This window comes from Rosa rugosa, chromosome 5 (assembly GCF_958449725.1).
Source record: "Rosa rugosa chromosome 5, drRosRugo1.1, whole genome shotgun sequence".
Taxonomy (NCBI): domain Eukaryota; kingdom Viridiplantae; phylum Streptophyta; class Magnoliopsida; order Rosales; family Rosaceae; genus Rosa; species Rosa rugosa.
In genome coordinates, this window is record NC_084824.1 from 47,565,380 (window position 1) to 47,709,546 (window position 144,167).

Consider the following 144,167-nt stretch of genomic DNA (forward strand, 5'->3'; position numbering starts at 1 on the left):
TCCATCTCGGAGGGTAATCCACTAGAAGGTTTGGGATGGATTATTTCCTTCCTTCTGCCTCCAGTACAAATGAGAGCGGCTATGACTCACATCAGAGGAGCATGTGGGTGAAGAGAGGAAGAGTATTCATGACCAACGCTCAGCCACCCCCTCTGTCACCACAAGATCACAAGATCCAGAAATTTTCAGCAGATCCACAACTCTTATGAATGTTGAGCCACTTTTGGCCTTTTAAACCGTAAATATAATTATCTCGATTTGTAATGCTTCTGGCCGCAAAGCCACTTTATGAATGAAAATTTCTGAATATTCTTCAAACAACTGTTATAAAATAAGGCCTCATGCATAGGCTATTATATATATATTCTTAACACATATTGTCAATGAATTTGAAAATGTAAACTGTTAAATAAGGCCTCATGCTTAGGCCATTACATGTACTTCTTAACACATGTTGTCAAGGAATTTGAAATATGAAATAAATGTATAGAGTGTTGCCCCCCTAGTATTCGTAGGCGAAGCAAATCCATAAAGCAAAGGCCAAAGGAAAGGCCTGAATATGAAGGGATGATGGGAGCCGAGGAAGACTATGGTTGCCCCCCAGTCTGGGAAGAAGGAGGATCTGGAGGGTCCTCATATTCCCAAACACTAGGGTAATATTTCTTCAGGAAGCGCCCGTTGATGGGATTGCGATGAATGTCGCCATACAAATCTTTGAGGTAAAAAGCCCCGCGCTCCAGAATACGGTGAACAACAAAGGGTCCTTCCCATCGTGGAGTCCATTTACCGCGACCAGTCAATTTCTCGCCAAAGGGCAGAACTGCTTTCCAAACAAGGTCGCCTTCTTTGTAACTGCGGCCACGCGTCCTCTTATCATAGGCGTGGGCGATACACTGTTTTTCCATCACTAAAGTGTCCAAAGCCGCTAAGCGCTGCTCGCTCAAGTCCTCATGCTCTTGCCACATTGCTTGAACATAATCTTCGCCAATCAGGTGATGCTGATCCTGGACGCGCAAGGATTGAACATTGAGTTCTAGGGGTAAGACTGCGTCATGCCCAAACATTAGTGCATAGGGTGTTGTAGCAGTAGGGTTTCTCTTGGATGTGCGATAAGCCCAAAGAGTCTCATACAACGTTGTGTGCCACAAGCGAGGGTTTACAGCAAGCATCTTCTTGATAATGGTGATAATAATCTTGTTACTGGCCTCTGCCTGACCGTTGGACTAAGCATAATATGGTGTACTGTGGACAAACTGGATGCCCAAGTCGTTGACAAGCTTCTCTACCGCACCTCCCATGAACGCTGCCCCCCTGTCTGAGACAAGCACTTCAGGGATGCCAAACCTGCAAATGATGTTCTGAAAAATAAATTGTCTAATAGTGGCACCTGAAGCCTCTGTCAAAGGCTCAGCTTCGACCCATTTGGTAAAGAAATCAGTGGCTACAATGATGAACTTGTGTTGGAGGGAAGAATGAGGGTGAATCATCCCAATCAAGTCCAATGCCCAACCTCGTGCAGGCCAAGGCTTGATAATAGGCTGCATGGGAATATTGGGAACGTGTTGCACCGGACCATGTGCCTGGCACTCTTGACATCCTTTCGCGAATGTGATACAGTTCTTTAAAATGCTGGGCCAATAATACCCATGTCTGCGAATAAGCCAGCGCATCTTAGGGCCCGCTTGATGGGCACCACATACTCCGGCGTGGGCTTCGCGCATTAAGCGCTTGGCTTCGCGGCCATAGACACATCGGAAGTCTATGCCATCTTCCCCTCGGCGTCGCAACTCGTCACCCCTAAGGAAATAGTTTAAGGCCAGAAAACGTATCTTCCTGTCCGTTGTAGGATCTGGTTGCTTGAGGTAGTCAATCAACGGTATGCGCCAATCGACGTCAATAGGCTCTAGGACAGCGACGACCGGATCATCCGGCAGGTCTAGCCGCGCAAGCCACGAAGGCAATGTGCGACGTTTGACTTTCAGAATGCGCTCGCGAACCCCATACTTCAATGTGATGCCTTTAGCCAGCTGAGCAAGCTCATTGGCCGCAAAATTGCGCTCGCGAGGTATGTGTTCCAAATCCGCGTCATCAAATTGATCCAGAAGCTTGATGGCGCGATTCAAATAAGGAATGAGCAGACAACTTGCGCACCTGTATTTCTCTTGGAGCTGACTGATCACGAGCAGAGAGTCACCGCGTACCTGAACGTCTCTCACTCCCAATTCCAATAACACTTCTAATCCAATGATAAGGGCTTCGTATTCGGCTTGGTTATTTGTGCACTTGAACTCCAATTGGAAAGAATAAGAGAAACGATCACCTGCTGGGTTTTCCAGTACAATCCCTGCCCCTGCTAACGTTTCTGTTCTGGAACCATAAAAAAATAATACCCAGGGTTGCAAGGAGATTGTAGCCTGATGCCATATGGCATATTCTGGGATGCGCGCCAAATCTGGTCGAATGGCGGTAGCGGCAGCTATCTCTAATTCCTTCACTGGGGGAATATCCGACATAGGGTGATGGGCCAGAAAGTCTGCAATAGCCTGTCCCTTCACTGCCTTCTGTGGAACGTATTGTAGCGAGAATTCAGATAGAGCCAATACCCACTTGCCAATGCGTCCTCTCAGAATAGGTCGCGACAACATGTACTTGATTAGGTCAGTTTGAGCAAGGATGCATGTAGTAAAGGATAACATGTAGTGTCGCAATTTGGACGGGGAGAAGTGCAATGTGAGACACAGCTTTTCCATTGGAGTATACCTGGTCTCGCAATCTGTAAGTGTCCGATTGAGGTAGAAGATGGCATGCTCGACACCTCCTTCATCATCTTGGGCAAGTAGGCTACCAATAGAAGCCTCAGCTGCTGAAATATATAGTTTCAAAGGAAGACCAACGCGAGGGGGAACAAGCACTGGTGGGCTTGCTAAATAGGCCTTAATCTTGTCGAAAGCCTCTTGATGTTGAAATTCCCAGACAAACTCTTTCTGTCCTTGCAACTTCAGCAGTGGAGAAAAGGGCTGGATCTTACCTGCAGAGTTAGAAATAAAACGTCGCAGGAAGTTGATTTTACCCAATAATCGTTGCAGCTCCTTCTTTGTGCGCCGAGGGGAAGCGTTGATGACTGCGTTTGCTTTATCTTCAGGGACCTCAATTCCCCTTTGATGTACAATGAAGCCCAGGAAATCTCCTGCTTGAACTCCAAACACGCATTTGGCAGGATTCATCTTAAGTTTATGCAGCCGCATGCGCTCGAAGACTTTACTGAGGTATGTGATGTGATCTCCTTTCTTCTTGGATTTCACCACCACATCATCGATGTAAACCTCCAAAATCTTTCCAAGGATATCGTGGAAGATCAGGTTCATGGCTCTCTGATAAGTGGCCCCAGCATTTTTTAGCCCAAAAGGCATGACCACGTACTCGAAAACGCCCGCGAACCCAGGGCACCTGAAAGCAGTTTTATGTCTATCCTCCTCGGCGATTGGAATCTGGTGATACCCTGCGGTGCCATCCATAAAGGACAGTAATTCATGTCCTGCTACGGCGTCTACCAACATATCCGCTACCGGCATGGGGTAAACATCTTTCGGTGTCGCGAGATTGAGATCTCTGTAATCCACGCAGACCCTTATCTTACCATTCTTCTTGCGAACAGGCACTATATTGGAGAGCCACTGATTGTATTTGGCTACCCTAATAATGCCTGATTTATGCATTTTCTCGACTTCCTCCTTGACGAGAACTTGAGTTTCTGAATTCATTCTTCGTGGTTCTTGCTTCACAGGCCTCTTGTCAAGGAGTGTTGGCAGCTGATGGCAAACCAAGTCCTGTGACGGGCCGGGCATATCTTCATATTTCTCTGCAAAGCAGTCTTTGAACTCCAGTAATAGCTCAATAAGCCTCTGCTTTTCGCTAGGTTCTAAGTAAGCCCTGATAGCCACTTCCATAGGCTCAGCTGTTGTTCCAAGATTAACCTTCTCGGTAGGGTCTCTGACCTTGGGGGGTGTATCGTCCAGCGCTGCCGGAGCTAGCTGAATTTCGACCTCGTCTTCGTGTTCGTGATCAGAGAGTTCTTCATTGACGGTTTCTAAGGTCGCGATTCGATCATAGGCCTCTCTTTCCACTAAGTATGATGATAGTCGTTCATACAATGAGTGGAGGGCCTCTATCCCTTCCTCCGGAAGGTCGTAATCCATTAATCGATCAAGGGTTTGGGCACAGCGTGGCCAGGCCTATCTAGACCCTCTTTCGCGAGCGTGAGCCCCCACTGTGCCAAATCAGAAGCCGTCACCCCTGTGGGGCGGCCCTTGTTATCGATGCCACTTACCTGCAATGGAGTAATAGGCTCCAAGTAATACCTGGCATCTACATAATTCGCGGACACTGGGAATGGACGAGGGTCTGCTTTGATCACCTCAGCCTTATCTGTTTCCCTGTTCCACATAACGAGCTCCTGATGGAGAGTTGACGGAACACAATAGCTCCGGTGGATCCAGTCTCTGCCCAGAATAGCGCTATAAGCTGCATAACAATCTGTCACAAAGAAAGCATAAACTCCCTCTACAGGGCCAACCTTGATGCGCAAGAAAAGTAATCCTAAAGTCTTTGTCACAGTCCCCGCGAAGTTCTTGAGTGTAAGGGATGTAGACTGGATCTTCTCTTTCTTGATCCCGAGCAAGTGCATGGTCCTGGTAGTGATGACGTTCACCGCGGCTCCGGTGTCAATCATGATCTTGCTAACTTTGGTACCGCCAACTTCTGCTGTGATGTATAAAGGTCGCATGTGTTGGACCATAGCAGGTGTTGGCCCGGTAAAGCTCATGAAGAATTCGCTGCTGTTAACATCTTCTGTTTCAAGAAAGACAGCCTCTTCTACAGGTGCTGTGACCGCTGACGTAATCTGCAGGGGCTTGGCACTACTTTCCTCAGGTTCCACACAATCCTGCGCGGCGACGGGCAGTGCATACCTCGCGGGCAGTACGTATACCATGTTGCAGGACGTATCAGTCAGAACTGTTTCATCCATGCCCTCATCTAGGTCCAACTTGGGTTCGCTGACAGGGGTGTCAGTGTTGAACTGCTTAGCCAGCCGGTCCACCAATGATTCTTCAGTGAGACCTGTTACCTCACATTGTTCATGTTCCTGCATTCCGGTAACCCGCTTAGGAGAATTTGATTTTGGCTCCCTGGCTACATTCACTTCAGAAGGGATGACTAATACACTCTGGATCTGTTTAGGTTTCCACTGTAAAGTATCGGTAATCCTGTCCTTCCCCCCCAGTCTTTCAAAAACTGAGGATTTGGCCTCTGGGTCTTCACGAAACAGTTTGCGTCTGACAGGTGGTCGTCTAGTTGGCGAGTTCACCTTTCGAGTTGGCGGAGATCTCCTTTAGTCGGTGATCCTGCAAAAAACACTAGGCTTGGATGCCCCTGTTACTGAGCTCGCTTGCTTCTGGAAGCTGCGGGGAGCGATTAATGGTTTAGCAGCTAGCGCCTCCATCTCTTTCTGATATTGCTCAGGTGATTTGACCAACTGCGAAGGTTTGATCAGGCCCTGGTCGAGAGCCTCTAGCGCGCGCTTGGCTTTTCCAAACCTGCGCTGTAGTTTCCTCTTCCTGGAAGGACTTATCTCCACTGCCTTCCCCTTCTCCCGTGTGTACCACTTACCTTCCTTGATGGTGGCAGTTGAAGCAGGTGGAATATAGGGTTTAGTCAGAGCGTCTTGGTGCTTGATCTTAGCCTACTTCTGGTGTTTTTTACCCATCGCGGCCGCTCTGAGCTTCGTGAAAAGATTGGAATCCTTTGGAGATGGCGGTGGTTCCACTTTCTCCTTTTCCTTTGGGCTGGCAGGTTGATAGTTTCACGATGGCGAAGCCCACTTGATGGGCGGAAGAGAACCAAAATGAAATGTCTGCTCGACTTCTTCGTGTGACACTTGGATACCACACTCTTCCTTGCACCGCGAGCATAGGACCACGGATGAAGCTTGGCCTGCTGGTTCAGCCTTTCTCTTTGTAGGGATCTTATCATCATCAGCTTGGACTCCTTTCCCTTTTGTACTCAAATCCAGGGTTGGTTTCCTGTGGTGCTGCTTGGCCCAGTTCACATCGACCATGTTGACCCCCGTGTCAGGAAAAGGGTTCAGGTCAACCAACGCTGCGGCTGTGACTGGAGTTTGTACCTGCAAACTGCCATTATTAAGCCATACCTGAATCTGGTCTTTGAGTTTCACACAGTCAGCTGTATTATGATTCCACAGGTTGTGAAATTTGCAGTATTTCTTCCCTTTCAGCTGATCTGGTCGTGGAAACGGTCCGAAGTCGGTCTTCACCATCTTCGCGGCGATCATCTCATCCAGAATCTCATGCGCTTTATTGGCATCATATGTATATGTCGCGAACTCAGGTTTAGTGAAGGCCATTGATTTGAGCTTGACAGGTTCTTTGGAGATTTTTAATTGTTTCAAGGCTGGATTCTTCCTCCCAGTCAACTCATAAGCAGGGATGTCATTATCCTCTTCTTCATCTTCTTCCTGCAACAGCTCTTCTTCATGATGATGGTAATAAGGGTCATAGGTAGCTGGCTGGTAATGCATGGCTGCAACTGTGCGATGCTTTCCTGGCACATATGTCCCTTTGGACGCATTCTTTCTTGCATCAGTTTCTCTAAGAAGATGTTCAAAGCTGCCTACTTCTGTGATAAGCTCTCCCATTGACTGGATCATGCTGCCATGTTGCTTCTTTAGCTGGCGAGGCTCCAATCCCTTGATCGCCAACTTGATCAATTCTTTCTCAGGCAAGACCACGTTCAGTTTGGCCTTCTGGATCTGGAAGCGTTGAAGGTATGCGACGGCGGACTCAGTAGGTTGCTGGGCCATCTGAGTGAGAAAAGCCAAATCCACCTCAGGCTCAATGGCTCCAAAAGTTTCTCGAAAGAGCTTTTCCATTGCGGGCCAATCAGCCACTGTTCCTGGTCGGAGTTTGGAAAACCACCTAAAGGCAGCTCCAGAGAGAGAAGTGCCAAAGATCCTGCACTTGAGGATGTCATCATTCTGGTACTGGACGCATTGCACCTTGAACCTGGCCAAGTGAGTTATTGCATTCTCGGTGTCTTCCCCTGAAAAAGTAGAAAATATGATATTTTTATAGCCCCTAGGGAAAGGCGCGAGCATTATGTGCGACGGGAAAGGTCCCTCATAGACCCCATCCATCTGGGCCCTAGGGTTAGCCAGTCTGATCATCTCCTCTACCTCATCTCGTCTCACATATTCTGGACCCGGAGGAGGAGGAGGAGGTGGTATCGCCACCGTATGGCGAACAGCCTGCACCGGTATTGCTTGGTTTACAGCCGCTGTCCCTTCTCCTACCTGTACAATGCGGGTTGTAGCTGGTTGTTGAAGAGTCACTGCTGGCATAGGCATCTCTTTTGCCAAAGCTGTTATCTTGACCGGGTTACCAGCCTGGTCAATCCCATAATAGCTTCCTGGCAGCTCCTGGTATACGTTCTCTGCCCCGTCGCTGTCGTACTGAATGAACACAGCGGAGTCGGATGAAGTTTCAACACCTTTTGATGCCTGCTGCTTCTGTCTGGCGGTCTGCCCACCTGACGGCGTGGTTTTTTCCTTGCTGCCGCCAATAACCAGGGCTTGTTCCTTACCTCTCAATTGTGTGGCAGCGGCGGTTACAGCAGGTGTAGCGGTACTGCTGCTACCCTTTTCCCGCTGATTTGGCGGCACATATTTACCTGAACCAGACGGTTGGCCAAGGGAACCAAGGATAGCGTTAGGATCTCCTAACGTCTTATTCAACACTTCCTTAGCTTGGTTCAGCTCAGCTCTTTGCATGGCCACCTCGGTTGCGAGAGTCGCTCCATCTTTGCGAAGACCTGCCATATCTAACGCTGTCTGCTTGGTGTGGTTCGCAAGAGCGTCAATGATTCTTTTCTGCTGCTGACTCTGGGCGTCTGCGATGCTTGTAGCATGCGCTCTTAATGCACCCTCAGTTTGTGACATTAGTTGCTTAGTTTTCACAGCTTGTTGGGAAATGCGCTGGTTTATTTCGCGTAAGATCTTGTCTGTTTTCGCGTTTTCCCTTTCCAGATCAGCAGCCATCTTCTTGCGATGGTTTTCAATATTTTTCGAGATGATCACGCATGCAACCTCGACGGTCGCTCCCTCTGGAATAGGCTTCTCAACGAAAGCCTCTGATTCTTCACTCCCCACCGTATTGGAGACAGGGGTAGCGACAGGCTCACTGGCCTGATTAGTAATGACAGTTTGACCCTCAGCAGCGGTCGAGTGACTCTCTCCCTGTTCAGTTGACATATCAGAGAATTGGGGATGAAGAGAGAATCTTTGAAGCACTTGTTCTTCAGACAGACCACGACAATCCGCCAGAGGATGCGGTTTGTAACTGGAGGTCTTGTGTTTTGAGCAGTTAGCGTAGCCCTTTTGGTAAGGGTTTTCGCTTGACTTCCCAATGGCTAACGTTCACGAAGAGACACTTAGTTGGTCCCACTGGGCGTGCCAAAATGTTTGGCTAAAAAACCAGTTGGCTTGCAAACTGTCTCTTTTGAGCGTGTGCGCAGGCGTGCCAGCACAGTGGGGTGCATTCGTCGGGGTAGTCCCTTGACCTGACTTCTTCTTCAAGCGTTTGTGGACGAGGAGAGCACCAACCTCGCCACAAGGTTCTTCTCTAGCCTTACGGATAAGGACTTTCTGCCTTACGGATAAGGACTTTGGGTGTGATCTCTTCGCGTCACCGAATCGATACTTAGTATTGTAGACTAAGCAGAGCAATCATTGGGAAGTTTGGAGAAAGCACGGGTTGCGCTAAAGCGTGACTTTAGCTTCGCTGGGTTGCGAGGGCGTTACCCTTGCTTCGCTGGTAGTAACGGTGGCGGTTGCGCTCGCAGTCGGCTCCCGGGGAGACTAGGACTGAAAGTACGGTCGCCGGTTGGTTTGGTGATGCTGACAGTCGGCTCTTAGAGAGACTAGGACTGGCGGGCGGTCACCGGGTTTCAACGAGGTTGAAGGTTTGCTCCGGGGAGGCTTTGTAATCGCTAGGATTGATTGATTTGAAAGAAGTCCCTTCTTCGTCCTTGAAACCTGGTATATATACCTAGGGTTTCGACTGCTCCTTGTCATAGAAGGGATATTGATTGAAGTTTCCTATTCAATCCTCGCTACCCGACTTCAATAAGGTTTCGTTTTCCTCATGGATCACGGAATGGGTGAAGCTGTACCCCAAACCCGAGTAGGCTTATTTTTGGGCCGCAGGTATCGGCCCGCTATGCTAAATCCACTAAAGGATATTGCCAAAATTACTTTTGGGCTCAAACATGACCACCATATCAGCCATGCCAGGTGGTGGTCCAGGACCACCTAATAATTTCTCCATTTAACGACTTCAAACGCTCGAAAAGAAAATGAAACAATCAATTGTTAGTACACTTTATGGGACGGTTAGCCGCACGATTATTATTAATTAACTTTACCGACACATCTTGGAACTTCTATATAACACACATGTGCAATAATTAAAAACATAACACTGTATATGATGATACACATTCATACTCAGAATTTTCCCTCTCCGGAGAGTCTACTATCCACCTAGGTGGTGCTTACCTTTTGACATTTTCAAAAGCTTGAGCAGCGGCGTCACTCCTCCCTCATCAACCCATTTCTTCGGACCGCGAAGCTGATCCTTTGGTATCTCCACGTCCTCCGCCAGGTCTTCTCCATCACCGCCACCGCCGACTTCCGCAAGGTCTCCAACCTCCTCGAGTCCTCCATCGGCGACATGAAGTGGCTCCTCTCCATCTTCGAGTCCGACGGCGCCAACCTCTCCCTGCCGCCCATCGCCAACAACGACCAGGTTCTGAGCTGGGTCTGGTCCTCCAACGCCACCATTCAAATGGGTTAGCTCCGGGACCGAGTCGAGGCGGCGAGCTCACTCGTCTCGCTGGCGAGGGACAACAGTACGGTCAGAACCCGAAATGAAATGAGCGGCTGTCTTTCTGCCACGTCACCAGGTGAGCACCACCTAGGTGGATAGCAGAATTTTCCCCTCTCATACGAAATGATCAATATATTATAGGGTAAAAAGGGGAAGAGCCAAACATGAAAAGCTTGAATAAGTGGAGCGCGGTGTTAAAGACAACTCCCCCACGTACACGCCTCAAGAGTTCCTTCTCTGCCAAGGTGGTTGAGAACGTCGTTGTCATGCTGGGTGCCACGAACAAAACCCGACAATGATGACTTGTTGCCAAAAGTGGAGAGAGAAAATTCTCATAAGTTCCAGCCCAATAATTTATGTAGAGGTAGGTAAATAGATATGAGAGCAACAAAAGATTAAACACCTGTAACAATTAAACGGTAGTTTAATTGAGAACCTATGATAGCAATTAAAATTAACAGGAATTAGCTATATAAGATAAAAGTACAAATTCTAATAAGGCTGGGTTTGGTTCGGCATCAGAGCCGCAGGCCCAAAACCACATACCATACCAGATTCGTTTGGTATATAAAATGGACAACCATTACCGACCACTGAAGTTGGTAAGTCGGTATACTAAGAGACTTGGTTGGTGTCGGTTGGTTGGGCCTCCAACCGAGTTTATGATTGAGCTAGAATTCTCCTACGACCCAGCTGTAATTTTAAAAAACTCAGACCAATAAGTAAATGAAAAAAATCAGAAAAATAAGTAAATAACTCTCATTCATGATTCATCAACTTCATTACTTCATTTCATCACTTCACTGTTCATACTTCATACAAATTCAGAAATTCCAATTCATAGTTCATCCAATGACTAAACTGAAAGTTCATACAATAATTAAACTGAAAGTTCATACTTCTTCACAAGGGAATTAAACAAATAGACAATTGTTTGAAAAAAGTAGACAATATGCAATGCTGCCAAAGTGCCAATCTGCAATGCTGCCAGTCTGCCAATCATACACATCAAATTTGTTTGGTGTCGATGAAGCTCAGTAATGAACAAAAAGTCTAATAACACTTAAGAGAAGACTACATCACTTATAATCTCGATCATTAGGTTTGAAACAAGTCAAACAACTGTTTTAACTTCACAAACGTAGAGATGGAGTTAGAAAGATGCATACCTTAAAACACCTCTAGGCTGCTACGCATCAGTTTGACACAGAATTGGAACTGCTCATTGATGCATCAACTCCCTGATTAAAAGCGTTTTCTGCAAAAGAACAAAAAAGAGGTTAATAACAATATTATGATTACTCGTTTACGAATAAGAAAATATGCATTTTCAGTAGCTTACCCCTCTCAAGTTCCTCCAAAGTGTGGTACATCTCAAGGTCGTCTTCAGTGGGATCTTTGTAGAAGTTTGGGGGATCAGATTTTAACCAATCCGAAGTGCAAACAAGGGCTTCCACCATTTTTGGTGTCATTGAAGCTCTGAAAAGATCCACCACTCTTGATCCTAAACTAAATGCATTCTCTGAAGCCACTGTTGAGCATGGAATAGCAAAAATATCCTTTGCTAGCTTTGATAGGACTGGAAAGGTTTGCTTATTGCCCTTCCACCACTTGTGAATTTCAAAATTCTTTGCAAATAGGCTGACATACCTATCCGATAAATACTGATCAACTTCAATTCTTATGCATTTGGATTGGTCTGCCATCCTCTCCCTTGCTATTTGCTTACTGACTTCATCAAAGGTTCTCTAAGTCATCCCCTTCCAATCCAAAATCTTCTCCCATGCTTTGTTCAGTTTGGTTGCTGCCCTCACTGCCTTTATATTCATCATACATGTTCAGCAATATTTTCTTCAACTCCCCTTATATTGAGTTAATTGTCTCGCAGCTTGTATCTTGGGTCAAGAACATTAGCTATCATGATTATCTTGTTTACCGATTCAAAACTTCCCCAATCTTTGTTTACCTTGGTCTTCATTGAAGTAGCAACCCTCTTTAAAACTTCATCTTCTGCATTCATGGCCTTGTCAATTTTAGTCTGCAAAGCAATCATTTCAACAAATAATACATTTGCAGTGATTTTTTTCCAAGCACTAAGCTTCACAGTAGCTTCATAAAACTTCTTCAAGAACAAATAGAAGGCTTGTGCATTCCTCCAGTCCCCATTAGATGGGGGTCCAACCCTGCTTCTGCCATTTTTGTCAATTTCATCGAAATATGCTTGAGACTGACAATCTCCTTCAGCCATTCTTCCAAACATATAATATTCTCAGAGCATCAAACTAATTCTGAGCACTAGCATATATAACATATAACATTCTTTTAAACTTTGTAGAGAAATTGACCTCTTGCTCCAAACGTTTGCTCCAATGCTCTTATTTTGCTCGAGCTTAAAGCCTTCAACGCTTGAGATTGGAAAAAAAAAAAAAAAGAGTAAGAGACAAATTAGTTTGATGCGCTATTCTTAGAGCATCAAACTAATTCTTAGCACTAGCATATATAACATATAACATTCTTCCAAACTTTGTAGAGAAACTGACCTCTTGCTCCAAACATTTGCTCCAATGCTCCTATTTGTCAAGCTTGAAGGCTTCATGTCACGCCCCGATTTTTAAACATAAATAAAAATCGATATATAATCTCATAATTATACATGCGTGATGGTCTAGCCATCAATACAAAATACCAGAAAAACTTTTTCCTTTTAAACCAAGTACATACTGATGCCCTTAACCCACTATGTCAATACAGACTCGCTCCGCAGAGTCAAATATTACATAAGTTTACAAATTAAATTGTCATAACAAAATAATAAGTAAATGCTCCTCAGAGCTTACTACAAGCGGAAGTCTTAATAACGGTAAAGTCACAAAATTGACTTCCTACCATAAAGCTGCAAGCACGCTACCTCAGTTTCAGCCACGATTACCCTGACCTGTAGGATTAACCCCTACACTATTGAATAGTGCATCGGGTTGCCACACAACAAACCCGGTAAGCTTATGAAAGCTTGTATGAGTAACTCAAACACACAGACACAACTCTCCCAACGAGGAAAACCTATCAACTCGTGAAAAATGAACACACACCCTGTTTTCCCCAAACAACACATTCTTTTTCCCAAAGAAAACAACACAAATCACCCCGTGACAAAAACCATATTAATTGAAACTCTGACAATTCAAATATGCTTTTCCTCCAAAGAAGACAACAAAAGTCAGACCGTGACAAAATCATATAAATTGAAACTCTGACAATTTAAATATGATACTCAAGTCCACCCCGGACGTTTAAGAGAAAGAATCCTCGAAACTCCCTTTTAAAACACGTTCTCAAATCAACAAAAGTCACCCCGTGACAAAATCATAATAATTGAAACTCTGACAATTAAATATGATACACAAGTCCTCCCTAGACATTTAAAAGAAAGAATCCCCGACACTCCCTTTTAAAACACGTACTCATGAGCATCAAATAGCTCCCCGCTACCCCCCATGATGTACAATGGCAACAGACTAAAGCTCTAACTGACCGTATGCACTCACCCGACCAAAGGCGTGAAGTCCCGATATATATGCCTGAGGTCACTCCCAGCAACCCTGAATCCTCAGACCTCCCCGGTCGTCAGATCAAAACATTTCAAAATTGTCACTCAGGACCAAAAGTTACTCGACTCTCAAAAGGAGATGTCACCCCGTCACCTCCGATCATCAGACCTCCCCGGTCGTCAGATCAAAACATTAAGCAAGTCACTCTGGACCCAAGATTTTAAACCAAATCAAAAGGATAAGTCACCCCGTGACCTCCGAATCATCCAACCTCCCCAGTCGTCAGATTCAAAACATTAAGCAAGTCACACTGGACCCAAAATGTTAAATCAAATCAAAAGGAGAAATCACCACTTGTGACCCTCAAATCTTCCGACCCCCGGTCGTTAGATCAAAACATTCAAATCACATTAAAGCAACTCACACCAAATCTTGACACTTTTCAAATAATAGAAATTCCCAATTCCTAAAACAATGTTTCCCAAAAAGTCAAGCCTCAAAACAATAGAATGAAACCCATCAATCCCTATTGCTTAAATCACCTATCAACCCATAAGAATATACATATTTCACGTAAATATATATATACGTAGTCATTCACTTAGGAATACCATTAATACCAACTATAGTTTGCAGTTAACTAAAATAACTCTCAAAACAATAAAGGTAACTTCGTTCGTAAATGAATATTGTGAGATTACTCACCTCAGAATCCTGTTGCGTCTTCTATACAGAACCGAACTAACACTCACACCAACAACTCGTCCAAATCACCTTCAGAAGCACCTAATCACCAATGATCTCAAATCAGTGAATCACCAAGTGATTAAAGTTCAAATCCCCTAATTGAACAACAATCCTGAAAGTAACGCTAATCAAGGCGAAACCTCATCCGAGACCACCCAAAGTCTCCGAAATGCTACTACGATCGATATGCCAAAACTATAAGTCGATCGAACGCTCAAATTCTCACGGATCGAATAATTGAACGGTTCGAAACCGTAAAAATCATAACATATTCAATCGATCTCCAAAAATTATGTATTATATATCAAAACGCTCGTATCGATCAGTAGATGATATATAAAACCAGAAACTGTCCCTTACATGGCCGGAACGCCGCCACAGCGCCGCCGCCGGATCAAAATCCAAATCCCAACAATCAAGCCATCCAAAAATGTTCATCATGAAGAGTAGAGCAACTTTCATACCTGGAGCTAAGCCTAGATCGGTCTAGATCGTCCTAGATCACGCTTGCAAGATCGATCAATCTTTGCCGTCTGATCAAGCTCCAGATTCGTTGTGCTCCGCTGATCTTCAAACCTTGATCTTTCACTCCACACGCAAAATCGTCCTTCAAGGCGGGTATGAGGATGATCAAGAGGAGGAGGAGATTTTAAAACCGAGAAGTATCGGCCGAGAAGTCGCCAGAAACTGGGAAAATCCGGCCGGATCCGATTTCGGTGACTGTAGCTACTCCGATCTCCACTTTCCGGTGTTTCCGTCCCCGTTGAGCACCAGAGGGAGGACGGCGAGGTGGCGGCGACCACGTCTGCGTTGGTCTCGTCGCTGGCGCACGTTAGGAATGGCCGGAAAACTCGGGTTGGGTCACCGGGTTTGGGTTGGATCGCGCGGGGGCTGAGGAGAGAGAACGGAGAGAAATCTGGGTAGGAAAATGAGAAAAAAGGAATTTTTGGGATTTAACGAAAAATCCAGAATTTTCTCCTAATTATAGAAATTTCCCTAAATTTCAATCGCTCATAACTTTCTCATACGAACTCCGATTCCCGCGTTCCACATGTCCACGAACTCGTATCGACACGATCTACAACTTTCGTGAAGGAAGTTTTCAAAGATACCCAACGAATAAAAAGTCAATCCTTGCCCCCCCCCTAAAATGACGCTTCCTGAATAATTATTCGCCCGAAACACTTCCGCCTCCACGAGCCACGAAATCGTCCAATAACTACTAATTAAATTCCGGAAAATCCTCGAAAAATAAATGCGAATTTCCGGAGCACTACACTTCAATGCTTGAGATTGGAACAACAAAAAAAAACAGAGTAAGAAACAATTTTTTTTAAAAAAAAGAACAAATTGGAACAAAAAAAAAAACAAAAGACTTGATTGACTGATTTTTTATTATAGAATTCACAGTAGCAAGAGAAAAGATATATAGAATGAAAACTAAGGAAGTTTCGTTAGTTTGACTAACCTTTGATGAATGATGATGGAAGCATGAACCATATTAAGTTTGAAAATGAGTGATTAATAGTATGGAAACTATCATAAGACTCGTGCCTTGTACATTTGATCACATACTTCATATAAACTGATTAAAACTAAGCTAATACATCCTTTGTATACATTACAACCTAATCAAACTGGACCACAGAAACATTACAACCAAAAATGCAACATTTCAACAACCACAGAAACAATCAACCAAAGTAACAAACTAGACCTCACCTCTATAATAATATTGATAAGCTTTCCAAATATCCAAAAGCAATGATGTGACCTGATCTCCAAAAGCAAAGACGTACAGAAACAAATAACAAAGCCCAAAATCAGTTAATCACCAAAACCTGAAAATCTAGAACTCTACAAGATCAGGTAATTGAGAGACCCAACTCACAGGTTCATTTAACTCACAGATAATTCTTGAAAAGTTCAAGTCTTCCACTTGAGAGAGACCGATTCCACTTGAGATTAACGACAAGAAAGACCGATTTTACTTGAGATTAACGGCAGCAAGATGCAAAACAGCAAAAGCATTAGAAATTACTCAATTTAGAACATGAATCTAATGAATCCAAGAGCTTCTAACTAAAATTGAAACAAAAATTAATCAAAGGGAAAACTCACTGACCGTAGGAGATGAATCGAATGAATTGATATGAAATTTCTAGGTTTGATTCTTGGATAGTTTGAAAAACGGAAGGAGAGGTTGAGAGGCGGAGAGGGACATAGGGTTTGAGTCTGAGAGAGAGGGCTTGGTTCGAGGGCTGACGGAAAATCCGAAAATGTATTTCTGAATTCTAACCCCTTTAGGGTTTGAAAGTTTAATTTTAATCAAACGGTTATAAGTTAATATCAAATAAAATTATTGATAATCAACGGTTTAGATCGACAAATATAAGAGATATTTAAATAAATAAATAATATATAAAATATACAGTTTGATACGGTATACCGTATTTATCTAAAAACCAAAACCAATACCGTACCGTTATCTCTCGATGCAAAATCTGAATACAAAATCTAAAAGTAGCAGCAGAACACTAGATGCAAGTCTCAATTTCCCTATACCACTGCATGATTGGTGGCATCACCTGCTCCATGCTCATCGAATCATGCTCGTCTCTCAAATCCAACTTGCATCCAACCAAAACTACTAGTACATTCACCTAAACCATTTCAAATCATGTTAACTACGAACCTAACCACCAAATTAGGTATCAGCTAAGCAAACCACTTGAATTTACAAAGCAATACCTCCAACCGACGAAGCTTAGGGAGCCAGAAGCTAGAGATACGAGTAAGCGTCATTGGCTGATCATTGGCATACATTAGCATCACTGCATCAACTTGCTTCTGTTCTTCGCTGCACTTAATACTAGTCTCCATGATAATAATTCACACATCCATAAAATCAAAATCAAACAGAGCTCCGTTTACAGTTGCATAGGGATTTTCATCAGAAATGGATAAGTACAACTAACCTGGATGAGGTGTCAATAACGGTGATGGGAATACAATCGGAGGAGGTGATCAAATTTTTGAAGACGAAGCACAGGCCTATCAGATCTCCGACAACTCCGATCTGCGCCCAGTCGGCGATGGCGAAATCTCACAAATCGAGTACAAAGCACAGCTCAACCATTCTCTGATTCAAATGCCTTTCGGACATTGAGACTATGAAATATTGGAGTACGGCTCGAGGAGAGCGACTCTACTTCGATTTGGAGTTCCTGGCCGCCGGGCTCGATGTCGGAAGCTCGAGGTTCTTCATCTTCTTGTGCGGCCGCCATTCATTTTCGTCGGAGCGATGATCGGAGCTTTGCTGTCGTTTTAGCTGCGGTTAGCGTTGTCGAAGTTCTTCATACCAGAACGGCGCCATCGGACGGATGAGGTCGATTCTGTGTCTAGGTTTTGGAATTTGAACTCTGTGTGTGTGTGTGTGTGTGTGTGTGTGAGAGAGAGAGAGAGAGAGAGAGAGAGAGAGAGAGAGAGAGATTGACCTGTAATTGGCTTCGATGGTGCGGTTAGTTTTTTTAGGTAGAAGGGTAAAATCGTCAGGGAGGGAAAAATTTGAGTTCTCAAGTGGCCTTACGATGACAAAAAATGTTAGGTGGCCTTATGGCTAATTAAAGTGTCAAAATGACACTTATGAGTAATTTTCTATTTATTTTAAGTTATATAAGAACAGCAAAGCACAACATACAACACCAAGTTTCTCAAAAAAAAAAAAAAAACATACACCACCAAGTAATTTCAATAGTCATTCACAATATATCTCCACGAAAACCACCATGAAGATTGGTCTTTATTCTTCCCTCCACGTACGCCTGAAGCATATATTAATACAAATTGTAGATGCATTTGCTTGCAATCAATCACATAATGCTGCAGGAACTGGACTCATCAGCAGCAGCATCTCCAAAGCTAACTTGGGAATTGAGTGATTTAATTGCTTCAAATACTGCCCTCTGAAAGAATAATTATCACCATACCGAATTAGTAAAACAACCATTGCTCTATTTCACAACGAATCAATAACGCAAGTGCGGAATCGTTACTCTGTTACAGTAACAAGACCATAGAAAAACATATGAACAAAACAGGCTGCAAATTAAGGTTAGAAAACTTACTCTTTTAGACCCAGATTGGCTAACTTGATTGGACTCAGCATCAAACTCAGAATCAGACTCAAAATCGCCCGTAGGAGAGATTGGCTACATAAACAAATAGATTTGTTGTTATGATTACTCAAAGCAAAATTGTTGTATTAGAAATGAAAGGGAAAACTTACTATTTTATACTAATAAGTACAAGAAATTGATGCATTCGGTCAACAATAATATATAGGATATATATATTTTTTTTTTTGAAAGGGCTGGTGTGGCTGCCCTCAAGCCTTGATTAATGAAATTACAGAATACAAGGGGGGACGAAGAGCCTGAACCCCAAATTACAATAAGCATAAAGAGAATATCCTGAAATAATACCAAGACTCTCTACAAAATCTATGTATTCTAGCAAGCACCAATTAGCAAAGAGTGCACGAATGGCTACTCCATTTGCTTTGACATAGCGGTGACATACCGGAAAGATAACTCTATCGCGAAAAAGCATCATTACAAATAGCATAGCTTTCCCACTATGTTGCCGCACGGAAATAATTTCGACGACACTTAATTTCATCCTGCCACTAGGAGGTTGCATCCATTTGATCAAGCAAATAGCTTGCCGCCTCGCTAGGCCAGACAAGGCACACTGAGTGTGCATACCGGGACCAAACCCATGTCGCCCTACCTAAAGTGAGAGGGACTTATTGCTGGCATAAAGCCACGTCTAATTAACCATAAAAAATAGTAAAACATAATAGAAAAAGAGTAAGGGACCAGAGCCCAATTCCAGGCCCAGGCCCAATAGCCATCACACCCAAGCCTAGAATGCAGACTGCCATCATCACCGCACCACAAACTAGCACGTAGAGATCTCATTGTCCCACCGTTGGCAGCAGACCCGCCGCGCCGAGCAAACACCGGCCAACCATTCGACCATCCAGCCTTCTCATCACACCCGCAAGCAACACTGCCAATGGAAGCTAACCTGATCCCATCAGTAAGGAGATCGCAAACGCAGATGCCTCCACCCAAGCCAAACCAGATCCAGAACGGAACACTCTGATCCGATCTGAACCAATCCATCCGCACCCCCCATCGATCACACTCCACCTTTGGTGAGGTAGATACAGGCCCCACCCCGCAGCAGCCAATCCCACGCCTCTTTTCCTCGACAGGTCCTACACGCAATCTGGACAGTGACACCGCGCAACCCTCACTCTGGCCGGACACCCGTCTACCATCGGACAATCCGTCCACTCTGGCCCGTCTGACGCCGCCGCCACGAAGGCGTGCCGTCAGACATGGCATGAATCTCAATAGGAACTAAGCAAGCGCGTGTGGCGCGTTCTTGTTTTCCAAACAACAAATTTTTTATTTTATATAGGATATATATATCACACCACAATATTAACTTTTATCCAATACTAAAAATTGCTTGTTGATCAATTTGAATTTCTTCGCCGCTACCAATGGGTATCCTCTTTGGAGGCCTCCTTTGCCTTCTCTCCAACGTCCGCTCAAGCGTACGAGTTCTCTTCACTATGGCTGCACGTCCTTCGACAGGACGATTTTCCGACGACGGCAAAGGATCTGATTAGCCGGTTGTCCTTTGCGATATGGCTTCAGGTTTGGGGCTTTCTGGTGGTGTGGGATCCTGGCGGTACTCTGGTTAGATTGCAGCCGTTCCTAGCCGGCGAGTGGTGGAGAAGAGATCGATTAACAAGCGGGCAGATCTAGTTCGTACTGGTGCAGACACGACTGGTGGAATTCAGTCCGGTCTGTTTTAGGCTGTGTTTCTGTTGAAGAATACAGAACGAGACTAAGTGTGGATCATGAGAGGGAGAGAGAGAGGGACACAAGCATGTATAGTGGTTCACCTTGCCCTTGAGGCAATGCTACGTCCACTTAGATATTTTACTATGTAGTGAGGCCAAGTAGCCTTTGATAGTGATACAAGTGAGGGGATCATGGATCCATCCTTTCCAAGAAGGGGAGGACTTCCCTTTATAGCTAAAGGAAGTCCCATTCTATTCTATATTTCCGATGTGGGACATAATACACATATTGCTTCTCTTGAAGCCTCTTGAAGATCATGGGAGGGTGGCCTCCCTACGAGGTACCGGCCGACCTCCACCATAGTGAGGTAGCTCGTGTGTCGGACTACCGGATGCATGTCGTGGTTGGCCCCATCATGGCTTGTGGGCCCCGTACGAGGTCGTTGCTTATGCTTGGCGGTATGTGATATAGGCGGTATGTACAGGCTGCAATGTCGATATTGGGCTAGGCGGGCTTCTACTCTCCTGCACGGTGGCGGCTTGGTTTTCCCTTGATGGCTGATCTTGTTCTGGTGGCGGAGATGGTTGCTGATCACGTCGGGTAGTAGCCGGCGGTGGTGCTTGGCCTCTCTGCGTGGGGTGCCCAGAGTAATCTGGGTTATCCTTATGGGCTGGTGTTAGGCCCATCTGCTGCGCCAGACCTTTCCATGGGTCTGGATCTGGGACCCGGGTGACTCCTTGCCTGCTTCTATGTTAATTTGGACGAGGTTTCTCGGTGCGCCGCGTCTGTTTTCAGGTGGATTGAGGCTTTCTAGATTCTATAAAAAGGCTCGGTATAGTCACGCTGTGAGTAGCACAATTGCGTGCTTTGGCGAGCAGTGTCCCTTATGCTGGGTCGAGTCTAGTCTTGATTGGTCTGCTGATCTTCTGCATGCCCAGATCGCAAATTCTGATTGTTGGGTCTACAACTCTCAAGGCCGTGACAATGGTTTCGTTGTTGGTAATTATCTTGAAGACAATGAGGATTTACCTTTAGAATTTGCTAGTTCTTCTAGAAAAGTTTCAGAGCAGAGTTTAATTGTACAAGAACAATTGGATGATGTAGTACATCTTCTAGTTTGTTCTAGCTTAGCTCAAAGGCTTAGGCGTTTCTGGCCTTTGCATGCTCCTGATTGGGATGCCCTCCTGAGCGATTTTAATCGCTAGATCAATGACTTTTTCTTTAAAAAAAAAAAAATTTGAATTTCTTCGCGGATGTCACATGTCTAGAGCTAAAGCTAAAGTTGTGATGCCTTGGGTGATAGTATATGACTTAAGAATAAGGGCAATGATATGGGGCTTCAATGAGGCCTAAGATTTATAGCCTCAAATCCTAAATGTCTTGCCATGTAAATAAGTAAAATTTTATTTTCAATTTCACATAATATATCTTGCCACATCATATTATTGCAACACCAACTTTACCTTTTTATATTTTCTTTTAGATGTTAGGGGGTGAATCAATGACATTAATAAATTTAATTAGGTGACGAAAAAAAATCTTAGCTATGAATTATATATTAATTTAAGGGATATATTTACAGATTCTTTAACCAATATTTTTCTTCATTTAATTAAATTATTTCTATAATTTTTCTTTCCAAACAACATTAATATATTGAATTGGGTGTCAAGAAATAGGCATTAATTTTCTTTCTAAATATTGATTAATTACATCCAAAAAACAATAACATTAACAAATTGAATTTGGAAAATACGTATGTCCAAATTAAAAGGTAAGAAAAATATTCTATATATGTTAGTAGCAGCCAATGTTAGTAGCAACCATTACTTATCATCTACAATCTAAATATAAGAGGAAAAAACAAACAAAGAAATAATAAACTCAAATCCAACGTTTAAACTCTAGGTACAGAAAGAGAAAAAAATGAACAAAAGAATATATATATATGTATATATATAAGTATGTATTTTTCACATTATATTTTCAAAATTTGCAGGAACCCAACAAAGTTTGAATTTATATACATGTGTTATGCAAATCTATTGATCGAATGTATGTGCAAAACTATTGACTGAATTACATGAAATTTTTTCTATTATTGATTGAAGAAAAAAAAAATTTTGAAGGGATTGAAGAAAAAAATTGTCGTTTAAATCTAACCATGATTGTAATCAAAAGAAAAAATGAGAAAAAAAATAATTTTTTTTTAGAGAAGAAAGCCAAAATAATTTTAAACCATAAAATTTTGGAATGATAAGATGATCTTTTTATCAAGAGTTATATGACGTGATTTGACAAATAGGTGATGTGTGTAGATGACATGATATGACACTTAGGAGTGAGATCACAAATCTTAAGTCTCTTTGAGGCTAAAAATCATTTTCCTTATGAATAATTAGAAATATAGATTGCTTGAGTAATAAGAAAGCAAACTTACCATTTCAAACGACCCAGATCGACTAAATAGATTGGAAACAGTTTTAAGTCCTCCACTAATTAGTTGAGCAGATTCTGCAGCGTTTACCTGGAAAAAAGTTAATTGATTCACCATGACGATTTATTACTAACATTACTAATAAATTAATATGATTTTTCTGTTCCTAATATGAATTGATCATATGGTACCTCAAGATGATCATCTTCCGTTGGTGTGGTGGATTCACAAGCTGCCTTGGAACGCAGCAAGACGTAGTTATCCAAAAAGCTGGCATGGTTGTGAATATACTTTCCATCGCGGTAGCAGGAGGTGCAGAGATCGAACGTTGCAGCTTCGTTGTTATGGAAGCACTCAACGCAAGTAAAATACAGTCCGTTGAGAAAAGGGGAGGCCTTACATCCATGGCCGTCACAGAAAACCCCTCTCCCACTCTCCACGAGATAGTAAAGAGTGATGAATTCGTTGAAATCCAACTTACCGTCTCCGGTTTTGTCCAGCAACTTGAAGCAGCGCTTGATCTCGGACCTGCCCAAACTCCGCCGGAACTCCTTGATGCTTATTGTGCCATTATCATTCGAATCCATTTCTTTAAATTTTTCTGATGCCTTCTGCTTTAGCTCATCTGATAAGTTCTGGTAATAAGCTAAAGCAGCGTTGCGTATTTCTTGCATGTTCATTTCTCAGTACTCCTAATTTCTTTCTGTTCCTTTAGCGCTCTAAAGTACAACACTAGAAACTTTTGTCTACTGTAGAAGGCTTCTCTTCGAGTTTCGGTTTCTGTAACCTGTAGGGTTAGTGTTCAATCCTAGCCCTGATATAATAGACAACGAGGTGGTACAATTTAGAATGATGTCAACTATCAAACGCGGTCTAAAGACTTTTTAACTATCAAACGCACTCCGTAGTGTATAAAAATGATTGACAACCCCTTTTTTGGTATTCGAGACTGATAAAATCAAAATTGAAAATTACCAAAAAAGTTGGTTTGGTTTTGGTAAATACTGAATCTATTGATTATCTAAATATTAGCTTTATATACTATAGTTTTCAATACACATACATGTACATTAAGAAATAAACACAAAAATTTTCATGAAACATTACTACATATACTACATTAATAGTACATATATTTTAAGTAACCTGGTCAAAAATAGTTAAATAACTTAGTTTTATTGAAAATGGCTAAAACTTGATGTCATATGTACAAAAGAAAGCTAATAAGCAGATGAACACAGAGTTTACGACTATAAAATTAGAAAACCTAGTATTGTTCATTCTAATTTATATTACAAAGAATTAGTTGTTCTAAAGTTGGTAATACAGAAAAGCGAAATACTGAATTTGGTAGATATGAATAAAGGCCGAAAATTTTGGTTGGTAATTGGTAACTCTATTTTTAGAACCGAAAACTTTGGTTTTGAAGTTGGTAATACCTATAATCGATTCGAACTGACTAAGTGACAGCTCTAGTTCTGATATTAAACTCTTACTAGAAAGAGATGGATGTAAAGACTAATTAATAAAAGACTTCATACTCAGTCTTGAGATCCAAAAAGAGAGAGAGTTCACGCCACCCTTTAAAGAAGAAAGATAAATAAAAGGCTAAAATTTGAGATTAAAAAACACTAATCCTAGTTTTGTCCAAAGACCAAGACTAATAATATTAGCCACTAACAAAAACATGTATTGTTGACTAAAAAAAAAACACGTCTGTCTGCCAAAAATATTATTTCTCTCTCTCTCTCTCTCTCCCCAAATTCTAGAGCAACATGATATAGGTCTTGATTATATATTAATACATCAATGCATTATCTTCGATGTCGTAGACCAACTTTTTCATGATGTATTAGCTTCTAGACTAATACAACTCCATGTCCATCAGTAAGCAGTTTGGTATTCTATGCATTTGTGGAACGAAAGTTCTACTATAGATGAATGTATGCCGTGCATGCATTGGTCCAACAGTGTCTCAGCCCCTGCAATGAACAGTAGAAAGCTCCTACAATGCGATCAATGCGTGCATGGCATGCATGCCATGTATAGTAGACAATCTATTTGTAGAAAGGTGGCTTACAACTACTTTTATAAATGATCAGAGAGTAAATTAACGATACATTAAAATAATGTAGACTTTCCATCTAAAAGTTTGTCATCGATAGAAATTGATCACTTGGTGAACCTCCCATATATTTACAATCTAGCTAACATGTTCATTGTTAGATTTTCTCTATCAACGTAATTCAGCCTAATATTAATCAAATAAGTTACTAATTGGATACCATCACCCTGATGAATTTAAAATATTCAAGAAAAAAAAGTCTTGAATGGTTCAAACTACCTGATGCATATGATATTTTAAAACAAGGGAAAATTGATAGTGTACTAATAAGCGAAATTACACAGAATGACCAACACAATGCATAAGATGCAAGAATCCTAAAAACTAATAAAACTAAATATCATTTTATTTTAAAAAAAATGTGGGCTTTAAGTCCAATTTTTTTTTAATTTTTTCTCTCCTTCAACTGGTCTGCCTTTCTTATCGTTTTTGAATATGACTTTCAAACTTATTCTAATAAAAAAAATTAAATCAATAAGTATGCCTGTGACTACTCCTGCAGGTTGATTCCATTTCCATGTTTCAGGACTTAATAATGGATAGTGCCATTAAAAAGAATGAAAGCAGACAGCTCAATATGAGCAGCCTAACAAAGTAATAAGCTTCTTCAATCACCAAACACAGAGTCCCTCTTGCTGTTTTTATTTTTAATTTTCTTATACTATATATAGTAGCCTCCATTGACCCAGACAAGTCGTTATCTGCAAGGGCAGAGCCACGTTGGGGCACGGTGGGTCACATGCCCCAGTAAAATTTAAGTATAAAACTTTGCTAGTTTCATAATAGCAACGTTAGCTGTCTTACTGTAGTGGTAGAGGCTTTCCTCCATGTGAACTTGGTCCAACTTGGTCTCAGGTTTGAGCTATGTTACCAACAATGCACTTTTTTTTTGTAATTTTTTTTTTCACAGTAATGTTGTTCTTTCTTCTCAACAAAAAACCATTAACACTATTCTTTTTTATGATTTTAAAATTCAAAGATAAATCATATTTCCATTATGAAATATTGTCCAAAATTTAAAAACTATAAGTTTGATTAATAAAATTTTATTTCCGTTATATTTCCTTAATTTTATTATATTTTTTATTTTTATTAAAATTTTGATATTTTTAAGTTTCGATTTTTTTTTAAACTTTCGAGTGCCCCACTTGAGATCAATTTCTGGCTCCGTCACTGGTTATCTGGATGGTCGACTTTGTTATTTTCTATAATTGTCTTTATAAATTTACTAAAATGCTGTTCGTCAGCTGTGTTAGGTTAAACTTTGATCGACTTTATTTAAGACTTGGACGTTGTTTTCTTAATTATAAGTCTTCGTAAATAATTGCAAGCTGGTATAGGGTTCATGGTTTTAACAAACTTTCTCCCATGGCAACACGCACCATTTGAATATAAGGTTAATTAGGTATTACGTAACCTAATGTGCGTCACCACAATGACACTCGATTATAACCAATTATTAGTCCTACCTAAAGCTAAAAGCTTGTTTTTTGTCTGAAAAAGCTTAATTATTAGTCCTACCGTACCTAAAGCTAAAAGTTGTTTTTTTTGTCTGAAAAAGCTTAAAGCTTTTAATTAATTCATGTATCCCGTACGTACACGATAACAGAAACATATATAAGTAGGAGAGAAAAAACTCTCTCATCATTTACAGTGCCCAAGCTAAACTAAAACTCTGTCATCGAAAAACAAGCTAAACTAAGGCCTCGTTTGGGATTGCTTTGCTTTTAAAAAAATCAGCTTTTGTTGAAAATTTTAGACTTTATTGTGTTTGGTAAATAAATAAAAAGCAGTTTTAATTGAAAATTATAGTTCACTGGCAGCAGATTTTAGAAGCAGCCCAAAGGTTGCTTTTAGAAGCTGTTGTGGATTAAAACATGCTCTGAAGTTGTTTTATGTACTGACAACGCTTTTTAAAATATTATTTACCAAACACAAAAATGTTTTAATTCACAGCTGATTATTCTCACAACACAGCAGCATCAGTTTTTTTTAAAAGTCACAACAATCCCAAACTAGCTCAAAAACCCTAATCTTAATTTCATCTTTTTGAGTTCATTTCTATGAAAACCATCAATTCCATCACTTCTAGTTTCGTGGCTTCCTTGGCTGCCAAGGCTTTTGCCAAGGGTGGTGGCGTAGTTGACTTGACTAGGTTTGGAGGCGGCTCGGCTCAAAAATCTCAATCCTATTTGTTGGGCAAGCTTCTAACCTACACGAAGTTTGTAGCAGTTGATTTTCGCTTTCACTTTCAATGAATTTGGGTGGTTGACAAACCATTTCATATCCAAAAGAAGCCAGGTGATCTATGTCTCATCTCCTTCGAAAATGCCTTTTGTTTCGAGGACTACGGTTGCCCTCTGGGGAGCAAGAACAAGACTCCTCATGCTTCAAGGGAGAAGCTGGTGCGACTAACTTACCTAATTGTTGGTGATGGTTCTATCTAGCCTAATTTTGAGTGCAAAAGCAAAATTTAATTTAATTAGTTTTTATTTATATATTTCAACTTTCAAGCATTGAGGAAGATCATTTGATTTCTTGATTCTATGTTTTCCAATTGCACCATAATTGCGTGCCTAGGCTTTTGGTAAACATCTAGTTAGGAAATAGGGTGTCGGATTTGTTTAAATGTTAGAAAGCTTGCTTGAATAAATGAGCTTAAGTGATTTCAGTGATCAGTATTTGTCAGGTTCGATTGCTTGCTTGGCCCTCAAGTATATGGATTGAGCCTGAAAATCTAATGTATGTGTCGTTAGGGGTGTAAATGAGCTGAGTCAAACCGAATATTAAGGTGATCAAACTCGGCTCAATTGCTTTTTATCGAACTCGAGCCGAACTTAAGTTTGAAATTTTTTTTTCAAGCTCAAGCTCGGCTCGACTTGAATATTTGTTTTTTAACTCGAGCTCAACTCGGCTTGAATACTGGAAGAGTTCAAGCTTCAATTAGACTCAGTTGGCTCTATATTAATAAAATTAAACAAGAACAATACATTTTTAAATAAAATAATAATCCAAATTAATAGTTTAGAGTTTGATTTAATTGTTGCACACTTCTAATTTAATTGATGAACAAGTATTGCCCTTTTTTGTTATATGCTATATTTAAATTATTTTCCAATTGAAAAGGAAGACGAAAAAAATTGATTTTATTAGAAAAAATAATATTTTAATACTATAAATTCTCATGAGCCGAGATTAACAAGTTCGAGTTACTAATGAAAAATACGACTACTCACAAGCTTGATGTTGACGAAACAAATATATCATAGTTCAAGCTTGGTTCGTTTTCCCATCGGGCTTAATATTGAGTTCAAACTCAGCTCATTTATCTTATCAACACTAGCCGAACGAGTTAAAAACGAGCCAAATACGAATCGAACTAGAGCTGTATCGAGTCTATTTACAACCCTATGCGTCATTCTAGCCTTATTAATGACTATCTTCTAGTTCAAAAAAAAAAAAAAAAAAAACAGAAACGTGTACAGGCGAACTTAATGTTTACTAACTACAAAAATAAAAAATTGAGAGTAACTCTCATTTCATGTGAACTTATATTTTCTTAGTAATTAAACTAGTTTTCATAATCGTTCTACATTTTCATCTCCCCGATTAATTCTTCTCTTTTCCAATTGTCTTTTTCTGTCCTTTCCAACCGTTTGTGTATAATTGATCCCTCATATATATGTTGTATATATAAGTGATTTTGATGAGCCTCTTATCTTGAGTTAATTGTTTTTCTCATCTATTTTGGATACTAATTCATATGTATTGAACACGTACGTTCAAGACTATACTCTCTTTGAGAACCCTAAAGCTTTGCTGCGGCGAAGGCATCTCCAGCCTCGTCCAGTGGCTCTCCGGCGTCTCCCTAACGTCGTGGGGATGCTGTCGGACGGGCGACACATGGTCTAGCCCTATGGGGTCTTTGCTTAAGGTTTTGATGGTGGTAGCTGTACCTATTCGGATCGAGGCAGCTTGGGGCTGGAGGTTCATGACGAGGAGGCGGCTGGTTTTTCGCTCCTGACTGGCGTCGACTAGGTTTCGCTCCAGACGACGGCGTTGTGCGGCCCGTGCTGGGTTTCGAGTGGTCGAACTGTGGAGTAGATCGTACCTCACTTTCTGGGTTGGGCGCGAGATCGGAAGCAATGGCGTCAGGCGGCGATGGCGTCGGACGGCGAGGAAGTCGGGTGGCTCTCGCGTCGAGCGGTGCTGGCATCGGGCGGCGATGGCGTCTTGAGGCTCGAAGGCTCTGCGATGTGGAGAGATGATGGGCTGGGCTTCACTGTTAGGCCTTGGCTGCATATCCTGTAGAGCTGCGGTTTATAGGCCCAGACCTTCACTTTGTCTGTTGGGCTAAGTGTTGGTCCTAGGGCTACTATTGGGTCTGTTTGGACTCCAAATTAGATAGATTTTTCTTTCAAAGTTATACCCTATTTTTGTAGGGACCTATGTACTTTTGTTTTGTTTTTTTGTGCCTATTTACTATGTATATTCATAGTTCATAGGCTCGCTGAATAAGTGAGCACTGGTTGTCTAATGGGTGGTGCTAGCATACCACGTCCTAAACTTGTCCTAGAGTTGGCAAGGGAAAGTATGTATCCGTGCCATTCTGGCTTAAGATGAATGAATGATTTGGTTAAAAAAAAAAAGAAAGAATATATACTGGATAACATTAACATTATTTTATTACGATGTCTAGGAATTGAAAAACGATAAGCGAACCATATTTTTGGTTATCACCTGAAAATATTTTATATGGCATGTAATAATGTGGCAAAGAAACCAGTCGATTATAAATTTTTATTAGATGATGTGGCTATATCATCACATATGCCACATATACCTAAAATATGGTTCACCTAGTTGTCATTGTTGTTATGACTTATAATTGCAAGACAAGAAGTTGTTTTTGGTATTTTATGAGGTCGCCCATCCTAATAATATGGCCAATGCTATCCAACTTAGCATCTTTAGAACATCTTTAGCAGACTTTCTATTTTGACTCCTTAGCTATTTTGGAGAGTATGGTTAGCTTTTTAGATATTTTAGCAGCTGCACCAGACTCCTAAATAGCTCTCCATTATAACTTTTAGCTATCTCGCTCCTAAATATAGAGAGCGAGATGAGGCTCTCTATAATTTAAAAGATTCATTTTGAGTTATTTTATGTAATTTATAAATATATTTAAACTATTTAGTCTTCATTTAAAAAATAATATAAATTCAAAACTAGCTAAAATAGAGAACACTGGTGCAGACGAATTTCTAAAGTGGCTAGCCAAAATGACTTTTTAGTTACTTTAGCCAAAATTTGACTCAAAAATGGCTAGCATTGGTAAAGATGCTCTAAGAGTAATACACGTCATTTTTTAGTTAAATTTTAGTCAAAGTAGCTAAATGTCTGTACCTACATGTACGTTGCAAAGCATAATTAGCTATAATCAGACACCCTCATCGTACCGCCAGAGGTACCAACTATCGTCAAAGGAGTAACCCACAGATAGGCAGCCAGGCGGGCCACGGCCTGAGCACAAGCGTTCCCCACGATCACCGCTGACGCGCCGCCACGCACTCTGCCAAGACGGCATCAGAAGCTACTGAAACTGGGAACTGAAGCACTTCAGTCCCACATCGAAAACAAGGAGAAGATCAGACCTCTCCTCACCTATAAAAGGTCCTCTCTTCTCCCTTCAATAAATTACGCATTAACTCTCATTTATTACTATGCTGCCTATATATCAACTGACTTAGGCATCGGAGAAGTGAAGACCGCCCAACGCGGTCTCCCTCTGACGCCCTGCCTTTCATTTGGCAGCTAGCAGGAATCACCAAGTATACAGAGTAGCGGTCCGCCCGCCGGACCCGCGTTAAACGAAGGTTTGGCTACCGCCAGACTTTGAGCATTAACAATGTCATTTTGCCTGGCCACGTACTTTTAAAATATGTCTACATTAATTCTCTCTATTGTAACTAGATTTGAATTTATATTAGAAAAAATTATCATTTTAGTCACTCTCTATATTTAGGAGCGAGATAGCTAAAAGTTAAAATGGAGAGCTACTTATGACTTGATTTGCTGCAGCTGCTAAAAATGATAAAAAAAACCTAAACACACTCTCCAAAATAGCTAAGGAGCCAAAATAGAGAGTCAGCTAAAGAGCATCTTTAGTAATACTAGCCATTTTGGGTCAAATTTTAGTTAAAGTAGCTGCAAAGTCATTTTGGCTAGCCGCTTTTGAGATATGTCTGCATCAGTTCTCTCTATTTTAATTAGTTTTGAATTTATATTATTTATTGATAGAAGAAAAAATAGTTTAAATGCATTTATAAAGAGAAATTTTAAATACACACCCCAAACTACTTAATACACATCCCTATTATTTTATATTTCATATTAAATTTTATAGGTAAGTTAAATGACCAAAATAGACATCTATGTATTAGAAGAAAAATAATAATAATCATATCTTCCTTATATTATTCTATAATTATAAACACAATGAATTTCTATACATGGCATCCTCATTAGGATGATGGCTTTCGCCTTATTTGCCTCTAAGGTTGCTCTATTTGCTTCCAAAGCTTGAGCTTGCTCAACAGTTAGCACGTCTTGGCTAGGCTCGAGAATCATCTCCAGGATTCCATCGGCCTTGAGATGCTGGCGGACATCATGAACCCACCTGTGATATCCAAAGCCAGTTGTTCCCAATGGAGCAAAGTCCAATTTGTTCAGGTTACTCATCCTGAAAGAGAACAAGAAGAAGGGTTAGTTTCAGAGCGAAAAAGCTTCCACGAAAACATATAAAATTCCTGAGTGTAATTGCTTCCAAGAAATTCAATTCCAAGAGGTATTGGATTAGATCGAAACAATGACGTAAGTGGTCGATCAGAAATTCTCTACAAACTCTAAGTTTGGAGATCTTAACAAGCTCCAAGCTTGGAGTGAGCACGAAGCCCCACAGTTTAGCTTAATTAGGTCTCCCTTATGATGAAGAAAGGGGGGTAGAAGAAGGGAGTTTGCAAGTCCCCAAGAAAAAGAAGAGAAAAGAAATAAAAACTTCAAAAACGGGAACTTTTAGTAAAAAATACCTTGAAATAGGTCGCCAGAAAATTTGGCAGGAAAAGTGGTCGGAAAAGTCGCCGGAAAGTTGACCGGAAACGGTCAACCGGTGTTGACCTTGCTGACGTGGCACTGGTGCTAACGTGGAGCCGTTGCTGACATGGCAGAGATTCTGACGTGGCTGCTGACGTGGCGGATCTGATATCTGTGGGCCTGTGGCAGTGGGCTTTGACTCCTTCTGGGCCGTTGACCTTTGGGCTTTGACTTGCCTTTTTTTTTTCTTCTACTTTTGCCGGTTCAAGATGTAGCAGCAATCAGGTGGCCGGTTCACCTACTTGTAGGCCGATTTAGGGGAAAATTTTTCCGGTTCCCGGATTCTGGGATCGAGGGGCTGCCTGTGTAAAAATTTGGGAGCAATTGGATGTCTGAAAGGTGGTGAACCGGTGGAATATTTGTTACGGGTCGTTTGGAGCTTCTGGTGGCCGGTTCGATAGGTTTCCGGCCGGTTCTTGGGGTGGCGCCGCCGGTTCTGGACTCCTGGGATGGAGGGCTTCAAGATGTGCGGCGGGGGCCGAATAGGTTTCAAGGTTTTGTATTCGGATTTAGGGTTTTGGCTATTAGGTTTTAGGGTTAGGACGTCGTACTGATAACGTGTTTAAGGAAAACCAAAATTGGGAGAGAATTGTTGTGTACTTTCATTGATAATAGGGGCCTCTTTATATAGAGGATTACAATGCATAGAATCTGAATTGTACAAGGAAAGGTAATCATACATTGAATGTATATCTCTAAGATTATCCGAGATTATCTCTAATTAAAACCCTATTACCACTGAGTCAAGTAACCTAGAGTTTGGGCCAGACACATATTCTGGATTTACTTGAACAACTACATCATTAATATTTTCCGAAACCAATTATAATTGAAGTCTATTTTGATTAATTTATTATAAAATAAGAATAATAAAAAATTCTCTCTAGCAAAGCCCTAGGGTTTTGAGCAGTGCGGCGGCGGCGGAGGAAAATTTCCGATTGCCGTTTGTTGTTAGCACGAGCGAGGTGCCTCGTCATGGCAGCGAAACTTTGGGCATCTTGCTTCAAAGTGGATTGGTGGTGCCTGAAGCTCGAGTTGCCTCCGATTTGAGGGAAAACCAGATCAGTGTCGGCTTGGCAGCGGAAACTTGGTGCGTCTCGGCTGCCGGTAGCGCGGAAACAGATTGCAGTGGTTCGGGGAGGCGGATATTGCTTCTTCTGGTGCTTGATCGATCGGCAGATTGCAGTGGTTTGAGGGGAATGGATGCAGGGATGGCTGCCTGGGTTGGACGTTCCCCGGACCGGGCGGCGGCGGTAGGCTGGTAGTGGGGGAGTAATGCTCTGGCCAGTGCTTTGGTCTGGGGTTGGGTCTCTGGGTCTGGGCCTGGACGATATGGGCTTCATCTCTTTTGGGCCAAGTTGAGTAGGTCTGATTCTTTTCAGAGTTGGACCAGGTTGGAGGGTGTCTTGACACCCTCATTCATTACTTAGTGTTTTGGGCTGACATGGCCTGAGAGCTTGACCTCCTTGGGCGATGCTGGGCCTTTAAGGTCTTTCAAGTGCCAGTCGTAACTCAGATCATGGTTCTTCGGAATTGGTAATTATCTCGAGTTAGGCTGGAGAAAGTGGCTTATGGATGAGGAATTGGCTCCTATTTGTTTGCTGGGAAGTAGTTTTCTATTTCGTACCACAATTGCGTGATTGGCGGATGGCTGGCTAGAAGATGATTTTGCCTCAGAAGACACAGAGTTGTTCTTTGTTTATGAGTCCGCTTTAAAAGTGGGCTCCATTTGACTTGTAATGAGTTTACAGTACTTAGATAGAAGCTTGGATGTTATTCCGCCATTTTTCTGTCTTTAAGGGTATGTAGATTCTGGCTTTTTAGCTGGGCATCTAATGCAATGAACCTTTTATTTCAAAAAAAAAAAAATTTATTATAAAATAAAATAGTTACTAATTAATATAATGACATTATGTGACCTTTTAGATGTGGAAATTTAATTCTATTCGGGGTCTTATTCCACCTATGATCATACTTACAAGTTTATAAACTAATTTACAAATGTTACAATAAATATGTTGTTCTAGTGGTAGTACTTCATTTGTAGAGCAAGTAGAGCATGTGTCCTCACTAATGTAATATGGTTCTCGATTGTGTAATTGAGGTATTTTCTCGTGTAATGTCTTCCATTAATAAGAAAATTACATCTATGACCATACACGTTACTATATACAAATGATGACAAATAGTGTAAGAAGTTGTAATTAATGTTATATTTATCGTAATTACTCCATGTACGACCACATTTACAAGCTTTTAAACCAATTTACAGATATGACAAAGATTGATGTACGTAAAAGAGTTAATTTTTGTTCTATTTCTGGTAGTTACCCTATCAAAAACCAATATACTATTTTAGGAAATCAAAAATTGGGAGAGAATTGGGTTGTGATTTCATTGATAATATGGGCCTCTTTATATAGAGGATTACAAGCATAGAATCAAAGTCTTACAAGGAAACATAATCGTACAATAATTGGATATCTACGAAGATATCTCCGAGAATATCTGTAAGGCTAATCCTATTACAACTCGGACAAGCAACTAGAGTTTGGGCCAGACACACAAATTAGGTGTCCTTAAACATATACGAGTTTATGGACAATTTAACAAGCAGTGAAATAATTTATAGATGTGACAAAAATTGATGTACGTAAAAGCGGTAATTTGTTGTCATAGTGGTAAATCTTTATGTTTTTATCATTAATTAAATATTATTTCAAGGACTATCATCATTTTTTGAACTATGTGCTGCATTCAAAATCTAGTTTGTTTGTTTTTTTTTTTTTTTTTCAAGTCATTAATAACTAAAAGTAAGTAATTACAATTCATGACTTGCCCGCAAGGGCCACAATAAGCCATGTTATACAACAACTTAAATGCAATTACCTTCAATATGTTATATGCATGTTGGAAAAAACCCTAAAGTGCAGCCAGAAACCTTGTGCTGCACATCCATCGCCGTGAGTTCACGACAACCAATTCTCCAGTACTGCCGTACCATACGGCAAACAATTCCTGTCAGCATGCATGAAGGCAATATCCTTCTGTGGAACTGCATAGGTATTGTCAACACAGAGACACAGTCAGCCCTAATCGATCTCGTGCTGGCCAAGAAACCCTGCCTTATTTTCCTCTCTGAAACCCTTGTGTGCCAGGGACGGATCGATTCCCTCACCAGTCGGTTGGGTTTTAAGGGGAATATTTGCTTTGAGCATCAAGATGAGGTGCAGGGGGTAGCGTTACTATGGAGTGATGAAACTCATGTTAATCTGCGTTCACACTCTGCCCACCATATCAATGTGGAGGTTGGAAAACCTGGTGAAACATTGTGGCGTTTTACAGGCCTATATGGTTTTGCAAGTAGAAGCCAGAGAGAGCGTACCTGGCAATTGATTGAGCAGCTGGCGACTGAGGGATGCCATCTACCATGGCTAATGGCCGGTGATTTTAACGAAATCATGTCACAGGCAGACAAATCTGGAGGTCCTCCAAGATCAGCTGCTGCAATGGCTAGGTTCAAGCACACTATGGCACACTGTGGACTTATTGACATGGGTTTCTCAGGGAGTCGCTTCACATGGTCAAATAAATTCACGAAAGAACGACTTGATCGCAGCTTTCAATCTGTACAATGGAGGAGCAGGTTCCCCTATAGCAGAGTAGTGACTCTAAGTCCAAATGAGTCGGATCATTGTCCCTTATTGATCGAAGTGAGCGCAGAGAAAATTTCGCGTAAAAAAGGTCCAAGAAGGTTTCGGTTTGAGGAAATATGGCATGGGAATGAAATGTGCAGCAATATTATACAACAAGAATGGGCAACACCCACCACGGGTAATGCAATGCGACAACTTGGACATAAGATTCAACAAGCAGGCAAAAAACTAATGCAATGGCACTCAACTGAATTTGATAAACAAAAGATTGAGTTGAGAATCATTCAGGAGAAACTGTACGACATTATGAAATAGCCTTATTCCCCTAAACAATATGAGGAGCAACGTCTTTTGCACATCCAACACAGTAGTTTGCTTGAGCAACAGGAGAGGTATTGGAGACAACGATCCAGGGCCATATGGTTGAAAGATGGGGACCGTAACTCTGCTTTCTTTCACCGGCGGGCTAGTAACAGGAAAAGCCGCAATACTATTAAGGGGCTCGTTGATGAGGATGGGGTTTGGCAGAATGAACCTTCTGAAATCAAAAGGCTACTTATGAATTATTTTATCCAAGTCTTCTTCACCGAAGGTGTGGACCGTGATGCCCTAAATGAAGTTATTGCTGCACCACCAGTCAAGGTCACTGATTGGATGAATGCCGAGCTTACTAAGCCATATACTGATGATGAAATTTGTATGACACTATTTCAAATGCACCCGTCTAAAAGTCCTGGACCGGATGGTATGACTCCCTTTTTCTATCAAAAGTATTGGAATATAGTGAGTCTTGATGTGTGTATTGCTGTTAGAAACTTGCTCACTCGTGGTGAAATTTGGAATGAGTCCAACTTCACACACTTATGTCTGATCCCAAAGATTAAAGATCCTAAAGATGCAAAACATTTTAGACCTATTGCGTTATGTAATGTCATCTGCATAATCAGCTCTAAAGTGGTTGCCAACAGGTTGAAAGTTTGGCTACTTGACATCATCTCCCCCCTACAAAGTGCATATGTACCAGGTCGATTGATTTCAGATAACACACTAGTGGCAACGGAAGCAGCTCATTTCATGCATCAATTGAGAAATCAAGAAACTGGTTTTTTCTCCCTGAAATTGGATATCACTAAAGCTTATGATAGATTGGAATGGGATTTTCTTACTGCAATGTTAACCAAGCTGGGTTTCTTGCCGCAATGGATAAATATGATTATGACTTGTGTAACTTCTGTGCAATACTCTATTCTAATTCAGGGTGAACCAACTTCAATGATCACTCCTACTCGAGGTATATGACAGGGGGATCCTTTATCCCCTTATCTATTCATCTTGTGTGCAGAAGGTCTGTCAGCTCTCATATCTAAGGCTATTGAGTCAAATGTCATTGAGGGGCTCAAAATGTGTCCACAGCCTCCTACTTTACACCATCTATTTTTCGCAGATGATAGCTTTTTGTTTGGAACGGGCCAATGAGCAAGAATGTATTCAGTACCGAAGAGTGCTTACTATCTATGAGAAGGCTTCAGGACAGCAAGTAAACTTTCAGAAAAGTAGTGTTGTATTCAGTAATAATGTCCTTCAAGACAAACAGATGAAGCTAGCTGATATTTTGCAGGTTAAATGTGTGAAAGAGCATGATCGGTATCTTGGTTTGCCTCTGAGAGTGGGCAGATCCAAAACAGCAATTTTTGCTTACATTAAAGAGAAGTTGTCAAAGAAGTTGATTAGTTGGAAGTCTAAAATTCTGAGCTCTGCAAGCAAGGAGACTCTGATTAAAGTTGTTGCCCAAACAATGCCATTATATGCCATGAACTGTTATCTACTACCGAAGGGTCTCTGTGATGACATTCACCAACTCTGTGCCTCCTTTTTTTTTGGGCGATACTGAGGAGAAAAAGAAGATTCATTGGCGGAGTTGGGAAAGACTGTGTCTCACAAAACATGAAGGAGGTATGGGCTTTAAAGATATTTATGCATATAATTTAGCTATGTTAGAAAAACAGGGATGGAGATTAATATCTAACCCTAATTCTCTCATTGCTAAATTATACAATGCTCGCTACTATCCAAATGACTCCTTTTGGGAGGCTGAATTAGGGGATGCTCCTTCATTTTCATGGAGGAGTATACTACAGGGTGGACCTGTATTACATGCGGGGATACACTGGCGTGTAGGAGATGGTTGTGATATAAATATATGGATGGATAAGTGGATTCCCAACTGTGCACAGTATTTAATTCACAAACCACCACATGTACACTGTACTTTGAAACAGGTCTCGGACCTAATTAATGTTGGCAGCAGGTCTTGGAAGGAAGATGTGATCAGAAGTGTCTTTCCTTCTGATATTGCAGACAAAATATTATGCATTCCCTTAAGCATGAGAACTATGGGAGACCGGGTATTTTGGAAACCAGAGAAAAAAGGCTTCTACTCGGTTAAAACGGCGTACTGGATAGCCCGAGAGAAGGTGCTTGGCCATGTACTCTCAACCACATCTCAGGGTGACCCTTTTCTTCCTCTCTGGAAGCGTCTTTGGCAAGCAAACATCCCTGGGAAAGTGCAAATCTGTTTATGGAGTGCCTGCAATGATTTACTTCCTACCAAGGCAACCTTACTTCGGAAAGGATACACAGGAGACACGGATTGTTTGCTTTGCCCAGCCAGGTTTGAAGATAGAGCTAGCTCACATCTTCTATAAGTGCCCAACTGCTCAAACTATACTTTTAGCACCTCCTTTTAATCTGCAACCAAGCTTACTTCCAAGCATCGATTTCAAAGAATGGATGCTAGACCATGCTCTCAATCTTAGGCCTGATACTTTTGACAAGCTTCTCATGGTCATTTGGGCCCTTTGGAAGAACATAAATATAAATTTTGGCTCGGAACTTGTCAATCTCCAAATGATATTGTGTTCGGCACTTTGTCATGGCTGGATGAGTTTCGAAAGGCTTGGAGTGCCAAGCACAAACCAAGTGAAAAACCAAGAAGAAAATGGAAGCCTGATGCTCAAGGTAAATGGAAACTCAATATCGATGGCAGTTTTCTCCCTAACCAAACAAGAGGCAGACTGGGAGGTGTACTGCGTGATGCTCAAGGCTCTTTCAAGGCAGCTTTTGCCATGCCAGTCCAACATGTTGCGGGGGCTAAGCAAGTGGAACTACTTGCGCTCAAAACAGGTATAGAGCTGCTTTAGGCCTTTCCCAACCAACCTGTCGTTATTGAAACAGATTGTCTCGAGGCAACTACCGACTTGGCTAATCCCAGATATGATATGCTGGAGTATGCTGGAATCCTTGATGATATCACACTAGCTTTACAAGCCAAACCGGAAGTGCAAATCAACTTTGCCCCTAGATCATGCAATATGGTGGCCCATCGCCTAACCAGTCTAGCTTTTGAAGACCATTATAGTTCAATCTAGAAGGACATTCCACCAGATTGTATTCTTGATGTTCTCATCACCGACTGTAACATGAGTTGCTAATTGCCATCAATAAAGATAATTCAGTTATTCAAAAAAAAAAAATGCAATTACCTTAGGAATAAGCATTAGTAACAAAGTAACCATGACAATGTTAGAGGTATAGAAAAAACTCATCCTAACATATTCAGAAAGTATCCAAGACCACCCTCTACGGGTTAGCCGTTGCCAGAAGGGAAGAAAAGAGAGAGCTCTCGCTCTAGCTCACATTTTTTTATTCAAAAATATATGTTTATATTAAGTTACACAAGAAATAGCAAAGCACAACATACACCACCAAGTAATTTCAGTAGTCATTCACAATATTTCTCCACCATAACCACTGCCATGAAGATTGGTCTTTATTCTTCCCTCCACGCCTGAAGCATATATTAATACAAATTATAGATGCATTTGCTAGCGATCAATCACATAATGCTGCAGGAACCGGACTCATCGGCAGCAGCAGCAGCATCTCCAATGCTAACTTGGGACTTGAGTGATTTTATTGCTTCAAATACTGCCCTCTGAAAGAATAATTATCACCATACCGAATTAGTAAAATAACCATTGCTTCATCTCACAACTAATGAATAACACAAGTGAGGACTTGTTACTCTGTTACAGTAACAAGACCATAGAAAAACAATTGAACAAAACAGGCTGCAAATTAAGGTTAGAAAACTTACCCTTTTAGACCCAGATTGGCTAACTTGATTAGACTCAGCATCGAACTCAGACTCAGACTCAGAATCGCTCTTAGGAGAGCTTGGCTACATAAACAAATAGATTCGCTGTTATGATTACTCAAAGCAAAATTGTTGTATTAGAAATGAAAGGGAAGACTTGCTATTTTATACTAATAAGTACAAGACATTGATGCATTCGATCAACAACAAAATGCACATAGGATATATATCACAGCAGAATATTATCTTTTATCCAATACTAAACATTGCTTGTTGATCAATTTCAAATTTCTTCGCGGCTGTCACATGTTCAGAGCTAAAGCTAAAGTTGTGACACCTTCGGTGATAGTATATGCCTTATGAATAATTAGAAGTATAAATTGCTCGAGTAATAAGAAAGCAAACTTACCATTTCAGACGGCCCAGATCGACTAAATTGATTGGAAACAGTTTTAAATCCACGACTAATTAGTTGAGCAGATTCTGCAGCGTTTACCTGTAAAAAAGTTAATTAATTCACCGTGACGTACGATTGATTACTAACATTACTAATAAATTAAGGGGTTGTCTAGAGTACTTGGATGTTTATCATACACTCATTTACATCTAATTGAACCAAAATTACAATTTAGTTTAACCAAATTTACAATATTAACAACAAAGTTATCACATTTGTTTTACACATTTACATATAATTGAACCAAGTTACTACATCGACAACAATTTGTTCATAAACTTGTAAAAATATCGTAGATGGAGTAATTACCTGTAACAGAACTAAAATTACCCAAAAAATAACTCTATTTACCACAATGACAACAAAATTGTTGTCAGATCTGTAAATGAGTGTATCACATACATACAGGTACCGTAGAATTTCCCATAAATTAATATGATTTTCTATTTCTGATATAAATTGTTCATATGTTACCTCATGATGATCATCTTCCGTTGGTGTTGTGGATTCACAAGCAGCCTTGGAACGCAGCAAGACGTAATTATCCAAAAAGCTGGCATGGTTGTGATCATACTTTCCATCGCGGTAGCAGGAGGTGCAGAGATCGAACGTTGCAGCTTCGTTGTTATGGAAACACTCAACGCAAGTAAAATACAGTCCGTTGAGAAAAGGGGAGGCCTTACATCCATGGCCGTCACAGAAAACCCCTCTCCCACTCTCCACGAGGTAGTAAAGAGTGATGAATTCGTTGAAATCCAACTTGCCGTCTCCGGTTTTGTCCAGCAACTTGAAGCAGCGCTTGATCTCGGAGCTGCCCAAACTCTGGCTGAACTCCTTGATGCTTATTGTGCCATTATCATTAGAATCCATTTCTTTAAATTTTTCAGATGCCTTCTGCTTTAGCTCATCTGATAAGTTCTGGTAATAAGCTAAAGCAGCGTTGTGTATTTCTTGCATGTCCATTTCTCACTCCTTATTTCTTTCTGTTCCTTTCGCGCTCTATAAATACAACACTAAAAAAATTTTGTCTACTGTAGAAGGCTTCTCTTAGAGTTCCGATTTCTGTAACCTGTAGGGTTAGTGTTCAACCCTACTGATATAATAGACAACTAGGTGGTACAATTTATAATGATGTTAACTATCAAACACGGTCTAAAGACTTTTTAACTATCAAATGCAAACCACTGCAAGTGGCCTAGTGGTTCTTGCCTAGTTGGGTGTGCTCCCCAACCTAGGTTCGAACCCCGAAGCTGTCAAAGTGGTCAGGCACTGTGCTGCAATGCACAGTTGGAGCATTTCACATGCGCCGAAGAGGTTTATCTTGGGCCTAGGAAGCCTTTGGGTTCCTCTTGACAAAGTCAAAAAAAAAAAAAAAAAAAAAAAACTATCAAACGCACACCGTATTGTATAAAATGGCTAACCCCCATTTTAGTAATCGAGACTGATAAAATCGAAATCGGAAATTACTGAAAATGTTGATTTGATTTTAGTAAATACCGAATCTACTGATTATCTAAATATTAGCTTTATATACTATAGTTTTCAATACACATACATGTATATTAAGAAATAAAAATAAAAATTTTCATGAAACATTACTACATTAATAGTACATACATTTTAAGTAACCTGGTAAAAGATAGTTAAATAACTTAGTTTTATCGAAAATAGCTAAAACTTGATATCATATGTACAAAAGAAAGCTATAATAAGTAGATGAATACAGAGTTTACGACTATAAAATTAGAAAACCTAGTATTGTTTCTTCTAATCTATATCACAAAGAATTAGTTGTTCTAAAGTTGGTAATACCAAAAAGCGAAATACCTAATTTAGTAGATATGAATAGAGGCCGAAAATGTTGGTTGATAATTGGTAACTCAATTTTGAAACCAAAAACTTTGGTTTTGAAGTTGGTAATACTTATAATCGATTCGAACTGACTGAGTGACAGCTCTAATTCTGATATGTTAAACCCTTAATGGAAAGAGATGGATGTAAAGACTAATTAATAAAAGACTTCATCCTCAGAGTCTTGAGATCCAGAGAGAGAGAGAGAGATCACGCCATCCTTTAAAAAAGAAAGATAAACAAAAGGCTAAAATTTGAGATTAAAAAACGCTAATCCTAGTTTTGCCCAAAGACCAAGACTAATAATATTAGCCACTAACAAAAACTTGTATTGTTGACTAAAAAAAAAAAAAAAAACACGTTTGTCTGCCAAAAATATTCTCTCTTCTCTCCCCAAATTCTAGAGCAACATGATATAGGTCTTGATTATATATTAATATATCAATGCATTATCTTCGATGTGGTAGACTAACTTTTTCATGATGTATTAGCTTCTAGACTAGTACAACTCCATGTCCATCAGTAAGTTTGGTATTCTATGCATTTGCATATATGTGGAACGAAACTTGTACTATAGATGCGTGTATGCCGTGCACGCATTGCTTTAACGGGTGTCTCAACCCCTGTAATGAACAGTAGAAATCCCTACAATACTCACACACCGACAGATCAATGCGTGCATGGCATGCATCCATGTATAGTAGACATTCTGTTTGTGGAAAGCTAGCCTACAACTGTTTTTATAAATGATCAGAGAGTAAATTAGCGATACATTAAAATAATGTAGACTTTCCATCTAAAAGTTTGTCACCGATAGAAATTGATCGCTTGGTGAACCTCCCATATATTTACAATCTAGCTAACATGTTCATTGTTAGATTTTCTCTATCAACGTTCAGCCTAAAATTAATCAAATAAGTTACTCATTGGATGAATTTAAAATATTCAAGAGAAAAAGTCTTGAATGTTCAAACTACCTGATACATATAAAAGAATTGATATGTTAAAGCGAGATGAATCTTATATTTTTAAGGGGAAATCGTCAGTGTATTAATAAGCGAAATTACACAGAATGACCAACACAATGTATAAGATGCAAGAATCCTAAAAGCTAATCAAACTAATTAAATATCATTTTTTTTTTAAATGTGTTTTTTAGGTCCAAAATAGTTTTTAATTGTTTCTCCTTCAACTCGTCTGCCTTTCTTATCGTTTTCGATTATGACTTTCATTCTTTCAAATTTATTCTAATAAGAAAAAAATCAAATCAATAAGTATGCGTGTGACTACGTCCTTCAGGTTGATTCCATTTCCATGTTTCAGGACTTAATAATGGATAGTGCCATTAAAAAATAAAATGAATGAAAGCAGACAGCTCAACATGCAAGAGCAGCCTAACAAAGTAATAAGCTTCTTCAATCACCAAACACAGTCTTTCTTGCTGTTTTTATTTTTAATTTTCTTATACTATAGTAGCCTCCATTGACCCAGACAAGTCGTTATCTGGATGGTCGACTTTGTTATTTTCTATATTATTGTCTTTATAAATTTACTAAAATGCTGTTCGTCAGCAGTGTCAGGTTAAACTTTGATCGACATTATTTAAGACTTGGACGTTGTTTTCTTAATTATAAGTCTTCGTAAATAATTGCAAGCTGGTATAGGGTTCATGGTTTTAACAAACTTTCTCCCATGGCAACACGCACCATTTGAATATAAGGTTAATTTTAGGTATTACGTAACCTAATGTGCGTCACCTGACACTTGATTATTACCAATTATTAGTCCTACGGTCCTACCTAAAGCTAAAAGCCTTAAAAAAAAAAAGTTGTCTGAAAAAGCTTAATTATTAGTCCTGTTTTTGTTTTTTTGTCTGAAAAAACTTAATTATTAGTCCTGCCTAAAGCTAAAAGCTTCTCTCTTTTTTTTTGTCTGAAAAAGCTTAATTATTAGCCCTGCCTAAAGCTAAAAGCTTTTAATTAAGGATGTTTCTATTCTATCCAAAATCAGTATTTAGACCTCTCTACTTATTAGACTTCCAAATTACTTTTTCAAATACACAAAATGCTAACTACACCTCTCTAATCTCCCTAAAATACCCTTAGCTTAAAGCCTCAAACCCAAAATTAGAATTCTCTCCCTACCAATTTTTCCTTAGCAAAAGAATTGGGCTAGAACATCACTGAAAGGGCAAGGCAAACGAAAGAGTCTGAAAGAGCTAAACTAAAACATGGAGTAAACGATCAAGAATGATAATCAATATTTTCTGTTTTTGAATTTTAGAAGGATAATCACCATATAAGCCAAGAATTTTAGAATTGCCTTGTAGCAGCTTGTGCTTTTCCAACAATATGAGCTTGGAAGTTATCAAAGATGTCAATCTTGATCATTGATAACGTCATTAACTTATTGAAGCAAATAAAAATATACAAAAAAAAAAAGGGTTGAAGATGAAAACTTCTAACACTACTACTAAACTTCTTTGAGCTTCATAGGGGAAAAAAAAAACTAAAGTTCTTTGCTCAGATTGAAAAAGTCTAGAAAAATAGAATCTTGCAAATTCATACGTATATGAAAGCTTGGAAAGAAGATTTGGTTCCCAATTACTAAACCATTAGTTTCTTTCATTTGCTGCACAAATTAGGGTTTAAGGTTGAAAGAGAAGGAAAAAGAAATTATAAGTTGTTATACTTCTGAAAATTATAAAAGAAACTTTGATTCAAATCAATTGTTGAACATAATTGAGGTACCATTTGGCATGAGGGATTGATTTGAGGTGAAGCTGGTTTGAAGATAAAAATGATACAACTTAATTGAATGGGTTTGATGATCAGGAAGAGTTTTTTTTTTTTTTTTTTGTTCTTATGGTTTGTGACTTTATTGGTAATTTTAATAGAGTTGATAAAGTCAACTATTATTAAATAAAATTTGGAGGCTCAAATAGAAATTTTGGAGGTATGAATAGAAGCCCTCTTTAATTAATTCATGTATCCCGTACGTACATGATAACAGAAACATATGTAAGTAGGAGAGAAAAAACTCTCTCATCATTTACAGTTTCCAAGCTAAAATAAAACCCTGTCATCGAAAAAAAAAAAACTAAACTAAAACCCTAACTTTAATTTCATCTTTTTGAGTTCATTTCTATGAAAACCATCAATTCCATCACTTCTAGTTTCGTCGCTTCCTTGGCTTTTGCCAAGGGTGGTGGTGCAGTTGACTTGACTAGGTTTGGAGGCGGCTCAACTCAAAAATTTCTAGAGAAAATTTAAAGAACAGTATATGAAGTATGGTCCGTTCTAAATTTTGGCGAATCAAATTTGTTAAAATCAAAACGGTACATCAAGTTAAAATTTCTACCCAATTTGGGTACATGCCGTTACAGGTTCCGTTAAGTTTATGTAATTATTCATTTGTTAAAGGGTAATATAATATTTTTACAGTTTCCTCTCTCTCTCTCTCTCTCTCTCTCTCTCTCTCTCTCTCTCTCTCTCTCTCTCTCTCTCTCTCTCTCTCTCTCTCTCTCTCTCTCTCTCTCTCTCTCTCTCTCTCTCTCTCTCAGACCCAGCCTCTTCCTCCATGCCACGACCACCGCATCTCCTCCACTTCCAAATCCACACCCACCAAACCAAACTCCCCTGTAATTTTCGTATTCAACAAATTTAACCCCCCAGATGAATTAGATTTCCCTTTTTTTTTTTTGGTCCCTCACTCCTTTTCCATTTATACCAATCACATCACAGCTTGTACCAATTTCCTCTTCTTCCCTTTCAAACCCTACCAAGAATTGAAGAAAATTAATTACAGGGTATAATGGCGATGAGAGGGAGCAAATCAGAGAATGTCAAGAGGATTTTCTACCAATTTGACGTCAACCATGTCGGAGGGCTTAAAGGGAGGAAATGGTCGCGCTTGTGGTGGCTATAGGCCAAGTTCAGCGACGAGCAGATCAATGCCATTTTGGATGAGGTGTTTTGGACCTACGGTGATTTCATCGACGACGACAAGGGGCTGACGTATGAGGGGATGCTGCGGATGTATAATGACGGAGTCGGCGACGTAGGTCCGATGGTCGTTGTCGGAGACCCGGATGGCCAGTCTGATGGTCTCGATTGGGATCGGGTTTGGGGGAATGTTAGAGAACTGGGTGAGGGAGGATTGACTCGTGTTGGGGAAGTGGGTGGCTTTGCAGGCGAGTTGGATTTGAGTAACGGCGGTGGTGGTGGAACGATGGCGGTGGCGGGCGGCGGAGGAGAGGGAGTGGAAGAGAGTAAGGGTGAGGAGGGAGAGGAAGACGAGGGAGGCCATAGAGATGAAGAGGAATTTGGAGGGTTTGGATAGGGAGGAACATGGTTTGGAGAGTGAGGTGAAGCTGGGTTTTATGGGTTTTCGGTGATGGGTGGTCATCGGAGGGAATGGGAATTCAGCTACGGTGGTTGGCTGCGGTCAATACGAGGGAGAAAGAGATGTGTGCTCAGTTTAGTTGTTGTTTTTTTTTTCCTATCATCCTTGAAAAGACTGATTTACCCTAAAAAATTTGACTGAAAACACATTAATTAACGGAGCATGTAACGGCATACACCAAAATTAGGTCGAGATTTGAAAGTCATGTACCGTTTTGATAGTTTCGAAAGTTGATTCACCAAAAGTTAGAACGGACCATACTTCATTACTGTTCTTGAAATTTTCCCAAATTTCTATCCTATTTGTTGGGCAAGCTTCTAACCTACACCAAGTTTGTAGCGGCTGATCTTCACTTTTACTTTCAATGAATTTGGGTGGTTGACAAACCATTTCATATCCAAAAGAAGCCAGGTGATCTATGTCTCATATCCTTTGAAAATGCCTTTTGTTTCGAGGAATACAGTCACCCTCTGGGGAGCAAGAACAAGACCCCTCATGCTTCAAGAAAGAAGATGGCTGCACCACTACGACTAACTTACCGACTGTTGGTGATGGTTCTATCATGAGGGCAAAAGCAAAATTTAATTTAATTAGTTTATTTTTTTATTTCAACTTTCTAGCATTGAGGAAGATCACTTGATTTTTGATTCTATGTTTTCCAATTGCACCACAATTGCATGCCTAGGCTTTTTGTAAACATCTAGTAACGAATTAGGGTGTCGGAATTGTTTTAATGTTAGAAAGTTTGCTTGAATAAGTGAGCTTAAGTGATTTCAGTTATCAGTATTTGTCAGGTTCGATTGCTTGTTTGGTCCTCAAGTCTATAGATTGAGCCTGAAAATCTAATGTATGTGTTGTTAGGGTTGTAAATGAGCCGAGTTGAAGCGAATATTAAGGTGATTAAGCTCGGCTCAATTGCTTTTTATCGAACTGGAGCCAGACTTAAGTTTGAAATTTTTATTTGGGTTAAATACTGTTTACTTCATGAAATTTTACCCAAAAAACACTTCAGTCCCTGTCCTTCTAATTTCACATGTTTACTCCCTGTAGTCTCAATTTTGGACCGATAGGCCCATTCCGTTACTCTTCGTCCAAAAACTCTGTGAAATAGCTGACGTGGCAATCTCTTCCACTCTCAAATGTCCATTATACCCTCACTTCTTTTTTTTATTTCCTTTCTTTTCTAGTTTTCTCTTCTTCTTCCATCTCTCTCTTTTTCAATTGGTCCATCTTCTCTCAGAAAAAGAGAGTTTGCCGTTGCCATATCACATCAAGAACTTGTTACCGAAGACTTATAAATCCAAATAAATGCTTAAAATTACTGTAGTCACAGATGTAACTACTCCATTTGTATAGAAGTCAATACAAGGTTGACTAATTTTGATATCCGAAAAAATCATGAGGAACACTTGTTTTTAGTCTGAAAAGTGTTTATTTTATTTTTTATTTTTATTTGTTTGTAATTGTTACTGATGATGCCATTGGATTCCAGATATTAGCTAAAAGTTCTACTCCATAATTTTAGTTGAAGTGGTACTGCATTAGATTCATATCTTATGAGTTATCATTTTTACTTCTACGTTTTTATTTTATTTCTCTTACAGACATGGTTTCTGTGCCTCTTATGTATGCTTTTATTGATATTCTTTGCAGGAAAATATTAGACGATGTGTGTGCATCATTTATGATCCATTGAAATCCAATCAGGGAGTCTTAGCACTGAAGGCATTGAAGCTTTCTGATTCATTCATGGAGCTCTACCGCAGTAACAATTTTACAGGGGAGAAGTATGAAAAATTTTTGTTCTGATGTTATTGTGTACAGTTATAATATTGGATGCAAATTCATTTGGTATTTGTTTTGGTGCAATAGGTTGAGGGAGAAAAACCTTTCATGGGTGGATATCTTTGAGGAAATACCTGTAAGTTCTATATCTTTGGAGTTTGGAGTAGCATAATACAGTCTTTCTTTCTTTCTTTCTTTCTCATGTTTTGCTCTCTATGTCATTCCTTTTTATTATCACCCATAGTTAACCAATGATTTATTGTATACATAGATGCTAGGGAAAATAAATCATAGTGAATTTGTTGATAGTGATACTATTCAGCTGTTCAAAAATGAGTCTCAGATGTTGCTAACGGTAATTCTTTCAAGTAACTTAAGATGGGATATCCTTTTGAAAAAAAAAAAAACCTATTCTGGGGCGCTGAAAATGTATACTATGACAGAATTTTAAAGGGTCGTCAAGATATTTTATTGACTGTTAGTTAAATGTTCTTCAATCCCTCCTAAAAATATGTTCTTCAATGAAAATTCTTGACTACCCATCATTTCCGGTAGCACGTGGTGACTTGTTTGGAGCCTCTTTTTTCTTTTTTGGTTTTGCTTGATATTTGTTTGAGGGTTTGTAAATGTTTATTTTGCTTGAACTTGACAGATCAAAGTTTCAAACTCTGCACTTATTAGTGCATTTATGACGGAGTTGGAAGCTGATACACCTGTTATCCAGGTTTATATGTGATCCTTTTATTGGAAATTCTACATGATTTTCAGATTATTTGAGTACTTATTTTATCAAGTGTTGCTGTTTCAGTGTGATTATGATCGTCTGCAATTATCAACTTGCCATTTCTAGAGAGGAAAATGGAATTTCTTATTGAGTGCATGGATGATTTGTCAATGGAACTGCAGAAGGTATATTTTCTCTTGACCTGAAATTGATGAGGTGCGCATTGAAGTGGCTGATTATATACAGAGTTTGGTGTAGGAGTACTTTTGACTACCAAGATGATTTTTGAGTAAGGCTAGTTTTTTGCTTTGTAGCAAATTTTGGTGTAGAACTTTTGTATATTGTTGCTCATATGCTGCTAGGCTAGCCTATGTAGGTTGTGGGGTTTTATTTTGTGAAATATGTTGAATTGGAGAATTTGGAAAGAAAATTAATGGAAAGCCCCAATTTTTGGATGATGAGTAATGCATTTCTTTTCCCAGCAGCAGCTACATGAAAACTTTGCACATCATTCTTGTCAAAATGAAGTGATGTATATGAAAGCATAACAAAACAGTAATGCCAAGGAAAACGAAGTCAGTTGAGAGATTAGAAATCGGTACCAAAATGAAAATCGATGTCTTATGATAATCAGTCTATCGAAATGTGTCTACAGAACCGATGTACTAAAAACCAGTGCATATCGATTTTTAAACTCGAAAATGTAATCTATTCTCAACGTACACATCACATGCCACAAAGTAAACCGATGTACCATTAAACCAAGAACATCGGTTGCAAAAAACAAAAACGATGTCTACAATGGAACAAAACATCGGTGTATGTGAAAGCAAGCGATGTATATAAAGCTATTGGACATCATTTTACGTAAATGGAAGCGATGTATATTAAGCCATTGGACATCGTTTTACGTAAATGAAAGCGATGTTCTGTGTGAAAGGAAACATCATTCCTAAAAAAAAACCGATGACATCTAAAGATACAGACATCGTTCCTAGGAAAATAATGTGGCAAGCTACACGTAAAAATGGCCAAGAACAAACAATAATTTATGGTAACTGATGTCTAGAAGGGAACGAGACATCACTTCTGAAATAGAATTCGATGCAAATGTTCACGTACGTATTGTTCGACATATATTTTATTAAGCATGAAATGCGAAAATATAAAGATTTAAATATAGTTAACATACAAAATTATGATGATTATAACGATTATATATTGATTTGTGTTTTAGAAGCGATGTGCGTTGTGGTCCTGGACATCGGTTTCCGACCGATGTCTGATTTTTTTGATCTTTCTCTACACCCACTAAGACATCGGTCGAATTTTTGTTTCTCATCGGTTCTGGACTGATGTATATGAACAAAATTCTAGTAGTGCCCTATCATTTTAGGCCATATTCGCCTAGGGTGGAAGGTACTGAGGAGTTGAGGGTGATGGATTTGATTGATGCTGATACAAATGAATGGGATTTAGAGTTTATGAGGGAGCTTTTTACAGAGGGGGAGGTGGAGAAAATTGCATGCATCCCTCTGAGCTTGCGTGGGGGGGGGGGGGGGGGGGGATGGATCGTCTTATATGGCATTATGATAGGAAAGGCCTCTATAGTGTGCGAAGTGGGTACCATGTGCTTAACAATTTCATGTGCAGCACGGACAAGTCCTCCACGTCTCTGAATGGGTGCGGCAGAGTGGACCGTAATTATTAGGTGGCTTTGTGGGGAGCCCGGGTGCCTCCAAAGGTGAAATCCTTTGTCTGGTGTTTATTGCATGGTATCCTGCCTACTAAGTCATCACTTGTGAAAAGGAAGATTAGGGTGGAGGACCCACAGTGCATTTTTTGCATGGGAGAGTTGGAAACAGGTACGCATGTATTCAAATCATGTCCTGCTTTTCTTTGCTTTTGGCTTTTTGGGCCTCTGAAGTTAGATGCTCGGCTTCACCCAGCAGGTAATGTGGTGGACTGGATAATGGAGATGATGGATTTTCTCACGATGGATCAACAGGATTATTTTTTCATGGGGCTTTGGGCAATCTGGACCGAACGAAATAATATATTGTGGAAGGGGGCTATTTTTCAACCCATGAATTTGGTGCAGTGGACGTCGAGTTTGTTGGAGGATTATCAGAAATATCATCCCAAAGCAGTTAGGAAAAAGGGCAGGCCTAAGGTTAAGTGGCAGTGTCCACCAAGTGGAAGACTTAAAATTAATGTTGATGGAGCTTTTTGCTTGGAGGATGGTCGTGGGGGTATTGGAGTAGTGGTAAGAGATGACTCAGGCAAGGGTATTGCTGCTTTAGCTAGACCTTTTGTACATGCACACTCGATTCTGAATATGGAAGCGGAGGCGTGTAGAGCTGGTCTACTTCTTGGGATTTACCAAAGTTGGGCTGACGTTGACATTGAAAGCGACTCTGCCATCTTGATTGCTGCTCTTAAGAGTGAGGAGAAGAATTTCTCTGAGATAAGTCGGGTTTTGGATGATTGTAAAGAGTACTTTACTGCTTTCCATTCTATCCGAGTCCGACATATTTACCGTGAAGCAAATGGTGTTGCAAATAGGCTTGCACATCTTGCTAGTAGTGATTCATTTGATGATATTTGGTTAGGGGAGACACCTGCTATTATTCACGATGTTCTCTATGAGGATTATTGTCATTGTTTATCTGTAGCTCGAGGTTTAGGTGATACGTCTCCCCCCCCCCCCACCCCCCTGATGCAAAATTTTACTATTAATATAATAAATGGAACCGGGTGTGGGGCTGAGCCTCCCAGCTAGGCTGGGTTCCAAACCCCTTTAAAAAAAAAAAGGCAATGAAAAAAATTAGTTTTTTATTAGAAAAAATAATATTTCAATACTATAGATTCTCATGAGCCGAGCTTAACAAGTTCGAGTTACTCATGAAAAATACGAGCTACTCACAAGCTTGATGAGCCAAATATATTATAGTTCAAGCTCAGCTCGTTTTCCTATCAGGCTCAATATTGAGTTAAAAACTCGGCTTATTTATCTTACCAACACAAGCTAAAAATGAGTTAAATACGAATCAAACTAGAGCTGTATCGAGTCTATTTACAACCCTATGTGTCGTTCTGGCCTTATTAATGACTATTTTCTAGTTCTTTTTATAAAAAAAAAAAACAGAAACATATACAAGCGAACTTAATGTTTACTAACTACAAAAGTTAAAATTTGAGAGTAGCTCTCATTTCATGTGAACTTATATTTTCTTAGTAATTAAACTAGTTTTCATAATCGTTCTACATTTTCATCTCCCCGATTAATTCTTCTCTCTTCCAATTGTCTTTTTCTGTCCTTTCCAACCGTTTGTGTATAATTCCTCGTATATATATATGTTGTATATGTAAGTGATTTTGATGAGCCTCTTATCTTGAGTTAATTGTTTTTCTCATCTATTTTGGACACTAATTCATATGTATTGAACACGTACATACGTTCAATTATATATACTGGATAACATTAACATTACTTTATTATGATGTCTAGGAATTGAAAAAAGATAAGTGAACAACATTTTTGATTTTTTTTTTTTTTTTGAGGAAAGATGCAAGAATTAAGGGGGAGTACAATATTCTTGCTGCACAAGGTCAAGAATGCAGTATGAAATACGATCAGACCACACAATTCCTTGAGCAGATTCATAAGCCATACTTGCTAGTCTATGAGCTACTATGAGCTACTCTATTACAAGAACGAGAAGCAAAAATGATTTGGACACCCGGATTACTCCTCATTGCAACTTGAATGTCATCAATTAGATTGCCAAGGGAAGATAAGTTTGGAGCTAAACTGTAGAGTTCATTTACTGCTTGTAAGCAGTCAGTTTCAATCACAACTTGCTGCGAACCACATTTTTGATTATCACCTGAAAACTATTTTATATGGCATGTAATAATGTGGCATAGAAACCAGTCGATTATAAATTTTTATTAGATGATGTGGCTGTATCATCACATATGCCACATATAATATAGTTACCTAAAATATGGTTCACCTAATTGTCATTGTTGTTATGACTTATGATTGCAAGACAACAAGTTGTTTTTGGTATTTTATGAGGTCGCCCATCCTAATAATATGGCCAATGCTATCCAACTTAGCATCTTTAACAATACTAGTAATTTTTTAGTAAACTTTTAGCCAAAGTAGCTATAATGTCATTTTGGCTGGCCATGTACTTCTAAAATATTGTGTCGATTGATTCTTGGTTCAGTTGACAAATAAATGGCTAGGAACTACCATATTTGTTAACATATTTGTTTTTTTTTTTTTTGGTAATTAGACATATAAGTCCAGATTAACACAATGGATGTCTTTGATATGATTATTGGTTCTCAAGGTGTGACTGCATATGAGTGCATGGATTATAACAATGAGCATAATCTGAAAAATTCTTGGATTGAGAGCATCTTTAGCAGAGGGAGGATTTTAGAAGATAGGAGATATTTCGACGAAGTGGTGTACATGTACTCATTTGGATTGAAACAAAATGACACAATATTTCGACGAAGTGGTGTTAGCTCAGTGGTTAGAGCACCCACTACCTATGTACGAAGTCATGGGTTCGAGTCACCATGGGGGCAGGAGTGAAATCCTTTGATCCTCTTTAAAAAAAAGGGAAAAGTAAAAAATAAAAAAAAATTTAAAAAAAAATCGACACAATATTTTGAAAGCCCGGAGCATCTAGTAGTAATAGTTTTAGTAGTTGTGGGGGTAGTCAACCAATTTAACCCTACATGTACTCATTTGGATTGTTGGCCATGTACTCATTTGGATTTTAGAAGTAGCTTTAACAATGAGCATAATATAGGAGATTACGGAGGGAGACTATAGAGGGAGGTTACGGAGGGAGACTCCAGAGAGAGGTAATTAACGGAGAAAGGTTACGGGGCAGAGAGAGATTACGAAGAGAGGCCAAGGAGAGAGGCTACGGAGGGAGACTACAGAGGGAGGTTACGGAGGGAGACTCCAGAGAGAGGTAACGGAGAAAGGTTACGGGGCGGAGAGAGGCTACGGAGGGAGGTTACGGAGGGAGACTGCAGAGGGAGACTACAGAGAGAGGTGACGAAGAGAGATCACGGGGCAGTGACAAGTTACGAAGCCAATAGGGGTCTTCGCTTCGTCAACATCAAGTCAACGACAAATTCGTGATGAGTAAATCGAGTGTGACAGGTTGTTAAAGGTAATAGTTTTTCCCTTCTCGTTCTTGTATTGGATTGCGCATGGCAGGAACAGGCCTCGCCACCATAGGACGTGGGGCGAGATGGTCCTTGCCTCCGCAGGACGCGAGGTAGGTTGGCTTTACCACCACAGGACGTGGGGTAAGATGGTCTTTGTCGCCACCACAGGACGTGGGGTGGGATGTCATTGCCTCCGCAGGACGCGGGGTGACAAGACCCGCCCCGGATTTCACCCTGAAATCCGAAGTGGCCCTGCGGGGTCCACCTTAGAAGAAATTCTACCAAAAAATTGGCGGAACTTCCCCTAAAAGTGGACTATCCAAAACCTGTAGAAAAACATTTAAACTTCAAATATCAAATACCATCCTCAAATCCTGGAGCCACCCTGCTCCCCAAGTCACAACATCTTCCATTTCACAAAATACAAGTCTCAACTTAAACAATATTAATCCCACAGGTTATCAGAGCAATACTAATACGAAAGGTAAACTAGGAAAACATAAATAAGTTGAATATTCGGAAGCTGTACTGTTGACTATGCCTCGACTCCATGTACGCCCGATCTCAACTAATATGGTCTGCAAACTGGGCATTTGAAACCAAATGGCCCAGGGGAAAGTATTGAAAAACACGTTAGCGTGAGTAGACAAAAATAAATAAAGAAGATCATTTTTAAATGAAATAAGATTTAATACATTCCCACAATCTGATGTAGTCCAAAAACCTCGATGCATGCAATGTTTATAAAACATATTTCTTTAAATCCAAGAATCTCGTAAAAACAAGCCAGCCCCGCTGGTTAAGTAAAATCAGACTAGCCCTGCTAGTCAAAAATAATAAAATAAAAGTAGGGGAAGATGACAGCCATACGAATAAGACTCCCAGGCTCGGGTGATAGCCTCCCAGGCTAAAGTACTCCAATACTCCCATATATACCTTTACGCCACTACGTGCGGCGAATAGGATACTGGGCTTCAAAGTTATCGCCACAAAGGCAGCAACCTAGCGCCACAAAGGTGGACGGGCTTCCATGATCCCATCACGTCACCACAAAGGCAGATTACATGCTAGCATGATAAATAATCACTATCGGTATGGCATAGAAAAAACATTTGAAAACCAGTAAATCCATAAATCCATAAGGCTTCCCCAAAATCTCGCAAGTGAAATCATGAGTACGATTCCCAACCGTACTCTAGAATCTCGTGATAATTCAATTAAATCAACGACGCGTCCCACACGTCAAAATAATCTCAAATCAATAACAAATAAGCTAGATCAAATTATAAATCATAAATCAAAAACAAAACCAAATCCGAAATCATCGCCCAGACATTCCCAATGCCAAAACCGAAAGTTGATAAATAAACAAGAAATATAATTCCATCGAAAATCACATTTCGAAAATCTTTCAGAAATCTCAAAGCGGCGAATAGGTACATAAACAGGAATTAAAAACTAGCCCTACGCGCCTCCACGCGTCACCAACAGTGGCGGCGCATGGGCCTTACGCGCCGTTGGCCAACTCTGATTCCGCTCACCAAAATTCAACAGCATGATCATCTCAACATTCTAAACCTCTTTCATAACTGTGACAAAGCTCAATTTCAAGTCTAAGTACCTGAAATTATCTCAAAACCGTGAGATGCTTCTCGTCGTCGATTTGCCGTAATCCGAATTGCCGCTACCCACTGGCATGGGTTGAACCACGATGAAGAGGACTCCAAGAAATGGGTGGTGGCGCGGCCGGAAATGGTCGGAAATGGAAGAATTTTCCGGAAAACTCCTAACTGCTACAGTAGACTTTGAAGCTTCGATATGCAGTTTTTCGGCCAAATCATCGTGAACCACCACTACTAGTGTGTGCAGAAGGAGAAGGTGGTCCTACCCAGCCGGTGGCACGCCTATTGGACGCTGGATGCCGGAGATATGCTAGAAAAACGAGAGAGGCCGAAGGGAGGGAGAAAGAGAGCTCAGGGGAGGGGAGAGAGAGAGTTACCTGGGGTAGGTTGATTTCTGACCTACCACAGTAACTTTCCATATCTATAGAAAGTTACCATGAACAGTAACTTTACCTTTTCGCTTATAACTTTCCCATACGAACTTCGATTTTTACGTACCACATATGCACGGACTCGGTTTAACGTCCTCTACTATTTTCATGAACAAAATTTTCTCAAATGGCGAACAATACAAAAAGTCACCTTTTAGGGCCCTTAAAAGATCGAAACGGAGTTAAAAGTAACGGTAAATGTCGTTTATCGTTCGAAAGACTTGTAAACCGGTAAATTTAGGTTCGAGATGTAACACGGGACAAGCAGGCCTCGCCACCACAGGACGTGGGGCAAGGTGGTCTTTGTCGTCACCACAGGACATGGGGCAAGATGGTCATTGCCTCCGCAGGACGAGGGGTAAGAAGGCTTCGCCACCACAGGATGTGGGGCGAGGTGATCTTATCGCCGCCACAGGACGTGGGGTGAGATGGTCCTTGCCTCCGCAAGACGCGGGATAAGCTGGCTTCGCCACCACAGGACGTGGGGCGAGATGGTCCATACCCTCGCAGATGCGGGGTGAGACGGCCACGACACTTGCGAAGCGTGGGGGCATGACCCAGATTATCCCTGCAGGGATTGGGGGCAACATCTTTTCGAGCAAGCCCTGCCCAGAAAAACTACAAAGATAGCCTATGATGACGAAGTGCATATGCGGATAAAGCACTTAAAATTGTTTTTCTTCTTGTGTATGCGAGCACAGCGAAGAAAAATAAGGGGCATGCTAGGGGAGGTAAGTGCATTTGAGAGTTGGCAAATTGCATTTGAAAATTGTGTGACTCCAATGAAAGGTCAAAAGGGCCGTGGAGCCGATAGCAGTAGCCCAAGAGAGGGCACGGAGGCCATCGTTAATGCTATGGAGACCAACGCTGTTGTTTTAGAGTTTGGTTGATGCGGTCATGGTAACCGTCAACGAAGCTGTTGAGAACGGCGATCATCGTCAAAGTGGCCAGTGTTTGGAAAGGTTAGTTTGTTTTTTCAAAGGTAATTGAGACATGTTCAAAAGTGAAATTTAAAATTTAATTTCATATGTTATTGAAATATCAAGAAAGTACAACTAGTGCCTTGATTCATGAAGACGAAATAGTAGTCGTCTCTCGTGCAACTTTTATTACATAAGCATGAAATATAAAAGTAAGGTAAGACATGAATAGCCTCGAAAGTTCCAAAACCAAGGAGCGCCGTCAGGACCACATAGTACGGGAGGAGAAATTGATCGTCAATCTAACTCAAGCGGCGGATGACACCTCCTCCTCAGACGCGCTCAAGGCCGGCGACGGGACATCTCCTGCCGCATGCCACAAATGGGAGAATAACCCATAGGATTAAACCCATAAAAACAGTCAAACTCGTCAGGGCCTACGTAGCGCCTTTTGTCTTCTTTGGTCCGAGCCTGATTCCACCTGAGTCGGAAGTATTTGGCTGACACGCGCTTCATCTGAGCAGCACCTTTTTAGAACTCCTCGTCTTTGCTTCGAGTTACTAAGGTCAGGTCATTCTCCTGCTTCGTTATCTCGTAGTTCTTGTCCTTAAGAACGGAGGCCAATTCCACCATTGTCATCTGATCATTGAGCTCTTTCTCTTTAAACTCGAGTTTACAATTCACCTCGTCGAGTTTCTGTTGTTGTTTGGTATGCAAAGCGTCAATGCCGCGCAAGAGGCAATGAGATGCCAAGAGAGCCTGCACAAGAGAAAAGGGAAACAAGAGAGAATTAGTTAAAGGAAGCAGAGATAGTGTAAAGAAGGGAAAAGTAAAGGTACTCACATCAAGCTGAGAGACACAAACGTCATCGCACAGCGCCATGGGGCTCTTGGGATGACCTCCTAATTTAGGATGTGACGATACAAAGGCGCTGGCCACAGCCGACGCCGCCAAGCCATTGGAAGAAAGGGACTCCCCAGCTAAGATATAGGTGCCGTCTCGTTTCTTGAATTTGAGCTCCAAAGCCTTGGGTGGCGACGGCGGCATGAAAACGGTTGGATCATCTTGAGACGAAGAAGCTCTCTGAAGAGCAGGATCAGCGGCTTCGCCCAGGGCAGGTCTTTGGGAAAGTGAGCCCCCTCGAGAAGGAGAGGACGGCGGGGCGCCATGAGACAAGTCTATGGAGGGAGCATGCAAGGGGTCATTGCTGTCATGAGCATTTTCAGCCTTCTGCTTCCTCAATTTTCGAGGAGGGGGGATTATTTGGGGTAACTCCCTCATGACGTGGGAATGCAGTCTCTCCCCTACATCGTCGCCGTTGAACCCCTCCCCCCTCTCTTCTGACCTTTCGTCCGCGTCGTCCTCCCCAGCTATCACGACCCCAGAATCAGGGACGACCGTTTTAAATGTGTCCTTAATAGCAAGATATTTTGTGAACAGAGGTTCGCAATGCTCGGATACATAGAAATGGCCCTCCATGCGGGCAACCTGGAGTGCTAACGTTTTTCCTAAAAGACACTGATTCACACGTGTTTGGTATGGGCCAAACAAAGCCGAAGGACGATTGGACACTGTGTCAAGAAAATTCTCTAGGGTTGCGAACTGAGAGGGATACCATCCCCGCTCGACAAGATGAGTCTCCAGCCATTGTACGCGACTAGGGGAAAGGTCGAACTTCGCTTGAGAAATCTTATAAGCTGCAAGATGACAAGTCAAACTCAATAAACAATTGGAAGGAAGATTCGATCATAATACAGTGTAATCAAAATACATGATATATACCGAGGTCATCTGCAAAGGCCTTCGGAGGACGCAAGTCCAGCTCAGGAGATTGCCAATCGCCAGAGATCATCAAAGCCCTAGATTTCCAATCACTGTCATGAATGGAAATCCCTGCGAACACCTTCATCTTCCGAAAAGGTGTGAAATTGAAATACCGAAAATACTTGCTTAGCTTGGAGCAATTGTAGAGGTAGAGGAAATCAGACAATCCCAGGGAAACTTCCCACTTCAAACCCATGATCAAAAAGGCAGATAACATGAGGTAGGAGTTCGGATTAAGTTGAAACGGATGTAGACCAAGTACGGCCCACATGAGCTGAAAGACAGGGTGAATAGGGAACCTGACATAACGCAAGTGCTCAAGAGACAAGATCAAGGCATCGTTGGGAATATTCCTACCCATGTAGATATCCGCGTCTACAGGAACGGCTGAAAGTTTGACCGATTTTGGGATAGAATACACTTCAGCGCATTTCTCCAGAATCGAATGCGTCGGTTGCCAAAGCGTAGGTTCACCACTTGACTCCGAGCTCCCTTTCTTAGGTAAGGTCGAATCGGTGAATTTGATGCGAGCCATGGAAACGAAAGGCGAAGCTGTGGAAAACAAAAACGGACGTCAAGTAGAAGCAATAATAACCATATAAAAGTGAGACTGAAGTGAAAGTAAAGAGCAAGAGGCTCACGTGCAACAAAAGAAGCAGCCTTGGGTTAATTGCAATTCAACCACTATCCCAAAGCAGAGGCTGGTATTGGGAAATAAAAATAAAGGAAAAACTTACAAATGGCAGCTTTGATTTGATCGGATTCGACGCACTGGCCCAAATAGCGGAAGCTGGAATTAAATGATTAAAGGGGTCAGCAAACAAAAAAGAAAAAGAAGAAAAAGAAAAGAAAGAGGCAGAGACTTACGCGACTCAATCTGGGTACGGGGCCGAAGGCGTCGACCTTCCTATACGTGGCCTGAGGGCCAGGAGCCGGGGCGGGGGCAAGGTCCGGAGCAGGAGGTCCGAGGGGTAGTGCGGCGAGTAAAGGATTCAGAAGTTCGAGTCGAGCGCATTCAGGCCACGCGGTGCTGTGTTGGCGTCGTCGAGGCTGGCAGCGGCTCGGGTCAGGCACGATGAAGCAAATCCGGGTATGAGAGAGTCGTGGAGCGGGGGTCACGGGGTGTGGCTGTCGAAACGGTGAACTAGGCGCCTCCGGGGCCGTCTGAAGGACAAGTGTGGAGAACAAGTCGGGATCGGGAACCTCTTTATAGGGGTCGAGCAGCACCGAATCACATGCCAAATTAAGGAGAAATCGGAACCCAGAAAAATCCGGATTTTGACAGCAGGAATCGAGGAAAATCAGGCCGGAGTCAGGTTGGAATCGCATTGGATGGGGTCGGAGTCGGGTCGCTGTGGAGCTGGGAGCGGAGCCAGGTTGAAATGTGTCCAGGTTAAGGCAAGCTGAAGTCCAGGTAGGACTGAGGGGAATCCGGGTTGGACCCCACCCGTTTCGTCCTAAAATTAAAAAAAAAAAAAAAAAAAAAGGTTTAAATTTGGGCTCGGGCCCGAGAGAGGTCAGACCGAATTTGGTCTTGGAGACAGGGTGGGCCTCAGTGGTCTAAATTGGGCCTAGAAGACCATATCTAAAGACTTATTTTAGAAGTGGGCGTCCAGAGAGGAATCTAGGGTGCCCAAAGAAGAAGTTCGAAGACAAGTTGCGAAGAAAAATCTGAGCTCAGGAAATTTTCTCTTGGGATAAATTCCCAAGGAGAAAATTTGGGGGCATTGTGGGGGTAGTCAACCAATTTAACCCTACAATCGAGGCAATTAAAGGGAAGCGATGACGATAGTAAATGTGATTATTATTGTAGCTGTAAATGCGACGGTCAATGCGGCGTTTAGTGCGGCAATCATGGCTGCCAATAAGTGGCGGTTATTGCAGGAGTGAATATGGCGTTAATGGTGGCTTGCCATCCAAGTTGCTGGAAACTTGCCATGCAAGTTTACTTGCAGCCGAAGTTGTAAGTCACCTATAAATAGGGACATAACTACCAGGTATGAAAGCGAACTCTAGTTAAGACTTCTATACTTGACTCAGACAAATACTGACTTAGGCATCAGAGAGTCTTTTGCAAGTACCCCCCCTCCTCTTTCACACCAACGGCGAAGAGGAGTCTCTGCTTCCTCGACGAGGCCACGGAGCGGAGAGAGATTACAGAGAGAGGCTACGGAGGGAGATTACGAAGAGAGGCTATGGAGGGAGATTACGAAGAGAGGCTACGGAAGGAGATTACGGAGAGAGGCTACGGAGGGAGACTTCAGAGGGAGGTTACGGAGGGAGACTCCAGAGAGAGGTAACGGAGAAAAGTTACTGGGCGGAGAGAGGCTACAGAGGGAGACTACGGAGGGAGGTCACGGAGGGAGACTACGGAGGGAGACTATAGAGGGAGGTGACGAAGAGGGATCAAGGAGCGGTGACAAGTTACGAAGCCAAGAGGGGTCTTCACTTCGTCAACATCAAGTCAACGACAAATAGAAGCTTCTCGATCGTCCCCGGTTCAGCTCCCGCTCCAGTCAGCATTAATTGTTGGGTCAAATTCCTAATCAGAACTTTTCCTCACCAACAGTAGTCCTCTAGACAAAAATTTTGTAATGGGACATTCACATTGCAAGATAAGAGATTGTAACACGAAGGCTTTATGTATTAAAACCCTAGCAAAGATAAAATGATAAAAACACTAAAAAAAATCTCATAATTTACACAATGAATTAACATTAATAATCCTTATTCTCTCCACGCATTAAGTCAAAGTCAATATGCATTACACGCTTATTGAAATACGATGAAACTGTTACAAATGGATGTAGATCGATCACATAATGCTGCATGAAGCAGCATCAGCTGCAACATTTCCTACTGCCTGTGCAACGCCCACTCCAGATTTGATTGCTCCAAATACTGCCCTCTGCAGAAATAATTCAACAAATTCAATTAATAAAGAACAATGACCCTATATAGCTATTAAAGTATACCAGATGGTGAGCATATTAACCCAGTTACCAGGTAAGTAATGAAAAAAATGTATAATTTAAAATATACTCAGACCAAATAGCTAATTAACTCCAATTAAAAATTTAAGATGAGATGTCACGCACCAATGTTTTTGTCTTGTATTATATAGTGTTTGTTTATCTAGGATGTGTTTAGCTGAAGTCAAATTCATCGTGATAATACTACCTTAAAAGGCAAAGAAGTATACTGAAAACAGTTTTGAATGGCAAAGAAGTATAGTCGACTGCTTGTGAAGAGAACAAACTCACCCTCTTTGATCCAGATCGCTTAACTTCCACTCTCTTTGATCCAGATCGACTAACTTGATTGGACTCAGAATCAGACCCAGAAGAGCATGGCTACACATTCAAATAAATTCATCGTTATGATTACTCAAGTATGATGTATTAGATAAATTTGCACCAAGCTATAGCTCTTAGGTACAAAAATGAAGTTGGTCAGGTAACGTTTTCAATTGATATGCAAAAGTATAGGATCATTACTGAATCAATAATATGCATGGAGTATATAATCTAATTTGTTATGTTATCAAACCAGTACTTAAAAGAGAGAGTCTCCGATCATATGCCAAAACTTCCGGTTTAGTTTTGATAGGAAATTTCCTAAGATCAGATATGACTTATTGTTACCTCAGATGTGGATTCACAACAAGCAGCCTTGGAACGAAGTAACACATGGTTATCCACAAAGTTGGTGTGTTCATGAACAAAGTCAGCATTGCGGTAGCAGGAGGTGCAGAGATCGAAAGTTTCATTTTTGTTATGGTGGAAGCAGTCGACGCAAGTAAAATAGAGTCCCTTGAGAAAAGGTGCGGCCTCACATCCATCGCCCGCACAATAAATCAGCACCCTACCGCTCTCTACAAGGTAGTAAAGAGTGATGTATTCGTTGAAATCCAACTTGCCGTCTCCGTTCTTGTCCAGCTCCTTGAAGCTTCTCTTCATGATCACGGAGTCATTGTCGAAAGAGCTTCCCATACTCTTCTTGAATTCCCTGATGCTTATTGTGCCATTACCATTTGAATCAATTTCTTTGAATTTTTCTGATGCCAGCTTCTGTAGGTCTTCTGGCAAGTTATGGTAGTAAGCTAAAGCAGCCTCACGTATTTCTTCCATGTTTATGATCTCCCTTTCTCTCTATCTCTAGCTCTCGATTATGTAAGTTGTAGGCTTAGCTTCTGTACTGATATGAAGATAGAAGCCTTTTATTGGGGATAAATACGCAGCGGTACAAAAAAGTAGGATGGTATCAAATGCATCTGTTAAACGCGCTTGTAGTGTCTAAAAGACAATTGCAACTATGCAAGTAGGCTAATATTTTTAAATATTTTGGAGAACGGTAGATGTGTAGACTAATTAATTAATAAAGAATATGACCAAATTAAATATACAAAAAAATTAAATAATTAATAGAAGACTTCAGACCAAAAGAATTGACTGCAACCTCTTTTTTTCTTTGGGTCCTTGACCAATAGCACCAAAAAAAGCCAAAATTATCCCATTTACCCCAGCAACATATTTTTGTTCTCACTAACCCCATTTAACATAAAAAGACAATTTTACCCTTAGTCAAATTAAATAATTACATACATGCCACTCTCTTCTCTCTCTGTCCAGCACATCGGCGCGCACACTCTCTCTCCCCCCTCCCCCCAAACGTGGCCGGCATCTGCACTCTCTCCGGTCAGAGCTCCCTCGTCACAGCGCCATCTTTCTCTCTCTCCTCCGCTCCGCGTCGATCTGCACTTTCTCTCCTCTCCGTCTCCTCCGCGCCGATCTGCACTCTCTCTCTCTGCTCTCTGTCTCCTCTGCGCTAATCTGCACACTTTCTCCTCGGTCGGAGCAAATTCGACTGGTGCAGGTCAGGAACTGCGCCGGGTCTCCAAGCCATTGAAGCCCGGGTTTCGTTCTGATCTGTAAGTTGCGTCTTTTCTTCTCAAATCCTACTTCGACGTCTCGTTTGCTGAATTGCCCACCAACTGTTCGACGAAATGCCTAGGAAGAACATGGCCGCGTGGAACACAATGCTTTCGGGGTATAAGAGTTTGGGGGATGTACAGAAAGCACGCTCAGTGTTTGATCAAATGAAGCCGCGAGGTGTTAATTCATGGTGTTGCATGATCGATGCGAATGTGAAGAAATGGCGACAATAAGTGTGGCGCAACGCTCTTTCGGAATATGGTGATTGAGGAAGGTATAAAGCCATTTGCGATGCATTTCCGTAGGTTCATTTACGAGTCTTTCTTGTCTGTTTGTTTGTTGTCATCATGGTTGGCGTTGCGCTATGTAGATACACATTGCATTGGATGTGAATGTGGACAGGGCAGAGCATGTGCTTCTATGTGCCCTTTTTTTTTTTTTTTTTTTTTTAAGTAATGGGACAGAAGGAAAGAAAAAAAAAGTTTTGAATGTCTATTGGGGGGCAATAGACGTCTATTGAAGGGCAATAGACGTTTTTAAATTGATATAATCTCTTCTTTTTTTCTTTAATCAAAGTTTTATTTGTCTAATTTTAGGGATATTAGTTCCAATTCCGGCTACCAAAAGTTCTATTGAGGGGCAATAGGCGTCTATTGGGGGGCAATAGAAGTTTATTGCCCCTCTATTGGGGGGCAGTAGACGTCTATTGGGGGGCAATAGACAATACCCTCTATTGGGGGCCAATAGACGTCTATTGGGGGCAATAGAGATTTTTAGAAAAGTCCGGTGAGCGGCGGCCGGTGACCGGAATCCGGCGAAAGTTGGCCGGAATCCGGCGGCCGGTGACCGGAATCCGGCGAAAGTTGACCGGAATCCGGCGGCCGGTGACCGGATTCCGGCTGCCGGTGACCTGCTCCGGCGATGTCTCATATGGTTTCTCTCTCTTCCATTTTCTCTCTCTCTCTCTAAGTAACAAAGGGGTAAGGGGTAAAATGGTATTAAAAAAAATAAAAAACAAAAAAAAAATCTTAATTGGGTATTAGGGAAGACTCTCTTAGAGTGTATTGGGTAAGAGGGAATTAAAAAAACTTAATGGGGTTAGTGGGAAAAAAATTCCTAAAAATGGGGTAAATGGACAAAAACCCTTTTTCTTTTGGCAACTGGAAATAAAGAAGAAAAGATCAAACCGAAACAAAGCAGCAGCTCCTCAGTAGTGGGGAGCAGGGGGGGCTCCATCATACAATGGGATAATAAAGGGAAGGAGGCTGTTTGATCCAACTAGCCGGGTCCAACGTACCGGTTAACAATTGGTGAAGCCTGCGCAAAAAGGCGAAGGTCCACCATTAGTGGCTGAGCAGTCCAGTCACAAGGAGGCGATGATCAGAAATTAGTTGGATTAAGGGAGAAAATCAGAGATGGCAGAGGAGAATAGAAGCTTGGAACATAGCAAGTAACATTGCCAAAGCTTCATATACAATCGGATATTTATCGGGATTGATCACCGATTGCATGTCCAAGATTGTTGAGAGTATGAATCCCACACGAGAAACTAGAGACTTTGTCTATGATTTATAAGGATTTGGTTCAACTTCATCCATTACCAATTGATTTTGATTGTACAGCCCAAATTACTTTATTATAGTATCAGAGCAGGTTATCCAATGTGGGCATACCTTACGGCCACACATGATCCACATCACATAATATATGTTGTCCACGTTTATGGCTTGAAAAATCGCTAGACATGCATTAACATGTTGAGAGTATGAATCCTACATGAAAAAATTAAGACCTTATCCATAGGTTAATTTTATTCATTGTCAATTGATTTTGGTTGTGTGAGTGTTGAGTAAAAATTGCACAGAGTGAACTAAAAATATTTCTTTATTTTTTTCTTTCAAATTCCGTGCATTTCACCATCGATCTTTCATAATATTTGTCATCATATCATTCTTCCATAATCTTTTTTTTTTTCATCTTTAACGTCATACTTAGTTTAGGTTTTGATTTGTTTTCGTTTTTAGTTTAGTCTACTAACGTTTTTAGTTACTTTGTTACAGGCACAACGTGAAAAGTTTAAGTGTCCCTCAAATCCTTGTCGTGAACGATCCCTTTATCATTATACTGCAATTGAACGACTACAATGAGGGTTAAATTGTGCGCTTGCTTTGAGCATATCAAGCATCGAAGCCATCCCCACCACGTCCGTTCTCATCTTTGTACATCAAGTCACAAAGACGAAAGGCATGAAGCAGATCCGGTCAACAATAATTAGTACACTTCACCAAAGCAGACGACTACCCAATCGGTGCAAGAATCGGTCCTACTGCCAAGTTGACACCGAAGACAAAGAGGAGGCAAGCAGCCACAAGTGCTAACAATGGCATCAATCATCAAGTTTAGGAGATTTTGTCGTAGAATGGAAGTCTATGAGTAAACCCTAACAGAGCGGCTAGGTCAGAAAAAACATAAAAAAGAAGAAAAATATATGAGGCAAAGAACAGTTAACACCAAGAGTAACGATAATTAATGGAAAAACAATAGCTGGAAAACAAAAACTAAATGAATTTTGTCTTCGTCATCCTCACTAGACTTGTATAGAACTTCTGCAAGTGGTCGTATTTGTGACAAATTTAGAGAACGAAATTCAGTATTACGACCAAAACTAGGAATTTTGCCTCTACTTGCTCCTCACTCAATCAACTGATTCCTTAATACAAGTCCAGGAGTCCTTGTTCATCATACTGCAAGTAGTGCATCCACCATAATATATGACTCCATCTTGAATATGTACAAAGTGATCCAGTAATTTATATGTGTGCATATACTTTGGTTCAATTTATTCATGGTGAAAAGAAGTATTGGAATTGTCTTAATTAGCTTCTGAATAGTCATGAAAAAAAAAATGAAAAAGATTGAGACAGTTGAGAATTTATTTATTGAATTTTGTTTACTTGATCAAACAATCCTATTATCCTAATTTTAGTTATTATATTCACCAACGTCACGTGATCTTCTGAAGTGATTAAGAGTTTCTGGTTTAATTTTTTTTTTTTTTTTTACTTTGTCAGGGGAACTCAAAGGCTTCCTAGGCCGAAGATAAACTCCTTCGGCGCATGTGAAATGTTCCAACTGTGCATTGCAGCACAGTGCCTGCCCACTTTGACAGATTCGGGATTCGAACCTAGGTTGGGGAGCACGCCCAACTAGGCGAACCACTAGGCCAGGTTCTCTCTGGTTTAATTAGAATTATAATATTAAGGGTTGAAACTTCTTTCTAAAAAAAAATGGAGCAGAACCGTAGAGAAAACTAAGCGATCCCGTCGGTTGGCCCGTCCTCAGGATGTTGTCGTCGGATGAGCAATCTCGTGCTGTGAATCTACTGGTAAGGGTCAGAGGCAGAGTCGAGGTCAATAATTAGGAAGTGATGTGTGGCTATTTTGCTAGAAGAGGGACTGTGGCAATCGAAGTTGGGTTTCCTTGCTCATGTATGATCTTCTAAGCAAGCGATGCACGTAGGAGTGAAGCAACAACAAAGGGCTAGGTGTTGGCGGAGACGTCCACCGTCACAAAGTTGGGCCAACGTCGCAATTCCTTTCATGTTGTCGAGAGGGTGGAGGACTGATGAAGGGTGAGTCACTGCGTAACCCGAATTCGACTGGGATTTGGGATCGAATGAGATCTAGTCTGCGACATCAGTCGGGCTTCAAGGTGCAACAAACTGGTATGGTTCAACAGCGGTTGCGGTGCAAATCCGAAGACACTGGAGGCAACAAACTACTGTTGGCAGTGTATCTGATGAGGGAAGATAAGACATAGGCCTCATCTCTGTTAATTTTTGTTGTTGTACAATAAGTTGTCCCTACTAAGCTTTGGTAGGACTCACTAGGCTTTGTCTTGACTTGCGCACTCGGTGTGCCTTGTCTGGCCGAGAGAGGCGGCGAGTCCTTGTCAAATGGACGCAACTCCTAGTAGCAGGATGATATTAAGTGTCACCAGTTTAAAATCCGGTCGGCAACATAGTAGGAAAGCTACATTATGATACTCCGTGTATGAGTTATCTTTCTATTATATCACCGCTATGCATTTCAAAGCAAATAGAGTTGCTAGTAATGCACTATTTGTTAGTTGATGCATGTTAGAATACATAGATTTTGTGGAGACTCCTGTTATTATTTCTAGACATTCTCTCGATGCGTATTGTACTATAGGGTTCAGGATTTCTGTCTTCCCCTTGTGTTTGCAGTTTTATTAATTGTGAATTGAGGGCAGCCGCACAGGCCATTTAAAAAAAAAAAAAAAAAAAAAAAAAACCTCTCTGGTTTAAAGCCGCTTCTATCTCTGTGGTACCGGTTGTTACTTCATTAAATTTGCTTCATATTAGACTTACTATTCAAGTTTGATTGTTATAGGCTAGTACAATTCAAGTTTGATCGCTATACACTGGTGTCACAAAGTAGTTCGATACAGGCGGACCTCATTTTCATTGTCACCAAAAGCTCTAGTCATATTTCAAGACCAAAAGCCTTCTCTAGCCACAAACTCAGCTTTCATAGCCATAACAAAAAATTTCATTGTCCATAACAAGAGGTCAAGCAATGATATAAATTTGTTGCCATACGTAACTATTCTATTGCCTCAATCATTATTGTGTCCAAATCTCTGTTGATCATATACTAAATCTTATTGTTATGGCCTATGCTTGTTAATCTTAAAGAGAATAATTTGTATAGTTTTGCTATATATAATTAACAATACACTGCAACAATTATTAATTTCACTTCAACAAGTTTGGAGATGCTGAATCCTCAAACTAATGTTTAGCTAAATTAATAAGTGGGGCTCCTTTGATTATACTTGGTGTAGAAGGTGAGCACTGTGATGATGGCTCCAATAAGGATCAACACTATGGACGTCCTCAACCCTCCTCCACACTTCCCTTCATTCCTAATTTAGGGATGGGGCTTTGGGAGCCGTCTTTGTCTGTTCTTTGAGCACGCAGGATAACGGTTGAAACCACCAGATGTCATTTTTCACTAATTTTTTTTTTTTTTGCCAAGTTTCATTTTACCTTCCTAAATTGTTTGTGCACTTGCACTTTTAATTTCATCATATGTTCCCCCGTACTTACCAATTTCAATAAGGGAAAATTTCGCAAACAGTACACCAAGTAAAAGCCACTAATAATTCTTATACATAAAGTTTCAAACCAAACATTTCGGTACACGAAATCTGAAACTCGACCCACTATCAGTACACGACGTCAATTTTTGACACCAAAATGTCCATTATGCCCTTAGTTCTTTTTTTTTTTTTAATAAATTATTTTTCTATTATTTTTTTTTCCTTCGTTTTTTCTGTTATTTTTTTTCCTTCGTTTTTTCTGTTATTTTTTTTTCTTCCTTCGTTTTTATCTCTTTCTTTCTTTTCACATGACTAAATATTGGCTGAGTTACAAATATAAGTTGTAGGACCATAAATCTCACCAATTGGAGGGCAAGGGCGGCTTTGGAAGCGAGGGAGTGAGCCCGGAAGAAGGAAGAAGAAAGAGATAAAAACGAAGAAAAAAAAAATAACAGAAAAAACGAAGGAAAAAAAATAACAGAAAAAAAAAATTTATTAAAAAAAAAAAGAACTGAGGGCATAATGGACATTTTAGTGTCAAAAATTGACATCGTGTACTGATAGTGGGTCAAGTTTCAGATTTCGTGTACCGAAATGTTTGGTTTGGAACTTTATGTATAAGAATTATTAGTGGCTTTTACTTGGTGTACTGTTTGCGAAATTTTCCCTTTCAATAAATATTGTCCAACCCTTAGCTTTTTTGCCAACTATTGTGTGATGTATTTTGAAATTGTCGTCACATAGTGAATCATTATCATACAAGAAAGCCCATAAGAACCACGTTTTATATTTACAAACTACTTGATGGAAAAACTAACTATTGGATATGATTAATTCAATTGGAGAGCACATGTGATGAAATTAAAAGTGCAAGGTCACAACTGATTTAACATATAAAGGTTAGTGAGGTAAAATGAATTAGCTATTATTGTTGTTCTTCTTCTTCTCCTTCACAGTCTTCACTTAATTTTTTTTCATTTCAAGCTCCCATGACATTGAGTTCCCTTCACTTCATGCTCTCATCACACTGTTTTAAAGAGTGAGTTGTTATATATAACTTCCTAGTTTTCCAAGAAAATAAATGAACATCTATCACTAAATCTGTTAATACAAGTACAACCAATTAATCAAATATTAGATAAAAGATGGTCCATCAACTTTGTAATGTAGTCAACTGTAATTATTCATTAAGGCAGCCAAAAAAAAAAAAAACCTAAGACTTATAGTGTCATTTCTTCCTTGGATCTTGTCTTGTGGCCCTCCTCATTGGCACTGGCCCTGGCCTCTTTGGTGCAAGGCAGGTGCAATTAGACGGGGCTTATCGACCATACGGATTGTGATTGGGTGCTTGTCGAGTCAAAGTAAAGGAGTGCTAACTGGAACGGAAGGGTTGGATCAGGGTGGTGAGGTCTGCTCAAATTGATTTTGATTTAGGGGTATATAAGGTTTGTGAGCGGAGGCTATGAAATTCTAGGGATGGGCACAAGATGGGTGGTGATTTTTGGATAAAAAAGAGGTAACTGGAAATGGAGATTGATGTAGACTATCTTTGGTAGTTTTTGGGATGTGTTGTTTGGATGCTGGTGATAATATCCCCTCCGTATGGTGATGCAACAATGATGGTACAACAATGAAGAAATGACAGTGTAATCGAGCTGGTGTGACGACCTTGATAAGGGAACGACAGAGCCTTGTGATCAGGCTCTTTGGTGCTAAACCACACGGGGTTCAATCGAGACCACAACGGGTTAAGTTTGGAGGGCGAGGTGGTGAGGGTTTGACGGTTCGGGTCCCCAAAGGATTTTTCGATTATCCGGAGTTTTGACAGTGCCGTTATTGTAGAATCTGTTGCCGGTGTGGATTGACATTGAGGATGAGTTTTGGTTTGGCAAGATCGGATTGCTTGTAGGATGTGGTTAGTTGTTTTTCTTGGCTAAAGGTGGGTGTCGTTGGCTCAATGAGGTTGGTGGCAAATGTCTTCTCGATGGTGGTTTTGTTATTTTATTTTATTTTTAATTTTTAGGTGTTTTTAGTTTTTGGATATGTTTTCAGATTTCAAATAAGTCCATGCTCTTTTGAGTCAGGGTTGTCGTCATGAATTTCAGTGTAGGTCTAGATGTTGGTAGCTCGTTCATTGTCAGCACGACCTAGATTTCTGCCGGGTTGAAGCCATGCATTTCAATACCAACGTACACTTATATAAGCTAGAGATCTTGGGATAGTTTACCCAATAGTTTGCTATTGTGGTCACATGTTAGAGTTATTGCTAATTTTGGTCAATTTGATGACTCAGTCAGTTGCCTATTCTTAATCCCGTCGCTGGATTCATTGACGTGTCAATCATTTCTCTTATGAGTGAGCATATTGACTTTTAGTTTATTGTTGTTCATCTTTAAAGTTGTAATAAGTGTTCAGTATTGAAGTGAAATTTACTTTGATAAATTAGAAAAAAAGATTGCCATTAATGATTCTAGTAGCTTTTAATTTCGATATATTTGGTCCTAGATGCCTAAAAAACTTTTGTTTTTATTATTTTATAAGAAAGTGTTCATACTATATGCATATCAGGCACAAACACTGGAAGCACGTGGCCGAATGACCACAGGAAAAGGCTTGGGTCTTAATTCTACAAGGTAGACCCAAAGCCTAACATATATGACAGCCTCACATTCCCAAATTTGATAGGCCACATCTAGGCCTACATGAGAAAGGGAAGGGTGACAAGCCCAAACCTAAAACTATATATACATGCGTCTCCTCTCATTTAAGGTAAGCAACCAATCTCTTCTTACTCCCACTTTGTCTACATTCTTACATGTATTTGACTTAGGTATTAGAGAGTCATAAATCAGCAGCCCCGGTCTACCCTCTGACCTTTGTTCATGATTAATAGGTGACAACATTCAGCGATGGTCTGTCCTCTAGTGATTCTCGGTTTCCCTACGGGAACCACACATAAATATTTGGCTCTAGAAGGAGGGTTCAAACCTCTGGGACACTAACAGCCTTATTATGTCATCCCTCAGGCACCTCACTTTTATGATTACTACGTGCTCCTGCCGAGACATCTTTCATAAATTGACTTATGACAGTTTTATTTTTGGCTTACACACAGTTAACTACTATATATCTCACCAGGATTCTACTTAAATTTTGTTTCCTGCCGCCAGTAGCTATCAATGGCACATGGGGACTATTCAATATATAATAATCCCTCTAAGTCTATAGGCATACTGGCGGAGTCAACTAAACAGTCCTTGCAAATGCCCAAAATAAAATAATTATTTCAGATACCACTTCAAGCACAAAATACGTGCGAAACATAAACAAACAAGCTGGAATAACTCAGTTGGCTAGAGCATGTGGCTGATCACATTGAAAGGCTACATACGCCAAAGGTATACAAACATACCGATACCAATCCAAGTCTACACACGTCTAAGGTATATCCACATACTGATAGCAAATATAACAAAGCACATGGACTCCTTATATAGCTAACAACACGAAGTGGGAAGCTTACCCCAAGTCACTCAACTTGGAGTGAGATCGCACCTCAACTACAACTTCCAATAGTGTTACTAATGTCAACCACATGGGAGCAACACTCCTAGTGACTCTAATTCATGTACTGCTACTTTTAGAAATGAGAACGGGACAATCACCCTAACTCATCTAGAGCAACAACTTCATAGCAGCAGAAATGGCGCCCTTCCAAGCGGGACCTGGTCCATCCCTTTCTTGTATAGGGACTTGAGGGACTGGGGGACTGGTCATCCCGGTAAAGTGCCTTTAGCCATCTACCCTACACTCCCGATGTTTCTACCAAGACAAACTCCCTACCTAAAAGAACTCTTAACTAGAGACTTGGGGGACTTGTTCATACCATATGCATATCAGACATAAACACCGAAAGCACACGGCCGAATGGCCACATGAATAGGCTTGGGTCTTAACTCTACAAGGTAGGCCCAAAGCCAACACATATGATAGCCTCATATTCCTAACTTTAATAGGCCACATCTAGGCCCACATGGGAAAGGGAAGGGTGACAAGCCCAAACCTAACATTATATATACATGTCTCTCATCTCATTTAAGGTAAGCAATCACTCTCTCCTTACTCCCACTTTGTCTATATTCTTACATGTATTTGACTTAGACATCGAAGAGTCATAGACCGACAACCCCGTTCTACCCTCTGATCTTTGTCCATGATTGACAAGTGACGGAATCCGGCGATGGTCTGCTCTCTCGTGATTTTCAGTACCCCCACGGGAACCACGCAGAAACATAAAAGAACTACAAACAAACAAAACAACAACTAAAAAGAGGAGCCTCTAAAACAACCATAACTAAGCCTGTCAAATAAAGCAGCAGCAGTCGTGGCAATGGGGAGATCACGACTTATACCAAGGTTGTGACTCACTTTCGCCAAAAAATCAACCGTAACGTTGGCTTCTCTAAAGATGTGGTTAAGCTTGATATCTTCAAAACATGTGGCAAGCTTCCTAATGTCTCTAATGACTTACTTGACCCTCCAAGGAATAGAAAATTAGCCAATAATGCACTTGATAAGAGTTTTACAGTCACCTCCAACTTGAACTTGGTTGATACAATTTGTAAGTCTTGGTAAAGACCATCACAAAGAGCCCTGCCTTAAACACTTCACACTTGTATCTAGTGTAGGTTGTAACAGTAAGAACCTAAAAATCATATCAAGAAAACTGAACCAGGAACAACGCCAACCACACGCCTCCACTCCCCGTCCTCAGAGCCCGCGTAATTTCACGTTCTCAGCCGCCGCTTCCCATTTTCCACAACACAGAGACACAAACCAGTCGAATAAACACACATCTCCGCAGCCATGGCTTACTCCACTCTTGCTTCACCCTCCACCTCCTTCATCAACAACACCACCAGGGTCAGTTTCTCTCCTTCAATCCCATAAAGTCCCCACCTTTAACTCTAAATTTCTGACCTTTGAATTTTTTTTTTTCAGAAGGATTTGGGTCTCTCTGCTTTCTCTTCCACGTCGCCGGCTTCATTTCCGAGATGCAAGAGATCGGTCTCCAAGAAAATCTGCTCCGTCATGGCGCCACAGCAATCGGAGCGGAAGCCAGCCACTACTGGCTCGGTTAGTTTTTTCCATTGATTTGGTGCTCTGGGTTAATGGGATTCTTTGTTTTCCGGTTTTTGATATTGGGTTTTGCAGGTCAAGACGGGAATGACGATGACGGAGAAGATATTGGCTAGGGCTTCTGAGAAACCCCAATTGAGCCCAGGTGACAATGTTTGGGTTAACATTGATGTTTTGATGACCCATGACGTGTGTGGCCCTGGTTCATTTGGAATCTTCAAGAAAGAGTTTGGACAGAATGCAAAGGTAGCTTCATTTTTTAGCTAATAAGATCATTGCATTGATCACCATATAGACAATGTATGGTGTATATATATGTATATCGGTTCTTCCTTTATGAGCTAGTCTTTGTCATCTTTGTATTGCTGCGTGTTCTGTGAAGTTATTTAATTGCTACTTCATTGTTTTGGCATTGTAGGTTTGGGACCGAGAAAAGATTGTAATCATACCTGACCATTATATATTTACTACTGATGAGCGTGCAAACCGTAATGTGGATATCTTGAGGGATTTCTGCACGGAGCAGAACATCAAGTACTTCTATGATATCAAGGATCTTGGTAACTTTAAGGTGTGGATTTGAAGTTTAATTTTATGTCGATTTGCTAGTGTATATTTTCTTATGTATTATTTTGTTTTTGCATCAGACGTTAACTTTAGTTCACAATTTGGCAGGCTAACCCAGATTACAAGGGTGTATGCCATGTTGCTCTTGCTCAAGAAGGTCATTGCAGGCCTGGAGAGGTACTTTCCTTTAAAAATCCCACTATTATTTTATGGCTTTATGATGCAAAACAGCAATCAGACATTTTGTGTTGGCTTCAGGTGCTGCTAGGTACAGATTCTCACACCTGCACCGCTGGAGCTTTTGGACAATTTGCTACTGGAATCGGGAATACTGATGCAGGTTTCGTATTGGGCACTGGGAAGCTTTTGCTCAAGGTTTGCGGATGTTGCATTTTTGTTTTCATTCTCTCTAATCTCATGTCTGATAGATTTTATGCAAATGACATGATTCCACGGCTTTAGTTTCCAATTATATTTTATTGGTGAATAAAGGTCCCCTGCCCCTCTTTGACTTTCCTATTGGGCTTCACAGTTCACACCTAGGACAATTTTCTTATTCATTGATAGTGTTTGCTGATCTTATGATACTGTTTTAATTAAATGATTTCGGAGTTATTTTCTTTTCTTATGTGCAAATGCTGAATGAGTATCAGAGTGATTTTATTTTTGGAAGTTTTGTATCAAATTTAAGGTTAACGAATCATTAAATTCGCCCATGTCTGCCAAAGCTTATGGGGGACTTGTGGGTATCAAGAATCTGCGATTTTCTCACCTTTTTAAAAATTGCAGGTGCCTCCAACTCTGAGATTTGTGCTGGATGGTGAAATGCCTGACTATTTGCTTGCCAAAGACTTGATTTTACAAGTTAGTTCGACCAGCTCTTAAAACTTCATCAGATACAGCCTATGATTTCAGTTCTTTTCTTGATATATAATCCGGTGAATATATCCAGTATTTATGTTGCTTCCTTGAAAACTGATTTTCATCTCGCAGATTATTGGTGAAATCTCTGTTGCTGGTGCAACATATAAAGCTATGGAGTTTGTTGGCAGCACTGTTGAAAGCTTAAGTGTAAGTGAACGCACTGCGAGTACGTACAGAACTGCAGTTCTTGGTTACAGTTGTTAATTACTCTTTGTTTAACACTTTATCTTATACTGGACAGATGGAAGAGAGGATGACATTATGCAACATGGTTGTTGAAGCTGGGGGTAAAAACGGTATCGTCCCTGCTGATAGCACTACATACAAGTACCTTGAGGTTAGTACTGTAAATCATCAAATCCTCTAGCACTCCCACACAAACACACAAACTTTTGTATGTATATGTATATTTGCATCAATAGCATGTAAATGAATGTATGTGTGTATGCAAATAGTTAGATTTGTGTGTCAATAGCTTTTCTTGTTTCCTCTGGTGCATGCTGTTGATGCATTTGTGAGCATTTGTGGGTGACTTTAAGGCTGGGTTTAGAACCTTCCTTGTCGCAATATTTTAAAGCTTGTGCATGAGGACATCAACAATCATTATCCCATATACCTTGTGGTGGCAGGCCCCAAGATTGAGTTCACAACTCAGAACTGCTTTACTAGAATGGGTTTGGAATAAGCCTTTCCTTTCACTTTTGTCCTGTCATAAACCCATTACTTTTTTTTGTGGGTTGTTTTGCAACAGATTGTTTTCTCTTTGTATGTTGCATACATTATGGTTCTCTAGCACAGGCTAATGATGTATATTTTATATTGCAGGATAAAACGTCTGTACCCTATGAACCTGTGTACAGTGATGATACAGCAAGGTAATTTTTTCTATTAGATATTAGCACTTTATTAGCCTAGCCCATTTCATGATCTGGTGCGTAAGTTGGTATCTTCTGTGAATTAACATTGAAATCTGCATTAATATTGCATTCAACTTGCAGATGAACTCTGTAATTTGTGTTTTAAGTTTTCTATGATGAATGCATCTTTAAAACCTTCTCATTTTGCCCATAGAAAGTCAGGTTTCTGAAAATGATTGTACTTGGGTTGCAATTCAGGACAGATTTTTAGCTCATCGCTGGTGCCCTTGCCATGTTAGTAGATGAGACTAAACAACAGTTTAGATCATTTCCCACCATATGTTCCTATTCACCTTCAATAAAGACAAACCTGGCTTCTTTCATTTCCGGTTTTGTTTCACTTTGATTTTGTTTCTAAGTTTCTTTTGTCATTCTCATTCAATGTTTATGAGTGTTCTCCAAGGACTTGTCACAAGAAAGACGAGGAATATGTAAAATAACGCAAAAGTTTGTGCAGTTGTCAGTGGGTGTCCCTTCGCTTATGCCATTCCTGTTGTGTAGTAATTGGTTCGAATTGTTGGCAGAACATGTAGAGCCTCAGACCAAAAGAAAAAGAAGAAAAAACAAAACAAAAACAAAAAAACTTTTAGGGCCATGTGACCTATAGATATTAACCTATAAAATATTGTAGGTTATTTGGAAAAAGTTTGAAATATATATACAAGTTCAGCCCCTACAAATACAATAGTTTGACATTCTGAAAAATAGTTGGCCTCCTACAGCATTTAACTTGTCTCAAACATTACGTACTGTTATTATGATCTGTAGCCAAAATAGTGACCAAATTAAACATATACAGATGATTATTTTTTCCTTTAGCGTAGTCTGGTCAAGGATTTGTAACCTTATGTGTTATAAACATCATATACAGATGTTTGGGAGTTGGATATCAAAATGAGCAATTCATGCTGGTATCCACGTATGACCTTCAATCATACTCGGGAAGAACATGCAATTGTTGTATACTGCATCTGCCTACTTAATATTGCTTCCTAAGAATTGGGTTGTACTAATGAGTTTGTTTCCTTCGATTTAGATTTCTTACTGAGTACAGATTTGATATCTCAAAACTGGAGCCATTGGTGGCAAAGGTGAGTTGTACATATATAATCTCATATAATCTGTTTTAGATCCGGAAGATTGCTTTTTTAGCCTCTCTTCTTCAAGTAATTTTTTGAATTGTTTTGCAGCCTCATTCTCCCGATAACCGTGCTTTAGCAAGAGAATGCAAAGATGTGAAAATTGACAGGGTCTATATTGGATCTTGTACTGGTGGGAAAACAGAGGATTTTATGGCTGCTGCTAAAGTTTTTCTAGCTTCGGTAAGGACTCCAATAACTTAGTAATTTAGTATATTCAGATTGCACAGTTCAGTTCCCTGTATCTTTATATTACATCTCAATACCATATATTTTCCATTCATGTGTTTACTTAATTTGCTTAAGCATTTTTTCTACTCTTGGTTTAAGCTTACAGAACAAATTGCTTTACTGCAGGGAAAAAAGGTCAAAGTACCCACTTTTCTTGTACCTGCTACACAAAAGGTTTGTCATGCAACAGAATTAAACTTATGCAATTTCTTGATAAATGAAAATTTGATATATTGCATTTGCTATTTGTAGGTTTGGATGGATGTGTACAGTCTTCCAGTGCCAGGATCAGGTGGCAAGACTTGCTCACAGATATTTGAGGAAGCTGGTTGTGACACACCTGCAAGTCCCAGTTGTGGTGCTTGCTTGGGTGGTCCTAAGGACACGTATGCTCGCTTGAATGAACCACAGGTAAATGTATTTCTTCACCTGCACACATTCAGATGATCTAATCATGCCCAGGCTCTTATTTCCCGAGGCTGCTAGACCTCAGATAATTGCATCTTCACTGGTGTAGGACTGATTCTCTGAACCTCATAATCCCCATTTGCAGATAATCTTGTCCTAAAGAAATATTTGTTAGTAGAATTTAATAATTCTGAAACTATATCTTGTTTTGAAGATCCACTGGTATTGAATTGCTATTTCCATCTCTTTCATTGCAGGTATGTGTGTCTACTACGAACAGGAACTTCCCAGGCAGAATGGGGCACAAGGAAGGACAGATATATCTTGCTTCACCATATACAGCTGCAGCATCTGCTTTGACCGGTTATGTTACCGACCCAAGAGAGTTTTTGCAGTAAGCAACTGATCAGTATTAGTTTATTATGCACTCTTCCGGTGTAAGTTAGGTAGCAGAAATTAAATGGAAATAATGGGTCATCACACCCATCTCAATGGTTTTGTATGCTGTGATTATCAGGTCAGTACCATCTGTATTCTATGTGAATTGTGAGTGAGAGTTTTTCTAATGATTTATGACCAGAAAATGAGGAATCTATCTATATGAACATAATTTGACGACTTTTGATGACTTGCATTGGATAAAATTACATTCTTGTTCCCCAACTTGTCCTGCTTTCAAAGTCATTAAATTGTATTAAAAAAAAATTCCTGTTGAGACAAATAGGAGGACATGGTGTTTGAACCACAAATTACATCAAACGTAATATCAAGTCTCAGGGAACCCGCCCTCTATAACTTATAACAATAACAACTACATTTGAATAAATAAATAAAATATATTAAAAAACAAAAAATAAGAACTACATGGTTGTACTACCACATACATGAGACCATGATATTTCTGCTGCTGCATGCTGCATATTCCCACTGTGGTGCTTGGTTATCTTGATCGGAAAGAGTAAGAGGTATATGTGAGGAGAGATTTGGAAGAGGAAGAATGAGAGTAAAATTCTGATGGCGAGGATTTACTTCTGGCATTTGACAAGTCATGACCTTGTCTTCTGAGCAGCCTGAGGCTAAGTAATGAATATAGAGAGCTTCAATGCCCCGAAAGACTACACGGCCACATATAGAACATGGGATTTCACCATCATCCAATCCCTCCTTATCCCCAACTTGTTGGTTTGACCGCATTAAGTCCCCATACAATGAGTTCAAGATCTGCCCAGCCATGGTTGTGGGGGCAAATCCACGAAAAACTCTCTTATTTATTTATTTTTTGATTGAAGAAGAATTTTATTAACTCAAATGAATGCATCAATATGGGGACAATTGTTCTAAGCAGAGAACCCCCATAGAGCTAACAGACTAAACATCATCAATTAAATCATGGAGCCATGGAGGCCTTACATCTTTGCAAAACATAGCTTGTACCAAAGATAAAGCTGATCTCGCCAATTTGTGAGCCACTAAATTGGAGCGTTTCTTCACATGCTTCCAAGAAAACATATCAAACTCCCTCATAAGCAATCTAACTGCATCCAATACTCCTCCAATAGCACTCAAGTCCCATCCAGAAGTATTCAGGCCATTTAGTGCATTAAGTGCACCACCATAAACTCTCACATTTCTCAACCCCAATTCTCTACCAAACTTTAGTGCATGCCATAAGGCCTCTGCTGCTATAGGTTTAATAGGAACTGGTAAAGGAATAGACATTGCACCCATTAACTGACCTGTACCACTTAAAATCACAGCACCCAGCCCTACACATCCCTTTGATACATCAACTGCACCATCAAAAAACAACCGAGGCTCTACTCCTTCAAACTATTGACCAGGTTCACCACCACCCCCATTACGCCCTCCTTGCAAAGTAACGCTACTGGTTTGCACCCTTGAAAGTTCAAGTTGCCACTCCAAACTCCTTTGCACAATCTGTCCGTCTTCCAATTCTGACTTACCATGAACTACATCATTTCTACACTTCCATATCCACCAACTAACCAATCCAAATAACTCCAACTCACTTTGAGATCCAATTGCAGCCACATGAAGCACAAGATCAGTAAAAGAAATCTCCTTCCAGTGTTTAACAAATCCTCCCAACCATGTCTTCTTCCAAACCTTCTGTGCATTTGGACATTCCCAAAGGCAATGTAAAACTGTTTCACTCGCTCTTCCACATCTACCACACTCATCATGAGAACAAACTTTGCGTTCAAACAAACGCTCAACACAAGGAAGGAATGAATGGCAAGCTCTCCATAGAAACAGCTTGACTTTGTTAGGGACCGCTAGACCCCAAAGAATACTCCAGACATTTTTGGAGTTTGAATCATCATTTCCCCCACTATACTCTATTCTCAAACCTACCTGCTTCAACTCCATTCCAAACCAATACCTAGATTTCACTGTATAATACCCATCTTCTGTAAAATGCCAAATAGCCACCCCCCCCCCCCCCCCCCCCTCGAGGGATAGAGAGGATTTTCTCAACATCCACTGGGAGAAAGTTTTCTTTAATGAAATTAATATTCCATATACCTGGCCTCTCCATCATTTGGTTTACAGTAGTGTTCTCATGCATAAATCTCGGGGTAACAATCCGGAATGTCAATGGTGAAGGCAACCACTTATCCTCCCAAACTCTTGTAGTTTCACCATTCCCAATTCTCCAGCAAATCCCTGCACACAACAATTCCTTTCCCCACACAAGACTCCTCCAAATAAATGATGGCTTTGTTCCCACTTGAGCCGCTGCCCAATTACCTCTAATGCCATACTTCAACTGTAAGATATGATTAACCAAAGATTCAGGATGTAGCACAATCCGCCACAAAGTCTTCGCTAGTAGGGCCTGATTAAAGCACTCAATGTCCCTAAAACCCAAGCCTCTAGCTAATTTATTCTTGCATAGGACATCCCACTTACACCAGTGTATTCCTTTGTTCTTACCACCATTTCCCCACCAGTACTTACCAACCTTAGACTGATAGTTTTGGCAAATACCCTTGGACAATCTGAACACCGACATAGTGTAGGACAGGATGGCTTGTGCAACGGCCTTGATCAACACAGTTTTTCCTGCCCTTGATAAGAGTTTGGATTGCCACCCCTGCAAATGATAGTCGAGACGCTCATGTATCCTTTTGAACATTTCCCTTCGATTCCTTCCAGCAACCGTTGGTAGTCCCAAGTATCTCTCATGAAATGGAACCACTGGAACTCTAAGTAGTTGGGTAATAGATAGCTCCTGATCTCCTGAAGTACATGGTCCAAAAGCAATTGCAGACTTTTGAAAGTTGATCTTATGTCCAGCCGCACATTCATACAATAATAAACACTGTTTTAGCCTTGTCAGTTCATCAATATCTGCTCTCCCAAAGAGCAGACTATCGTCTGCAAATAACAGATGTGAGATTGCCGATGCACCTTCCATCACCTTAGCTCCATGAATGTGACCCTATCTTTCTGCCTTTTGGAACAAACCAGTGAGTCCTTCAGAACACAGAAGAAAGAGATATGGAGATAGCGGATCACCTTGCCTTAAGCCCCTTGTCGGTTTGATCATCCCTTTTGCTTCACCATTCCACAAAATACTAAAAGAAATCGATTGAACACATCTCATAATCAGAGCTACCCGGCCACTTTTCCTTGAAACACAGTCGCAGCATAATATTTCGAAGAAACACCCACTCCACCCTATCATAGGCCTTACTAATATCCAACTTCAAAACACAGAATGGATCATCCCCAGTTTGCCTGTTGCGAATAGAATAAACCACTTCAAATGCCATAATCACGTTATCATGTATGCACCTGCTAGGAACAAAAGCACTCTGAAAACTCGAAATCACCTCAGGTAGTATTGCTTTCATACGATTCACCAATGCCTTTGAAATTAGCTTATACAAAACATTACATAAGCTAATTGGGCGGAAATCAGTCACCACCTTAGGATTATCGATTTTCGGAATCAAGGCCAGCAGTGTATGATTAAGGACTGAAAAATCAGCCATGTCATTCAAGACCTATAAACAGAACGTACCAATGTCATCTCCAATTACCGCCCAATATGTTTGATAAAATCGAGCTGAGAAACCATCTTCACCAGGAGACTTATCCGACCCCATCTGTTTCAGCGCAACATCAATGTCAGCCCTTGTAAACGGTAATTCAGCGCAACATCAATGTCAGCCCTTGTAAACGGTAATTCAGCGCAACATCTCTTAATTTGTATTGATTAGTTGAACTTGATCGAATAAATAGGATAAGAGAAATTCTGCACCTGCCCGCTGCAACCTTGGCGCTTCACGTATACCAACTCGTAGAAATGTAGCACCTCCGCCACGGTTGGACCCTCGCAACCGGACAAGCGCCATAGCGAGTTGAGCGCCATTAGCAACCGCCACATATTAGGGCATATTTGCCCAAAAGCGAGATCAAACTAGCAAACCAAAATTTGCAGATTTGGCAGAAGGGGAAACGTTACTCCCTGGCGGAAGATTGCCTCATGCACGGCAGCATACCCCGCTGGCAGAATGGAAGCCTTCTCATCAGCGGTTGGCGGGCGCAACTTCACCACTCTAGGCAGGCGGAACACCCGCTTCAGATGGTTGACGGCGGTCACAGTCATCGGCCCTCCCGCCTCATCAACTGCGGTACCATCACGTAGAACCCAGGCGGACTCTATCTCTTCACCGCTAGCCTCTCCCCCGCCAGTAGAACAGCTAGCGGCGCTATTGCTCGCTAGCCTCTCCTCGCGCCTATTACGAGCGGCAACATCCTCCCTTGCCCTAGAGCTCTCTAGACACCCGGCATGACCCATTGCTACCTCCCAAGGTATTGTCTGTAGTGGCTCGATATCTAGCGGTTCGGACATTGAGGTTCCTGCATGGGCAGACGGACGCAACGAGTCAATAAATATCCTATCCGCCACACTGAGCGACACGTCAGACCCGGAATCCTCACTGCTTGAGATCTCTACGACGCTAGCCATCACAAACTCTAAAACTCAGGTAAGTTAGTTCAATGAAGATCTAAACTGTGCCTATGTCAGATTATAGCCAAGAACATCAAGAACACCCATTCCCAGAAAATGCCAAAACAAGAACAAAACGCATCCACACTCAAACCCAGATTCGACCATCTAGCAAGGCAAGAAACCTCAACCCTCTATCAAACACCTAAAACCCTCCCTCAAACACAATTCTAGACCCTTAGATACACTGAGAATGGCATAAACCACTTCGAAACCACAAAACCAAAAACTGACATAAAAAAAAAAAAATACAATAAAACAGGGACGAGATTCAGGCTACCAACCTCAAAGATGGAAACTCTGGTGTGCTCGAGGATGCTCGTCTTCGCTTCAAGAGGTCTTCGTCCTCCAAAGACCGATAACTTCACGGAATCGTAGAATCTTCTTCTCGGATCTCAGAGCGAAGCTTGAAGATGACGATATTAGTTCGAAGTGCAAAGTGTCAAACTACTCAGTTTCCCTCTCTTTTATGTCAACATCAAACCAATCTAGGCCGTCCGCTGAAAAACGACATCGCACCACAGCCGTACACGTGCCCCACGAACGCACTTACTCTCCGGATTAACCGAGGCGACGCCTCGGTTACAAAATCAATAATTACTCGCATTAATGGCGAAGAGACGGGAGTGTTGAGGAGACGTTATCACGCACGCTAACCCAATACGTGACGGCCACGTGTCGGGCGTCGTCAAACGAAGCGTCTACCCAAAGTAACCATCGAAGAGGAAGATTACCAATCGTCGAGAGTCTCCGCTAAACGCAACACCGCTAGCGGAACCTCCCTCTTTTTATCTTGCAAGCGAGATAGTATCCACTAAGCGCAACTCCGCTAGCGGAACTTCTCCCTTTTATCTTGCAAGCGTGAGTCTCCGCTAAGCGCAACACCGCTAGCGGAACCTCCCCCTTTTTTTATCTTGCAAGAGAGATAGTCTCCACTAAGCGCAACTCCGCTAGTGGAACTTCTCCCTTTTATCTTGCAAGCGCGAGTCTCCGCTATGCGCAACACCGCTATCGGAACCTCCCCCTTTTTTATCTTGCAAGCGAGATAGTCTCCGCTAAGCGCAACTCCGCTAGCGGAACTTCTCCCTTTTATCTTGCAAGCGCGAGTCTCCGCTATGCGCAACACTGCTAGCGGAACCTCCCCATTTTTTATCTTGCAAGCGAGATAGTCTCCGCTAAGCGCAACTCCGCTAGCGGAACTTCTCCCTTTTATCTTGCAAGCGCGATTCTCCGCTATGCGCAACACCGCTAACGAAACTTCTCCCTTTTCACCTTGCAAGTGACAGTCTCCGCTGAGCTTAACACCGCTAGCAGACTTCTTTCTCGCAAACATCATTCTATGCGACATTTCTTCCCGTCTGCTCTCAACAGAGGGATTCCCGCCAACGGCGATTCCCGAGGCAACGCCTCACACGGACAACGACCGCCACGCGGCGTTGCAGTCAAACCATGGTCCTCCGGGACAAGTAAGGGGACACGTCAATAGAGTCTTCGACGACCCTGATCAGGCACGTTGACCCCCGCCACTTGGGTACCAAAGATTGGGCTCGCTACCCAACACCCTCTGCTAAGCGCAGCTCCCCTCAACAAACAATACACAGGCCAAACAGAGGTCTATCTTAGCCGGGGAGTGGGGGGGACTCCCTGGGGGGGCCTAGCAGGGGCTGTAATACCCCGAAAAATCCAAATTAATTTCCGTGGATTTTTAGAAATGATTTCACAATAGTGGGAGCGAGTACGAGGCTCTGAGAAGTTGTGGAATTAGTTCGAACGATTAATTTTCGAAAACGTACGTTATTTAGGGGCACGCGAAAATCGACTTTTTATACGAACGGAATTTGGGAAAACTTCCTTCATGAAAGTTGTAGAGCTCGTCGACACGATCGCGTGCATATATGGAACGCAAAAATCGGAGCTCGTATGAATTAGTTATGTTTTTTTGAAAACGTTTCCAGTTTAATATAAAAGCTTCCTTTTTTGTTAATTTTTCCAAAAATACATTAAGTTTCCAAAATTGGAAACTGAACATTCTCTCTCTTCCTCACGCGTCCGAAACCGACGGAAACTGGGCAATCCTTCGCCGGCGTCTATCTTCCAATTCCGGCCACCTCTGGACGAGCAACCACGTCCATCAGCTTCGCCTCACTCCTCCGAAGCCAGCTGTGGCAACCTTGCACGGCGGCACGGCCCCTAGCGGCGGCGGCGGCCCGGTTTCGATTTAAGCTCGATTTTGGTCAACGCCGGTTTTCTCCTAGCTCCGGCCACCAAAACTCACAATCATTAGCTCCTTGAACTCACCTCAACCTAGTGATCATGCTCGGAGAAGGATCACACCTGGAGTGAAGGTTTTCACGTTCGTCGGAGCTCGACTGTTCTTGATCGAGAATCAAACCTTTCGATCGTGATATCTCGAGCTGTAGTGCATCGTTTTGATTGATTCTTGAACCAGTGAGTTCGCCTTGATGTTCTTAACAACTCTCCAGAAGGGATCGAGGCCGGAGGATGAAGTTTTCACGTCGAAATCATAGCATATCGGTTTCTGCATTTCTTCGCCGGTTTCTGGAAAAATTCCGGCCACTCCAACTGTTCTAGGTAATTTTCGACTACTTCCGGTCATTTTCAGACTTCATGCTAGTTATGAAAATTGTTAAGCTTGTTGAGATGAAGAAGGGCAGCCCTGCCCCGACACCATTGGCGGTGGTCGGCGGCGGCTCTGCCACTAACTCCGGCGGCCCTTTCCGGCCACCTCCGGGGATCAAAAATATGGTTTCTGTACATTTTCAGATTCTATATTTCAATACGATCATTTTGATATATTATGCGCAATTTTTGGATATCGTATGATGAAGTTATGAATTTTTAAGTTTCGATCGATTTCGATCGTTAGATTTGTGATATGTGAAGTTAGGACCGTCAGATGGACTTGTAGTTTTGATATGATGATCTTATGACTGTCCCAGTGGCTTTGTGTGGTCATGGGCGAAGATCCGACCGTTGGATCGTCGTATAATTGAGAAATGGTGATTCGGAAGGCGATTTGTGAGAATCCGACCGTCAGATTTTCATATAATTTTGTGGAGATGTTTGTAAGGATGATTCGAGAAGATCTGACCGTTGGATCTTCATTATAATTTTGGAGGATGATCCTAAGGGCGATCCGTGAGGATCTGACCGTTGGATCATCATTAAATTAAGATTCGACCGTCGGATCATCATATAATTAGAATCCGACCGTTGGATTTCAGTATATGTGTGGTTTATGAGTAATTTACTAAGTCAAGATAGTATCTGATTAGGTGATTGACGAATTGAGTTGGTGGACGATTCAGATGGATATGTGGCTTTTAGAAGACGCAGCTGGAATTGGAGGTGAGTAAACCTCACGCGGTTCATATTACGAACCCAATATATTTAATTGCTTTATTTTGCAATCATATGAACTATTGTTGGTGTATTAGACATTCCTGTGTGAATGTCTGTATATATATTATTACGTGAAATAATATGTATTGTTGGAGTTGTGTTGAGTTTATTGTTGAGAAACAATATATTGTGAGGGGTATTGAGTTTATTGTTGTGAAACAATATATTGTGAGGGGTATTGAGTTTATTGTTGAGAAACAATATATTGTGAGGGGTATTGAGTTTATTGTTGTGAAACAATATATTGAGAGAGATGTTGAGTTTTATTGTTGAGGAACAATAAATTGTTGTGATCTGTGGAGATCAATAGGTCACGGGGTGACCATGGCATACTATCAGCGAACCACGCTCTCGCGCCGGGTAGGTGGAACTGAATAGTATTAAATCGTGAACCACGCTCTCGCGCCGGGTAGGTGGAAACGATCAGTTAGAGCTCTAGTCTGTCTGCCAAATATTGAGTGACCTTATGGGGGAAATTGAGAGTAACTCATAAGTGTCTATATATATATATATGAGAGTGAGAAAGTAACGTGGGTTTGTGGTGGTCTTGTAATTTAATAAATCAACAGTTCTTTCTTGTTTACTCATACTAGCTGTCAAAAGCTTACCGGGTTTTGTGTTGTTGCAACTCCCGGTACACTATTCAAATTGTGTAGCGGGTAATCCTACAGGACAGGAGAACCAGGACGGTGATCGTGCGGTTAGAGCAATTGTTAGAGTTTTACAGCAATTGTACGTTGTGAGGTGTGTTATGCTCATTTGAGCTTTACAATATTGCTTGTGAGAGTGAATTGTAATAATGAACTCGAAGTTTCGAGATTTGGATTTTGTAATTGTAATTATTCATGTTTCGGATTTGAATTTATTATTCAAAATTCGGGGCGTGACAGTTTGGTATCAGAGCGTAAGGTACATATTTGGTGATAATCAATACTTCCCGAGTGATGGCCCGTCTGCAGCGGATCCCCATCATATACTCTTCGGTATTGGTATAATCATTGGGTATGTCTTAGTATGGGGTCTAGACAGCGTGTATGTCCGTAGGACGGTAGAGTTGCCTTCTAAGTTCGTATTAGAATAAGTTTAGTTTCCGCGAGTTGTGATCTTCGAGGAATGGAAACCTCCGGATTTAACTCTGATGAGTCAGTGAGGATTGTTTATGGAAATGAGTTTCCTTTTGTATGTAGAAGTGTTTGGTTGAAGGCATGGTGTGGACCTATGCTTGTATCTGATGTGGATACGAGTATTAATTGATAGTAATTTTGCCTTCTTAAGTTGGACATACAGATGCATTTGAATAGATTCTAGACTCATGTGGAGTTATGAGTAGTGTTGCGGTTAGGGAAGAAATTATTGTGGTTAATTCTTCCATGTGCTTGTAAGTTGTTGAGCAGAGTTTGAGATGCGAGAACGGAGTTTGATCTCGTGTTTGAGTGATTGAGACGAACGACTATATATTTGAGTTCTCTCCGAGTACCTACAATCTTAAGGGCTATTTGAAGTGGGACTAGTGGTAGTTTTGGTATTTCTAAATTTAAATCGAGATCCGAGGAACATGTTTTGTATACGTGGTTGATATTGCGAGCATCATTTTTGATTGATATTTTGCGTTTCACAAAGACAACTGGATTGGAAATTCTCCGTTTGGACACCTTGGTCTGTTGACCTGACTATGACTTGTGGACATAGTTTTATTTAAGTGAAGGAAATTGATTTTGTGAACTAGTTTTCTTAAGTTTTGGATCGTAGTATGGAGTTGGACTGAAGTGAATTTGAGGTTGTTGTGTTTTAAGTTTAAGTAGGCGGGACACTTAAAGTTTTGAAATGGAATTTGATCTTGGTCGGTAATTAATGGGGAGATTTAGAGTCAACTCTCTGTAAATGTTATTAGATGAGGGTGTGTTTCTGTGGTGATGGATTTTAGGAGAAATGGTTAAGTGCAATTTTGGGTATTGATTGTAGTGACATTGTTGGGTATCCATAGTGGTTCAAGTGAATTACTATGCGATATGGAGTTTGATTCGGTTTCTAAATCGTAAATTCATAGGGTATGAATTGTGGTAAGTTTAATGGAGAAATTAATAGAGGAAATGGTTGAGATTTTATAAGATTTGTATGAGTAACTCTAAGGATGTGGGTTTTTCCTAGCCATCTCAGGATGTGTTTAGCTTTATTAAACCCTAATTCTAACGACAAAATTGTTTGTGTTTGGTTTGACTCTAAGGATGCTAGCTAGACCCCTGTGCAACTTAATTGATTGTTTGTGATAAATCATTATGATTGATGTGTGCAGTAGAGTTGTTTATGGTTTTGAAAATAGTATTGGGTGACCAAGGTTCGATCCTTGGTGTTGTTGTTGGTTAAACAAAAAGAAAAGAAAACATGCACACCATCTTATTGATTTAATATTACAAAAAGGAAATTGGAACTACGCTATACTAAGCCTAATTAGTAGCTCCGGATGGGTTGAGGCTGAGCTCAAGAGAAACTGGAGATCCACGGTTGTAACCGCCTGAGCCACCAGAATAGTAACCAAATGCGCTACCTTCCTCGGAAGTAGTCTTCGGGTTACCAAAGACGTCCTCGCCGTGCACGGGGAACAGAGGAAGAGTTTCAACCTCCTGGTGATCTCCTCCTCGTTGTTGCAGGGATGTTTGTCCTCCTGTTGTGCCAAAAGAGTTGTACTGGTATTAGTGTTGAAGTGTGAGGAAGAATATGAAACAAAATTTAAATCAAGAAATCCTTCATTACCAGTAGAATCGGTGGAACCAAAGTTGAGATTAATGGATCTACCATCATCAGTAGAACTAGTGGACCCAAAATTGATGTCAATGGATCCACCAGCTGGCCCAAAATTGATGTCGATGGATCCACCAGCACCAGTAGAACCAGTGGACCCAAAATTGAGATCAATGGATCCACCAGTACCAGGAGAACTAGTTCCCATGGGCACTTGAGCAGCCTGATTGCACCTCTTCATCTGCTTCTCTCGAGCCCTGACATTCTGGAACCAAAAATAAATGTTCTTGCCCTCAACCTGTCCATACTGTTGCAGCTGGAGACAGATCTCGTGAATCTGCTCTGTAGTTGGGGTCTTAACTCCCTTGTCGTAGTAAAGATCCCTGAGGATCCTTATTTGATCTGGAGTAGGAACCCACCTGGCACGGCTTCGCCAGAAATCTGTGTTGGCACTACTCCCGGCTGCTTGGTTGTTTCCTCCATCCTCGATTTGTTGCTGGGTTTGTAGCTCCATTAGTTGCAGAGTTCGTGGTTCCATGGTGATGAGTTGAGAGGAAGTGTAAATTGAAGAACGAAGTTGTTGAGTGTTTGTGGGAGATTGACCTTAGAAGGATTAAGGTCGATGAAGGGGTATTGGAGATCTGAAAGTTCAGAGGAAAGAAGAGATCGAATCTTCAAATGGAAGAAAAGATCTGAGAGAGAAGGATTGAAGATTTGAGAGTGAAAAACTGGGGATTTGAGAAGAGAAAGGCTGAAGAGTTGAGAGAGAAAGGCTTGAGCTCGGAAGAAAATTTCTTTTCCTTTGGAGTGAACAGTCGCGTCTCCAGAATGCACCTATTTATAGAACAAGGTGAGCAGATCTCCACCGTTGGATGAACGATCTCAGAATTTGAATCCACGCGTTGGATTAAAGTCGCCCCGAAACCCGGAAAAGCTGTTGGCGCGTGTTGAGCGTGTAAGGGGACCGAGGGAATCTCGAGGCGCTGTGGCAGACAGCTGTAGCCGAAAGCAGATTTGACTGCCGTAAATCACGGAAGGGATAAGCCGTGACATAAGTGGGCCGTACTTGGGCCTGTCTCGGATCAAGGCATCACTGTAGCTGTGGGAGGAGGCCTGATGGGCCGAGTTTCAGAAACAGTTTTGGACATGATGGGCCGAGTTTCTGAAACAGTCTTGGATGTTTTGGGCCGAATTGTTGAAACAGTTGAAACAGTTGGTTAAATAAAAGGATTGGTATGGATAATAACGTGAGCAGCCGTGCTCGAGTGGTTGAGTGTAAAGTTCGTGTACAAGAGGTCTGAGGTTCGAATCTCGCCTCTCGTTTATTTTTATTATGTTCGTTTATGACATAATAAGTATAAAATTTGTACACATTATATTAAGCACAGCTTGTGCTCCAGTGGTTGGGGACAAAGGTTTCGTGCAGCAGGTTGAGGTTTCGAACCTTGCCTCCCCCGTTATTTTATTTATGTCGCTTATGACATAATAAATATAACACGTGAGCATATATTAATGAAGGCAGCTCTTGCTTCAGAGGTTGGGAGCAAAACCTTCGTGTTTGAGGTCGGGAGTTCGAACCTTACCTCCTACAAATATTTTTGGATCTCGTATATGCTTGATATACGGACGTATATACGGTATGTACGGTATACATACGTATATACGGTCGGTACGGTATGCATACGTATATACAGTTGTACGGTACGCATACGTATATACGGTATGTACGGTATACATACGTATATACGGCATGTACAGTATGCATACATATATACGGTCTGTATGGTATGTATACGTATATACGGTATACCTACGGTATGTACAATTTCATACCGTAGCCGAGCTGAAAGTTGGTGGGCCGATTGGTAGGCCCAAATGTTAAGCCCAATTGTTCGGCCGATTGGTAGGCCCAAATAGTAAGCCCAAATTGGTTGGGCCTATTCAAAATGCATTCTGTTCGGCCCGATTGGTAGGCCCAAATGTTAAACCCAAATTGGTTCGGGCCGGTTCGAAATGTGAATGGTTCGGTTCCTTCGGCCCAAATGGCCAGCCCTAATGCTTAGCCCAAGGATTGAGCAAGCCCACGTCATCATCACTGGGTGACATATTTTATTGGTGTACTTTTGGGGATGATTTGTTTTGAGTGATGCATCTCTATTGTTGTGTAGAATAGTGCATGCTTAAGTTTTACTATAGAGATTTACCGTGATGCTAATGGAGTAGCGAAACGCTTTGTGGGAGTCTTTACTGTGCTTGTATGCCAGTACAGGGTGATGATCTATGTGAGGATCTATGAGATAATCTCTGTGAAGATCTAAGTGATGATCTCTGTGATGATCCACGTGATGATTTTGTGTAATTGATGTGGAGTGATGTTGAGCAGTTGTTTTGTGAATTTACATCGTGACGAAAGGATTTAGTGGCCATAGGAATGTATTTTTATACAAAGGGCTGTGGCTTTGTAGATTACTACAACTTTGGGAATGATAGAGATTCGATGATTAGGTCAACCTTAATTGAGAGGAATTGACTTACGCTTAAATTTCGGGACGAAATTTCTTTAAGGAGGGTAGATTGTAATACCCCGAAAAATCCAAATTAATTTCCGTGGATTTTTAGAAATGATTTCACAATAGTGGGAGCGAGTACGAGGCTCTGAGAAGTTGTGGAATTAGTTCGAACGATTAATTTTCGAAAACGTACGTTATTTAGGGGCACGCGAAAATCGACTTTTTATACGTACGGAATTTGGGAAAACTTCCTTCATGAAAGTTGTAGAGCTCGTCGACACGATCGCGTGCATATATGGAACGCAAAAATCGGAGCTCGTATGAATTAGTTATGTTTTTTTGAAAACGTTTCCAGTTTAATATAAAAGCTTCCTTTTTTGTTAATTTTTCCAAAAATACATTAAGTTTCCAAAATTGGAAACTGAACATTCTCTCTCTTCCTCACGCGTCCGAAACCGACGGAAACTGGGCAATCCTTCGCCGGCGTCTATCTTCCAATTCCGGCCACCTCTGGACGAGCAACCATGTCCATCAGCTTCGCCTCACTCCTCCGAAGCCATCTGTGGCAACCTTGCACGGCGGCACGGCCCTTAGCGGCGGCGGCGGCCCGGTTTCGATTTAAGCTCGATTTTGGTCAACGCCGGTTTTCTCCTAGCTCCGGCCACCAAAACTCACAATCATTAGCTCCTTGAACTCACCTCAACCTAGTGATCATGCTCGGAGAAGGATCGCACCTGGAGTGAAGGTTTTCACGTTCGTCGGAGCTCGACTGTTCTTGATCGAGAATCAAACCTTTCGATCGTGATATCTCGAGCTGTAGTGCATCGTTTTGATTGATTCTTGAACCAGTGAGTTCGCCTTGATGTTCTTAACAACTCTCCAGAAGGGATCGAGGCCGGAGGATGAAGTTTTCACGTCGAAATCATAGCATATCGGTTTCTGCATTTCTTCGCCGGTTTCTGGAAAAATTCCGGCCACTCCAACTGTTCTAGGTAATTTTCGACTACTTCCGGTCATTTTCAGACTTCATGCTAGTTATGAAAATTGTTAAGCTTGTTGAGATGAAGAAGGGCAGCCCTGCCCCGACACCATTGGCGGTGGTCGGCGGCGGCTCTGCCACTAACTCCGGTGGCCCTTTCCGGCCACCTCCGGGGATCAAAAATATGGTTTCTGTACATTTTCAGATTCTATATTTCAATACGATCATTTTGATATATTATGCGCAATTTTTGGATATCGTATGATGAAGTTATGAATTTTTAAGTTTCGATCGATTTCGATCGTTAGATTTGTGATATGTGAAGTTAGGACCGTCAGATGGACTTGTAGTTTTGATATGATGATCTTATGACTGTCCCAGTGGCTTTGTGTGGTCATGGGCGAAGATCCGACCGTTGGATCTTCGTATAATTGAGAAATGGTGATTCGGAAGGCGATTTGTGAGAATCCGACCGTCAGATTTTCATATAATTTTGTGGAGATGTTTGTAAGGATGATTCGAGAAGATCTGACCGTTGGATCTTCATTATAATTTTGGAGGATGATCCTAAGGGCGATCCGTGAGGATCTGACCGTTGGATCATCATTAAATTAAGATTCGACCGTCGGATCATCATATAATTAGAATCCGACCGTTGGATTTCAGTATATGTGTGGTTTATGAGTAATTTACTAAGTCAAGATAGTATCTGATTAGGTGATTGACGAATCGAGTTGGTGGACGATTCAGATGGATATGTGGCTTTTAGAAGACGCAGCTGGAATTGGAGGTGAGTAAACCTCACGCGGTTCATATTACGAACCCAATATATTTAATTGCTTTATTTTGCAATCATATGAACTATTGTTGGTGTATTAGACATTCCTGTGTGAATGTCTGTATATATATTATTACGTGAAATAATATGTATTGTTGGAGTTGTGTTGAGTTTATTGTTGAGAAACAATATATTGTGAGGGGTATTGAGTTTATTGTTGAGAAACAATATATTGTGAGGGGTATTGAGTTTATTGTTGTGAAACAATATATTGAGAGAGATGTTGAGTTTTATTGTTGAGGAACAATAAATTGTTGTGATCTGTGGAGATCAATAGGTCACGGGGTGACCATGGCATACTATCAGCGAACCACGCTCTCGCGCCGGGTAGGTGGAACTGAATAGTATTAAATCGTGAACCACGCTCTCGCGCCGGGTAGGTGGAAACGATCAGTTAGAGCTCTAGTCTGTCTGCCAAATATTGAGTGACCTTATGGGGGAAATTGAGAGTAACTCATAAGTGTCTATATATATATATATGAGAGTGAGAAAGTAACGTGGGTTTGTGGTGGTCTTGTAATTTAATAAATCAACAGTTCTTTCTTGTTTACTCATACTAGCTGTCAAAAGCTTACCGGGTTTTGTGTTGTTGCAACTCCCGGTACACTATTCAAATTGTGTAGCGGGTAATCCTACAGGACAGGAGAACCAGGACGGTGATCGTGCGGTTAGAGCAATTGTTAGAGTTTTACAGCAATTGTACGTTGTGAGGTGTGTTATGCTCATTTGAGCTTTACAATATTGCTTGTGAGAGTGAATTGTAATAATGAACTCGAAGTTTCGAGATTTGGATTTTGTAATTGTAATTATTCATGTTTCGGATTTGAATTTATTATTCAAAATTCGGGGCGTGACAGGGGCCCACCCGAAAGGGTATAAAGCGTTTGCTCAGTAAGTCCATGGTTGACAACGCACTGACGCTAATTATGCTTTTGCAAGTCTAGCGGAAGTAACGCTTCAGACTGCTAGGCAACTCCCCAACCAAGATTGCCCTCCTTGACTGGGGACTTAGGGGACTTGTACTTACATGAGCATTTTTCAAGCATAATTAGCTATAATGAGCCACGCACATGCTACCGCTAGCGGTACCAACTCCCGCCAAAGGAGTAACCTACGGGAACACAGTCAAGCAGGCTACCGCCTGAGCCCCGGCTCACCCCCAGATCACCGCTGACGTGCCACCAAGATAGCATCAGAATCTCCAGAAGCTGGGAACTGAAGCATATCAGTCCCACATCGAAAACATGGAGAAGATCAGCTCCATCCTCACCTATAAAAGGTTCTCTCCTCTCTCCTCATTAATTACACATTTACTACTTACCTACTGTTATTTTGTCAACATAAATACATTGACTAACTTAGGCATTGGAGAAGAGAAGACCGCCCAACGCGGTCTCCCTTTGACGCCCTTTGTATTTTACTTGACAGGTAGCGGAAGTAGCGGTCCGCCCATCGGACCAGCGTTAACCGAGGTTTAACTACCGCTGAATCTTAGACATTAACAGTCTCATAGTAGTATTAGCTTCCTTGAACTATTATAGAAGGATAGAGGTTCTAGAGAGAGTAGGTGGACAATGGCGGACGTAGAAACTTTTAGACTTGCGGGTGAAAAAATTAACAACCACAAGATAAAACTTCGATGAATGAAACAAAACTTTTATCGGTTCATTTTCTAGCAAATTTAATTACCGATTTTCAATTAGTATATTTCTTTAAAATACAAAACATTTACATTCAATTCTTTTGATATAAATAAACATTGCTAATATTTCCCTATCAAATTAAATCTTGAGAAAATTAGATAAAAACCCAAAAAACAAAGCTTCTATTAAGAAAAACCCATCCCTATATTTTCTTTTAATCTACACCCAATTCACATAATTGAACCTTCCTTATAGGTTTTAAATCTATAATTAACATTTTTCACATTTTTTAGTTTGACTTTTTTGGCCTTCTGATTGAATAAATAAAATATTCCTCAAATATAGATGTTGACTATTTTTTGAATTTAAATATTTAGAATTTAATACAATCAATTTAATCCTTGATTTTTCTCTTATTTGAAACGATTAATTGCCTTAATTATCCTATATTTCTTCCTTTCTGATGTGATCTATATATTTGCTATTGTGTATCATCAGATTCTGTTATATTCCTATTATATAAATATTTCTCTTTCTCGACATGATTAAACATCCTCTCATTAAGGTATGTTATTTTGCTTATCCGTTCTAATAGGTGTAGTTATACAATCATTTCATATTCATTAATTTTCTAAAATGGTCGAGTTAATATCATTAGCCCATGTAAAATGTACTTGATGTAGATTGATTGCTTTAAGATTTTTTTTTCCGCCCCTACATTTTTCTCCACATAGGTGCCTGATTCTATGAGGTGGTCAAGGACCACATAATAGTTATGTGTAACTGTAGAGTTTGCTTAATATATAATTATCCCTTAATTTTGGCACATTGAATAATTTTGAATGTGCAAGAGTTTTTGCACTATAATTTAGCAAACTCATTATTATCATTCATTGTTTTACAATTGAAATTGAACTTTACAATATTAAGAAGTTTATTTCTAATATCAAGATAATTTAAATACACATTCTTTTTGAAGGAATAAACCTAAAAATTTATTGAAATAGGGACAATGAGTACAACCATAAATGATGTTCATCCAGTATTGAAATAAACAATTTTAAATTTGTTTTTACAATTGAAATATAAACTTTACATTTTCGAACCTAATATAAAGAACATTATAACACTTCATCCGTCATCTCGACTAGCACTTTGCAATGTAGTCTTCATAAATCTCCCAACTACTAGTGCCCTGCATGTTGTGATTCCTTATACAATTGCAAATTACCTTCATAGATCTATTTCAAAGGTAAAACTCTATTAGGATTTAAATATATATATATCCAAAATATAGGTATATTAATTGTCAATACTATAGGTTATGGAATAAACAACCTATGATATACAGTCACACAAATAATTTAAAACTACAAAAATAAATATCTAAATCATAGGTATTACATATTAAAGCAATCTAAGTATCAGGTAATTAGAAACAACGATTCTATTTTGAAGGAATGAAACTAAGTTTTGTACCAGATTCATAAATTGAAATTTCTAATTACTAAAAATTCATCCAATTCAAGCTTTACACAAAATCAAAAGATTAACAAAGATATTATACTAAATAAATCTGATGAATAGGTAATTTGAATTATGAATATGATATATGTACCTATTTGAAAGAAAGTCTCTAACCCATAAGAAAATGATGAAATAAACCTCATGAATAGGTCATTTGAAATCATCCTTTGAAATCATATGCAACTTTGTGAAAGGTCTCCACCCAAAGAAAAAATGACGAATGAATTCACTAGCTTCTATATATAGAAAGAAACATACCAAAAATTCATCATTATATGATAATAATGACATTAATGTAAACACCTAAAATTAAGTACTGATAAAAACCTAAAGTGAAGGTAATACCAACAATAACGTCAATCAAACTCCATAATATTTGCTAGATGATTTTGACTATTAATCCTATTTAATAGGTGAATGAGGAATTTGATAATGGCAGCTTCAGTAATTCTTAACAACATTGGGTTTTAATATTTACCCTATTTAATAGGTTTTTTATTTTGAATAAACCTAATTAATTGGTTTGGGTGTATATTAAAACACTCTTAGAGTGTGTTTGGATGAGAGAAAAAATGATGGAATTTAATTGAAAGTGAGGATTTCATAATTCCTAAAAGCCAATTCCCTCGTTTGGCATTATCAGATTGGAAATTTTAAATTTCTCTGGGGAAAAAAACGAAGGAATTCGTTATTTAAATTCCTCACTTCAATTTCCACCAAAATAGGTGTCATTTACGAATTCCTTTGCAGTATTCAATTTTTATTTCCAAAACAAGACTTTTTTCTATTTTATCTTTTTAATTTTTTTTAAACTTTCTTAATTTATTACACATTTCAAATCCTAAATAGATGCAACCAAACAATAGAAAATGCAATTAATGGAATTTTAGATTGATGGAATTAAAGATTCCATCATTTATAAATTCCTACGGATTTTATAATTTTCTCATCCAAACGCACCGTTATGGATGGGTTTATTCTAAAAGGGGTGTGTGAATTTGGGTGTATAATCAAATTCCCCATAAATCTTTCATATCATTAAAATACCATAATGTATATTATTACAAGCGACAATGTGACATTAGGTTGCTTTCTATAACCAATGGTACAGTTCGATCTTATCTGAAGCTTTACATTAGGTTGATGAGCTCTTGAAAACTGTGCTCCTTGTCTTGGTTTTCCTCAATAGATTACTATATGCATATTATTGTCCACTAACATCAATATACAAAATTCAAAATAAAGAATGAATGAGACATAGGGTATGATTGTGGGGGCAAAACAGTGAAATAATACTAAAATATGAGACTCAGCTCAACAAAAGTAAAAACCTATCGGGGGCCACAACCCCCACTCGTCTCTACGTGCTTCCGCCATTATAGGTGGATCTCGTCTGCAATGAGGGAAGAAAAAAGCAATGCCTCACTTTTCTAGATTTCATGTTAACTAATAGAAAAAAGATGTCAATGTTGATACGAACAGTAATGCCTCACTACACTTGTATGACTCACATGTACTACAAAACAAACACATGTATGACTCACTGAAGTATTATACCTATAACACTTGTAAGTAACCATATATGTCTAAAACAAAGATAAAAGCTTAATTACGTATTATACCTCAAATGCAGATACATAAACAAAAATTATATTTACACGACAATAAATTATCAATCCATTGATAAGATAAAAATGGTCCATGTAAAAGAGTATATATAAAATGAAGACAAATTAAGTCAACAATTTATACACACACACACACACACACACCCCTATATTATAGAATATAAAACGAAAAAGTACATGTGGCATTTATCTGTATCATTCCAAATATGGAATAATAATATTTACCTCAATAGTGGTGATAAAAAATGTGATAAGAAAGACGAGACAAGATTGATAGGAGATGAGAGAAATAAGAAGAAGGAGAATGAGGCAATACGTAATAGGGAAGATCAAGAAAGAATAATGTTATATATTTCTCTTTTGAATTTAATAAAGAAACTAATAATATAAATTAAAGTCAACATATTAAATTTGGTAGTTTTATATTAAACATGATCATAATAATTTAGGATTGCGATTAATAAAAAATTTATCTAATACAAGCGAAAACCGGCAGGAGAAGTCAGAGGAAAGGAGGCAAAGAGGAATCCAGTGATCTTTCTCCTCATCCGGCTGCGGTCGACGACGGCGTTGGTGGTTTTGCTTCGTTGCTGTTGTATCGTTTGCCAGACGGGAATGGTTTTGTATTATTACCCTACTGGCTTATGGATTGCTGGCCTTGAGGTTTTGACTGTGGTGGCGGCGTATTTCGGGATCTTTCTTCTCTAAGGCATGGAGGCCATGGGCATCATCTCAAGGGAGGCTCACGGCGTGAGTTGAGTTTCAGCGGCGGGGATGGTTACTTCGGGGGGAGCTAGTAGCGGCTTGAGACAGCGATCCAAGCTTGGCTGGCTTGCTCAGGTTTCATCGGTGCTTTCTGGTGGCCGTTCCTTTAGGGTACAAGCATATAGGGTTTATTTGTATGTGTCGTTCTGGCTTTGGGATTGAATGAAATTTCTATTACTCTGTCAAAAAAAAAAAGTATTGCGATTAACGTTCTGGCTTTGGGATTGAATGAAATTTCTATTACTCTGTCAAAAAAAAAAAAAGTATTGCGATTAATAGATTGATTTTTACTATTTTTTGTGCAAAAGATATAGTAGGAATGAAAAATTTAGGTATTTAGTCAACAAGATAGAAAATGAAATAAATCTAAGGGAAAATTTTGAGAACAGTACATCAACTTAAGGCCACTATGCATTTCTGTACACAAAGTTACAAATTATAAACTTTAGTACACGAACTTGTAATCTCGACCAACTATGTGTACATGCCGTGAATGACGTCGTTAGCTAGTGTGCTACCTGGCATAATTTAAAGGGTAATTTAGTCTCTTCAGATCTTACGCTGGGCACCCCTCTCTCTTACGCTGGGCACCCAAGATCATGGCCATTGCTTCCTCAGCTGCAGATGCAGCAACCATCCTTTTCTTCTCGAGTTCTGCACATGCCTCATTCCCCCGCCGGCACTCAATCTTTACCAATATCCTCAAAGACAAGGTATTTGATCTGGATATCTCAAAAAGTCTTCAACTTTTAGTGGTGGATTGAGTAAATCTTCAAATCACATCATCATCAAGGTCTTTGATCTGGATATCTCGGAAAGTCTTCAACTTTTGAGTTTGATTGTTGGTTCAAGATTGGGTTCTGTGAAAGCTCTTTGATTTTCTTAAGTTTACAGAGCTAGATAGTAGTAGAATGTAATTGAGGCTGAAGCATTTGCAGGAAGACTGAAAAGTTACAACAAGAGCTGGTTGAGAAATTGGACGCCCTGAGAAATTGGGGGCAGAGCATGGCCGAAGCTATTGGAGCTGAAGAGTAAAGGGGACTTCAGAAAACGGTCGGAGGTGAGCTTCTCGGCGAGCGGCGACCGAATTTGCGGCGGCAGCGGCGGTGGTTGTTGTTCCAATAGGTCTAGGTCTTATCCCTGAAAGAAATTGAGAAGGAAAAATTAGAGAGAAAGATGGAAACTTTGTGTGGTTTTTGGAAAAAGGAAGGGTTGAATCGAATTCGATACCTGTTTGATCCACTTGATTGCGTTTTCGTCGAGGCCTTCTGTGAACATTTTGCGATTTGGAAGAGAATGGGGTTTTGGGTTTTTGAGGGTTCGAGATTGAAGAAGGGTTTTGGTTAATTTGGTCTGAAATATTTGAAAGAGTGAAGAGAAAAAGTGATAGGATTAGTGGAGGAGAGAGAGAGAGAAACAGAGAAGTGAGGAAGAAGAAGGAGGAGGAGGAGAAGAAGAGAGCGTAGGTTTCTGGGTAAGGGTTGGGTTGGGGTTGGGTTCATATTTTCTAGGTAAAATTCCTATTCTACCCATCATAATATAGATAATGGCATATGGACTGACGGAGTGATTAACGTCGTGTACTATTCTTTAGTCGGGGACAAATGTTCGTGTACTAAAGTATATAATTTGTAACTTTGTGTACAGAAATGCATAGTGGCCTTAAGTTGATGTACTGTTCTCAAAATTTTCCCTAAATCTAATATAATAGCCGAGTCATGGAACTCCGATTAATAAAAATATTGATCCGTACTGCATCAAATACAAGGTGTGAGTTGCAGACATAAATTAAAGGAAAAAACTTCGCTAACCAGCCCTGGTCAGCAAGAGCTGCCCATAATCACTTTACACGTAGGATACACCCCTCTTGGTCTTTTCCTTTACCCCATATCTCATAATCTACTGCAGAACTACCTTATTTACAATTTTTAAGGAAACGTAGTGGGCCCATACTTGAGTTTGTTTATCATAATATGTTTCAGTTTTAAATCTATCCTCAATACTCAAAGGTAGACAGTTGAGTTTTCACTATTCAAAATTTCTATCATCATTGACAGACTTGAATTAGTTGCTATCTGTAACAATACTGGCAAAGAATTAAAGAAAGAAAGAGAAAAGCTGAGAAAGTTGAAACATCTTAGAGAAAATCTGAAAAGAGAAACTCCAGACTACTGGAATATTATTTTTAGAATTCAAGAAAGAATCTATAAAATTGAGCAAGAGATTGAGAGTCTCTTATATATGCTTAAAGAGGAACAAAAACCTCTGGATTATTTGAGCATTGGTTAGATCCGCAAATCACTGGTATCAGAGCTTGTAAAAATAGCTCAGCAGGGGAATCCCCCAATGGGGACAATGTCTGATTTAATAATAGAGAGACTGAATTCTCTATTAAAATCCTCTGATGAAAAATATCAGAACCTGCAGAAAGAATTATCTAGATGTCAAAATCATCTAGAAAAATTACCTGATATACTCCACCAATTAGAAAAATTGGAAAACAAACTGGATTATATCAAAAAGCTTCCAAAAACGGAAGAAGAAAAGATAACAAGTGTTAGTAGAAAAATCAATGAACAACAAAAAACGCTGGATTCTATGAAAAATATACTGAAGGACAAGAAAGTGCCTACAGTAAAACCAAAGAAGGCTAATGGATTCAAACCATTAGAAAGACCAGAAAGGAATCCTGTTCCAAACATGATTTTTCTGGATCCCTCTACTAGTTCTACTAGTATTCGGTATGAAAAGCCGAAAGAAATTCGAGATGTCAATATAATGAGCATCTTCGGAAAAAAGAAAGGAGTACAACTCCTAAATGCTGAAGAATTTGAATACAACGAAATCGAGCATGAGGTAAAAAACGCCTCAATTCCAAAGCTAGATTTCAAACAAATATACAAAAGGGGAACATTTGACCTGATGGACAGCCATCATTTCAAATTACTGAAATTTACAACCCCCTCTACAACAGGAGAAACCGATCTACTACTGATCACTCCTGCTGAAGTTGCCAGAGCAAAAGCAAAAAATTATCAATTTATGCACATTGGAGCAGTCCAAGTTGGCATAAAACTTCTTGCTCGAGAAGGCATAAACTGTTCAGTACTATGTGTCTTACAAGACAATAGACTAACAGATTTTCAAGCTAGTCTACTTGGCACCCTTGAAGCATCTCTCTGCAATCAAGTGGTATATTTCAACTGCTTTCCAAACTTCTCAACCAGCTTGAAAGATGCGGCTCACTGTCTCCGACTGAGAGTCAAGACAGATGGCATATCTATGAAAAATGATATGCAAGAATTGGCAATAGTATACAGGATATACTATAAACTGATGAGTACTACAGTAGAGCCAAAGACAAGGATATCAAATATCCCTGGTCTTACTACTGGATTCCTCACCAGCCAGAAGAACCATTCACAACAGATCCATAAGGTTACTTGGAATGAAGTAACGTTTCCCATTGAATGGAAATTATCTGGTCCGAAGCTACCAGCAGAAAGTGCAAAAGCTAAAATTTATGAAAGCAGAAAGACTGGAGAAATCAGTCTAAACTTTGAAAATCACAGAAAAAGTGATGTCTGTCCTGAGAATATCAGGATAAACAAAAATCTTCTCAGAAGAAGCTACAGCACTAGAGAAGCTAGTAGCAGTGGTACAAAATACTCTGAAGAACCGTCAGAGTCCATCACTGAAGAAGAACTAGAAGCTGATCTAAACAGACCAGTTAATATGCTTGGAGCACAAAAGCTCTATGATCTCTATCAAGAAGCAGAATCTTGCGAAAATCCTGAACGATTAGAAAAACTAATCGAAGAAATGAAAATTTTCAAACCAGGAAAGGAAAGAAAACTCCTTCCCTACCAAGATGTTGAAATGGAAGAAGGAGAAAGCTCCAAAACTTTCATCACTAGAGAAAAGGGAAAAGTAAAACTCCCTATACAGAAAGCCCCTACGGGCAGAAATGGAGAAAGAAATTCTCAAAGGTTTGTCCCAGAGGACAAGATACCCAGAGTACCAATTTCCAACTATGGTATCTGGCTAGATTTAGATAAAGCCCTAGACAAGAGAAAAACTCTTGACCAATGGGTAGACAGCCTGATGATGGCATCTGCTCTTACCCTTGGAAAATTTGAAGCTCCTGATCTTCAGATGTACTTTGAAACTACTCTTACTAGAGTAGCTAAGAAGTATTACTATTCTTTCAAAGAAACAACCAGAGGAAAAGAATGGCTGGAAGAAATCAAAACTTCAAAATCTCCGTATGATTTTGCAGCACCTCTGTACGATCAGTTCTGTGGAGATCTTGCAAATATGAGTGAGAAGGTTAGAGAAACGGCCAAATCAAATATCTATGCTCTCAAAATCTTTGACATGAGATATTTTGAAGAATACTGGAATGAATTTCAAGAATATTACTGTACGATTGGTGAACTAGAAAATACTGATCTAGTCAACCTGTTGCACAGAAAACTCCCTGAACCATGGAGAACAGCTGTGCGGGAAAGCATAGCAGAAAAACAATTGAAAGATTTTCAGTTGGAGGAATTGCCGACAGAATCCGGCAACTACTGAGAGAACAGTGCAAAGCCAATCTTAGAGCTAAGATGGCCAAGAAACAACTCAAAGGAGTTGAAAATTTCTGTTACGGAATACTGGATATACCAACAAATTGGGGATGTCAGGATTCCAAGTTCTACAGAAAAAAGAAAGGAAAATATTACTCTAAAAAATTCAAAAAGAGTAATCAAAGAAAAGATTGGAAATTCAAGAAAAGTTCCAATTACACGAAACAACAGGATGAAGATCCTAAAAAGAAACTTCAAGAAAAAGAAGAATACTCATCAACATAAACAACCTAGCAAGAAAGCTTGCAGATGTTGGTTATGTAAAGCTGAAGGGCACTATGCCAATGAATGCCCGGAAAAGGGTAAAAGATCTACTAAAGCTCTCTTTGAAGAATATGAGCAGATAGTAGAAACAGCAAATATGAAAGGCTACGAAATAGCCTATTCTGATGATGAAGAAGACGACAGGTCAGTTTACTCTGCCTGGTCTGAAGAAGAAGATTCATCTGAGTCTGAGACAGATTCTGAAGTAGAGTACTTCGAATCCAGACAAATGAATGTTTTGAAAATCAAAAACTGGGAAGAAAGTAAGACAGAATCCTTAATGTCTTCTTATCAGGTAAACCCTGGTACATTCGTTTGTGACTACTGCTTATGTCACGAAAAGAATGGTCTCCCTATGTTTTGTGAAGAGTCAAAAAAGACTTATCACAAAGAATGCTTCATAGCTGAAGCAAGAAGAAAAACCAAGAATGGCCTTGTCAGCCAATTGGTTGAACAAGAATATGAAGAATATTTCTCTGAACAAAAAGAGAAAAAGGTAGAAGCCTTGTTCCAGGAAATCATGGAACCTTCTCCTTCGAAAAAGAAGGAAGAAATCATCGATGAAGAAAAAACCGATGAAAATTTAAATTTTGAACTGGTAGAACCACCAGAAATTGTTCCAGAAGAATGCAAGCCATTCATTCCCAAGGAACAAGCTCAAGAAAATGAGCTTCAACAATCGAAAGTCGTCTCTACGAGTAGATACAGCAACTACATAGAGATTGGACTAAAATTCCCTGATCATAAAAAATATCATCTACATGCTTTTGTAGATAATGGATCAGGATTTATAGTTGCAAAAAGATTTGCAATTCCAGAAGAACTCTGGAAAGAAGATAAGAAAAGAACTGCTACTGGTGTTACTTTTGATGGAAGCCATCTCACCATGAATAAAGTAGCAAAAAATGTTCACATCACCATTGGTGAAGGAACATTTACCATCCATAACGTCTGGCAATCTGAAGGCCAAGGCGCAGATTTCTTGTTGGGTAATGATTTCATTCTCCAACAGAGATTTATTCAGGATGAAGAAGCAATGGGCTTCAGAAAAGGAGAACGGGTGTTCTGGGCTGATAGGCTTACTCAAGCCAAAAGTATTGTAGGTCCAAACTTTACTACACAATATCAGAGATCGCAATAGAATAGTGGTGATCTTACCCCCTACAAACCCAAATTTGAACCTATACTCCAAATTAAACAACAAGAATAATTACTTGTTGAAGAATTGTCTGAAGAAGAAGAAGAAACTAGTGAAGAAGAAGAAGCTGGTTTCATTCATGAGCATAACCTCAAGCATTTTCAGAATAAGCTTGAGTCTCAGAAAATTCCCACTCTTGAGAAAATCAAGAAACTACTCGAGCAGAACATCGATGTAGATCCCCAGAAGTTTTGGGAAAAAGACCTAGTGGTCTGTGAATTAAGACTGCATGATATGAATGCTATCTGTCATGTCAAAACTATTCCTCAGTACAAAGAGGAAGATCAAAAAGAATTCAGAAAAGATATTGAAGATCTCCTGAAAAAGAGATTAATTCAACCTTCCACTAGCCCTCATCATGCTCCAGCATTCTACGTGAGAAACCATGCAGAAACGCTAAGAGGAAAAGCTAGAATGGTGATTGACTATAGAGATGTCAACAAGAAGACTGTCAAAGACGGCTATCAAATCGCTCAAGTAAGAGTATTGATCAACCAGCTCAGAGGAGCTAAAGTCTTTTCGAAATTCGATGCAAAGTCGGGTTTCTGGCAGGTCAAGATGCATCCTGAGAGTATACCTCTCACTGCATTTGGAACACCACAAGGACATTACGAATGGTTAGTAATGCCTTTTGGTCTAAAGCAAGCTCCCTCAACTTTCCAGAGAAAAATGGATAATATCTTCAAACATGTTGCGGAGTTTTGCGTCGTCTACATAGATGACATTCTGGTCTTCTCCAAAAATAGAGAAGAACACATGAAACACCTCCACGAGGTTGTAAAGCCGATAGTTCAGCATGGAATTATCCTAGGTGAAAAGAAAATCTTCTTTATCCTTGATGAAGTTGATTTCCTAGGAATAAATATCAAAAATGGAGAAATCAAACTCCAACCTCATATCCTTGAGAAGATCTGGAAGTTCCCAGATAGAATTCCTGATGCTAAGAGTCTAGAGAGATTCCTTGGTGTCATAAATTATGGGAGAGATTTCATACCCAAAATATCAGGGTTAACATCAATGTTATCTCCTAAAACGAGTTCCAAAAGAAAATGGAACTTCACAGAAGATGATGAGAAAATTGTGAAGCAGATAAAAAATCTCGGCAAAAACCTCCCTCCGCTTCAACAACCAGAAAAGAATTATGAAATTATCCTCCAAACAGATGCGAGTGATAATTACTGGTCCGGTGTTGTTCTGGCAAAAACGCCTGAAACTAACATTGAAAAGATCTGTAAATTTTGTAGTGGCAAGTTCAGCCCTGCAGAACTGAATTATCCCACAGGGGAAAAAGAAATTTTGGCTGTTAAGAAAACAATTTTAAATTCTCCAGCTTTCCTTGGAAAACCCTTTACTGTCCGCACCGATTGTGCCAGAGTAAAGAATTTCAAAAATTTCAAACTTGATAAAGCTGCTGATAGAGGAAGACTAGCTAACTGGAAATTATTCCTTAACCAATATGATTATGTTGTTGAACTAATTGCAGGAAACAAGAACTATCTTCCAGACGCCTTAACAAGAGAATTAGCCATGTTCAATAGAAGAGATGAAGACAACGACGAAGGTCGCAATCCTAGAAGCAGAAGAGCTGGGAAGGAACATGAAACCAATGAGGATCCCAAAGAAAAAATCCTCAAGAGATTCCTGCTAAGTCCTAGAGACTTAGCCACAACTGATCAATCCCAGGGTAAAGGATTGGCTAGCCCGTCTCAAACGGCAGACGGTAAAGGCTCATCAAGACCGTTGACGGCTGTTGCTTTGCCAAAAAGCAAACCTACTCCAACTGGAGTACTAAATGTTTTCAATTATGAACTTCGAACTTTTGATACTCCTGTGTTCAGAACTGGCAGGAGATTAGCCTACCACCAGAAGGCAATTCTGGATAATCTTTTATTTGCCTTTCAGGAAAGAAGCAGTGGTCTAATGTTTCCAGCTCTCTTTGCATTAGCTGAAGAACTTTACGAGAATGCAAGACCACAGTTCGAAGAATCACAGCAGAGTGCTGTCAAGAAAGAAAAACTTCACTTCCTAGAAGATCCTGAAAGTGCTAGAATCCCTATCATAGCACTCAAAGAATCAGACTGGCATGAATTCCATTGTCTGATAGGAAGTCACAATTCCGAAGACCGTATTCCTCCAACCCTCTTCATTATTGCAGGACCATATGTTGGAAGATACCAGGTAAATGTTCAGAGTGAACATCCGCAGGAACACAAGCTCTGGCTTGTTGAAAATGGTTTTGTCCATAATCTGTGGACTAAAACTAATGATGATCTCAAAGGCTTGCCTCCAATCCTTGTCAACACAGTCAAAAACATAAGAAAAAATGATTGTACGCTTCGTCTGAAGTTCAGATCCACCCCCCCAGAATGGATCAAAAAGGCAAATGGTGAGGTTGAATATATTTCTCCGTATCATTATGTGAGAATTATTCAAAGACAATATCTTCAGCCTGCCTGTGTTGGGTACAATGGCCAGCCAAACTCAAGCATCCCATGGATGAAGGCCATGGCCCTAGAATACATCAAGAAGATCATCTCAGAAGACATCAATAATACTTTCCTGGCAGCAGGAGAAAAAACTATTATCACTGCTTACGATCATCCTGACGTAGTCAGCAGTGATCTATTCTTATCTCTCACCAGAAAAGAGATAGACTCTACCATGGCATGCATGCATTGGGTGGAAAAACTTGAAAATGACAACCACTACAAGATGTATGTCGATACCGATGTTGAGGATAATGCTACAACGGTAAGGATGGCTCAGACAGACAACAACTCTTTTGTCTTTGGCCACAATTCAGAGACTGACGACAACATGTAGCAGCTGGTGAAGAAAAAAGCACCAAAACAAAAAAGCAACTATTACCTTTTTCAAAAAAATACTTTTGCTTTTCAAAAAAGAAGAAGGTGAAAAACATTTCACCAAAAGGGAACCTGCCTTTTCCTTGTCCGACCTCCACCAGTAGGAGCACTCAGGAAAGCAGGAAATCACGGAGTCGTCCTGTATATTTTAAGTTTTGAATTGTAATTTGAGGTCCACTCCCTATATAAGGAGCTTAAGTTTCATTTGTAAGGGGAGGAAAAATTTCTAGAGAAAACAAAAATCAGAAGATTGAGCAGAAGAGTCTTCTCTCAAGTAGTAAGAAAGCCATAGTAGCAAGTGTGCTCTTTCCTTCCGAGTTTGAAGTCTTTCATTACAAGTAAGTATCTAAAAATCAGTCTCATGGATAGCTAAACAGCTTCCAGCTGTTTACCTGAGTGAGGCTCTAGATTGTTAAATATGTATTCATGTTCATATAAATAAATTCCGTGTGAGCCCAGTATTCTCTTTAAAGATTTGTATATTCATGTTTCTGCAAAATTATCTGTTTCTCTAAAACCAGTCTTCAAACCAAAAGACTAGTTTCCTATAAGCCTAGAACAGCAGTGATTCCGCCCTGAAAGTAACCGCTTAGACAGGAGTCGTTAGGTGAAAATGTGGCATGTTGAAGGCTAGATCTATACTTTAGGAATCTATTTTGCAGGATTGTTAACTGGAAAAAGAAAAAGAGATAAAAGTAGAAAAGGAAGAAAGGACACGTGTACCAGTACAAAAGGGACATCTCAAGACCTGGTCAGGAGGTGCTAACCACACCTGGTCAGCCAAGAACTGTCCTAAATTAAATCATCTCTTAACTCTACTTTATTTGCACCTAACCATACTCATCCAAAAATGATACGTGCCAGGCTTATATAGGGTGGCTATCTGCATCTAATTAAATTTATTCCCGCGTAATTTGACACTCAGCCGCCGCTCCCCATTTTCCAGTTCCACAACACAAAGATTGAAAGACGTATTCATTTTCTCTTCTCCACAACACATAAACACAAACCAGTCGGATAAACCCACATTTCCGCAGCCATGGCTTACTCCACTGTTGCTCCATCCTTCACCTCCTTCATCAACAAAAACACCAAGGTGAATTTCTCTTGTTCAATCTCATAAAGAATTGTCACTTTCAGCTCTAAATTTCTCACCTTTGATTTTTTTTTTTCTTTTTCCAGAAGGATTTGGATCTCTCTGCTTTCTCTTCCACATCGCCGGCTTCATTTCAGAGATGCAAGGGATCGGTCTCCAAGAAAATCTGCTCTGTCATGGCTCCACAGCAATCGGAGCGGAAGCCAGCCACTACTGGCTCGGTTAGTACGGTTTTATTTGGTGCTCTTGGGTTAATGGGAATCTTAGTTTTCCTGTTTTTGATATTGGGTTCTGGTCGACTTTGCAGGTCAAGACGGGAATGACGATGACCGAGAAAATATTGGCTAGGGCTTCTGAGAAAACCCATGTGAGCCCAGGTGACAATGTTTGGGTTAACATTGATGTTCTGATGACCCATGATGTCTGTGGCCCTGGTTCCTTTGCAATCTTCAAGAAAGAGTTTGGCCAGAATGCTAAGGTAATTCCATTTTTCAGCTAAGAAGATCATTGCCTTAATTACCATATAGACAAATAGACAATGTATGGTATATGTATGTATATTTGTTCTTCCTTCGTTCAGCTCATAGTCTTAATTTGTCATCTTTGTGTTGCTGCGTGTTCTGTGAAGTTTTTTAATTGCTTGATTGGGTTTATTTTTGTGGGGGTTAATTGTTACTTCATTGTAGGTTTGGGACCGAGAAAAGATTGTAGTCATACCTGACCATTATATATTCACTACTGATGAGCGTGCAAACCGTAATGTGGATACCTTGAGGGATTTCTGCATGGAGCAGAACATCAAGTACTTCTATGATATCAAGGATCTTGGTAACTTTCAGGTGTGGATTTGAAGTTTCATTTTATGTCGATTTGCTAGTGTACTTTTATTTCTTATTCTGTTTTTGCATTAGTGGTTAACTTTAGTTCACAATTTGGCAGGCTAACCCAGATTACAAGGGTGTATGCCATATTGCTCTTGCTCAAGAAGGTCATTGCAGGCCTGGAGAGGTACTGTTCTTCAAAAAGCCCAATATTTTTTTATGGCTTTATGATCCAAAACAGCATTCAGACATTTTGTGTTGGCTTCAGGTGCTGCTGGGTACAGATTCTCACACCTGCACCACTGGAGCTTTTGGACAATTTGCTACAGGAATCGGGATCACTGATGCTGGTTTCGTATTGGGCACTGGGAAACTTTTGCTCAAGGTTTGTGGATGTTGCTTTTTGTGTTCATTCTCTCTAATCTCATATTTTGATAGATTTTATGCAAATGACGTGATTCCACAGCTTTAGTTTCCAATAATATTTTATTGATGACTAAGGGCCCCTGCCCGGCAGCCCCTCTGTTAATATAAGAATGTATAAACTCCAGATAGAGTGACAGATTATAATCTCTACATAAACAAGAACAGAGAATATGCATAACATAACAACATTGGTCACGCAGTGAAAACCTCAATTGAGATCAAAAACACTGCGGGGCTCTAACTCTTGAGAACCCAATGATTCACTAATCAAAACAGATTACACATTAACTCTGGGATTGCAATGACTGCTACAATCCTTACTGGACAGACACACTAGTTGTTTTACAAACTGTTTTCAACATGGAACAAAACAGAGCAACAAAGAGACTAACTCTTTTACAACCAAAGGATTGAAAATCAAACTATTCTCAATGCCTAGAAGAACCACAGAACTCCTATATATATAGGAGGAAGAAATCACCAAGATTCCTTCAGCTTTGTTGGAGTAGAGTCACGAGGAGGGACCGGACAGTGAGCTAAGATGGAGAACCTTGCTGCAATTGTCTCCCACTTTGATCTTTGACAGCAAGGCGAGATGGAGAACTAATATAGTTGCTTCCTCCTTTCTTCTTTGACAGCAAGGGTTCTATGAGAAGAAGATGTTCTTCCTTTTCTGGTTCGACAGCAAGTGTTTCATAAAGGAGAAAATGGAAAACCAGATTCAATTTCTTCTGACCAAACGTTTTTGACAGCAAGGATGTGCATATCAAGGAGATGAATGTGGACGACCATGACCTGCAATTATACTTCAGCTTTTGGTCTTCTTATGCATGCTTAAAAAGCAAAGCTGCAATCTTCTCATGCTTGGTCTCACGGCTGTAGAACCACAATAATGCAATTAAACAATGCATACTTAAAAAGCATGTCTACCACAATTGCATTTAACAATTGTTTATGCTTTAAACAATTCTTCAACTCTTCTTTTCGAATTCATGCTTAGAAAGCAACAACACCATACATGCATTAAACAATTCTGAACATGTAGTTAAATAATTTCTCTTGGTCTTCACATGGGTAATGTGGAAGAGTTTTGTGGCTGGTGGAATGCCAATACTTTAATACTAACAATCTCCCCCTTTGGCATTCCTCAACCAAAACTCTTACGATTGTTTTTCGACTCCCCCTCAACAAGTACTTTGAGGATCCTTAGTTCCTGAAACATTTATCACACACCTTGTGAAAAATAACATGAAACTGTAATTAATGAATAGCAATAACACATGTCCACAAGGAAAGATGAATTCAAACCCTAAAGAAATCTAGCCAAGTCTTAACAGAAAAACAACGAGCCAAACAAAATCAACAAAATCTTTCTCCCCCTTTTTGGATAGGGATGCCAAAGGACTAGTGCGCAGCGGAAGCTATGTAGAAGAAAGATTACCATATTCCGAATCAGATAGAGTACATCAAAATGTCCTAAGTACCGGAACTCCCCCTTAATTTATCATGTTATGAAGAATTCAATAATGAAATGCAAACACACAATGAGTGGGTTTGTATCCAAGAGTTAAAAACAGATTCAATTTGCATAGCTTTTCAGACAAGAGTACGACCACAAATCCATAAACATGAATGCAACAAGATAAGGTCACATGAGTAAACCATTTTTGACAACCACAAGGTAAGCTGGAAGATGATCGAGTATTCTATACCTTTGTTGTGTAAGTGAACATAACTCAAAGTGGAGTGTGTAACATCATTAGAATCCTTGAAATCAGAACACACACACGAAGAGAACAACATAGATATTCCCCCTTATATCTCCGTGTGGGCACAATTTTTAATTTTTCTTTTGCCTTTTCACACAACATATAGCTTTTCTCAAGAAAACTAAGACTCATGTAACGAGTTTTATGCCAGCAGCTCCCAAATCAGATGACTTTAGGGTACTAGATCTAACAAGGACATCCCAAAGGACATATCAACTCGAGTCAATAGTTTTACATTCCACCGGGGTGGCCAAACCATTCCCTTTTCTTCCCAAAACCTCATATCGTTCGTCACGACCAAGGCCTGTTTACTTTGGGAATAGCTTGGCCATGCTCCACAAATATTGTACCTTTTTAACGAGGAGCAGAAATGACATTTTTAACAGCTTCGTATGTGTGGACTAAGAACAAGTCAACCAAGAATATTACTTACCACCACAAGGAATATGTGTGCAAGTGATCATACAAAGTGATAGAGAATATGTTGATCATGTTCGAGATTACACAGTGATGCAAGAACAAATTCAAAGCATGTAAATCATCTCATTACACTCCTATTTAAGGAAGGGAGTAGAAACCTTGTCAATCTAAGTTCAAGTGAATCTATCAGACACTTCGGGATACAAACCACACATGCAATCCTGATTCTTCAGAAACCAAAAAAAAATGCAGAAATAAAAAAGAAGAATGCACCTATACTAATATGATTTCATACAATGTGAATGCATACCAACATATAGTTAAATCAGGGGAGAGTTGCAGAACTTAGAACACCAATTGCGCTTCTAAGTGATTCAAAACGAGCAGTATCCAAGGGTTTGGTGAATAAATCAGCTAATTGATGCTCAGTTGGAATAAAAGCTAATTCAAGTAAATTCCTTTCAACCAAATCTCGAATAAAATGATATCTCATGTCAATATGCTTAGTGCGTGAGTGTTGCACTGGATTCTTGGAAATATTTATAGCACTTGAGTTATCACATAAGATAGTCAACTTACCTTGAGAAAACTCATAATCTCGAAGCATTTGCTTCATCCAAAGCATTTGAGTACAACAGCTTCCTGCAGCTACATATTCGGCTTCAGCTGTGGAGAGAGATATACAGTTTTGCTTTTTGCTATGCCAGGCTACCATGTTGTTTCCAATGAAAAAGCAACCTCCAGAAGTGCTTTTTCGATCCTTCAAATTTCCTCCCCAATCTGCATCAGAATACCCAGCAATCTCAATATTAGAATCAAATGTAAAATAGACACCACAAGTGGCAGTGCCTGAGACATATCTTATGATACGCTTAACAGCTTCCAAATGAGATTCTTTAGGATTTGCCTGAAAACGAGCACAAACTCCTACACTGTAAGATATGTCAGGTCTACTAGCAGTGAGATAAAGTAGGCTACCAATCATACTTCTGTAAAGAGTTTGATCAACAGACTTACCTGTTAGATCCTCAGTAAGTTTGACACTTGTACTCATAGGATTTGTCATAGCTTTGGCATATTCAAGTCCAAATTTCTTAACAAGATTCTCAGCATATTTAGTTTGACATAGGAACATACCTGTCTTCAGTTGACGAACTTGAAGTCCAAGAAAGTAATTCAGCTCTCCACACATGCTCATCTCAAATTCACTTTCCATGATGTTAGTGAATTCTTTAACATAAGAATCAGAAGTGGAGCCAAATATGATATCATCAACATAAACTTGTGCAATCATGACATGTTTGCTGTCTCTTTTAATAAACAAAGTTTTATCAATTGAACCTCGAATATATCCTTTGCTTACTAGATGAGTAGACAAACGCTCATACCAGGCTCTTGGAGCCTGTTTTAATCCATACAGGGCCTTTTTGAGTTTGTACACATGATCAGGATTGCTAGGGTCTTTGAATCCCTGAGGCTGTTCAACATATACTTCTTCTTGTAACACACCATTCAGAAAGGCACTTTTTACATCCATTTGATATAATTTAAAGTGAAGATGACAAGCAATTGCAAGAAGAAGTCTAACAGATTCAAGTCTAGCAACAGGAGCAAATGTTTCATCAAAATCAAGTCCTTCAACTTGTTTATATCCTTGGGCAACAAGTCTAGCTTTGTTCCTAGTAATATTACCATGCTCATCACTCTTATTTCGAAAAATCCATTTTGTACCTATTATATTGAATTCACTGAGCCTAGGCACAAGATACCACACATCATTCCTAGCAAATTGATTCAATTCATCATGCATGGCATTTATCCAATCATCATCATTCAAGGCCTCCTTAACATTCTTTGGTTCAATAAGTGACACAAAACCACAATGAGAAATTATGTTAATGTTCACTTCATTTTCAGTCAAGAAGCATGCAAGAGCAGAATCAGTACTAACCTTGGTTGCAACTTGTCTGCGGGTTTGAATCCCTTCATGTACGTTCCCAATGACGTCCTGAGTAGAATGATCTTTTTGAACTTGCTTGAAACCCGTTCTTAGAACTGGTGGAGGATCAAAAATAGGATCATTTGAGGAATCATCCGTTTCTTCATTCAATTCCACATTTACTCGGCTTCCTGAGGGTTGATCCTCATCTGGATTAACCTGAACATTACTCACAGCACAATCATCAATAGATACATTATAGGATTCCATTACAGACATGGTTCGCTTGTTGTACACCCTGTAAGCTCTACTATCCAAAGAATAACCAAGAAATATGCCTTTATCGCTCCTAGCATCAAATTTACCAAGATATTCTCTATCTCTATAAATATAGCAAGGAGATCCAAAAACACGAAGATGACTTACATTGGGTTTCTTACCTTTCCATAGCTCATATGTAGTTTTGTTAGTACCTGGTCTCAAGAATGCACGGTTTGTAGTATAGCAAGCAGTGCTAATCGCTTCGGCCCAAAGGTTTGGAGTAAGTCCAGCTGAGTGTAGCATCACTCTTCCCATGTCTACCAATACCCTGTTCTTTCTCTCAACTACACCATTCTGTTGTGGGGTAATTGGAGCTGAAAACTCATGTGAAATTCCATACTCAAGAAAAAAATTAGCAAACAAAGCATTCTTAAATTCAGTTCCATTATCAGTCCTAACTCTAACAATGCATAAGTTTGAGGAATGTTTTTCATTTGTTATTCTTTTACACAATCCCTTAAAGCTTTCAAAAGTATCACTCTTCTCTCTAAGGAAATTCACCCAAGTAAAACGTGATAAATCATCAACTACAACCAAAATGTATTTCTTACCACCCATGCTTTCGGTTTGTGAAGGTCCAACAAGGTCCATATGCATAAGTTCCAATGGATGAGTTGTAGTGGATGAATTAATTGCTCCATGTGAGGCACGAGTTTGCTTACCTACCTTGCAATCGTCACACATCTTGTCTGGCTTACCACTCAGAAAAGGCATACCTCTTACACTTTCCTTGTGTGAAAGTTTCAGCAAGTCTTGAAAGTTTACATGCCCCAGACGCCTATGCCAAAGTTCAAGAACATCATCCGATGTCTTGGCTTTCAAACATGTCTGCACTTCAACAGATTTATTAGCACGTACATGATAACAATTATCTTTTGAACGCAAACCACCCATAATATTTTTGCCATTGTTATCAGTTACAATACATCTTGTTTTATTAAAATTTACATCCTCATAATCATCGGTTAATTGACTAACACTTATGAGATTTGCATGAAGCCCTTCAACAAACAAGACATTTTGGAGATTAGGAATACCTGGTGTATTTACCGTTCCCTTACCCATTACCTTGGCCTTTTTCCCATCTCCAAACGTGACTGATCGGGTTGTGAATTCGCTTGAAAAAGACACAAACCAACTCTTTTCACCGGTCATATGTCTTGAGCACCCACTATCAACATACCAGACATCACCTTTCTTATCAGCGAGTGCAGTCAAGGCCACAAGACAAGTAGCTTCCACATATTCAAATTCATTGCTAGAGCTGCAAGAGGAAAGCAAACACGTGGCATCAATGCATTCAGAAGGTATGTCACAATTATCAATCTTAGCTGAGAAGCATTTGGGTCCTTTCTTAACCCAAGTTGATTTTGTCTTTGTTTCCAGATCCACGGGGATGGAAGCCAGCTTTGCAATCCTGGCGATTAGATTCAGACCTTCTTTCAACTCAGCTTGCAACGAGGCATGTGAGTTAATACCCATCGTTTTCCTCTGATTTTGAGTAACCCTACGAAACATATTGCACCTAGGACGTATGTGTCCTAATTTTCCACAATAATGACAAGTAGGAACAAAAAATTTTGAGTTGTGAGTATACCTGGGCTGACGCACAGAGGTGTGCATGTCAGAACTTACCGAAAAACCTTTCTGATGTGATTGAATGGCTTCATGAGGTTCTGGTCTTACAGTCAATTTGGTGGCAGACTTGTTGTCAGTAGTGCTTTGTGCCTGACTTGAGAAATTCTCACCTCCCACACTTTTTACAAACACCAAGGGTTTGCAGGACTCACCATTATAACCTAATCCTTCTTTATTACCATGAGCTTTGCCAATTCCCATCATCTTAGAGACTTTTTCAGACCCTATAGAGAATTTGTTAAAGCTTTCCTTGACCCTCAATAATTCTTCCTGCAATTTTTCATTCTCAAGGGTTAGAGAAACATTTAAGTTGGATTGAGCCTTAATTTCAACCTGCAAAACTTTGATTTTGTTTGTAATCTCATCATGCTCCTTGTTCCAATCTTGAGACTTGACCTTACCCTGCAAAACTTTAATCTTATTAACAAGGTCAGTACGCTCATCTTCCCATTCTTTCAAGGATATTTCAAATTTTTGCTCAATTTTTTCTTTCTCACCCCTTAAGAATTCAATTTCTTCTTTAAGTTTATTATTTTTCTTAAGAACACTTCTTGAGGCATTATACAATTGCTTGCATTTTTCATTTGTTTCTTCATCAAAAGTATCATCTTCTAAATCAGAAATATCAGATAAATCAGTATGAAGAGAAGAAGTAAGAGCAAGATTTACCTCTTCAGAATCTGATTGAGATCCTTCATCACTATCACTCCATGTGGATTTTAAAGCTTTGTTATCATGTGAATTATATCTCCTGTTACCACAGTTAGCAGCAATATGTCCAATTCCACCACATTCATAACATTTAGGTTTGTCAGGAAAACTTTTCTTTTGAGCAAATTTGACAAATTTTGAATTTTTGTCAAAACGATTATCAGATATTTGACCTCTTTTTGAGTCAGAAAAGTTTCTTGAATTATTTCCAGAAGAGTTTTTATATTTCAGAAAATTTTTGAACTCTTTTGTTAATAAAGCTAAATCCACAGAATTATTGATAACATCATCTTTATTTTTAACGGAAGAAAAAGCAACATCTTTTACCTTTTTATCCGGTTTGAATCTCATCTCAAAAGTTTTGAGATTTCCCACCAGTTCATCAAGAGAGTAGAAATCTAGATCCTGAGCCTCCTCAATGGCAATCTGTTTGGCCTGGAATTTCGGAGGAAGAGATCTAAGAAACTTCTTGACAATTCGGTGCTCCTCAACTGGATCATCCAAGCTCCGACATTGACTAGTTACATTGAGAAGCCGAGCATGAAAGTCGTCGATTGATTCATCTTCAGTCATTGACATATTCTCAAATTCCAAGACTAGCCGTTGAAGTTTCTGCCCTCTAACTTTTTTATTTCCTTCATAGGTGACTTGGAGAAGATCCCATGCTTGTTTGGCAGTGTCACAGTGGCTAATTCTCATTCTCTCCTTCTTGGAGAGAGCTGTGAATAATGAATTTCGTGCCTTGAAGTCACAATTTCTGTCACGAACCTCCTCCTCTGTCCATTCCTTTCTAGGCTTAGGAATTCTTGCAGAACTCACTTCTTCTTTCTTGGAGTCTTCTGCCTTGGTTGGATGTTCCCAACCAATCTCCACTATATTCCACATATTTTCATCTTGAGAGTAGAGAAATGCCCTCATCATAATCTTCCATTGTGAGTAATCTTCTCCATCAAACAATGGTGGGCAGTTTATGGAGCTGGAGGCTCTGTCACGTTGTCGTTCCATCCTTGATCATGGATCAACTAAAACTCTTTAGAACCCGCTCTGATGCCAAATGTTAATATAAGAATGTATAAACTCCAGATAGAGTGACAGATTATAATCTCTACATAAACAAGAACAGAGAATATGCATAACATAACAACATTGGTCACGCAGTGAAAACCTCAATTGAGATCAAAAACACTGCGGGGCTCTAACTCTTGAGAACCCAATGATTCACTAATCAAAACAGATTACACATTAACTCTGGGATTGCAATGACTGCTACAATCCTTACTGGACAGACACACTAGTTGTTTTACAAACTGTTTTCAACATGGAACAAAACAGAGCAACAAAGAGACTAACTCTTTTACAACCAAAGGATTGAAAATCAAACTATTCTCAATGCCTAGAAGAACCACAGAACTCCTATATATATAGGAGGAAGAAATCACCAAGATTCCTTCAGCTTTGTTGGAGTAGAGTCACGAGGAGGGACCGGACAGTGAGCTAAGATGGAGAACCTTGCTGCAATTGTCTCCCACTTTGATCTTTGACAGCAAGGCGAGATGGAGAACTAATATAGTTGCTTCCTCCTTTCTTCTTTGACAGCAAGGGTTCTATGAGAAGAAGATGTTCTTCCTTTTCTGGTTCGACAGCAAGTGTTTCATAAAGGAGAAAATGGAAAACCAGATTCAATTTCTTCTGACCAAACGTTTTTGACAGCAAGGATGTGCATATCAAGGAGATGAATGTGGACGACCATGACCTGCAATTATACTTCAGCTTTTGGTCTTCTTATGCATGCTTAAAAAGCAAAGCTGCAATCTTCTCATGCTTGGTCTCACGGCTGTAGAACCACAATAATGCAATTAAACAATGCATACTTAAAAAGCATGTCTACCACAATTGCATTTAACAATTGTTTATGCTTTAAACAATTCTTCAACTCTTCTTTTCGAATTCATGCTTAGAAAGCAACAACACCATACATGCATTAAACAATTCTGAACATGTAGTTAAATAATTTCTCTTGGTCTTCACATGGGTAATGTGGAAGAGTTTTGTGGCTGGTGGAATGCCAATACTTTAATACTAACACCCTCCTTTAACTTTCCTAATGGGTTTCACAGTTCACACCTAGGACAGTTTTCTGATTTCATTGATAGTGTTTGCTGATCTTATGATACTCTGTTTTAATTAAATGATTTCGGAGTTATTTTCTTTTCTTATGTGCAAATGCTGAATGAGTATCAGAGTGATTTTATTTTTGGAAGTTTTGTATCAAATTTAAGGTTAACGAATCATTAAATTGGCCCATATCTGCCAAAGCTTATGGGGGATTTGTGGGTATCAATAATCTGCGATTTTCTCACCTTTTTAAAAATTGCAGGTGCCTCCAACTCTGAGATTTGTGCTGGATGGTGAAATGCCTGACTATTTGCTTGCCAAAGACTTGATTTTACAAGTTAGTTCGACCAGCTCTCAAGCCAAGTGTTTTTCAATGTTCAGAGGATACTGGAAAGTTAAAACTACATCAGATACAGCCTATGATTTCAGTTCTTTTCTTGATAGATAATCCGGTGAATATATCCAGTATTTATGTTGCTTCCTTGAAAACTGAATTTCATCTCGCAGATTATTGGTGAAATCTCTGTTGCTGGTGCAACATATAAAGCTATGGAGTTTGTTGGAAGCACTGTTGAAGCCTTAAGTGTAAGTGAACTCACTGCGATATGGAACTGCAGTTCATTTGGTTGCAGTTGTTAATTACTCTTTGTTTGACTTATACTGGACAGATGGAAGAGAGGATGACATTATGCAACATGGTTATTGAAGCTGGGGGTAAAAATGGTATCGTCCCCGCTGATAGCACTACATACAAGTACCTTGAGGTTAGTATTGTAAATCATCAAATCCTCTCGCACTCCCACACACAAACATAAAGTTTTGTATGTATATGTATATTAGCATCAATAGCATGTAAATGAATGTCTATGTGTATGCGAATAGTTAGATGTGTGTGTCAATAGCTGTTCTTGTTTTCTCTGGTGCATGCTGTTGATGCATTTGTGAGCATCTGTGGGTGACTTTAAGGCTGGGTTTGGAACCTTCCTTGTCTAAATATTTTAAAGCGTGTGCATGAGGACATCAACATTCATTATCCCATATACCTAGTGGTGGCAGGAACTGCTTGTCTATAATGGGTTAGGAACAAAGCCTAGCCTTTCACTTTTGCCCTGTCATAAACCTTTTACTGTTTTGTGGGTTGTTTTGCAACAAATCGTTTTCTCTTTGTATGTTGCTGTACATTTCAGTTCTCTAGCACAGGCTAAATGTTGTAAATTTTGTATTGCAGGATAAAACGTCTGTACCCTATGAACCTGTGTACAGTGATGATACAGCTAGGTAAATTTTTTCTATTACATTTTCGCACTTTATTAGCCTAGCCATTTCATAATCTGGTTTATAAGTTGGTACATCTTCTGTGCATTAACATTGAAATCGGCATTAAAATTGCATTCAACTCTCCCTCTGGAATTTGTGTTTAAGTTTTCTATGGTGAATGCATCACCTTCTGATTTTTACCAATATAGAGTCAGGTTTTCAGAAAATGATTTTACTTGGATTGTAATTCATGAAATTTCTAGCTCATTGCTGGTGCCCTTGCCATGTTAGTAGATGAGACTAAACAACAGTTTAGATCATTTCCTACCATATTGCTCCCTAAGAATCATGTTGTACTAATGAGTTTGTTTTCCTTGGATTTAGATTTCTTACAGAGTACAGATTTGATATCTCTAAACTGGAGCCATTGGTGGCAAAGGTGAGGCGCACATATATAACTCTCATATAATCCTCTGTTTTTGGTCTTGAGGATTACTTTTTTAGCCTCTCTTCTGCAAGTAATTTTTTGAATTGTTTTGCAGCCTCATTCTCCAGATAACCGTGCTTTAGCAAGAGAGTGCAAAGATGTCAAAATTGACAGAGTCTATATTGGATCTTGTACTGGTGGGAAAACAGAGGATTTTATGGCTGCTGCTAAAGTTTTTCTAGCTTCAGTAAGGACTCCAATAACTTAGTATATTCAGATTGCACAGTTCAATTCCCTTTATCTTTGTATTACATCTCAATACCTTGTATTTTCCTTACATATGTGTTTATTTAATTTGCTTACGTATTTTTTCTACTATTGGTTTAAGCTTACAGAACTGATTGCTATACTGCAGGGAAAAAAGGTCAAAGTACCCACTTTTCTTGTACCTGCTACACAAAAGGTTTGTCCTGCAACAGAATTAAACTTATAAAAATTTCTTGATAAATGCAAATTTGATATATTGCATTTGCCATTTGTAGGTTTGGATGGACGTGTACAGTCTTCCAGTGCCAGGATCAGGTGGAAAGACTTGCTCGCAGATATTTGAGGAAGCTGGTTGTGACACACCTGCAAATCCCACTTGTGGTGCTTGCATGGGTGGTCCTAGAGACACTTATGCTCGCTTGAATGAACCACAGGTAAATGTATTTCTTCACCTGCACACATTCAGATGATCTGATCATGTCCAGGCTCTTATGTGCCGAGGCGGCTAGACCTCGGATAATTGCATCTTCACTGGCGTAGGACTGATTCTCTGAACCTCATAATCCCATTTGCAGATAATCTTGTCCTAATGGAAACATTGTTTATTTGAATTTAATAATGCTGAAACTATATTCATCTTGTTTTGAAGATCCACTGGTACTGAATCATTATTTTCCATTTCAAATATGTCTACCATTTCTTTCGTTGCAGGTATGTGTCTCTACTACGAACAGGAACTTCCCCGGCAGAATGGGCCACAAGGAAGGCCAGATATATCTTGCTTCACCATATACAGCTGCAGCATCTGCTTTGACCGGTTATGTCACCGACCCAAGAGAGTTTTTGCAGTAAGCAACCGATCAGTATTAGTTTATTGTGTACTCTTCCGGTGTAAGTTAGGTAGCAGATCGAGAAAGGAAATAATGGGTCATCACACCCATCTCAATGGTTTTGTATGCTGTGATTATCAGGTCAGTATCATCTGTATTCTATGTGAATTGTGAGAGCGAGTGCTTAGAATGATTTGTGACCAGAATATGAGGCATCTATCTATATGAGCATAATTTGACAACTTTTGATGACTTTTGTTAATGCTTGGATCCGTTGGGGATCTAATTAACGATAAGTAAAGAGAGAGAGAGAGAGCGACACAAGCGAAGTATAGTGGTTCACCTCCCGCCTTAGCGGGAGACTACGTCCACTTGAATGTGTACTAGTGTGTCGAGCCTTGCGGCCTAACAAGATTACAAAGTATGTAATGGGATGGGATCTAAGTGGGAGGAGGCATTCCTTTTATAGGTGAAGGAAGCCATTTCCTTTACATGGTTTTCGATGTGGGACAAGCAAAGATAACTATTCTAGTGTAGAAACTATTCTAGTGTAGAAATGCCTAGTTTGTGGAGGCAACTTTGCAAGGCCGGAAAGGTGGCTTCCCGGCGTCGGATTTGTGACTTCCGGATACCGTAGCGTAGCTTGAACATAGGGCTACAAGATGCAAGTCTCGGTTGGGCCTCACCATGGCTTGTGGGTATCCCAAAGAGGGTATTAATTATGCTTGGTGAGATAGCAAACTAGTCTTACTAGTAGAGGTATCTACAACTTTTATTTGATAAAATTGTTGAAGGAAGTCAACATCATGTGTGCCTCTTCAAACTAGGGTTTAGCCCTAGAGTTGTAATAGGAGAAGGTTATAGGTTTCCTAGTTATGTTCGGATTCTATTACCTTTTATGTACTCTGTAATTCTCTATATAAAGGGCTCCTATTATCAATAATAAACACCCAATTCTCTCTACAATTCCATTTTACTACAACACGTTATCAGCACGAGCCCTAACCCTAGCCTAAAAAAAAACAAAAAAAAAACCCTAAATAGCTTCCCTCACCAAAACTGCCGAAAACCCTACCTGCAACCCTAGCCGCAAGCACCGCAGCCTCCTACAGCCTCCCCACCGCGCAACTGCTGCCCCCCCCACCCCCCCGGGCAGCCCTACTGCCCAGCTCGCCTACCCTGCCTGCACATCCACGCGCACCCCTGCAGCCCACCCTGCCACTGCTCCCCGCGCTACAGCCTACAGCCCGTGCTAGCCTCCTGCACGCCTGCTGCTACCTGCCAGCGTCCCTGTCAGACCTCGGATATTTTTTATTAATTCTTAAATGTTTTCTGTAATTAATAAAGTGTTCGTTTGTACGATTTCGTGGTTCGAGGGTGGAGTGGAATTATTTTCGGACGAATAATTATTCGAAGTGCACGTTTTAGGGGGTTACGAAGTTTGACTTTTTATACGTTTAGATTCTGTGAGAACTTCCTTCACGAAAGTCGTAGAGCGCGTCGATACGAGTTCGTGGACATGTGGAACGCAAAAATCGGAGTTCGTATGAAGAAGTTATGGCCTTCGGAAAACATTTCCATTTTGGGATATATAGGAAAAATCCAAAAAAAATATCAAACAATCAGAATTTCCGAAATGGGAAACTTTTCCTCTCTCCTCTCTCCTCTCTCCCGAGCCATTCTCGAACAGCCGACTTCGACCGGCGATTTCTCCGCCGTCCGGCCACCATATGCCGCGATTCTTCTCATGATCTCTTCGTCTCAATTCCCTCTTGAGGTCTGTGAAAGAATTGGAGCATGAAACGAGCTGTGGAGGGCGGTGCAAGGCCTGGAAGTTTGGCGGCGGCGATGCTTCGAACCCAGATGTGAACTTCCGATTCCGGCCACCATCGCCGGTGGTTCTTGAGGGCTTTTGAAGCCCATAGGACGTTGATGCTTCTCCCAAAGCGGCTTGGGATGATTTCACTTGTGGAGGACGAATCGAAGCTTTGAAATTCTAGGGTTCATCGGATTTCAGATATTGCGGAGGTAAATTCCGGCCAAATGGCTTTGATTCTGAATTTGTGCTAGTTATGAAAGTTTCAATTGGAGTTGAGATGAAGACCTTTGGTGTTGGAAGTTTTGTCAAATTTTGACTTTGGGCCAGCGGCGGTGCCGCCATTGTGGTGGTGTTTTCCAGCGGCTTCCGGCCACCCCAGGGACAGTTTCTGTTCCTGATTTCGATCTACTCATCGATACGAGCATTTTGATATATAGTTTGTAATTTTTGGAAATCGTATGAGCATGTTATGAATTTTCCAAGTTTTAGGGTTTTCAGTTCGATCGGTTTTCTATCCGTGAGGATTCGGCCGTTCAATCGACTTGTAGTTTTGATTTATTGATCGTAGAAGTGTTCCGAAGACGTTGGATGGTCTTGGATGAGGATCCGACTCTAGAATCTTCGTATAATAGTGTTTTGTGAATTGTGTGCTTTGTGTTGTATTGAGTCGTGTGGGATTCCTTAAAAGGTTTTATTTTGAGGACCGAAAGGTCTGAAGTTTGAAGGTTACAGTGGTAGCCTGGATTTCTATTCTGAGGACCGATGGAAGTTTGAAGGTTACAGTGGTAACCTGGATTTCTATTCTGAGGACCGATGGGTCTGAAGTTTGAAGGTTACAATGGTAACCTGGATTTCTATTCTGAGGACCGAAGAGTCTGAAGTTTGGTCGTAAGGTTGAACCTCGGCAGAGGTGACAGGTTACGATTCAGTTGAGCTCGAGTCTGTCGTAGTTCAGGGAAGGTTTTTGGGGTTTTTCGTTTGTGTTTACGTGAGATTTGGATTTCTATGAATTCTATTGTTGATTTAATTGTAATCTCCTGAACTAAGTCATATGCAGGGATTACTGTCTTTTGAATTGTTTGTTTTAATGTAATCTCCTGAACTAAGTCATATGCAGGGATTACTGTCTTTTGAATTGTTTGTTTTAATGTAAATTCCTGAACTAAACTCTATGCAGGGATTTATATGATTTCTTTTGTTTGTTTACATGTGATCTCCTGAACTAAGTTTCTATACAGGGATTACTGATTTTGCTTAATTCTTATTGTGGGTACAGTTGTGGGTTGTGATCTGTAGTGATTGGGAAATGAGTGGTGAGGTCATCGTTTTGACAAATGCTTTCTGTTGAAGGGAAGTGAGTGTGATTTGTCGTTGTGATGATATGATATGATATGAACTTGATGTTTGGTTGTGTTTTGTGGAATTAAATATTGTTGCTTTAATTATCTCACGAGCTGAGAAATTATAATCATGAGTGACGTGAGTCATTTTAATTGAGTTTACTCATACGGGCTAAAAAGCTTACCGGGTTTGTTTTATTCAACCCGGTGCACTATTATATGGTGTAGGGTTTATTGTGCAGGTCAGTGTAATCATCATCAAAGCTGAGGTTTTGTTGCTGTCGTAGCTTGGACGTAGTATAGTATCTTGGTTCTAGTCTTCCGCTGTGTTGTGAGTGTAGAGGGTGCGTTTACTTATTGAATTATTATTCGGTTTAATTTGTAAACACTTGATGATGTGATATTTGACTCTAGAGAACGAGTCGGTGTTGACATTGTGAGTTCAGTTTGTTTGTTGCTTAGTTTGAATGAAAAATTTTCTATGTGTGTTTTCTTGTGTTTGTTCTCGCGTTTCGGATTTGAATTTTATTTATTCAAAATTCGGGGCGTGACAGTCCCTGCCACAAGCCTGCTGCTGCTCCACGCTGCTGCCAATTGTTGCTGCTACTGCCGATTGTTGTTGCTTCTGCTGCTAATTGTTGTTGTTGCTGCTGCTAATTGTTGCTGCTGCTGCCCTAACATGCCTGCTCCAACACGCGCGTGTTCTCAAGCCCCGAACCATCACGTAAGTTTTTGTGATTAAAGTTGCTGCTTTCTTGTATTTTAAATTCCTTTATTTGCTGCAGGATTTTGAAATATATGAACATAGTTTCGAGTATTTATAAGCGGAATTGTGGAGATTCACGCTAAACGAACTAAGAGTGTTCGTAATCAATGAACTAAGAGTGTTCATAATAAACGAACTAAGAGCGTTTGTAATCAATGAACTAAGAGTGTTCATAATATTCGGACTAAGAGCGTCTGCACGCATCAAATTGTGACCATATTAAACATCATTGTTTGGTCTAATCCAAATTTTCTTGGAAATTGATTTCTTGGTAGCATAGCTCGGAAATCTTATTATTTTAGTTTTCGTGGAAGTTTGGCTCCGAAACTGATATATCTTCTCTTCTTATTTTCAGGATGTCGAATGAACCTAGACTCGACTTTCCCATGCTTGACTCAACAGGCTCGGATTACCATAGCTGGGTAACCGATCGATGTTGAGAACCACCTCACGTCAAAGGGAATATTACCCATAATCCAGGCACCTAACCCGAATCTTGTGTTCTTCCGAACACCTACAAAGCATGCTCAAGCAGTTATCTTGATGCGACGTCATATGGACAAAGCAATCAGATTGGAGTACATGTCAATCAAAGATGCAAGAGAGCTATGGGTAGCGCTAGAAGAGCGCTTTGGGAATGTCCAAGATTCCCTCCTCTCTGACTTGAAGTTCGTTGCTGAATATAATTCAGAAGCTCTTCGTCTACAATCCATGTTGAGATTTGGTGGACAACCCATCACAGAGTAAGAGGTAATTGAGAAAACTCTCTCCACCTTCCCCGTTTCAGCAATTGTAGTCTCAAAGCAATCTCGTACTGAGGTCAATGCTGGACGGATCACGAGGTTTCATCAGCTTATCAATGTTATATCTGTAGCTGAGAAACATGATAACATACTTGTGAGGAATTATAATTCAAGACCCATTGGAACTAAGAGCGTTTATGAGGTGAATTATAATGCAACCAAAGGAGGGCACAAGGAGCGGAACCCTAATAAGGGACATGAGGGACGTATAGGTCCATATAACCGCCCTAACAAGGAAGGAAACCGCAAGTTTGGTGCGGATACACGTGGTGGCAATGCCACACGTGGGAGAGGCGGACGTGGTGTCCCTGGCCGTGGTGGTGGCGCCAACCCTCCTAGGGAGCGTCCACAAAGTGCACCTCAATTGAAGGGAGGCAACCACAATGACGTGTGTCATCGATGTGGATCAAGTGAGCATTGGTTTAAGCAATGCAAGGCAAGCGAGCAACTAGCTGCAAGATACAGGGCATACAGGGACCTGAGGGAGCAAGAAGTATACCTTGCAGAAGAAGAAGATGGTGAAGATGTCAATCTCACCATAGAGGACTTCAAAGCTGGAGATGAAGTGCACAAGGATGCCGCAGACTTTGATTCGAATAGTCCTTTTTATTTTCCAAGAATTATGTAACGGCAATATGCCTTAGTCAATAAATGACAATTGTATTAACTCTTTCTCATGTGGCGCATCCAATGAAGTATGATGTCTAGGAAAGTAATTGAGATTAGTGGTACTTAAGAGAGCCTCGCTCCACCAACATCTCTCTCTACTTTCCTGGTCATATTTGATTGGAGTTACCAAACGGATAGAGTGACTACAATGTGTCTCAGTTTGATTTTTATTTTGGATTAGACTTTTAGGACCTTTGATGTAATCATTGGCTATTTTTATTAATAAAGTACCGTATTATTATTCAATGTCATGGACATGTTTTAATTCCGAACTTTATTATTTTTCAGTATGTTTCCTGGAGAGTTGGAATGTCTTGTTGATAGTGGCACCACACATACTATATTGCGACATAGGCAACTATTTCTATGGATGACACCTAGTCGATCTTCCGTGACTACGATGCCTGGACCATCACAATTGATTCATGGTCGAGGACCAGCTCAATTTATGTTGCCAAATGGCACAAGTATTAATGTCACCGAAGCTCTATATGCTCCTAGGGCTGGAAGAACCCTATTGAGTTTAAAGATATAAGAGCCAATGGTTTTCATGTGGAAACACATTGTGAGAATGGACAAGAGTTCATTTGCATCACCTCTAATGACTACGGACATAAACGAGTATTAGAGAAATTTATGTGTCGCTCTAGGGGGTTGTATGCAACCACTATTCGAATTATTGAATCCAACCATGTCATGAGAGATGACTTATGGGATTCTGACACATATAGGCTTCAGCATGACCGTTTGGGACATCCAGGTCGTGATATGATGATCCGTATATTAAAGACTTCACACGGACATCCATTTTTCAAAACGAAAAGAAGTCAGAACCGAAATTTAGTCCAAGGTAGGGCTGGCGCCGCCTACCCCCCTGCGGCCCAAAAGTGGTATTGACGCCACCAATGCCTCCTTGGTTCCGTTTTCTACTTCTAAAGTCAATTGTGACTTCGTGGCTCAACCGGATTCTTCCCTGGTTGCTTCTAAAGCCCATCTTTCATTTTGCAAAGCCTGCTCTTTAGCAAAATTAGGATCGAGACCATCCTATGCAAAGGACACTAAGGAAAATATTCCATTCTTGCAAAGAATCCAAGGTGATATTTGTGGAGCTATTCAACCAACTTGCGGACCATTTAGATATTTTATGGTGTTGGTTGATGCATCGACACGTTGGTCACATGTCATGCTCTTGTCCACAAGAAATGCTGCATTTGCTAAACTCTTAGCACAAATCATTAAATTAAGGGCTCACCACCCTGATCATCCCATTAAGTCAATTCGTCTTGACAATGCTGGAGAGTTTACATCAAAAACGTTTGATGACTATTGCATGTCCAAGGGGATTGAGGTTGAACACCCTGTTCCTCATGTTCACACCCAAAATGGTCTCGCATAAGCTGCCATTAAAAGACTTCAAATGGTCGCTAGAGCATTGGTTATGCGCATCAATCTCCCTGTTTCTGCTTGGGGCTATGCAATATTGCATACAGTTGTGCTCATTCGTCTGAGGCCTACTGCCACTCAACCCTTTTCTGCGTCCCAGATGGTTACTGGATATGAGCCTGATGTCTCACACTTACGCATATTTGGGTCTACAATTTATGTGTCAATGGCGCCGCCACAGCACACTAAAATGGGTCCTCAAAGACGATTAGGCATTTATGTTGGATATGACTCTCCAACCATTATCCGCTACTTAGAACCCTTGACAGGCGATCTATTTACCGCTAGATTTGCGGATTGTCACTTTGATGAGACAGTCTTCCCGTCGTTAGGGGGAGATAAGAACAATAATGTTCAACAGGAACGACAAGAATTGTCGTGGTCTGTCCCCACTTTGTCTCATCTTGATCCCTGTTAATGCTCAAAGTCTGGCGGTAGCCAAACCTCCGTTTAACGCGGGTCCGGCGGGCGGACCGCTACTCTGTATACTTGGTAATTTCCTGCTAGCTGCCAAGTGAAAGACAGGGCGTCAGAGGGAGACCCCGTTGGGCGGTCTTCACTTCTCCGATGCCTAAGTCAGTTGATATATAGATGGCATAGTAATAAATGAGAGTTAATGCGTAATTTTATGAAGGGAGAAGAGAGGACCTTTTATAGGTGAGGAGAGGTCTGATCTTCTCCTTGTTTTCGATGTGGGACTGAAGTGCTTCAGTTCCCAGTTTCAGTAGCTTCTGATGCCGTCTTGGCAGAGTGCGTGGCGGCGCGTCAGCGGTGATCCTGGGGAACGCTTGTGCTCAGGCCGTGGCCCGCCTGGCTGCCTATCTGTGGGTTACTCCTTTGACGATAGTTGGTACCTCTGGCGGTACGATGAGGGTGTCTGATTATAGCTAATTATGCTTTGCAACGTACATGTAGGTACAAGTCCCCCAAGTCCCCAGTCAAGGAGGGCAATCTTGGTTGGGGAGTTGATCGGCGGTGTGAAGCGTTTTCTTCCGCTAGACTTTTGCAGAAGCATAATTAGCGTTAGTGCGTTGTCAACCATGGATATTACTGAGCAAACGCTTTATACCCTTTCGGGTGGGCCCCTGCTAGGCCCCCCAGGGAGTCCCCCACTCCCCGGCTAAGATGGACCTCCGGATGGTTGCAAAATTTGTTTGGTGAGGGGGAGCTGCACGGAGCAGAGGGTGTTGGGTAGCGAACCCAATCTTTAGGACCCGAGTGACGGGGGTCAACGTACCTGATCAGGGTCGTCGTAGACTGTTGACTAGTCCCCGTGTCCCGTAGGGACAATCTGACTGTAATGCCGCGTGGCGGTCATTTGTCAGAATGAGGCGTGGCCTCGGGATCCGCCGCTGGCGGGAGTCCCCCGGCTGGTTTATGGCAGTAAACAGCGTCCAGTGGACGTGCTTGGCGTTAATTTATTGAGCGGTACCGCGCTGAATAAAGTACGCGACTTGCCAGATAAAAGAGGTTTCCGCTAGAGGTGTGTAGCGGAAGGTGCCCCGTTTGTATGATGACAAGGGAGAAGTTCCGCGGTTGGGAGACTGCGTGAATAACAGCTAGTGAAAAAGTTCCGCTGGCGGGGTTCCGCCCAGCGGAGATGGTCACTTGGAGAGAAGTTCCGCTGGCGGGGTTTCGCTCAGCGGAGACTCACTAGGAGAGGACAAGTGAGAAGTTCCGCTGGCGGGGTTTCGCTCAACGGAGACTCACTAGGAGAGGACAAGTGAGAAGTTCCGCTGGCGGGGTTTCGCTCAGCGGAGACTCACTTGGAGAGAACAAGTGAGAAGTTCCGCTGGCGGGGTTTCGCTCAGCGGAGACTCACTTGGAGAGAAGTTCCGCTGGCGGGGTTTCGCTCAGCGGAGACTCACTAGGAGAGGACAAGTGAGAAGTTTCGCTGGCGGGGTTTCGCTCAGCGGAGACTCACTTGGAGAAGACAAGTGAGAAGTTCCGCTGGCGGGGTTTCGCTCAGCGGAGACTCACTTGGAGAAGGGCGTACCCTGGATTGCTTTCGTGATACGCCCTGACACGTGGCAAAGAACTAGAGGGTTAGCGTGTGGAGACGCGTCTCCTCAGTCCGGCCGTCTTCTCGTCATTAATGCGAGTAATGATGGAATTCGTAACCGAGGCGACGCCTCGGTTAACCTGGAGGGTTAGTGCGGACAGGGGACACGTGTACGGCTGGGGTGTGATGTCGTTTTCTAGCGGACGGCCCAAAAGCCTCTGACGTTGACATAAAAGGGGGGGGAACGTATTGAGAAGGGGGATCAGAAAATCCATTCGAACTGTTTGTCGTCTTCAAGCTCTGCCCAGCCGAGATTTGTGGAGAGTGCCGTGCGTTGGTGGAGTTCTTGTGGTCGGAGAGACGAAAATTCCCGTCGTCGGGGCATAGCGAGTACCAGCACGCCAGAGAGTTCACGACTGAGGTGAGTGTTCTGGTTATCCTTCTCTTTGGTTTCGTGTTTTTGTCGATTTATGGGATTGGTGTTTGTGTCTGGTATTGGTGTTTGGACTGGGTTTCTTGATGTTCGTCGGGGGTGTAAGATGAATTTTGAGGGTAGGGGACGGTGTTTAACAGAGAGATGTCAGTTAGGGTTCTGCTAGATGGTTGAATCTGGGTTGAGGGGGGTTTGTTCATATTTTGGTATTTTCTGGGTAGCTGTTCGTGGTGTTTCTGTTCTATACCTGATATAGGGATAGGTTAGATCCTTCTGTGGGCTAACTGATTTGGGTTTTAGGGTTTTGGGATGGCCAACGTCGTAGAGATCTCGAGCAGTGAGGACTCCGGGTCTGACGTGTCAATCAGTGCGGCGGATAGGGTTTTTATTGACTCGTTGCGTCCGTCTGCCCGTGCAGGAACCTCACTGCCAGAGCCGTTAGACATCGAGCCGCTGCAAACCATACCCTGGGATGTTGTCATGGGCCGTACGTCGCGTCCGGAGAGTTCTAGGGCGGGTGAGGAGGCTGCTGCGCGGGAGAGGGAGGAGCGGCGAGCAAGTAATAGTGCCGCCAGTGGTTCTGCTGATGGGGGAAACGTGACGGGGGAGGAAACTGAATCGGCGTGGGTGCTCCCGGATGGGACCCCCGTCGACGAGGCGGGAGGGCGGATGACGGCCGCCGCGGTTAATCGGATGAAACGGACATACCGGCTGCCGGGAGTTGTGAAACTGCGTCAACCGACGGCGGACGAGAAGGCCTCAATCCTTCCAGCGGGGTTCGCCGCCGTTCACGAGGCAATATTCCGCCAGGGGGTGACGTTACCGCTAGTGCCCAACCTTCAGATCCTGGTGTGTGAGTTCGGCATCGCGTTTGGGCAGATCTGTCCCAACATGTGGTGGTTGATGCTGGCGATGAACTCCTTGTGGCGGCTATCCGGGTGCAAGGGGCCGACGGTGGCGGAGGTCTTGCATTTCTACGAACTGGTGTACGTTAAGCGCCAAGGTTGTAGGGGGCAAGTAAATTTGAGCCGCCGGCAGGGAGCGCCCAAGCTGATAGAAAATTTGAGGGACTCGATGTCCTACTGGCGGGGGACGTTTTGCGTGGCGACGACGGGGTGGGAGTATCAAGCGGAGTCCAACCAGGGGGAGCCGACGTTTAGGATTAAGTCGGAGTTTCAGCCAATCCGAGGTTGTCCGTCGATCTCCGCTGAACATAGTTGGCGGTTTAATGTATATATGTTGCAATCGTTTGACTGACACCTTCTGTTGTTTTACAGCGGGACTGCGCTACAATCTGACGCGAGAGGAAGAGTGCCGGGTTGCGCGCATCAAAGGTTGTTGGAAGAACCGCAATTTGTTGGACTTCCGTCTCCTCACCGGCTGGGAGCTGTTGGTCGATCAGCAGCTGACGCGCGCTATTGGTAAGAGATTTCCGCCACCTTGTATCTCTTGATAACTTGGTTAAAGCTAACGGGCGCTTGCATGTTCTCAGAGACTCCGCCGGGCAACAAAGCGAGCCGTGACGCCTTTGACAAAGCCATGGACCGTGCGGAGATAGAAAACTTCCTGGAGACAATGTATGCTTCAGGCGAGGCGGCCCAGATGACAGTTGTGAACCCCGAGACGCTGGAGGTGAGCGCATCCGAGGGTCCGGTGACGCTGCCCATGCCGCACCACTCGCACCTAGGGGCCGACGGTCTGCCCAGCGTGCAGGTGGATGGACAAGCGGGCGGGGGGAAAAAGGGATCCTCTGGCGGGCCGCAGAAGGAAAGAGTGGTTGCCACTCGACGCGGGCCACAGAAAGAAAAGGTCATGGCCCCAGTGGGGGCTGCCGCCGCTGCGGTGGGGAGACAACCGCCGAAGGGGACCAGGGCTGCGCCTACTGGAGATACCCGGTCGATCCTGCGGAGGCGGCGCCAGTGTGATTCGGACGGGGAGGAGGATGATGACGAGACCCTCGAGGTCCACAGGCAGAAGAGGAGCCGACAGGACCCGTCGAAGGCTCCTGTGACGGCCGAGAGAGAGATGCCCGTGAGCGATCTGGACTCGTTCGCTGCCTTCACCGAGTTCATGACCAACAGCGAGCGGGAGTTTCTCTACCACCTGTGCGAGCGGTTGTCGTTCGGCGGTCTGGCAGGGATGACGCGGCCAACGGCGATCGAGCAGTCGCCCTTCAGCTCAGCCTTCGGGCATCTGGCGGTTGGGCTGAACGAAATGTTCTTGGCGGCCTCCAAGCAACGGCGAATTGAGGGACAGCTCCGGGAGGAGGTGAAGAGGCTGGAGAGGGAGCTGGCGGAGGCCAAGGACAGGCTGGTGGATGTGGAGCGACGCCTGATGAAGGCAGACTGTGACGCGGCGGACGCTCGGGGCAAGCTAGACGTCGCCATCCAGCGGGACATAGAACGAAATGATCAAGTCTCCCAGCTGGAGCAAGACAAGGCCTTGCTGCAAGAGCGTGTGACCGCCAAGGAGAAGAAAATTGACATCCTGCAGCGGGAGTCTGCCGCCAGGCAAGGGGAAGTAAAGAGATTGGAGGGAGAGTTGACCCAGCTGAGGGATGACAGAAGCCGAGCCGCCGCCGCCGCTGTGGAGAATTTCAAGCAGTCGGCGGAATATAAAAATGCGCTGAATGAAGCGGCGAAGGCCGGCGCCCTGGCGAATGTCGAGCTGTTGCGAGCGAAGGGTGCAATTGATTGGGCCAAGGCGTCCCTGCCCAAGGCGCAGCAGGCAAAAAATGCAGCGCCGACGAAGAGACCCCCGCCAGTACCCAGTCCCCCCGCAGGAGGTGGCAACTCAGGCAGTGGGTATCAGACTCCGGCGGATGGGACCATTGAGACGCCAAGTCCCACCGCTCGAGGGACCGACCAAGCAAGCCGTGAACAGCCGTCGCAGGCCGAAGTAGGCGATGCCGAGGCCAACCCCTGACATGTCGAACGTGCCCTGTTTTGACTGTGTAGCCGCTGAGGCTGAAAATATGTGTACTTGTGTTTGTTTTTTTTTTTTGAATGTAATGAACAATTTTTGGGTGGGGAGTCCCAGCCCTGAATATATGAAATATGGAATTTTTGACGTTGTGTGATGATATGTCTATACCGCTAGAGTTTTGACTTGGGATGTTCTTTTGTAATCAATGAAAAATTAAAGGAATTAAGATTGGTCCAAGTGCACAACGTAGCGGACGAGGTCCGCTGACGATTGCTGGCGTTGCCAGCTGCCCTCAGTGCTAGACTTGGTAACAATGGTTTGAATAATTCCTCATTTCATTGATAACTGACTGGTCAGTGTTAACAAAAGTGGGGATGTACCCGTTGGGTAGCTTCCCTTAGCTAAATATTGAACAAAAATTTAGCTAAGTCAAGATGCTCCTGGGTAGTGACGACTATTTGTAGTAATACCGAAGGTGTTCGGTATTCCAAGGGTGGGTCGTAGTGACGCCATCCTTGTCCATTAAGTAGAAGGTGCCTGGGCTAACGACTTCTACTATTTTATATGGACCTTCCCAAGTTGGGCGGAGTTTTGTTGGTGCTGGAATGACTTCCTTCATTACCCAGTCCCCCAGTTGGAGGTTGCGGGCCTTGACTCTGGCGTTGTAGAAACGCGAAACTCGTTGTTTGTTTTGCAGGTTTAGCAAATGGGCCTTGTGTCGTTTTTCCTCTAGGAGGTCCAAATCCAGGTTGATGCCATCGCCGTTGGTCTCTGGGTGGTAGCATTCGACCCGAGCGGTGGGTTGAGCCACCTCGACAGGCAGAACGGCCTCAGTTCCGAACGTCATACAAAAGGGGGTTTCACCAGTGGCGGAGGATGGAGTCGTTCTGATGGCCCATAGCACTTCTGGAAGCTTTTCCGCCCACAGGCCCTTGGCAGTGTCGAGTTTCTTTTTTAGCAGCTTCTTGATTATCTTGTTTGCCGCTTCGACCTGGCCGTTGGTTTGGGGGTGGGCGACAGAGGCAAAGCTCATCCTGGTGCCCAGGTTGGCGGTGAATGAAATGAGCTCCTCATTGTTGAACTGTGTGCCGTTGTCTGTAATGATTGTGTGTGGGACACCATAGCGGCAGTAAATGTTTTTCCAGAGGAAGTGAATGACTTTGGCGGTAGTGATGGCCGTCAGTGGTTCTGCCTCTATCCACTTGCTGTCGTAGTCGATAGCGACAATGATGTACTTGAACTGTCCCTTGGCGGTTGGGAATTTTCCCATCAAGTCGAGTCCCCATGTAGAGTGGACCCATGGACCGATGATGACTGAAAGTGGTTCCGCCGGCGCATGTGGGAGATCGGCGAACTGCTGGCATTTGTGGCAAGATCTTGACACCTGCCGGGCGTCCTCACCAAGCGTAGGCCAAAAGTAGCCCTGTCGCATTGTACGATTGGCCAGGGATCTGGCCCCCGAGTGGTTTCCGCACTCCCCGCCGTGAATTCCTGCCAGCACGAGCTTTCCTTCCTCCGGGGTCAAACAGCGGAGGTTGGGGTGAGTGAACCCCTGGCGGTAAAGCTTGCCATTCTGGATATTGTAGCGGGTTGCTCTCCGCTAAATTTGGCGTGCCTTGACCTTATCCTCTGGTAGTGTGCCGTTGCGCTTGTATGCAGTGATTTCGTTCATCCAGCTGGGGTTGATTTCAATGTTGAAGATCTCTGCTAGGGTCTTTGTGATGCTTGGCTTGTCGAGGCATTCCACCTTTGTGTCCACTGGACTCTGATGTGGCTGGGCGGTTGCCAGTCTTGCCAGGGAATCAGCCTTGGCGTTCTTTTCCCCGGGGATTTGTGTGATGGTGTGAAAGTTGAACTTTTTGAGCAACGTTTTGACATATCCCAAGTATGCCGCCAGCTGCTGGTCCTTTGCCTGGAAGCTGTCGTTGACCTGGTTAACGACTAATTGAGAGTCGCTGAATATGTTGACGCTGTCAGCCCCCGAGTCAATGGCGAGAAGTAGACCGGCGATCAGTGCCTCGTACTCCGCCACATTGTTTGAAGCTTTGAAGTTGAATTTCAACGCGTACTCCGCGTTCAGTCCCCCCGGTCCTGTTAGGATGACCCCGGCGCCGCTGGCCCTGGTGCTGGCGGATCCGTCCACATGTAGGTTCCAATCTGACTGGAGGGGACTTGCCTCCCCGACGGTTACCACTTCCGCTCCAGGTACCATCTCTACACCGGGTTCAGGCTGACGATTGGTGAGTTCAGCGATGAAGTCCGCCACTGCCTGGCCCTTTATGGCGGTTCTTGGTTTGTATTGTATGTCGAACTCGCTGAGCTCGATGGCCCACTTGCTGAGGCGCCCCGAGTGTTCAGGGTTCTGCATTACCTGTCTCAGCGGTTGATTTGTTAACACATGGATTGTGTGGGCCTGGAAGTACTGGCGGAGGCGCCTGGCGGCAACGATAAGTGCAAGGGCCAGTTGCTCCAAGGGGGGATACCTTGTTTCTGCTCCGTTCATGCCTCTGCCGGCGTAGAACACCGGGAGCTCATCCTGGCCTTCCCTTCTAACAATTGCGCAACTTACCGCTGATGCAGATACCGCTAGATATATGAATAGGGTTTCTCCTTGGACAGGGACGGAGAGGAGAGGGACTGCCGCCAGATATTCCTTCAGGCCCTGGAACGCCGCCTGACATTCCGGATTCCAGTCGATAACCTTCTTGTGCGTTGTTTTGAGGAGTTTGAAGAATGGGGCACACTTGTCAGTGAGTCGAGAGATGAATCGAGAAAGGGCGGTTAACTTGCCCTGGAGGCACTGGACGTGCTTCTTGTACTCTGGGTCCGCCAAGTCAAGGATGGCCTGGACCTTGTCTGGGTTAGCCTCGATGCCCCGCTCGCTGACAATGTATCCCAGGAATTTGCTAGCGGTGACCGCAAAGAAGCATTTTTCCGGGTTGAGGCGCATACCATAGGCCAAGAGAATGGTTACTACGATCCTGAGGTTTGCCACATGTCCGTCGTCCTTTACGCTCTTAACCAGCATGTCGTCCACGTAGACCTCGATGATTTTTCCCAGATGCTCCGCGAACATGGCGTTCATCAACCGCTGGTAGGTGGCACCGGCGTTCTTCAGACCGAAAGGCATGACATTGTAGCAGTAGAGGCCTTTGTCGGTCGTGAAGGTTGTGCATTCTTGGTCGCTGGGGTGCATTTTGATCTGATTGTATCCGGAGAAAGCGTCCATCATGCTGAGGAGCTCATGTCCGGCGGTGGAATCGACCAGCTGATCGATACGGGGTAGCGGGAAACTATCCTTTGGGCACGCCTTGTTGAGGTTTTTGAAGTCAACACACATCCGCCACTTGCCGCTGGGCTTTTTGACCATCACCAAATTTGAGATCCACTGGGGATAGACGACTTGGTGGATGAATCCAATGCCCTGGAGTTTGGCGACCTCTTCTCCGATTGCCCGGTATTTTTCTTCATCGAAGGCCCTCCGCTTCTGCTTGATGGGATAAAAAGAGGGTTTGATGGTCAGTTTATGAGTGATAATCTCAGGGGAGATACCCGGCATGTCCGCGTAGGACCATGCAAAGACGGAGGCGTTATGACGTAGGAATTGAATGAGTTCTGCCTCTACTTCTGGATCTAGTTGGGCGCCTATGCGGACTGTCCGCTCAGGGTGCTCGTCCGAGATGCATACAACTTTCAAGGATGTGTCCGGGTTGACCGGCTCCTTCCTCACATACTTCTCCTCCTCATCCCTAGGGTCCTCGAAGATATTTGGTGGCGGTGCCTGGTTTCCCACTGTTAGGATATCATGGCGGCGCGTTGACCGTGCCATAGTCCTTGAATAACACTCGCGTGCCAACTGCTGGCTTCCCCTCACACTGCCTGTGCCGTTAGGCGTGGGGAACTTCAGGAGAAGCATGTACCCGGCGATAATGCACTTAAGCTTGTTGAGCGCCGGTCGTCCGAGGATGGCATTATATGAGCTGAGACAATCAACGATTATAAATTCTGTATGTACCTCCGTCATACACGGACTAGTGCCCATAGTCAACCGCATGTAGTCAGAACCGAGTGGCTGTGTGACGTCACCAGAGAAGCTGAGCAGTGGCTCATGATCCTGGAGCAACTTGTTATTCCGCTTGAGATGGCTGTAGCAACCGCTGAAGATGACGTTGACAGCGGACCCGCTATCTACCAATATTCTCCCCACTGAGAACCTACCAAGAATGGCGTCGACCAAGAAGGGGTCATCATGGGGTAGGTGCACCCCGCGCTCTTCCTCCTCAGAGAATGTGATAGGTTCCCAACCAACCTTTGGGACCTTGGCGGATCTCTCTTAACGGATATTGCAGACTTCCTTTGGGTGATTAACGCGTGCGTAACGCTTTCTGGCTCTGTGAGACAAGCCCGTGATTGGAGCACCGCCGTCGATTGTGTTAATGCGGCCCAACGTCTCTACGTTGGCGATCACTGGTGGTGGTTGGCGCACCTTGAACTGTTCCATCTTGCCTTCACGGTACAAGGTCTCAATTGCCGTCTTGAGTGCGTTGCAGCTGTTGGTATTGTGGCCGCTGTCCTCGTGGTATTTGCACCATCTGCCGGTGTTTTTGGGTTTGCCCGTCTTTGGGTATTTTGCTGGAGGAGGTGGCGGGATTTGATCCTTGCACTGATTGTATATTTCCTCGTACGAGGTTGTGAGGACCGTGAACACTGCATACCGCTGAGAAGACTCCGTTTGCTTGTTGCGGTTATCTTCCTGGGTTGGGCGGTTGCCCTTGTGGTATTGATCCTTCTGCCGCTTGTTCTGGTAGTGGCCCTGTGGCCATTCCCTCTTCTTGTCAGTTGGTGATGCGGCGGGTGCTTTGTTAACGGTCTCATGCTGACTGGAGGTGGGCTGTGTTGCCTTTGCTGGCGTTGCCGGTGGCGGTGGGACTTCTCCATATATAATGAATTCTGCCTGGGCGTGAATGACCGCCTCACTCATGATCTGGTCATATGCCGCATTTGGATGATTGTAGTTGAGGTGATAGAGGAATGGTCCCTTGAGGAGTCCTTGCTTGAAGGCCGCCGATGCCATCGATTTGTCCAGATCGCGGCACTGAGATGCCGCCGCCCGCCACCTTGTGACGAATGCCTTGAGTGACTCATTCTCTTCCTGTTTGACGCTGAACAGCTGACTCGTGTTATGATGTCCGGCGGACAGTAAGATGAACCGGGAGAGGAAGGTATGTGACAGTGCGTTGAATGAGTCGATGGATCCTGGCGGACATTCGAAGAACCAATTCATTGCCTCTCCGTCCAATGTTTCGCTGAACAAGTGGCACAGAGTGGGGTCGTCAAATCCCTTATTGTTGGTGACCTTCTTGAAGGTGTCCATGTGGACGAAGGGGTCGGTTGCACCGCTGTAGTGCGACATCTTTGGAGTTTTTGCGTACGCAGGCCTGATAGCTTGTAGGATTTCAGCGGTGAAGGGTCCCGGTCTGGACGTGAAAAGTGAACTTTGAGTTGACGGCGCGGCGCCCGACTCCGCCCGGACCAACCTTTGTTCCAACTGCTGCATCCTCTCCAGAATTTGGGCTGTTGCGTCGCCGGCGGGTCCGGCATATGTACTCCGCTGGGTCTGCCTATGTCCTGGCGCAGGCGGACCACCCTCAGTTCTTGCCCTAATTTCCGAGCGGTTGGCGCGTGGTACCGACTCTGCTTCTTGCTCCAACATGAGTTGGGGAATGGGCGGTGGTCCCATCCCCAGTAGTTCAGGGGGGTCCAGCGGGACCTGCATCTGTACAACTGGTTCCGGTCCCAATGTACCAGCGTTGGGATGACTACGCCTTGTACTATGCGAATGCTCGCTTTGTACCGGGTTGGCGGTTCTTTCTAACGTCCTTTTCAGGTCATCAAAACGTGACATCAGTGCGGCCACCTGCTCTTGGGCCTCGGTCCTCTTTCTGCGCTCCTCTTCACGTTCTCTGTTTGCCTTGTGAAGGTCTGCCAGTGCCAACTCGTACATGGCGGCGAGTTCCTGGCCTGGTGGGCGGCTGCTTCCTGGATCCGTCTCACCGCCAGGGTTAGTTGGGGTGTTGAATAGTGCGCGGTTAACACCTACCGCTGGATTGGATGGTTGGGGGATGGCGGACTGGTCTGCCTGCTCATGGGCGTTTCCCCCGCTACCGCTAGTCATGGTAGTTGTGATGGGATGACCTCTTGTTCAAGGATTCCCACAGACGGCGCCAATGTTAATGCTCAAAGTCTGGCGGTAGCCAAACCTTCGTTTAACGCGGGTCCGGCGGGCGGACCGCTACTCTGTATACTTGGTGATTCCTGCTAGCTGCCAAATGAAAGGCAGGGCGTCAGAGGGAGACCGCGTTGGGCGGTCTTCACTTCTCCGATGCCTAAGTCAGTTGATATATAGGCAGCATAGTAATAAATGAGAGTTAATGCGTAATTTAATGAAGGGAGAAGAGAGGACCTTTTATAGGTGAGGAGAGGTCTGATCTTCTCCTTGTTTTCGATGTGGGACTGAAGTGCTTCAGTTCCCAGTTTCAGTAGCTTCTGATGCCGTCTTGGCAGAGTGCGTGGCGGCGCGTCAGCGGTGATCGTGGGGAACGCTTGTGCTCAGGCCGTGGCCCGCCTGGCTGCCTATCTGTGGGTTACTCCTTTGACGATAGTTGGTACCTCTGGCGGTACGATGAGGGTGTCTGATTATAGCTAATTATGCTTTGCAACGTACATGTAGGTACAATCCCCGAACCGTACAGTCCGAAATTGAAGTGCGAAGAATTCTCGATCTTCAGAACGTAGCAGACTCTATGCCTGATGCGTTTTCTGATATCGCTAAAGTGACAAGATCACACATACCTGCTGCAAACGTGCCTGCAAGGATTGATGTCCCTAAAAATCTTGGACATGGCGCCACCCCTAGGGGTATTGGGCATGGCGCCGCCACCACTAATGGTGATGGCAATGTGGCTCAGGCCGAGCTCCCAACAAAGAAACGTGGGAGGCCCAAAGGTTCTATGGATTCTCGCCCAAGAAAGAAAGCGAGTTTGGCACAAAAAGATCTATTAATCATCGATATAAATAATCCTTCTCATGAAGATATTCCGGATTATGGTTATGTCCAAGAGACATCATTGGGGGACGCTCCAATGTTAGAACCAATTCCAGAGAATAGGGAGATCTCCATGAATTACACTAGTGTACATGAGACGTTGAATAGAGATTCTATTATCCTTGATGATGTGTTTGCATATTCTATTGCTCAAGGAATTATAGAACACGATGATATCGAACCTCGCTCCGTTGAAGAATGTCAACGAAGAGCAGATTGGCCTAAATGGAAAGATGCGATCCAGGTTGAATTGGATTCACTAACAAAGAGACAGGTATTTGGGCCTATAACGCTAACACCCCCAAGTATAAAGCCTGTTGGCCATAAATGGGTCTTTGTTAGAAAGCATAATGAGAAAAATCAGGTTGTTAGATACAAAGCCCACCTTGTGGCGCAAGGTTTCTCACAACGCCCTGGAATCGACTACGAGGAGACATATTCTCCCGTAATTGACGTTATAACGTTCCGCTACCTTGTCAGTTTGGTAGTTTCCGAAAAACTTAACATGCAGCTTATGGATGTGGTAACAGCATATCTCTATGGGGATCTAGATTCAGAGATATATATGAAGGTTCCAGATGAACTTCAATTACCCAAATCAAGTGGCTCTAAACCACGGAGCGCGTTTTCAATAAGATTGAAACGCTCACTATATGGATTGAAACAATCCGGACGGATGTGGTATAACCGTCTAAGTGACTACTTGATTGGGAAGGGATATGTCAACAATGAAATATGCCCATGCGTGTTTATAAAAAGGACAAGTTCCGGATTTGCAATTGTAGCAGTTTATGTCGATGACATGAACCTAATTGGAATTCTAGATGAGTTAAAGGAAACTGTTAAATACTTGAAATCCGAATTTGAGATAAAAGATCTTGGGAAAACATGGTTTTGTCTCGGACTAGAACTCGAGCACCGTAGTGATGGGATTATGATCCATCAGTCAGCATATACTCAAAAATTACTAAGGCGCTTTAATGAAGATAAAGCAAAGCCTGTGAGTACTCCCATGATCGGCCGTAGTCTTGAGCCCAGAAAAGATCTGTTTCGTCCAAGGGATGAGGACGAAGAATTGTTAGAGGCAGAAATGCCCTACCTAAGTGCAATAGGCGCATTATTGTACTTAGCTCAATGCACAAGACCGGACATCTCGTTCGCAGTAAACTTGTTAGCTCGACATAGCTCTGCGCCAACACGCCGCCATTGGATTGGTATAAAGACAATCTTTCGATACTTGAGAGGTACGATTGATATGGGCTTGTTTTATCCCTACAGAGAGAAGAGAAATGACGGACGTATGGGATCGGACCCCATAAGGTAGAATACCACCTTCCGTGATGTAGACACCGGCGCCGCCGTCTGTGGTGGCCGACGTCCTCCTCCTCCCCTCCATCAAAATGACAACGATGTCTTGATTGGTTTTGCTGATGCAGGGTATCTCTCTGACCCTCACAAAGGTCGCTCTCAAACGGGTTATGTCTTTACCATGGGAAGCACAGCGATATCTTGGAGGTCTACAAAGCAGACCCTTGTTGCTACTTCCTCAAATCATGCAGAGATTATCGCTCTACATGAAGCCGTGCGAGAATGCATATGGCTAAGGTCTGTAGTTAGACACATTCGAGGAACTTGTGGTTTGAAGTTTACCACAGATGAACCTACATGCATTTATGAAGATAATTCAGCTTGTATTGAGCAAATGAAATTAGGTTTCATCAAGGGCGACAATACCAAGCATATATCGCCTAAATTCTTTTACAATCAGCAACAACAAGCACTTCTAAATATCGAAGTGAATCAAATTCGATCTGAGGATAATGTAGCGGACTTATTTACTAAGTCGTTACCTAAATCCACCTTCGAGAAACATGTGAAGAACATCTGATTGAGAAAGTTATCCGAACTCCCATGATTGTAGCAATCAGGGGGAGATATTGACATCAGGGGGAGGTATGATGTCTACATGTTCGATCTCGAGGAGTGAAGGACGTGTTGTGCTCTTTTTGTCCTTCGACCAGGGTTATTTTTGTCCCACAGGGTTTTTGTTACCTGACAAGGTTTTTAGTGAGGCAACGATCAAAGTGTCATCACCAAGTTTGAGCGGTACAAGGGGGAGTGTTGAAGGAAGTCAACATCATATGTGCCTCTTCAAACTAGGGTTTAGCCCTAGAGTTGTAATAGGAGAAGGTTCTACGTTTCCTAGTTATGTTCAGATTCTATTACCTTTTATGTACTCTGTAATTCCCTATATAAAGGGCTTCTATTATCAATAATAAACACACAATTCTCTCTGCAATTCCATTTTACTACAACAAAAATTACATTCCCGTTTCCTAACTTATCCTGCCTTCAATGTCATTAAATTGTACGAAAAATTCCTGCATCGCAAATAGCTTCCTGTAGTTGTCACTAGCTAGCCAGTAATCCAGCATATACACCTGTAAGATGCGAGACTTTACTGAAAGGCAAGATGCAGTAGAAAATTTTGAGCAACTCTCAAT

At 41.5% G+C, this 144,167-nt stretch overlaps 5 protein-coding genes and 1 long non-coding RNA gene across 8 annotated transcripts; 3 read left to right on the forward strand and 3 right to left on the reverse strand.

Annotated features, from left to right (window-relative positions):
• Nucleotides 1–21,962: 21,962 nt before the first annotated feature.
• On the reverse strand, nucleotides 21,963–23,299 carry LOC133711775 (uncharacterized). Its single transcript, XM_062137869.1, has 3 exons — nucleotides 22,765–23,299; nucleotides 22,577–22,663; nucleotides 21,963–21,980 (listed from the first exon to the last, which is right to left on the reverse strand). The coding sequence occupies exons 1-3, from the start codon at nucleotides 23,251–23,253 to the stop codon at nucleotides 21,963–21,965; spliced, it is 594 nt and encodes a 197-aa protein (XP_061993853.1). The 5' UTR covers nucleotides 23,254–23,299.
• Nucleotides 23,300–39,169: 15,870 nt separating this feature from the next.
• On the reverse strand, nucleotides 39,170–41,199 carry LOC133710652 (uncharacterized). Its single transcript, XM_062136789.1, has 4 exons — nucleotides 40,594–41,199; nucleotides 40,072–40,158; nucleotides 39,663–39,746; nucleotides 39,170–39,500 (listed from the first exon to the last, which is right to left on the reverse strand). Exons 1-4 carry the CDS (start codon nucleotides 41,080–41,082, stop codon nucleotides 39,402–39,404), a joined length of 759 nt encoding a protein of 252 aa, XP_061992773.1. The 5' UTR covers nucleotides 41,083–41,199; the 3' UTR covers nucleotides 39,170–39,401.
• A 6,842-nt stretch (nucleotides 41,200–48,041) lies between these two features.
• Nucleotides 48,042–49,033, forward strand: LOC133708185 (uncharacterized). Its single transcript, XR_009845650.1, has 4 exons — nucleotides 48,042–48,161; nucleotides 48,247–48,295; nucleotides 48,812–48,883; nucleotides 48,968–49,033. It is a non-coding gene; the product is annotated as an uncharacterized LOC133708185 (long non-coding RNA).
• An 8,179-nt stretch (nucleotides 49,034–57,212) lies between these two features.
• LOC133710290 (uncharacterized) lies at nucleotides 57,213–65,242 on the reverse strand. Of its 2 annotated transcripts, XM_062136327.1 has the most exons (8): nucleotides 65,117–65,242; nucleotides 62,530–63,082; nucleotides 62,149–62,238; nucleotides 59,753–61,793; nucleotides 59,623–59,675; nucleotides 58,844–59,437; nucleotides 57,905–58,758; nucleotides 57,213–57,820 (listed from the first exon to the last, which is right to left on the reverse strand). In XM_062136327.1, the coding sequence occupies exons 6-8, from the start codon at nucleotides 59,418–59,420 to the stop codon at nucleotides 57,593–57,595; spliced, it is 1,659 nt and encodes a 552-aa protein (XP_061992311.1). In that variant the 5' UTR covers nucleotides 59,421–59,437; nucleotides 59,623–59,675; nucleotides 59,753–61,793; nucleotides 62,149–62,238; nucleotides 62,530–63,082; nucleotides 65,117–65,242; the 3' UTR covers nucleotides 57,213–57,592. The 2 variants fall into 2 exon arrangements, with proteins under 2 accessions (XP_061992311.1, XP_061992310.1); XM_062136326.1 differs by lacking the exon at nucleotides 65,117–65,242 and having other exon boundaries at nucleotides 62,530–63,354.
• An 8,324-nt stretch (nucleotides 65,243–73,566) lies between these two features.
• Nucleotides 73,567–78,896, forward strand: LOC133709597 (3-isopropylmalate dehydratase large subunit, chloroplastic-like). 2 transcript variants are annotated; one of them, XM_062135389.1, is made up of 15 exons: nucleotides 73,567–73,866; nucleotides 73,948–74,079; nucleotides 74,158–74,328; nucleotides 74,501–74,653; nucleotides 74,758–74,826; nucleotides 74,908–75,024; nucleotides 75,439–75,513; nucleotides 75,643–75,720; nucleotides 75,815–75,910; nucleotides 76,399–76,448; nucleotides 77,527–77,581; nucleotides 77,681–77,812; nucleotides 77,987–78,034; nucleotides 78,113–78,271; nucleotides 78,526–78,896. In XM_062135389.1, exons 1-15 carry the CDS (start codon nucleotides 73,810–73,812, stop codon nucleotides 78,664–78,666), a joined length of 1,533 nt encoding a protein of 510 aa, XP_061991373.1. In that variant the 5' UTR covers nucleotides 73,567–73,809; the 3' UTR covers nucleotides 78,667–78,896. The 2 variants fall into 2 exon arrangements, with proteins under 2 accessions (XP_061991373.1, XP_061991372.1); XM_062135388.1 differs by having other exon boundaries at nucleotides 73,569–73,866; nucleotides 73,945–74,079.
• Nucleotides 78,897–109,231: 30,335 nt separating this feature from the next.
• LOC133712483 (3-isopropylmalate dehydratase large subunit, chloroplastic-like) lies at nucleotides 109,232–122,609 on the forward strand. Its single transcript, XM_062138592.1, has 15 exons — nucleotides 109,232–109,417; nucleotides 109,504–109,638; nucleotides 109,725–109,895; nucleotides 110,104–110,256; nucleotides 110,357–110,425; nucleotides 110,507–110,623; nucleotides 119,840–119,914; nucleotides 120,085–120,162; nucleotides 120,246–120,341; nucleotides 120,806–120,855; nucleotides 121,219–121,273; nucleotides 121,377–121,508; nucleotides 121,677–121,724; nucleotides 121,804–121,962; nucleotides 122,240–122,609. The coding sequence occupies exons 1-15, from the start codon at nucleotides 109,361–109,363 to the stop codon at nucleotides 122,378–122,380; spliced, it is 1,536 nt and encodes a 511-aa protein (XP_061994576.1). The 5' UTR covers nucleotides 109,232–109,360; the 3' UTR covers nucleotides 122,381–122,609.
• Nucleotides 122,610–144,167: the final 21,558 nt, after the last annotated feature.

Excerpts from the sequence above, each read along its gene's own strand:
- LOC133711775 (XM_062137869.1), bottom strand. The coding sequence starts at position 23,253 with ATGAACATGCAAGAAATACGCAACGCTGCTTTAGCTTATTACCAGAAC. Across the intron at positions 22,664-22,764 it reads CGGAAGATGATCATCTTGAG|GTAAACGCTGCAGAATCTGC; the intron begins GTACCATATGAT and ends ACTTTTTTCCAG.
- LOC133710652 (XM_062136789.1), bottom strand. The coding sequence starts at position 41,082 with ATGGACATGCAAGAAATACACAACGCTGCTTTAGCTTATTACCAGAAC. Across the intron at positions 40,159-40,593 it reads CGGAAGATGATCATCATGAG|GTAAACGCTGCAGAATCTGC; the intron begins GTAACATATGAA and ends ACTTTTTTACAG. Across the intron at positions 39,501-39,662 it reads GCCAATCTGGGTCTAAAAGG|AGGGCAGTATTTGAAGCAAT; the intron begins GTAAGTTTTCTA and ends TTATTCTTTCAG.
- LOC133710290 (XM_062136327.1), bottom strand. The coding sequence starts at position 59,420 with ATGGCTCGCATCAAATTCACCGATTCGACCTTACCTAAGAAAGGGAGC. Across the intron at positions 58,759-58,843 it reads GGCCTTTGCAGATGACCTCG|CTTATAAGATTTCTCAAGCG; the intron begins GTATATATCATG and ends GTCATCTTGCAG. Across the intron at positions 57,821-57,904 it reads TTTGTGTCTCTCAGCTTGAT|GCTCTCTTGGCATCTCATTG; the intron begins GTGAGTACCTTT and ends TCTCTTGTGCAG.
- LOC133709597 (XM_062135388.1), top strand. The coding sequence starts at position 73,810 with ATGGCTTACTCCACTCTTGCTTCACCCTCCACCTCCTTCATCAACAAC. Across the intron at positions 75,721-75,814 it reads GCACTGTTGAAAGCTTAAGT|ATGGAAGAGAGGATGACATT; the intron begins GTAAGTGAACGC and ends TATACTGGACAG. Across the intron at positions 78,272-78,525 it reads CTCGCTTGAATGAACCACAG|GTATGTGTGTCTACTACGAA; the intron begins GTAAATGTATTT and ends CTTTCATTGCAG.
- LOC133712483 (XM_062138592.1), top strand. The coding sequence starts at position 109,361 with ATGGCTTACTCCACTGTTGCTCCATCCTTCACCTCCTTCATCAACAAA. Across the intron at positions 120,856-121,218 it reads TACAGTGATGATACAGCTAG|ATTTCTTACAGAGTACAGAT; the intron begins GTAAATTTTTTC and ends CCTTGGATTTAG. Across the intron at positions 121,963-122,239 it reads CTCGCTTGAATGAACCACAG|GTATGTGTCTCTACTACGAA; the intron begins GTAAATGTATTT and ends CTTTCGTTGCAG.